The 143,413-nt window shown below is 38.2% G+C and overlaps 2 protein-coding genes across 4 annotated transcripts; one reads left to right on the forward strand and one right to left on the reverse strand.

Moving 5' to 3' along the window:
- Positions 1–57,399: 57,399 nt before the first annotated feature.
- Positions 57,400–113,205, reverse strand: LOC110158459 (replication protein A 70 kDa DNA-binding subunit-like). Of its 2 annotated transcripts, XM_020922956.2 has the most exons (18): positions 113,072–113,205; positions 112,692–112,739; positions 112,340–112,412; positions 112,162–112,270; positions 111,895–112,082; positions 111,698–111,784; positions 111,513–111,587; positions 105,747–105,873; positions 103,099–103,201; positions 102,937–103,005; positions 98,294–98,486; positions 92,038–92,174; positions 89,511–89,659; positions 82,048–82,177; positions 69,692–69,868; positions 68,588–68,695; positions 67,820–67,906; positions 57,400–58,070 (listed from the first exon to the last, which is right to left on the reverse strand). In XM_020922956.2, exons 1-18 carry the CDS (start codon positions 113,102–113,104, stop codon positions 57,963–57,965), a joined length of 2,001 nt encoding a protein of 666 aa, XP_020778615.2. In that variant the 5' UTR covers positions 113,105–113,205; the 3' UTR covers positions 57,400–57,962. The 2 variants fall into 2 exon arrangements, with proteins under 2 accessions (XP_020778615.2, XP_020778616.2); XM_020922957.2 differs by lacking the exon at positions 111,698–111,784 and having other exon boundaries at positions 113,072–113,180.
- Positions 113,206–113,472: 267 nt separating this feature from the next.
- Positions 113,473–121,170, forward strand: smyd4 (SET and MYND domain containing 4). Of its 2 annotated transcripts, XM_020922987.2 has the most exons (10): positions 113,473–113,692; positions 113,793–113,934; positions 114,586–114,675; positions 116,420–117,416; positions 117,781–118,026; positions 118,552–118,736; positions 119,080–119,221; positions 119,292–119,408; positions 120,739–120,862; positions 120,993–121,170. In XM_020922987.2, the coding sequence occupies exons 1-10, from the start codon at positions 113,559–113,561 to the stop codon at positions 121,114–121,116; spliced, it is 2,301 nt and encodes a 766-aa protein (XP_020778646.1). In that variant the 5' UTR covers positions 113,473–113,558; the 3' UTR covers positions 121,117–121,170. The 2 variants fall into 2 exon arrangements, with proteins under 2 accessions (XP_020778646.1, XP_055004910.1); XM_055148935.1 differs by lacking the exon at positions 113,473–113,692 and having other exon boundaries at positions 113,802–113,934; positions 114,535–114,675.
- The last annotated feature ends 22,243 nt before the right edge of the window (positions 121,171–143,413 follow it).

Genomic DNA, 143,413 nt, shown 5'->3' on the forward strand with positions numbered 1-143,413 from the left:
GCACTTCCTGTATACATACATGACATCACAGGGTGGAAGGGAGTATTTTTTGCTAAAGAGAAGAACCTAAATATGTAAGAATTGTGTGTTAAACGTGTGAATGAAACAAAACACAACTCCCTGTCTGTTTTTGACAAGGAAACAACATTATAACATAGATCAGAAAATAGCATAATATCAGCCCTTTCAGATTCTTACACAAGTTTCATGCATGGGGAGTGGTTCCTACAGATGCGGGTGTACCACGTTTAGCTTTCTTGTTCAGAGCACCTTACAGAGAAACATGGAGACGTTACTTAGACATAGAACGCTCCTTCATACTGCACAGCTACACGAGATAAAAGCAGTGAATGCCCATGCTGTAACCCTTAGTGAGGTTATCTCCCTTTGCTAATCTCTGAACATGGATGGAGCATGTTGGATTGGAACAGTGTCTTGGAGGATCCTGATTCCACTAAATGATTTATACAGCAGGGTCTGGGCACTGACAGCACATTAGGATAAGGGGACGATAAGTGAGATTGAATTCGGCACATGTATGATGGAAAAACAGCCTTCACTAAGCAATTACACAGTAGACATCTTCCTAGAACCGTCTCCCCCATATTGCTCTTGACATATGGATATAAATTAGCTATAGGTATACATTTTGAATCTAGGCCAAGTACTTTCAAATGCAATCATGAGACGCCATAAATATGAATCATTATTGTAATTGCACAGTCGGGAGCGTGCGCAGTTTGAAGTATCTTTGAATGAGAAATCATTTTGAAGACCTGACCTATACTGGGATGCTGAAATCATAAGAAAAGGAGGTATCCTAGCTTCAATCAAGTGTCTGTCAGCTGTCTCTTCTAACACATCTCCACATGCACGTTTAACACAGCAGCAAACTTCACTAACTTCTTATACAAAAGGCAAACAAGTCTGAAAATCCACAGAATAAAGCTATTTTCTGTGTGAAGCAACAAATTGTGCATTGGTATTCTATTCAGAGTTATATTTTGATCCGGTAGGGCTGGGTGAGTGTTCATTGGGTGACTGTAGCTCAGTCGATTTGTCCACTGATCCAAAGGTTGGCAGTTCGAATCCCATTCTCGACATAAACATCATTGGTCAGACAAACATCATTGATCAGTTCCAGGGGTCCACAGGTTGGTAGTGTGATTCCAGCTCCCACAAATGAATATTGTTGTTGTGTCCTTTGGAAAGACACTTAACCCACCTCATCTCCAGTGTCTGCGTACACTGGTGTATGATGGGTGTGTAAATGGGTGAGTAAAGTGCTTTGAGTGCCGTTAATGTGGAAAAGCAAAAAAAAATGTGACCATGTATCACTTAATTTATTTTGTCTTATCTGAAACAAATAAAAATTGCAATTTATTTTAATTTCATGAACATAAATATCACATTTACTACTAAATTTCTCCACCAAAGTGTGAACTCTGGTTCAAAACACATTAAAACTGACTGGGTTCTGCAGAACTGTCAACAAGAAATGGTTGAATCTCAGTCTTTATTGAACTTCTATTCATTGTGCAACCCTAATGTGATCATTCTCCGCCACTTGAAAGACATTTGGACAGTAAAAAAACCTTCAACTAAACTTTTCAATTGCTTAAATACATCCATGTCCCTTCGGTTTCACCCCTGGACAACCCCCTGCGAACTCAATTGTTGTCAACACACCAGCCTGCTTTGGCACTGAACCAGGATTTCTTGTGAAAAAAAAAAAAAAAATCCTTTTTGAAACCCTCCTTCTTTGTGGGCACCAGTTTGTGAAGAGCGTTTGAATGTGACTCATGTATGGCTGTCACAATACCTCCCTTTGTCTCCTGCACAACACAAGCCCGCACTGTCAAAAAGTAAACTCACCAAGAAGTGCACGACATTTCTGGATCTCAACTTTTGACCATAAGCAAAAATCTTTACAAACCTTTACCAACATCGCTACGGTTGCTCCCTTTCTAAGCTTCGCACTAGACATTGATCACCACAGAAAAAATTGATTGACTTGAAAACTAGCCCTCCTCCAATCTTTTCGCGACTGGACAGAAAAGCTGTGAGGAGATTATGTAGGAGGACAGCGGCTTGACGAGATTTGTCACTTCCCTTTCTCGATGGGTGCTGCAGAGAGGTCTATACCACTGCAGCGCACTTAAAGCTCCAAGAAAATAAATACGGCTAGCTCCCATGTTGATGTACTTATACAGATTCTTCCCACTTGTCATGCTGTTTGGCCTTCACACTCACAAACAGCCCCTACAGCTAACTGCAATACTTATGAGCTATGTTTAGATTACTGCTCCACAGTTTTTGGTTTCCTGTCAGAATTTCAGACTGCCCTGAAATCAACTATTAGTATAACATTTAAGGTCCCAAATTATGTCATTTTCTGATCTAAGTTATAAAGTTGTTTCCTCACCACAAACAGACCTGGAGTTTTGTTTTGTTTCATTTACATGTTTAACACACAAACCCACACAAAGTGAGTTCTTCTCTCAAACAGAAAACACTCCATTCCACCTTAAGATGTCATGTGGTAATACAGGAAGTACTCCACTGTGTTTTTAAACTCTATACACTTTCACGTTCATACACTTTCACCAGAAACATATGGATTTAAAAGTTGAAATAATAAATGTCAAATGCAGGACATTTTAAGGTTAAACTCTTTTCTGCAATATTACACTTTTTCTGCATTTTACAATGAGCCAAAACATATTTATTTTATTTATTTATTAGATTTTTTATTTATAAAAAAAATATTTATTAAAATTTTATATATTTATCTATTTATTTATTTATTTATATGTAATCTTTATGTTTTCCTCATCAGATAAATACAGTATTTTGCTGTATTCTGGACCTTTATGCAGTAAATCCCAGGTGTGAGGCCACTTGAAGCATGAATATTTTGGGATGTTTCATTCTAAGGCGCTGGTTTTCTCACACCACATTTATCTCCAGGTGCTCGTGTGTAAGGCAGGAGACGAGCACTGCACACAGTTTCATAAATACCACGCGTCCTCTGTCGTTCCCACAAATATACACCCAAATATACACACAAACATACACACAAATATTCACCCTTTTCACCGCAGTGTGTGTAAATGAGGGCCAATATCTCTGGCTGCTCGTCAAACTGTAGAAAGAAGTGACACATAAAAGTAGAAGTATAAAGCGTTCTGCTCTAGTCAAATGAAGCTCTCGAATCCAGGTGAATATTATGAATAGGAATGTATTTTGTACAAAATATCAAAATAGAAACACTAGGATCATGATGAGGCTCACTGCAGCAGTTACACAAAGAAGGGTGACCATTTTCCGAGGTAAAGTCAATTGGAAACAGTATCTATGGAGCTGGAAGCTTGGAACGCGGTGGGTAACGGGTTAGCTATGTACATTTATATAACGTGACAAAGACTGAAGGGAAAATGAGACTGTTGTGTGCGCTGTCTGGATTTAATTATAAAGTTGTTGTTACTCTGCCCACTGAAAGTTGTGAAATGATCTTCAACTCATTTTGGTGAATAATTATGATGCGAGGCACTCGAGGACTTTTTTTTTTGTACCAATATGGACAATGTTCTGCATCTGGATATAAACTACTAGTATTTGTGGTTGTCTGACATATTTATTAAGACCTTAGATCTGGGGCACAAATCGGATTTGGGATTCAGCGGTCAAAACATGGTCCAGTTGTGTCAGGACTCCTCACAGTAGCTCAGTCTGTGAAGCTTTCAGATTATTATGGTTAATATAGTGTTTTACCTCCTGCTGTTTCCTCTCCCTCCTCCAATCCAACTCACTTTGACAGCTGTCTATTCCTCCCTTCATCTCAATCCAACCAATAGAAATGTCAGAATACACCCCACCCTTTCTTGTCACCCTGTCACCCCTTCTTCATCCCGTACGTTCACTCTCTCCATCTGCTTTTGTCTATGTGATCCATCATACGAGCAGCTGTCAGGTTACCCTTCCTCACCTCTATCTTCTTACAGTGTTTTGACAAAGATGCCCTACACAAGGAAGGATCTGAAATCTTCAAATGACAGCATGTGGTGCGGTTGTAAACCAAAATAAACAACGTATAGTCAACAATTCTCCACAAACTACAGGCTGCACAGAGATAAGTGATGTTCAATATGAATTATGCACTAGAACATGGCTGTAGTAGCTGTCAATAAATTAGCAGGAAGAGATCTAAAATTCTGTTTGGAAATCATAGTTAATCAAGCGAGACAGCTTGTGGCTAATTAGTGTCCATCCTTAGACAGAGCTCCAAGTGGATTTTATTTTACCAGTTTCACTAGTTTGCTTTATCGCAGTAACAACAGCTGTTTCCTCAAACAGACTCTGCTCAAGATAACGGATATACTTCATAAATAACAGAACTGTAATGTAAAACAGAAAAGCCCTAGTAAGCCCACAGTAATTATATAGTACTAAGTTATTTTTGCTTAAGCACATTTAGTTGAGTAACACTGAAATATATTTTTTCAGAATAGTTTAGACAACATACTTACTTTACCCTTAATGTAAAAATAATTGTAATAATTTATGTATCTGTTGATTATTGTTGGAACATAACGCAATTTATCATCTATCAAATATTTGAATAAACGTATCATTAAATATTTTACAGTGTAACAGTACTTGGGGTTACTCTTCTGTGAGTAAATCTATGAGATTAAATCTTTATGTAGTTAGTATTAAACAACAATGAGGACATTATGCAAGTCTATTATTGTTAACAGTGTTTTATTATTTGTGTGTGTGTGTTTTTGGTAAATGGTCACATTTTTATATAGCGCTTTTCCACCTTCTAGGCACTCAAAACGTTTTACATCAAGGAACCACTCACCCATTCACACACATTCACACGCCAGTGTACACACACACACACACACACACACTGGCAAGATGTAAGTGCCTTACCCAAGAACATAACGGCAGCTTTCATTTGTAGGAGCTGGAATCACACCCCCAACCTGTGCGTTAGTGGAGCTGACCGTTCAGATAGTGATGTTTATGTCGAGAGCAGGATTCAAACCGCCAACCTTCGAATCAGTGGACAAACACTCTCCCACTCTAATTGTGGCCTAAATACAAATACTTGACCACATTTAAATTTGTTTTCTGTTGTTTTTTTCCTCCACACAATAGCACCTTCCACTTCCCCTGCAGTTAAACTGTAAATCAGAGCACATAATGATGGATTTACCAAATGCACAGGTTGACAGAGGTTGGCTGCTACATTAGAGACCACAGCAGACAAGCAGGCAGAGTGCAGCCCATTCAAACTCAGTGGTGCTGAATGATCCACATGATGAGGCTCTTTCATTAACACACATGTGACTCACTGGTGGCATTTCATTGCTTTTTGTCACCAACAGAACAGCATGTGCTCGAGCTGTTTGTTACCACGGTATAGAAGGAACTGTTGGAAATCTCAAATCCACTTTATCTTACAGTTGGATATCACAGTTTACTTTAAAATGCATCTTCTTTCAGTCTTTGTTATGTTAAAGGTCTTAAATTACACAAAATTGACTCTTCTCAGCTTTAAGCCATGTTAGAATGTTGTTACTTCCTCAAAAAACATACCTGGAGTTGTGTTTTGTTTTATTCATGCATGTTTGAGTAACCTTTTATTATTAGTCTGTCTGCATCTCCCCCATGAAATGCCGCCCCGGGCAGCTGCCCTGTCGGCTGGCCTGTTGGCTGCCCTGTCGGCCCGAGCCTAGGACCGCCCCTGGGAAAGAGCATTATAACATAGATCAGAAAATACTGTAATATGGGCCCTTCAATGAACAGTTGAGGTATAGCCAGCATATTTAAAGAGGCACTTTCTAACCTGCTTGACTCATAATGTTATTGTTTTGCTTGAAATGTTCCAAAGTATGGCATTAACCTTCACATTTATTCTTTAACATGTGTTTTAATTGCCAACAAATACTTTCAAAACATGCATTTTTAATGTGAGCACAGTCACCTCTCCATAGATCTGACATGTTACTTGGCTTGATGACTAGAGATAGAAAGGTTTAATGTAATATTGCGAAGATTCCAGGTAAAACAATAACATGTCCATGGAAACAAGCATGTGACAGCACCCCGCCAGAAAAGTTACATAGTGGACCTTTAATGAAAATATTTAAAATCCCATTTCTGAATTGAGTAAAATCACAAATTGTTTACTTTCCTTAACTTTTACTTTCTTTTTTGTTAGCTTTGCCAATATTCCCATTAATTTTTCACTGCTGTGTTTCCAGCTTTGGTACTTTTTTCTTTTTTTTTCAGAAATGACACTTCTCCCAAGTCTCAAAGCAGAAGATGTGTTTCTAATCAGATTATATGGGTCTGGAGTTGATGCTGCCACTCGGCATAACTGCATTGTGTCAAAACAACAGCTGGTGCCAAACAAAACCTTTTTAATGAGTTTTGTGAGTGTTCTGTGTGACTCAGGTTCAGACCTCTGCATAGGAGCAAGTGTGAGTGTGAATCTGGACTTACAAAACATATGGACACTACTCGCACCTCCATTTGTGATGGCACCAAGCCGAGTGTTTTAATTAGTGATGAGAGCTTCATGTGTGAATCTGTTAATACTTCATTGTCACTTGTGTCAGAGATCAGTGGCTCCTTCACAACTTGTACAGTATGAACTCTACAGAGATCATTTTGAATGTACTGTAAAGTACTGCTTCATTTCTGCCATACTAATATTATTGTGGTATTTTAATATATATTTGGTACAATTATGCCAGTTATATTGAAACTACATTGTCCAGGCCATTATTTACTAGTCAGACTCTATTAAAGGTACACTGTGTAACTTTTCCGGTGGAGGGTCTGCCACCTGCTTGTCTCCATGGAAACACACAATACAAACACTACAAAAACTCAAATCTAGTGAAGTTAAGATGACTTGCATTAAGAGAGATTTATCATGATTTGAGTAGATTTGAGAAGTAAAATGATCTACCAATGGAACAAGATGTTTTGTACTTATATAATTTGAAAATACATCTTGCTACACTTAAGATAAGAAAAACACTTATCACTTAAAATACGAAACAAAGCAATGTTGCTTGAATTAAGAAAAACTCACTTACCTTACCTTATCTAGATATTGCTTTTTGCAGTGGAGTATGTAAATAAACTTGGCTGTCACAATGGAGACAGGATAATGGTCAGATCTCTGGAGGAGCAAGCCTGCACATGGTAAGAATTTATGGTTTTAAGGTATTTTGATCTATAAAACACCTGTAATTAAACAACTGCAAGGGAGATATGTTTAATGACCTACTGTGGACAAGCACCTTACAAAAAAGTGATATTTTTAGTATATAGTAGTGATAGTATATAATAGTGATATTTAGTTTGTTAGTCAATATTGTGATCGATGCTTTTACAATATATTATGCAGCCCTGTATAAGTTATGTTTAGGCCTGTCATGATAACTCATTTTGAAGTGTAATATACTGATGAACTATTCTACAGTATTGTTAAAAAATCATGCATCATGAGCTGCAATAAATAAATAGCTGAATGAAGATCTTTAGTACTTTAGTACTTTAGTCTGCATCTGTAATGAGTCATAGAAGTCATTATTTCAACATTTTACTGCTTTAATCTTATCATACAGACAAAAAATAACCAAAAATGTCCTACTAGTGCAATTTTTTTTGCAGACAATAAATGCTGATATATTTCCAGCTTTCATATATTGAATGACAAGTCGATATAGTAGTTATTGTGACAGACGTAGTTCATTTGTCTTTTGTTTCTTCTTGCTGAATTGCTTGTTGGTTTTCTTTTATCCAGTTGTACATGTACTGTGGGCCTTAAAGGTGCACTGTTACCATTAGATGTATTGCCAGGGATATTGTTAGAGATATTCCACAGCAAGGCATTTAACTTATCTATTTTCATTGAGACAAGCAGGTGACACCACCTGCCCAAACACCACCTGCCCAAACTTCAGGTCAGCTCTGTGCAGGGGTGACTATGCATACAGTAAGAATACACATTTTTGCAGTAGCTTTGAGTAATTAAACCAAATGTAATGAATGCAAGATAGAAATGTTTTACTAGTCAGGCTGGTGCCACCTAGTGTCTTCGCTCAATTTAATTTCTCTCCAGTGACTAGGTCAGGAATCAAAATACAATAGACGGTTCGGAAAAACCCCGGTGCGAGTTCGAGCACCAGCCAGTCAGCGAAGAGCCATACATTCTGTGTTGGCAATGATTCCCGAGATTGAGGATTTAAAGCCGGAACAAAGAGAATGTTTGGTGAATTTTATCAAGGAGAAAGACATTATTGCCCTTCTTCCTATGGGATTTGGGAAAAGCTTAATATACCAGTTAGCCCCATTAGTGGCACATTACATACATCATGACCAAATAGCAGTGATTGGTTAAATTTTTTAAAAGTACCACCTACCGTCACGTGGACAAATCCAAATGCTGCGAGGTCAGTTTCAATGAAGTGAAACCGGCTGATGAATTAGGCTAGAACATTACAGGCAATGAAATGATATTTCCATGGAGACAAGCGGGGGGGTACCTCCCACCAGAAATGTTACCTTTAAATCAGAAAGAGGATGATAGGCAAACATATACCATTAATAGTTACCACAAAAGTCCAACGCACTCATCCCTCTAATAGTAAAACTACACCATCATCCAAGTCTCTCAGCGAGTTAGAGGAGCAGTGGCTCTACTCAAAGCTCCCTGTGGGACACCGTAGAGCAGAACCTGATATCTTGTATTTCTTTACACACAATAATGTAATCTGTTAATATTGGCAATATTATTATTATCTTTTAAAGCATGTATGGGTTGTTCATCTGCAAATGTGTGAAATCCCTCTAACTTTTTCAGCTCTCCTCTCAAATATATTGAGAGAATATTGAGAAAAAAAAAAAAAAAAAAAGCACACAGTATACATTAGTCTACTAGGAGCAACTCCAACAATATTTTTGACTGCAACATATTAACATGACTCCATTTTAATAGCTCCCCCAAGCATTTGAGCTAGTTATTTGCCTCCCGCTGGCTTCGAAAAGATTGCACCAAAATGGTTCTCATTTACGTGTTAAATTGATTTATGTTTTGAAAATTCATGATTAACTCTGTGAATCGTGTCAGTGGCAGCGTTCAGCGTTTAACTGCTCTTGCCTCCCTAATTTACCCTAGTTCCCCCTCTTTTTTCAGTTGAATATTGTAAGTTACTGACTGCGTTTTTCTAATTAAACACTCCGCCTTCAGTCGGTTGGATCCGTATTTCTTTTGTACTTTCTGATAATGAGCTAGGCCTAATCGAGCGTTCAATTTCACTTACCAACTAATGAAATGTTGAGATCATTCAGCGGCGAGAGGTTTCATATTTTAAAAACCATTTCTCACTGTCTCCATTTTGTATTTTCTGTCTTTTAAATAAAGTTGTTCCCATTTTGCAGTCTCTGAACAGTCACAGCAGATTACTCGAGTACAAAGGAGTGGACTTTTCGAGCGGAGACGTAATTGGAGTGAAGGTTATCTTACAGAGGGAGGCCATAGACGAGGAATAATGGCACAATTTATTATGTATAGTCTTGTTCTGGCTGCCGCTTTATTGTAGCTGGGGAAAAGATGAGAGGAAGAGGATGAGACAAAGGAACAGCGGATGGTTCTCACAGCGAGGAAGGCCAAGCAGATTAGAGGGAGTCATGGCGGTAATAGGCAGGTAATGTGAGAGGTATTTAGTGTGGTTTTCAAAATATAATGATAAAAAAGATGCCATGGTGTGTGGTATGATTTTACATTTATTTAAAGCCACACTGCGTAACTTGAGCCATATTAGGAATAGGACAAAATAGCAAAATAAAAACACCAGGATCATGAAGAGTGGTGTAATAAGAACATTTTAAGACCAAAATGAGTCTGACAGCAGAAGTTACAGAGTTTTTTTGGGTTTTTTTTACAAGACAAAGCGATTTTCCTATTTGGAACACAGTCACTAGTCGGTTAGCTATGTCTGGAATATCTGAAAAAGCACTATATAAGACTAATGCAATATTTTTACTGTGGCATCAGTGCCTCATCATTTGTTAGTGTTTTGGCTGGTTCATTTGTTGATGTGTGCCACACCTGTCTCTGCTCGCACGCCAATAATCTATATAGTATACTAACGTATGTCTTTAAATATAGGTTCTGAAATATGTTTATAATACCATATGGCTGAATAAAAACAGCATAAAATGGGTCTGTTACTGGAGACACAGCCACGTGAGAGATGTAAATTTCACATGGAGTGCTTGGTCAATGGCATAGGTGTGTAGCTTTTGGAGAGCTTGTGGAGTGATTGCAAAGGGTTCACTAAAGCAGGAGCAGCTCTGTGTCTAAGCCCAGGTTAAGTTGAGGGCACCAGGTAAAATTTGGGCTAAAAACCAAAGTGGAGTCAGGCTTTAGTGGCTGCATTATTCATGTTTGGATCCATCAAATGTCCACATGAATAATCCATTGGGAATAAATAAAGCCTTTAGCATTTAGCATTTAAGCAGCTATTGAAGTGAAGGTGTGTGGCCATGCAATTGACATTTAAATACAGCTGCATAAAATGTGTCTATTGACTGTGTCAAGTCTATAGTTCTATTTTTTTATACACAGGGATATCAAGTCTCTAGTCATCACTCTCTGTGTCTCGTCTTGAGCCAGAAGCAAAAAACTCGTGTGGCCACAGCAGCTTGTCAAAGCTTGATCTCGTCAGATCTCAGATCTCAGAAGCTAAGCAAGGCTGGGTCTGGTTAGTACTTGGATGGGAGACCACTGGGAATATCATGTGCCACAGAGGGGCACCAGTGGCAAAAACTGTTGTTTTGTCCTGAGGCAAGACTTTTCACCACATTGCCTAGTATGAAAGTGGTGTGTGAGTGTTGGTGGTGGTCAGACGGGCTGATGGCACAGATTGAAAGTATGTAGAACACATCCTGTATTGTCCCTGTCCCCAAAAAGCCACATACCAAGCGCTGAATGACAACAGGCCCGTCGCCCTCACATCACTCGTGATGAAGACAATGGAGCAACACCACAAGCTCAGACCCCACATCAGCCACACCCTCAGCCCTCTGCAGTTTTCTTATCAAGAGAAAGTGGGGGTGCTCTACCTGCTCTCCCAAAGGCAGTGCTGTGAGGATGACCTTTTCTGACTTCTGGCCATATCAGCTTGTCAAAGCCCGATCCCATCAGATCTCAGAAGCTAAGCAAGGCCAGGCCTGGTTAGTACTTGGATGGGAGACCAGGTGCCACAGTGGGGCACCGGTTGCAAACACTGCCGTTGTGTCCTTAGGCAAGGCACTTCACCCACATTGCCTACTATGAAAAGTGATGCATGCATGATGGTTGGATGGACTGATGGCATGATGGCACAGGCAGCTTCGCTTATGTCAGTCTGCCCCTGGGCAGCTGTGGCTATCAGGACCTGTGATGAAGGGGAGTACAGGACTTTGTGGGTTGGTGCAGTGCTAACCACCTTCAACTGAACACTGCAAAGACAAAAGAGCTACAGCTCAGTCACAGATTGGACTGTTCTGACAATACAGACCTGCTCTACAGAAAGGGACATGTACTTTCTCAGCAGGCTGAAGTCCTTTAACATCCGCCAGAAGCTCCTGCTGATGTTCTACCAGACAGTCATCTCCAGTGTCCTCTTCAGTGCTGTGATCTGATGGGGAGACAACCTCAAGGAGAAGGAAGCAGTGCAGCTAGAAAAGCTGATGAAGAAGGCAGAATCTGTAGTGGGGGCAGAGCTTGACTCACTCCCATCTGTGGCTGAGAAGAGGACCCTAAACAAGCTCCTGTCCATCCTCGACAACCCCCTTTACCCTCTGCACAGCACTATCACCGGACAGGAAAGTACCCTTGGGGACAGGCTGATGTCCCTGTCCTGCTCCATGGACAAACTTCGGTAGCTGTTTGTCCCACACGCCATACATTTGTACAACGTGTCGCTATAAAGAATGAATGCAAGAGGATAGACTGTTGTATTATTTTATTATTCTATTGTGTTTCTATGTTGTGACTGCCAAAATGTTAATTTCCTTTGGGATCTATAAAGTATCTATCTATCATAAAATTGAACACAAAAAAGCAGTAATACTTCTTTGGAGGAACAGTCTGCAAGTTAATATTCTCTCTTTGTGATTTTTCTAAACATAGACATGCTAAATATCCACATTATATCAATTTTGGATCTCCCATCACTAGCAGTATCACAAATGAGTATCTCAGAGGAAAGCTGATAGCAGATGTTTTGGTGATTGGAGGAACTGCAGAGTCCAGATAGAGACGCTTTGTGCTAATCTGAAATGTCAGCAAGAACAGCTTGATAACATGTTAGCAAGATCACTCAAAATTCAAGAATCAGATCTTATGAAATAACATCAAAGTCTGTGGTCAGTGATCAGACAAGTAAATAGCTGATGTTTGGGTTAATTCCACTGAACTTTAGTGAAAAGTCTTTCTTACATCAAAACCTGACACCGCCATGTTACATAACCAGAAAACCAATTCAGTCCTTGCTCCTGCAAAGAGGATTCTGCACTTCTTCGTTCAGAGGGCTGCACCAATGGGCAGAACTGGGACATGTAATCTAGGTTAGCATTTGTGAGACTACCCAACTAACTGTCTGGAACAAGCCACTGGAGACATTAAAGAGCTCGTATTATACTATTCTCTTATCTGTGTTATAATGCTGTTACCTCCTCAAAACATACCTGGTGTTGTGTTTTGTTTCATTCACATGCTTAACACACAAACCCTGCATAAAGTTCTTCTCTCAGATGAAAAACACTCCACCTTGTGATGTCATGAGGTAAAACTGAGGCCCCATCCACACTAGCACGTTTTTGAGTCGTTTTTGTTGTGGATGCAGTGTTCATCCACAATAATGCGATTGAAAACGGCTCCAGAGACAGAACAATCTGGTGCCGCCAGCTCCCACGAATTCATTTGAGTATGGATCTGATCCGGCACTGTGTGGACACCTGAAAACGCTGATACAGGTCTGTGTGCCGCAAAGTAATTTACTGCTAACGCTAAGAGGCTAGAATATATGTCCATTCATATATACGGTCTATGCGGTCTGTGTGTATGGCCTGCAGATGTTTAATCTCTGAAAAGTTTAACATGAACCATCTCCAATTAGAGGTAAGATCTTAAGACCGAGCCCAGCCCGACCCGACCCGAAATTCGGGTCGGGTCGGGCTCGGGCTTCAAATAAATATATGTTTATAAATGTATGCACGATGTGTGGAACAAACTAAGAATACTTGTTATAAAATAAAATAATATGGATAAAACAGAGAAGTAATGTAATGTAATTGCTATTTAACTACTAAACAGGATCCGCAGAGCCAGAGCTCTGCGCACGTGAACGCCCCCTCTTAATTTAATAATCTTCCCCTCCGCAAGTCTGCATCATTTTGACCTGGTGTCCCCAATATGGAGGAGCAAGAAGTTAAACAAAGGCAGGAGAACTGAAAAGACAAACACGCACCGGTAAGAGTGAGGTGTGGAAAAGCTTCAATGATTGTTGAAAATGCTACAGAAACTGCGTTGGCTTCTGAATGTCGTCAATGTCCTTTGCTTTCAGAGAGCAAAAAGACTGGCACCTGACGCTGAGCACTGCTCCTCCTCCCGAGTCCTCACAAATAAAATATGACATTTCGGGTTTGCTTCGGGCTCGGGCCTGCAAATCAAGTTAATTGCGGGCGGGTCGGGTTTTAATACCCGCGGGCCGGGTCGGGTCGGGCTGGATTTTTTAGGCCCGATAGCAATAAAAGCACAGAACAGACTCACCATCAGCAGAAACACCCTTTCACAGAAAGAACACATATAATCCAATGAGTCGTGTCCTTTAGTCCAGCTGAACCGCATCAGTGCACAATAGCGAGCTGTTTTTTGAGCGCTCAGTTTATACAAATAAGCCATGTGGTTTTAAGTGTCGTTTCTGTAAAACATAAACAAATATGCTCAAAGCTGTGTGGAAAGGGGAGCGTTGTGGACACAGAAATGACATGTCTGGACGCAGATCATTTCCGATACGGTAATACGCTGATTCGTTTCAGTGTAAACGTTGTCTGAAAGTGCTCCACTCCATACACTTTCATTAGAATCATTTGGATAATTTCAGCTCTGGAATTGCCAATCACTACTAAACTAGAAGTTAAAAGTTGTAAAATGCAGTTGTTAACTTAACTACATGACATCACAAGGTGGACCAGAGCATTTTGAGCTTTAGACATGTAGACAGACTAAAAATAAAAGATTACTCAGACATGTGTGAATGAAAAAAAAAAAAAACAAAAAAACAACTTCAGTTACGTTTTTGAGGAGGTAACAACATTCTAACATTCTAACATTCTAACAAAGGTGCACTATGTAACTTTTTGGTTGAGGTCCGTCACCTGCTTGTTTCTATGGATATGTAACAGCTCTCCCTGGAATGTTCCACAATATGACATTAAACAGTTCTACCTTAGAATATTCAAATACAGGTGATTTTACTGCTCAAAAATACCTGAAAAATACCACGGAGAAAAGCTTCTGACAGACCCTCCACCAGAAAAGTTGCACAATGCGCCTTTATAGCTCACGAGAATCCATTTTGTGTAATATACTAGCAGTCCAAGTACAAGCAGGAAATACGATCCTCCTATTGCCTTTCTATGTCCCTCTCTGCGCTCCAAACTTGTCCTGTCTTTTGGAGTAAGTTAGTTGTCATGAGTAAATAGCCCGTGTGCCGGTGCCAGGCCAGTGGACAGCTACGAAATAATGAGGGAGGCAGATGGACTTCACAGGCACGCTTGGACTCCGCTCGCTAATGGACAGCGTTTTGTTTTGTGAGAAGGAAAACTCCCGGTGCATGGGTCAGTTTCCTGTCAGAAATCCATTATTCCGCAAATAGCCCAGTGCGTGTATTTGTGTCAAAATTGCTGATAAAGCCGTAAACAGTGTCGATGGTGGAGCTTTGCCTCAGCAGTCTGCATATTCAGGAGGATTTGATCACCTCAGCATCACTTTGTAATCTCTATAGGATAAACAAAGCAGTGGTTTAAAGTGACTATATTACACATCTCTTGGACTCTTGTGAGCTTTAAGTCATGTTAAGATGCTGTTACCTCCTCAAAAACAGACCTGGAGTTGGGTTTTGTTTAATTCACACATATCTGAATAATCCTTTAATATAAGTCTGTCTACATCTCCAAAGCTCAAAATGCTCTGTTCTACCTTGTGATGTCACGTCGTGGTAGTTTTCAAGTTAACAGCTACCTTTTACCTTAAAAGTGCACCTCGTAACTTTTTGGATGGTTGGCTTGTTTCTATGAATATGTCATTGCTCTGCCAGGCATGTTCCACAGTATAACTTTAAACAACTCTACTTTAGATTTATTAAATTTCAAGTGGTATTATAGTTTAAAAAGAGCAAAACAGGCATTATGATCTGCAACTTGGACTGGTTTGGTCTCCATGAAGATAGAAAGGTTTAATGCCATACTGTGAAACACTCCAGACAAAGCAATAACAGCTTCAAGGATAAAAGCATTTGATGGACCCTCCACCAAAAAAATCACATAATGCACCTTTAAGTTCAGTAAAGATTGGGAATTCCAGAGTTGAAATCATCCAAATGATTCTAGTGAAGGTGTCTGGAGTTTAAAAACACTGAGGAACATTTTTTCTATGAACATATGAACTCAGAAGGTGGAACAACGTTTTCTGTTTTAGAAAAGAACACAGCTTAAACATGCAGGATTTGTGTGTTAAACATTATAACATAGATCAGAAAATAGTGCAATATAGGCCCTTTAAGCTCTACATGGGGGTTGTTCAAATACAGAAGAGCATTTCCACTGGCATTTACTCAGTGTGATCTTTGATGACCTCAAGTACACAGTGTCCTCCTCCCCCGTAAAACAGCTCGGTATAATTTTCACGTTTTTATGTACGTATTGATTTCTCCTTTCTCGATGTTCCCGCTGCTCTTTACTTGCGCTTGCATAAGTCATCGTGGACGGAGAGAAGCAGGGGATTGTGGGATGTTGCTGTTGAGAAGACTGTGAGTTTGAAAGGGAATAATAGAATGCATCCATATGATTCTATGTAATGGGGTTGTGTTTAGTTTAAGCTTAAAGGGTCCATATTATTATTATTATTATTATTACAATTTTTTTTTAGCTTTGTTATAATGTTGTTTCCTCATCACAAACATACCTAAAGTTGTGTTTTGTTTCATTCACACATGTTTAACACACAATTCCTGCATATTTAGGCTGATTTCTTTTCTCAACTGGAAAACACTGTTCCACCTTGTGATGTCATGTGGTAATACAGGATCCATACACCTTCACTAGAATAATTAGGATGATTTTTTTTTTTGGAGTTGTGTTTTGTTTCATTCATACATGTTAGAATAATCCTTACTATTAATCTGTCTACATCAGACACGTCAAACTCGGGCCCGGGGGCCAAATTTGGCCTGCGATATACTTATATTTGGCCCATGAGGTCAAATATGTATTAGAGCTGCCCACCAGCTACAGATAGACTATAGAGACATTATTTATTTAAAATGTTATTATTTTATATTATGCATGTTCTGGATTCAATGTTTAAGCAAAACTATTATTAAACATTAATTTTAATAAGAAAAGGTTTAACATTACATATCTCAAAAGAGAAAACACGCAGATGTTGTTCAAATTTTTCAATAAATATTAAGTTTGGCCCACAACTTAGTCCGAGTTTTTAATTTTGGCCCTTTAAAGCTCAAAATACTCTGTTCCACCTTGTGATGTCATGAAGCAGTATTTTTATGTTAACAGTTCAGTAAAAATGGGCAATTCCAGGGCTGAAGTCATCCAAACATGTGTGAATGAAACAAAACACAGCTCTAAGTATGTTTTTGACAAGGTAATATAACATAGAATCGAACATTGCATAATCTGGGTCCTTTAAAGTGAAAATGTGACCTTTGCAGAGGCCTGTACTGAGTGCATTGTGTGATAGTTCCCCATGTTGTTTGTTTATTACTAATAATATATTAGTTTACTCTTTTTACAGTGCTCCTTACCATTGCCCTATACGTTCATTTGTGACTTTTCTTGTAGACATGGCTGGCTGCTGTCACACTTTTGCATGCTCCCGTCTGTATTTGCTGTTGACCTTTGAATGCCGAGGAAAGACAGACTGTAATGAAAGAGTCTATGGGACTTACTTTTTTTTAACAGCATCAACTCCCACAGAGACTGGTTGGCTTGGAAACAAGTGTTGGTCAGTCAGCATAAATATAGATGTTAGCATACGTTCAATTGAAGCACTATACTTAAGTAAAACATTTAAGGTCTCTTTAATTATCAATCAGTCAATCAGCCAACAACTTTATTAATCGAAAAGGGCAATTCAGTTCACACATCTCTGCACAATCCATAAATAATAATAATTAAAAAAAAGAAAAACAAATACATACAACACACGCCATACATTTACTTAGATCCACTTTAAAATAAACTTGTTTTACTTTTTACTCCACTACTTTTTTGAACTGGACTGAAAAGTAAAAGTATATTTTCTTATAGCTTGAGACCTGCTGAAAAGTCTGAGGGTTTAGTTTTTAATACAGCCGTAGTTTGAGCAAACTAAAATATGCACACAAAATGAATAAAAAATCTGTACATTTGAAGCTTTAAAAAAAGATGATACATACAGTGTTTTAAAATCAACTAGAAATTATTCAAGGCTCAAAAAATGGTTAGAGTATATTAAAAAAAGTTTTGTATTGTATTAAATTGTATAAATTATGAAAAATGTATAAAACTGTTTAATTTTATGCACAAAATTATAATATGTTTGAAAATATTAATATATAATTCTCAAACTCAGCACAATATACTAAGTATATTTTTTCACATGATACTTATACATGAGTATGTTTTTGCTCTGGTATCTGTACTTTTACTTAAGTAACAAAATCATAACCTGATCCACTGCCACCCATCAACTAACTGGTCATTTTCTCGACTTTAGTAACGTCTTTATTGCTTGGTTTCAGCATAATGAATAGTAAGGACCGTTGTCATAGCAATTTACAATTCAAGACAAAATTTTATATCTTTTGAATGGTCAGCTGTCCACAAAATGGCTCCATATAACAGGAATCAGCCTGGTGATCATCAAAGTCCATGTGTTTGTACATGTGAGTTTCTCTTGTTCCGTGTGCGTGTGTTTGAACAAATGTTTGAGAGGAGAGATGGGGCATGGACAGCTGTATTTGCTCCTATAAAGCTCCAGTCTGCTATCAGCGCAGCACATGTCCAAGTCACGCTGTCGAGAGCTGCTGAATTTTGAGAAAAATCTTCTGAAATGGTACGTTTCTATTGTGAACCTCTTTAACATGTGGAGGCGCTCGTTCGGCAGCTCTGAGCATGGGGGGTGTGGATGCTGTAACATATTGCCTGCAGTGTCGCCAAATATTACATCAGGTCCAATGCTTTAGCTACAAAAGAGCCACTGCCAGGGCCACTCTTCTATTAGCGCATTGGGACAGTTTGACACACGCAGGAGCCAAGCGTCGTCTGTGTGAGAGAGAGAGGATCCAGACAGGAAACCGCTCCTCAACATGAGCCCTCTATTTAGTGTGAGTCCTGACAGGGCATAATAGGAGGAAGTGAGGGAGGAGACAGTTAAACCTAATGTCTGGTATCTTTTAGCCACTACTTCTTTCTATGGCAACGGGCAGGAAGAGGAGAAAATACAGCTATCAGAGATGTGCCTGTCAACAGTGACTATACGTATTATCGCTATCATTCTGTGCGCTTTCCTTTAAAGGTGCACTATGTACTTTTTCAGGTGAGGAATGTCTTGCCTTAGTCTTAGTTTCCATGGAGATGTCATTGTTTTGTCTGGATTGTCTGGATGGCATTAAATGTATCTGGGTGATATGGCAAAAAAATTAAATCTTGATTATTTTTTCCACAGATTGGGTGATAAAGTTCTGAACTGATTTTAATCAAAGTTAGAACAGGGACTGCTAGTCTTTCAAACAGAAGTCCTTTACATTTTCATTCTTATCACTTTAAGAAAATGAAAACTTCTTTCACTTACATTTGTATATCCAATTTAATTCAGATTTTTTTTTTTTACATTATAAATTATATAATTGTAAAGTTTTTTTAAATGTGTTACATAATAATACTAAATTTTATGATTTGGCGATTTTTTTTCTAAATTTAGATTTTGAGAAACACAAATTAATCTAAACAATTTGATTAACTGCCCAGCCCTAATCTGGCATGTATTCAATTACAGGCATCTTATTGTCCAAAATACATTCATCTTTACTGTGTGTGGGCACATCTCTCCACAGATCTTGACCAAAAGACATTGCATGCTTGTCACCATGGAAATAGTATTTAACATACAGACAAACAGGTGATGGACCCTGCACCAAAAAAGATATCTTTAATGTATATTTAATTTTATAAAAACAATTGACAAATATTCTAATGTTGCTTATTACAATGGATTATTGAAAATCTAAGGTATGGCAGGTTGGTGGATCATTCCCTTCAAACTATCAGTGTACTGTAGTTTGACACATGCTAGGTTAGGGTGACTGGAGGTGATCATAAAGGCCATGCAGAATGACAACATGAGGGAATTAAGAGTGCTATGCTCAAAGTGTTACCAAAGTTTTGTATTTATTGTCACAGCAAAATCTATATAAGCTTCCATAAAACATCATATTTTTTTCCTATTCTGATTCTGCACACATCATGTTCCACTGGGCAGCTCACTGCTGTGACTGACAACTGCACAAGGCATCGGAAAATAGTTCCAAAGTCGTTTTTATAAGTGGTGATGTGGCTGCCCGGAGACTGCCAGGCCATCATTAAATGTGTGCTCTGCCATATATTAGGGTAGGCCTCATATCCCAGGGCAGACCCGTGGAATAAAGATCCTGACAGGACTAAACAATACTGAATAAAAAGAAAACACGGACAATATAGATATAAATCAAGGGTGAATCCTGTACAGATGTTAAGTAAATTTTCTTTCTAATTTGTTATGTATTTTTACACTGAACCAACACAAAACTCAGCAGAGAAGCAGAGTAGGCACCATGTGTGAGAGCTTTGTGCACAAAAAACATATTTGGCAACAGTTAGTTTTTTCATTTCACTGTGATTATTGTAGTGCAATGTTTTATTTAGAGTATGCATAATTTCAAAGGGTAAACACACTCTCAGTTTGAACCATTTTAAACAGTTATTAGCCTTGGTCATTTCTCTCTGTAATTAGTTTGTGGATAAATGAGTTTTCACATTGGCTTCTGTCATACAGATAATAGTAAAAGAGACAGAATTTTGAACACCTCTTTGAAATGAACAGACCCAAGAGATTCAGATTCCACAAAGGAGCTGAAAGTCACATAAAGTGGCCATACCAGCTCTGACCTCTGGGAAAATCAGGTGCCACAGTGGGGCGCCAGTCGCAAACAAACTGTCATTGTGTCCTTAGGCAAGGCACTTCATCAACATTGCCTAGTAAGAAAGTGGAGTGTGTGTGAGGGTTGGTGGTGGCCAGAGATGGTGCAGATTGGCAGCCTTGCTTCCGTGGGTCTGCCCCAGGGCAGCTGTGGATACCAGCTTAACACCACCGAGTGTGGAATGAAGGAACAATGAACTGTAAAGCTCTTTGGGTGTCTTGAAAGGTGCTATATTAATGCAATGATTAATTAATTAATAATGAAAATTAAACATAAACACATGTAATTCAATACAAGATAAATAAAACGCAAGATAAATAAAATTCAATACATAAAATTCAATAAAAGATAAATAAAATGCAACACATTTGCAAAAACAATGTCAGCCCATCCACCAGAAAAGTTGCACAGTGCATCTTTAAAGGGCCTGTACTTGACTTTTATGGGCCCTATATTATGCAAACTTCATTCCTGCAGCTGTGTTTTGTTTCAGTCACACATTTGAGCTTTGGAGAATAAAGGATTACTCAAATGCTCTGTTCCACTTTGTGATGTCATGAAGCTTGTTGTTTTCTAGTTAACAGCTACCTTTTATACCTTTAGTTCAGTAGAGATTGGCAGTTCCAGGTCTGAAATCATCCAGATGATTCTAGTGATGGCGTATGGGGTTTAAAAACACAGTGGAGCACATACTGTAATACCACATGACATCACAAGGTGGAACAGAGTATTTCCTGTTTGAAAGAAGTACTCAGCCTAAATATGCAGGATTTGCTTGCTAAACGTATAAATAAAATAAAACTCCAGGTATTTGATGAACAACATTATAACATAGATCGAAAATAACATAATATGGGCACTTCATGAGGGATAAAAGAGTATAGCTTAAAAATAATGATTGACAGTAACAATTTCATTCAGTAGATAGACTGTTGGACAAGACCCATGTGGAACCAACTGGCTGACACATTCACAGACAGCTGTTACTCCGTCATGGATAAACATCAGTCAATGAAGGGGCGTGGCTTAGAGTTCATTATGAAACAGCATGCTCTTTACTCGGTGTTCAAAACGGCAGACGTCAGTATTACATTACATCACAGTTGCTTTCACCGGGTTTGGACAATGTTAGCGATGATGATTTTATAACCAGCGTTGATGATATAAGTGTTTTTAGCAGCCTTTGTGTACAGTACAGTCACTCTTCTGTTCTGCCAGTGCTAGAAGAGGAGGAGATGGATGAGATGGAGAGATGGAGGGATGTCCGTTAGCCAGTACCAGGGCTTAATCACGTCCCACCACATCCAAAGAGCTATTGTGTCATTTGGTTACGCTTGTTAGTCAGCAGAGATTGTGTGAATGTGCATTTGATTAGCGGCGAAGAGGAGGAGGTGGTATTCTAGTTGTGTGCGCAGATTTTATGGAGTTTAGGATTAAGCCGAATATGTGTTTTTCAACCCACATTTCTAAAATACATCTCTGGGAATGTGTAACTCTGTGCTACAAGAAGTAACAACCATCAAACTGATATGAGGGGAAGACAGTTTAGGTGTTTTTTTGCAACTGGAAACTTAGAATTTGTACTTTAGATCCACAACTCCAAACTGAAATTTTCAATAAATTATGAGAATGAATCAGGAAAAGCAGGGCGTATGAAAAGAAAAACAACTCAGTTGGGCTGTTCATGGTAATGGAAGCAAATCACTTTAGAATGGAATTATATCACTAGTAATTATAGCAGACATTTTGAGAGATGTGAAAGTACTTAACAGTGACAATGGCGTTTTGAATGTGTTTTTGGAGGCTGACATCTCCACATAGATTGTACATGGAATAGACCGATCAGATACAGTCTCCCATTACCACTATCTTAATTGCAGTCGTGTAATTAGTGCAGATAGGCGCAGTCACTGATAGTTTAGCATGTTGTGTGGATTAGAATGGTTTAATTAACATGTGAAATGCTTTGACTATTGCTAATTATACTCAGGGCCTTTTTAGAAGCACATATTTAACAACAGATCAGGTATTTATTTATGTTTGATTAGATGAAAATATGCAGGAATAATGCAAAATCACCTTGTGGAATATAAAAGCAGCTATTTGAGAAAGAAAATGAATGATGAGCGGCAAAAAGGAAGTATTTCTGAGCATCAAAGGTGAATTGTCAAATGCTTGTCTCCATGGAGATGTTATTGCATTGCCTGGGAGGTTTCACATTATGACATTAAACCTTTTTACCTTAATTGAGACCAAACAGATCAAGTTACAAATCTGATCTGTGGAGAGGTATTGCCTCTCCACAGATCAGATTTGTAACTTGTAACACCGCTCACAGTCAGAATGTCTGTTTTTTCTAGGTATTTTTGTGCTATAAAACCAAATGTAACTTAAATGTAAAGTAGAGCTATTTAATTTCAAACTGTGGAACATTCAAGGCAGAGTACTGACATATTCATAGAAACAAGCAGGTGATGAACCCTCAACCATAAAGTTACATAATGCAGCTTTAAAACCTGTTGTATGTATGTAATGTAACAAGTGGGGCTTTGGGGAGCTAATATCTAGGTTGTGGGCCAAAAACAAAAATGAAACATATTAAACATTTTCATTCATTGTTTTTGGCAAATATAGTGTTGAGGAAAACAACCTTTTCCTTTCCTGTTCTTTAGTTTCTGCTCAGATAAAAAATACACTTGAAACAGAAATAAAGTCCAGATAATTTACTTATTCCAATATTAGAAAGCCATATTTGTACAAGGAGTCTGTGTTGACATTCCCATGCAGAGACTCAATGAGTGCGTTTACATGCACACCAGTAGTCTGGTTATGACCGGGTTTTTTGAGTATCCCAGTTTCTTCATGGTGCATGTATATACAGTATCCCGGTTATGGCAGTATTCTGGTTATTAGAAACCGGGATACTGTAGCTCATATATTCCGATAGTAACCGGGATACTGTGGTATGTATATGCAGTATCCCGGTTACTGCTTCATAGATTTGAGTGCACATGCATCCAAAAGACAAACACTTTCCAGTCTTTTCACTACAACAGTAGCGACATAAATACAGTGATCAACATAAATAAAGTGACCGTACATTAGTGAAATGACTGTAGAATAAAGAGCTGCGCTAAATCTGTACACGTACAATGTGCACTCATATGACCTGCACGCGTATGATTGCTGAAAAGCTAAAAGCTACGATATACACACAGAACAGACTTACCATCATTAGCACTTCTTCTGTTACAAAAAGAACACACATATTCCACTGGGTCGTGTCCTTTAGTCCGAAAGAAGCTGAACTGCATCAGCGCCAGAAGGAGCAAGCAGGTTTTATCAGCGCTAACAGTTTATGCAAAAGAGCCATGTGGTTTTAGGTTTCATTTCTGTAAAATGTAAACAGATGTGATCAAAGCTGAATTATATGCTCAAACGGGCTGATGTGGCTCTACAGTGGTTATGGTTTGTATGTTGTAAAGTTGAGTTTATTTATGCAGAAGATTTTAATGAAGAATCTGTTCAGTTTGATCTGTGCAGTGGATTGTGGGATATCTCATAGCTCCATACCACTGGTTAAACCTCCCGAGCTTCCTCTGCTAAAAAAGCTCATGGTTTGTATTTTTCCTGGTTTATTCATTTAAATTAAGTAAATGTTTTCGCTTGCACATTTGTAAGATTATGTCAAGAAACTGGGATACTCCATTTGATCACGTATACGGGGATATGAGTGTCCCGGTTTCTCAGTGCGCATGTATACGCTTTAACCCGAAAACTGACATAACCGGGATATGGTTAATAACCGGGATACTGATGTGCATGTATACACACTCAATGTTTTACACCTATACGGTGACTTTTATAGGCAAACTATAGTGGGAGGCTACTGTGTTTTAGACTTAGTGCCTCTTCGTTGGTGCACAGGCCAGTCAGGCCTCTTGGCACATTGCACAGTCCAATCAGACTCCATCCAGGGTGTTATCTGGCTAACAAGTCATGAAATCATACCTATCAGTATTAGTCCTATTTAGTTTGCTATTAGATAGATTGGAACATTGTGCATTTGTCTTGAAATATATCTATGAGTCTTATAGTTGTGATCAGAGCCCTTATCTTCAAATGACTTTGGTACAATAAAGAACTATAGAAGTGATTATACAAAACAGCTAAGCCTTGTTATTTATCCTAACAATAGCATTTTCAAAACAATAAAAGGTAGTTAGCCTGTGATAGCAATTCATAGCCCATAGAAGTATAATACCCCCTATTTAATCACTAGAACTCTTTGCAGCCTACACCTTAATTATGGTGATCCTTCCAAACTTTTTAGTGACGGAAACATCAGTACTTTTGCACATGAACAGGTATGTAAACCTGTATATGTAAACGTACACATGCATTCAAATGTTGTCATCCCTGTCGATAACATCTCTTCAGTTAATTCCAATTCTGGCACAGGATAATGGTTTATGCATAGTTGCTTGAGGACCTAAAGATCCTCAAAACTTCCAACTCTGCTTTTCCAAAATGCTACTTTTATACCCCTACCATATCTCTGTGAAACTTTGCCAATCACACCTCCTGTATCTCACTATTTTCAGCTTTGAGAGGAAGTTTCGAATAACAACTCCATCTGTTTAAATTTTACCCAACCTGATATTATTGCTCTATAAAAAACTATTGAAAAGAGTCATCCTTCAGCGAATGTTTCTCTAGCTCTTGTGGCACTCCTATCTTCAGATGCAGATATTTTTGTACTCTGCCCTACCATCAAATGTAACAAGGCTCCTATGTCCTCAGAATATACCGCTGTATTGTTTACTGGTAAAATATCAGCAGGAACATGTCCCAACCTCATTTCAAGGACGAAAATTGACTTCTCAAAACTTCAAATTAATTTTCTATTCTAAAGCTGTGTATTCTTACTGCCAATTGGTCACGACATCAATTTCTGCGAGATCATGTTTTGCATGACGGAAAATGTGAATTGGTCTGACCTCAGTATTAAATAAAAAGCTAAAAAAAAAGTGGACTAATTTGCCAAAGATCAGATCAGCAAGAAAATGGATGGACTTAAAGCATTTGAGGTGCAGCTAATCAACATTTCTGTGATACGTGAGAAAGTATTGCCTTGGTAGACGGCTTTATCCACAGATTGTATAAAGAAGTGGACTAATGGATTGTGACGTCACCCATAACACTTGGCTCCAGTCAAATGAAGCTCATGAGGCTAGCAGTTATAGGAGAGAATTTGGAGTGAAGTTTCATATTAGGAATAGGAATTTATTTACAGACAAAATATCAAACTAGAAATACTAAGATCATGTAGAGCGGGTTAATACGAACATTTTAAGACCAATATGACGAGGCTCACTGCAGCAGTTACAAGTTACGTTTACACTGAAACAAATCACTGCACCGGAAACGATTTGTGTCCAGACACGTTTCTATGTCTGCAAGCCTTCCCTATCCACAGAGCTTTGAGCATATTTGTTTACATTTTACAGAAACAAAAATTAAATCTGCATGGCTCATTTGCATAAAGTGAGCCTCAAAATACAGCGCTATTGTGCACTGATGCAGTTCAGATTCTGTTGGACTAAAGGACACGATTCAGTGGAATATATGTGTTCTTTCTGTGACAGAGGGGTGTTCTGCTAATGGTGAGCCTGTTCTGTGCTTCTATCGCGTCGGAGATGGTTTGTGTTAAACTTTTCAGACATTATACATTTGCAGGTCATACGCATACGACGAACACCACATTCACAACGAAAACGACTCAAATACGCACTAATGTGGATGGGGTCACAGAGAAGGGGAACTATTTTTCAATGTAGTCATTTAAAGCCAGAGTCGAAAACTACATATTAAAGAATAACTCATATTGTGTGGTGAAAATTCTGTTCTATTTTTTTTATAGGACCCATATTACACTTTTTTTTTTTTATTTATGTTATAATGATGTTCCTAATCACAAACACACAACAATTTATTTTTCAACTCTATACACCTTCAGTAGAATCATCTGGATGCTTTCAGACCTGGAATTGCCTATCTCCACTGAACTAAAGGGAAAAGGTAGCTGTTAACTTAAACTACCTGAAAACTACAACTTCATAACATCTCAAGGTGGATCACGGCATTTTGAGCTTTGGAGATGTAAACAGACTAATAATAATAAAGGATTACTCAAATATGTGTGACTGAAACAAAACTCCAGGTATGTTTTTGAGGTGGTAACAACATTCTAACACGACTTAAAGCTCAGAACAGTCAATTTTGTGCAATATAAGACCTTTAACCTGACAGCGCAAACCTGCTGCAAACTATTAATGGACACCTCGCCTAGGCTAAATCATTTAACCAAACACATGAATGACTAGAATGATGCTGTTGTAGATGGTGTTGTGAGCTGCCTGGTGGTTTTTGGTTCAGGTTTGTGGTCTCTTACTGTGGTCCCGCTCTGATAATCTGCATCAGTGTGAACATGTGGTGAGCGTGTGATTAGCCAGCCTCAGTGGGACAGAGATTTATGAGGCGTACACTGCACTGTTCCCCTCCACGTCACAAACAGGAAAAGGAGCAAAGCAGCCTGTATGAGGGACGTGTCTGTGATGGAGCAGGCCTATTCACACATGATAAAGGTTTGATGTCAATTCTGCGTCATCAAAGAAAATGAAAAAACATCAAATGGAGGACAGCAATGTTCTGTAGAGAATAAGAAAGTAAAATCACCAAAGTGCTACAGTGCAGAATGGCAGGAAAATTACAGTTTTTATTTAGTGCATTGTACTTTTAGCGTAGTAGGAAATTTTAGATCTCATTTTTCTGAAAGACAGAACATATATTAAGATTTTGTAACTATGCAATACTTATTACTGTGTGGTAGGCCATGTATCCGCTTGTGTTGTCATGTCATAAAATTTCAAACTCGATACCAAGGAAAAGACTCTCGATATGCATTCAACATTAAATCAACAAAGCTAATACACAATAGGGCCATAACCACCTATAAGGATGTTTCACTCTTTTCCCATTGGGGCTTGACTTCGTGAGCTCAGATTAGGATCATTTCCTGGTGCCTCCAGCCATCTTCACTGCAAAAACAGTGACCTTAAATTAGTGTTGTTCTGATACCATTTCTTGGGAAGCTGTTTGATAAGCTTTAGACTGACCAGTCCAATACACATAGTGGGAAAAAGCATTCAGACCAGGGGAGTCAAGGCGTTCAGTTTACATGCAAAGTCTATGTGGATGCACGTTTATGGCATCCTGCCGTTTTGTGGTGCGTCTTCAGGTATCAGGGCTTGACGTGACACGTCTTGAACTTTCAGCTGTTGACACTCTGGAAGCACATCCAGTGTGTTGACATCAGAAGTTGAAAAAGCTGAACATTTCGCATCGAACGCGCTGTGTCAACCAATAAGGGACGACTATTCAGTGACGTAGCAACGTTACCCGGAAGAAGGAGATGAAAGAGAAAGACCTGGCAGTCACAAACACCATAACAAGAAACCTATACCGTGTCATTAGCATAGTATATGTGTGTATATATGTGTGTGTATTCATTGTGTTCTAAATGGTGCAAGTCTGAGTATACTGAAATTAGGGGCCTTCATGACTGTTCCTAAATGAGGCCTGACCCCCCTCCTCAGGCTCATATCAGTAACATCAGTAGTGTAGTGTAGTGTGCTGTCTCACTCTCTATAAGAGTGTAATTGTGTTTGTGGTGTAAACTGGGTAATTAGCCTCATCTCTACTTAGCTCTCAGCTGGAGGCACGTGCAGCAGCTCCACACCAGGCAGCAGACTGAAACATCACCACATCTGCTCGCTCTGTCATACATTTCCCAAACAAATCATTACAAAACACATGCTAGCATAATGACAATTATCCATAAGCTGCAATATACAATCACCATTATTCTTTTTTATGTCCCGTACCCCGCGTTCTCAGTGCATTATGGGGGAAAACTAAAGGGCTTTGGTCTCTTGTGTCTGGGAAGTGAAACTGAAGCTCAACTTGTAAACAACTTCTACTGAACTGTATTTTATGATGTAGTTTGTAGACACTATGTTAATTCTCTACCTTATTAAAAATGAAGAGAACAGAAAACAAAAACATGACATCCAAAAATATAAAATGTACAGTTGGATCTGAGTCGAACAACTAAGAAATGCATGTTTATATTAAATCTGAAAGACAATCTGATTGTGCTCTAGGTGAAAACGCATCATGGGCCGTATATGATGTGACAGACATCTTTAATAACTCATAAGATCATAATTAACACTGTATGGTGCATGCTGAAAAAAGCAAGGTATCCCGGTGAATAAATTAGAAAAAATAATAAGAAGCCACATTTTGGTGTTTTTGCTGATAATAGTGACAAAATAACCAACACAAAGACTCATTGTTTTCCTAACAGATGAGAGAGCTCTTCTCTGGGAGCTGATCCAATAGAATCAAATGTTTGAAAAGAGCAGGACTGCATCACTGCCTCTGCTGAGGAACACAAGTGCTTTACATCTACCAACCATTCACCCATTAACTTCTTCAGTGTACACCAAGGTGGTTCCATTCTTATTAGTCATTAGATGCCAAAATGAAGTCACAAAGTCTAATGGATAAAAAGTAAAGCTGTTTAACAATGTATTAAAAAAGTACAGCCCCTGATACTTGCGACAATAAAGCTCTTCAGTTCCTCAGCTCTGAACAGTTGGCCAATACACGGACAGAGGTTGGGAAGTCCTCTGCTATCATGTGACCTATTGCCAAGACAACAGACTAACAACTCTGACGAACATGTTGACATTTAGAAGATGGACCCACAGGTGAGCTTCAACAAGAAAGGTTAAAAACTCAAGCACTTCATTATCACTAATCTAATCTGTTCAAAGCAATGGTGTTACTGTTTCCACTAACCACATATATTCCTTTGAAAGCAGTAAATATCTAAACAAAAGACGGTGCACGGACCCTACCAAAACAGTTATCCTAATTTCATTAAAGGCGCACTGTGTAACTTTTCTAGCGAAAGGTCCGTCATGAGCTTCTCTCCATAAAGATATTGCCTGGAATGTTCCACAGTATAGTATTACATGTATTAACTCTACGGAGACAGCAGGTGACACCACAGAGCCAAGCTACACGTCAGATCCTGTGGAGAGGCAAGCCCACGCACAATAAAAATGCAAGTTTTTAGATCAATAAAAATCCATGTATTTGAGTAAATGCAAGATGGATACATTTAACAGTAAGTCTCGGACCTCATCCAAATTTATACCCCCGTGCGCTCTCTGAGGTCCAAGGGCCAGCTCCAGCTCTTGGTGCCTAAGACGAGACTTAAAATCAGGGGGACAGGGCTGTTTCTGTGGTTGGCCCTAAGCTCCATGTCTGAACGGAGTGTTTTAAGTCTCGTCTGACAGATCCACTTCTATTCTCTGGTTTTTAACACTGTGTGAGTTCTGTGGTCCTCTGTGTTAATTATTTGTTAATGTATTTTATTGGTTTTACATATTTATTGTTATTGTGATTTTGCTTTTATTTTATTTACTGGTTTTATTATTTTAAGACTAGTATGATTATTATAGTAGTTTATTTTATCACTTTATTATTGTTGTTATTATTATGTATTTGTGCAGCACTTTGGAAACTGCTTGTGAAATGTGCTATAGAAATAAAGTGGATTGGATTGGATTAATACCATACCAGGACATTCCAGACTAAACAATAACATCACAGGTGACGAATCCTTCACCAGAAAAGTTACACATAAACGCATCTCTCTAAAATTAAACTACCCCTGCTTATAGTTTGACAATTTGAAACGACTGAATCTTGATTTGATTAAAATGTATCCATTAATTACCCAGCCCCTTATCCACAAACTTGCAAAGACAAAAGTGTTATCGGGCTTGTGACCTCTAGTGGAAGCACTTGACTTCATTCAGATGAGTCGAGCCTGTTATGTTTTATGTTAGGGTCTATATATGAGGTCACCGCTCATAACTCAAGCCTATAAAACAACATCTCCATTATAATTTATACTCAGCCCACACCATAAACCACCATCAGAGCTTCATTTTACTTTCCATCAGGGATCACAATAACACCCTGAATTATTCCAGTAGGACTTTTTGATCATGCAGATAAGACAAACAAATGAATTGTCTCTGCATAACTCTTGGTGGATCTGAAATTTATAAAGACCAAAGCTTCAGCCCACTGCAGGGGCATCATTATGTCTCTTTACGGGGTCAATTATGTTCTTTTCTAATCTATGTTGTAAAGTTTCCTCATTACAAACATACCTGGAGTTGTGTTCCCTTTCATTCACAAGTTTAACACACAAACTCCACATATTTAGGCTGTGTTCTTCTCCAAAACAAAAATACTAATACAGGAAGTGCTCCACTGTGTTTTTAAATTACATTCACCCTCACTAGAATAATTTTGATTATTTCAGCCCTAGAATTGCCAATTTGTACTGAAGAAAAGATGAAAATGTAGCTTTAAACTTGAAAACCACTCCTTCATGAGATCACAAGGTGGAACTAAACTTTTGAGCTTTGGAGATACAGACAGATTAATAATAAAGGATTACTCAAACATGTATGGATGAAACAAAACACTCCAGTATATCTTTGGGATGAGGTAGCACGGCTTAAAGATGCACTGTGCAACTTTACTGCATTGTCTTCATGGAGATATTATTGTTTAGGCTAGAATGTCCCACAGTATGGCATTAAACTTATTTTCATGGAGACAGTTCTGCAATGTTTTATCTTGTATTTTTGAGCAGCACCTGTAATTGACTGAATGCAACATAGATGAGTTTAATGCCATACTGTGAAACCTTGCAGGCAAAACAATAATATCTCCATGGAAACAAATGCACCTTTAAAACTCACAATATAGGATGTTTAAATGATTTAATAAGATATTTAGTGAATAAGCATACATTAAACCCACTCGGATTTGACATTGCAACATCTCTACTTGCTAGGGATGTAACAATAACCAAAATGTCGTGGTATCGTATCGTCTAAGTTCTCACAATAATATCGTGGACCATCGCAATATATCGAAATAATATATCACAGTGTCTTAAATTAAGAGTTATGGTGCAGCAGTAGCTAAAAAAAAAAAAAAGACAGAGGGAACTACATAGACCATGATCCTTTGCTCCATTTCATTGTAGACTACAAGAAGAAATAATAGTTCTAAGCACTTCTAAGTCTTAGTTCTTTATGAAAATATAGAGAGATTTGGATATTGTTACATTCCTAATCGTGAGCTTTCCAACAATATCGCAATAAATATTGTACCGTGAAGTTCATACCGTGATGATATCGTATCGTGAGGCTTGGATATCATTACACTCCTACTACTTACAACATCAGACTCAAGGATATATTTGATCACAAGGATACCATTTTACTTGCTCATCTCAAATTTCACATTTTCAAAAAGTGTTACTCCCCAAAAGCTGTTTTGTGTGTGCTTCTGAACCCAAGTGACAAAAACACATATCCAAAATTGCGTTCTGAAAATCTCCTTTGCAGACATGTTTGGCACGGCTGTCATGTCCCCTTTCCTCGAGTCCGTAACAGCATTTAGAGAGACGTTGACTTTTTTCACTCGGATACCGACGCTGAAATCCAATCATGTGAGAGAAAGACTAGAGCAGGACCCCAGCCGAGAACGTGCATCTGACACACAACAGGTACAACAGGTGGGAGGATTTTGACAACGCGGACAGGTTGACAAAAGCCACGGGGGGACTTGTCAACTCTATTTATACAGAGAAAGTAACAAGGTGAACGAGGTGTCGCCGGAGAGCCAGCCAGGGGATTATTACAGGGACACGGACAGGTGAGCACAGGTGGAGACGAGCCCAGATCTACACGTGGAGGTGAGAGGTGTCTGGAGCCGAGTGCAAAATCACTGTCATCGAGTCTCTATTAATACAACCGTACACAAAACAGTATAATGTCAGACTGTGGAGTAAAATACATTTGCTTCTTATTCATCAAATGTTATTATCAGTGAGGAGGTGAAGTCTGTAAAACAAATGATGTCTTTATGGTGACAGCAGAGAAGCAAGTCTAAAGTTCAAGATTACTTATACTATACAATGCTATACTAGACTACTATACTACATATTCATTTAAAAAGCTTATCATGAGTTCAGTAAATTCTACCTGGCAAGTAAAATTATGTACCGTTATACCATTTCCTATCTGTTTTTATTTTTTATTGCTATTTCTATATATATAATATATAATTTTACTTTTGAGGCTCGGGAGGGTGTAGCCTGATTCATCAGAGAGTTTCACTTTGTAGAAGCCATCTGACCTCGCAGTGTTAGAATTTGTTCTTTTGTTTGTAGGCGGGTACTTTTTTAAAATTTAAACCAATCACTGCTATTTGGTCATGACGTATGTAATGTGCCGCTAATGGGGCTAACTGGTATATTAAACTTTTACCAAATCCCATAGGAATTTGGTAAAACTTGATATAATTCACCAAACATTCTTTTTATTCTGGCTTTAAATCCTCGATCTCGGGAATCGTTGACAACACAAAATGTATGGCACTTCCGGGGTTTTTGAAAACTGTCAAGTCTCTGGAGAGAAATGAAATTGAGCAGAGGCACTAGGTGGTGCCAGCCTGGCTAGGGTGAGTGGGAGTTGTTTTACAGTTTGTTTTTCTTGTATACGAATAAATGTCATTGTATCTTAATTTTGCAAAACTTAAAAAAAAAAGTGTTTGAAAAAAAAAAGAAAAGAAAAACATCATCTCTTTGCACTTGTGTTGCTTGAATTAAGTAAAATACTTATTCCATTGGTAGATCATTTTACTTGTCAAGATGAATCTACTCAAATAAAGTAAAAAGTTCTTGATTTAAGTCATTTGATCTTACCTAGATATTGCTTTTTACTGTATAAACAGATACAGGACACATTTACATAATATATTACAGCTACACCACAAAACGGGTCTCCAAAAGCCAGGTGTTTGCTCTGTGGGCTGTGAAGATGTTTAATTTTCAAACTTCTATTTCTGATCAAATTGTTTGTATCCTGTAAAGAAACCTTGTTATACTTCTATCCCATAATGTGTCCAACTATCTCTCCCCTCTGTTCTTTTTAAACGTCCGATCATCTATCTTTACCAGGCTCATTTGTGGCTGTGAAGAACTAAAGTGATGCAGCCTGAGTCACTTGGCTCACACGTGCCTCCTGTTTGTCCGTTAAATATAGTGGCTGTCTTGTTGTTTTTGAACACCGGATGTGATTAGTCATCACAAAGATGCTTCACATTTCCATATTATCTAACTCCAGAGTTTTAATATAAAAGCCACACACACCTCCCACACATCACCACCACTGTCCTCTTTGGACCAGTCTCTGAACCTGCTCCAACTGTCTCCTCCTATAAGCACACTATAAACCTGTGATTTTGCATCATCACATCCAGGCTGAAAATTGCAATGTTGGAAAAAGAACTGCTAGACTATTAAAAAATATTTCAAACTTAAAATAAAACTGTAATCGAACTAGAAAACTTGAACACCTATTATGCTAAAATATGCCACATTCAACAGCAACAGCATTCAAGCCACTGGGAACTGGTATTTTTCCCACCTTCAGACTTGAAAAATGCCCTGGAACGCTTCTCCAATTGGTAATTCCTATTCGTGAACTGGAAGAAGGTCGACCGACTCAAACTTACAAACTACTACTACAAAATTTAACGCATTATGCACAAAAAGTGGATCTGAGTGGTTAACCATTCATAAAGCACTTTTGTATCTCAAAGGCAAAGCATCCAGAAACCATTCACCCAAAGCACATGCAGACAGGTGGACGCAAACACCTAGGGGTAAGACAGTTGAAGTCTCTGGGAGTTGGGGAAAGGGGGTCAATGGATCTTACCACCCTGCCACTACTGCTTACCAGGATTTGCACTGTTGACCTTCGCATCAGAGGAAGAACTTTACCAACCACTGTTACCTAAGCACAAAAACTACGCTGCTATAGTTTGACGGGATTGATAGTTCTAGACCAGGCCCGGATCATTCTACAGACCCCGCGCTTTACATACAGACCGACAGGCGTGATGGATGCTGAGTGACGGCTGCTGTCCCTGCCACATCGGGACAGATCTCAGACACGTCTCTACACTTCAGACTGCCACACGCCCCCAGCAGAGAGGCATCCAAAAGTCAGTCTCACCACATATAAACAAAACTGCCCTAGAAACACAGACAAAGAGCCACTTGACTTTACAAGGCAGTTTACCAATCAGAATCACATTAAAAGGCATTCTGTGAACAACATTTTTCAAACTGGGAAGATAAATTGGAGGTTTAGGGCAATAATATGAAGAAATAATAATAAAACATGCAAAAAATATAAAACAAAGTGTCAAGAATAAAATTATAACATGGGCTAAATAACAAAAGCAGTAATGTAATAAATAATCCCATGTCATGTCACTTTTCATCTTTGCAACATTTCTCCTCACACATTTTTGTATATAGCTGAGATATTTGTACATTTATATAATTATGCCTTACTTGACACCACTCTTATTATTTTTGCTACTTATTTTGAATGTATCATCACCATGTATATTGTTGTTTTGTTATCATAATACAGTCCCTGACAAAAGTCTTGTCACTTATCCATTTTGTAGAAACAAAAGCTTATAACCTGACTTTAAATTAATCGATTGGTTTTAAAAATGTCTCATATGAAAGCTAAAACCCTCCCAAATTATGCTCAATTTACAAAAATAAATTTGCTTCACTGAAGAAAGATTGATCATTTAATGAACACAGAAAGGTCAGATTTTGGCAAGACAAAAGTTTTGTCACCTACAGAAAACTGAACAAATAATTTACTTCAAATACAAAAATATGTTGCATAACATCAGTGAATTAAGTAGTGGTGCTGTGAGATCCATATTTAATATCTTGTATGACTTCCATGAGCATGAGTTCGACAATGATTCATACAATTTGTTGATGAAGTCATCAGGAATAGCAAAGAAAGCGTCTTACATGCCTCCCAGAGTTCATCAAGATTCTTTGGTTTTGCCTTCCATGCTTCCTCTTTCATTCTACCCCAGACTTGCTCAATGATGTTCATGTCTGGTGACTGGGCTGGCCAGTCCTGGGGCACCTTGATCTTCTTCACCTTGAGAAACTTTGATGTAGAGATAGAAATTATGCGATGGAGCACCATCCTGCTGCAAAATTTGATCCCTTTTATGGTTGGGAATGTAAGAGGTAGCGAATACTTCTTGATATTTTAGGCTATTGATATTGCCTTCCACCCTGCAAATGTCTCACACACCCCCATACTGGATGGAACCCCAGACCAGGATTTTTCCGCCACCAAACTTAACTGTTTTCTGGGTGAATCTTGGATCCATGCGGGCTCCAGTAGGTCTCCTGCAATATTTGCGGCGGCTGTGATGTAATTCAACCGAGGATTCATCTGAGAAATCCACCTTCTGCCACTTTTCCAGTGTCCATCCTTTTAGCAGGCTGTGGGCCTTGGGAAATGCCACACGTTTTTTTAATTGCCTTTTGTTTAGTGCTGGTTTCTGTGCACTGATTCGACCAGGGAGGCCATTTCGAGACAGAATTCTACAAACTGTTCTGGTTGACAGAGGGACTTGAGGTGACCAGGCCTGGTGGAGTCTGCTGCAGTGGAAAAGGGGCTGGCCTTGGATTTTCGAATCAACAAACGGTCCTCCCGAGCAGTTGTCTTGTGGGGTCTGCCGGATCTGGGCTTGTCAAAAATATCTCCAGTCATTTCAGATCTTTTTCTTATTCTTTGTACTTGACGCTGAGACACATTGAAGGTGTCAGCCACCTCAGCAGTGGATCCAGTCTTCAGCCTCTTGATAATTAACGCTTTGGTCTCAGGGTGGATCTTAGGCATGTTGTCAGAGGTCAAGTTGCAGTTGATGTGAAGGTCTGGTGTGCTGGGGTTCTTTTTATACACACCCACTAATTGATTGATCAGTAACTGATCACAGGTGAGGCTGTAATCTAGGATTGGGTGCATCATATGACAAGACAACAAGACTTTTGTCTTGCCAAAATCTGACCTTTCTGTGTTCATTAAATGATCAATCTTTCTTCAGTGAAGCAAATTTATTTTAGTATATTGAGCATAATTTGGGAGGGTTTTAGCTTTCATATGAGACATTTCTAAAACCAATCAATAAATTTAAAGTCAGGTTATAAGCTTTTGTTTCTACAAAATGGATAAGCGACAAGACTTTTGTCAGGGACTGTATATTGTGATGTGTGAGCTACTGTGTCCAAATCATGTCCCTTGTGAATCAATAGTTTGTTTAAGTCCAAGAGTAAAAGCAGAAATGCAAATATAATGGAAATATAAATAATGCAGTTTCATTTTTCCCACATTATATTATTTACAGGAGTCACCATAGAAATTCATCTCCCTCTTAGTACACAGTGTTTAGTAAAATCCTCCACGCAGTCTTCTATTTATCTTCTAGAGACTGGTAAAGACAGATTGGAAATAGGCAGAGGCATAGATAGGCAAACTCATCCGTCAAATGCTTTTCTCCATGAAGATATTATTGCTTTGTCTGGAATGTCTCAGTACGGTATTAAATCTTTCTATCATCATGGAAATGAAACCAGATCAAGTTACAGGTTAGATCTGTGCAGAGGCGACCCCGCTCACAGTCAGAATGTTTGTTTTCTTTGGTATTTACAACTACAAAACCATCTGTAATTGTAATAAATGTAAGGTAGAGCTGTTTAAAGTCAGACTGTGGAGCATTCCAGGCAGAGGAATGACATCTCCACAGAATACATTCGTTAGATTCACAATTTATTCAACCAATCTCACCACTCCTACTTGGAAATAGAGCACTAATGGTAGCAAAGACAAAAACAGAAAAATCAGACTATATATCAGGCTATACCCCACTATGTGTATATATGCAGCATTGGGAAATAACTGAATACATGTTACAGGAATATGTATTGAAAATACCAATTTATAACTGAATAACTATTCAGGTACTGTTACTCTTTCATTTGGTGGTACAGTGATATTCCTAAAATCAAAGGGATGCATGATGGTACACAATTTAGGTGTCAAACTGCATATAACTATTGAGAAAATATAAAATAGCATTACTGAAATGTGAAACATGAAGCAGTTTTTAATGCTATGTTGCATCTTTACTCTATAATTTAAAAAGCAACTTGATGTAAAAGTGTTCTGTGTATTCAGAACACAGTAGTCTGATTGGCCCATGTATCAGAATACGTTAAGATACATTTTAATTCAGTTATTCAGTATTCTTTAACTAAATTCATTTTCAGAGTATTCTTTCCATCACTGTATATATGACACATTTCCACAGAGAACTGTCAAATGGACAAAACATTGGTGCAAATATATTGTATTGGCACAAAAGATTCCTTTTTTTTTCTTTTTTGTGAAGGTCTACAATTTTACAAATATAATATGATTTATGCAAGATCTCCACTAGCTCAGGACATACCACTGTGTACTCCACACTGTACAATAATAAAGAGTATTTAAATGTCCCTCTTTGAAGTGTTCTCCTCACACACAAGTGTGGCTGCAGTTGTCTGGCCTTGGTGTTGGCATGGCCTCTGGCTCAGAGAGGAGGAGAGGAGAAGAGGACAGGAATGCCCTGTGGCCAGAAGAGCTAGAAAAAAGAAAAAGAAGAGACAGAGAGCGGGAGGGAGAGAGATAGAGGGGGGAGAGAGAGAGAGAAAGAGGGAGAGAGCAAGAGAGAAAGCATGAAAAAGAAGAGGGGGGCAGAGAGAGACTGATTTATACTTCAGTGAAGTTCTTTTGTTACAAAAAAGATGTAGATAGATGGAAAACACACTATTTAAGCTGGAGGGCTAAAGAAATACAAAGTTAGAAACATGTTTATGTGTGCAGAAGGGATCCTGGGGCATGAGACGCCACATGAAGGCTGAAGTATCGTACTATGCCAAAGGAGCCATCAAAACCATCATGAAGGCATGAACGCAAACATGCACAAAGCACGTACTGCCTAAAAGAAACAGGCAAAGTCACCAACTAGAATGCAACTGTGTATTTTTTGCATGAATAATGCATTATAGTAGGTCCTACAACAGTAAATATATGCTAAAAAAAACAAAAACAAAAAAACAGTTGAATCTTCCAAGGCTTGGTAAAACATCAAAAATACTTTTAATATTAAAAACTTCCATGGATTTTTTTTTAAAAAATCAAAACCTAATCAACCAAACCTTTGTATAAACATGAGCAAAAATAACCAAAAAAAAAAAGAATACAAATATAGCCATAAGCTGCAATGATTGGCCTACGCCGCACACGGCACCCTGCAGCCCGCACCCCGTAAACGCAGCGCCCCACACTAACCCTAACACCTGCAAACCCCAACCATGACTCTAACCCCTAGCTCCAACTCCAGCGTTAGGCCTAAACTTTAACCTAACCCTAGTTGTAACCCTAACCATAGTCCTAACTTATCCCTGCTATTTAAAATTTTGACATGTGTTTATTAAAAAAAAAAAAAATCCAAGGGCTGATTTTGTATTCTCGCCATGGCAACACAATGTGAGATAAGGGAAATATTTGAAAAACAAAAGTTGTTTCTCCCATATAAAATGTAGTTTCAATGTGTAGGGAGCGCTAAAGTGCCAAATTCTATTTTTTTCATGTTAAGTAGCTTTAGGGCAGCGAGTTTAAGAACTGATTCAAATTTCACTGAAATCAGTTTGTTTGTGCAAATGGGAGCAATTTGTAAAAATTCAAAACTTTTTAAAAAGACAATTTTTGACATTTCACTGCTCAGAGACTGCAAGATGTGTGTGAAAAATTTGGAAAACTTTTGTTCCACCCCTTGAGATAATATGTACCCAATGGATGGCAATAGTGTAATTTTTGGGATGAAGTTGGTGAAGAAGAAGAAGCAGAAGATGATACAAGAATGATGTTTGGCTTTTTATGGCCAACAAGCAATACATTTTAAATGAATGTTTCTAATATGGGCCCATATTAGGCCATTTTCTGATCTATGCCATAATCCCATTTCCTCATCAAAAACATCATATCGTTAGCCTAATAGCATAGTCGCCAAAGTCATATTTGAAAATTTTCGGAAAACAAGAAAAAACTAATTTTTTAGCAAGCACATTGTAAAGTTTGGCAGATATCACAATTTGTCCAAAAAAAGTGACCTAGGCAATTATGCTATTAGGCTAGCAATATTTAGGCTAAGTTCCTCTCTCAAACACAAAACTCTTGTAATATCATGTGGTAATACGGATTACTCCACTGTGTTTTTAAGCCCTGTATACCTTCATAAGAATCATTTGGATATTTTCTACCCTGGAATTGCCAATCTCTACTAAACTATACATAAAAAAGTAGCAGTTAATTCTAAAACCACCACCACATGACGTCACAAGGTGGAACAGAGCATTGAGTTTTGAAAATGCAGACAGGATAATAATAAAGAGTTACTTAAACATGTACGATCACAATAAAAGGTGGCAGGTTTTACGTTAAAGCAACCCTCTCCGTTTGCCCAGGCTGGAGACTGGCACAGTGGGACACATCGCCCTCTGTGGCTGGATTAGACCCACTGCCTGTGCTTTTGTAAGGTTAGTACGTTAATAAGTGCATGCAAATACTCACCATAAGCAGGACCTGTGAAAACTAGTTTCAAAGTTTAGGTAAAACAGTTTAGAACGAGAAGAGTTTTCAGAAGAGTTAGGGTTAGAATCATCAAAACAACAGCATACAAAATGGCTGTAATGACTCACAACATTAGTAAGAAGCTTAACCTTGTGTAAAATTACAGTATTCAAAGAGAAATGTCAACATATTTCAAACTGGTTTAAGGTTAAAATGACCAGACCATTAACAATGAAAACCTGTGGAAGAGTTTAGAAGATCAGAATTACCAGTATTTCAGTTCAGAGCAAAGGCTTGGACCAGAGCCATCACACTCTAAACCAGAATAAATCTGGCCTACATTTAAACCAGTTCAAATCAAACCAAATACAAAAACACAAGACTGAGTTCAGACCTAGTTTTAAACTTAAACAACAAAAATCTGTTAAACCTGTGAAAGTGTTAGTTTAGAATAACCAGTCTAGTGTGAGGGTTAAGACCAGAGTTATTACACTAAACATACCAGTCCAAATCTTGCCCACATTTAGACCAGTTCAGCCAAAATCAAATACAAAAACACATCACATTCAGTAAGCCAAGGTCAGTCTCCTGGTCTGAATCAGGTATGTCTGGACCTGACTAAGCAAAGTAAAACAAACCACAACAACAACCACAACAACCACAACAACAGTTAAACCTGTGGAAGTGTTGGTTTGGAATCAGGGGTTTTAGTCTCAGAGCCACGTGACCATCACATGTTTTACCAGTGTTTAAATCTGGTCCACATTTAGATGAGACCAAGGAGACCACACAGTCTCCATAAAAATCTGGCACACACTAGTTTAGGCCCAAAACCAAAGCCTTAGAATAAGAATCCTCAGCATATTCAGACCTTGTTTTGAGATGATACAAGGTTCAGAGAACCTCACAAATACCTACCAGGTTTAATTCTGCATTGACAGACCAATAAAACCTGTGAAACCAGCAGCACGGAGAGATCATCAATGTAAGATTTTTCAGTCACAAACCAAATGCTCAAACTTTTGGGTTTGAACTATTACACTCAGTCCATGTGTGGCCCACTCTGGACCACAAAAGTCACAAGGGAAAAAGAAAACACAAAGGACCTCAACTCTTGGACCAAAACCAAGACTGTCAGAATATATTCAAAGTGTGTAATGTACGTATATGTTCCTCCATTAGTACAGTTGCTGAGTGGTTAGCACTCACATGTATGGCAGCAGCTCACTGTTCCTGAGGTTGTCTCAGCAACACTTAGTTGATGATAAATAGATTAAATACAAAGAGTGAATTTCCCTCACAAGGGATTAATAAAGTAAACTTCAACATTTTTTTAAATGTTCAGATCTGAACATTTATTCCATTTGGTTCCATCTTGTGCCATTCTCTCAGTGTCCAATCTTTGTCGTTCCTTCCTTTGGGGTCCCATGATCAACATTCCAGCTTTTGTGCCAGATTAGATTTCTTTACTCCAGATTAGTCCCAGGACACATTTGGTTGTGGGTTGTCTACAAAGCAAATCAATCTTTCAGCTTTTGCACTTTCATAGATAGCTCCACAGCACTCCATTTTTTTGCTTTGACTTTGATGTATTTAATGCTGCATGTTTGCACTTCAAGGTTTACTCTTTCTTTTGGTGAATTCAGTTTTGTATCCATTTTAAAATTATATTCTCTTTATTCATTCCATATTTTTGGGGCATATCATCTGATTTAAAAAAAAAAAAAAAAACATTCTTGATTAGTTTAGCAGTTACTTCATCTCCTGAGGATTTTTCTCCTGGGTCCTTTTTTGGCTTTTTGACTTCAAATAGAGGTAAAGGATTTTTCAGTAGTCCACACTCTGTACTAGGCCAAATATCCCAGAGCTACTTGTAAAAAGGTTAGATTAGCATGCTAATCAGTAACATTATATATGACAGACACGTTTTAGCTTTAGCTGTATTCAAATAATAAACTAGTAGCCTAAATGGTTAGCAGTTTGAAATAAACATGACAATAAATCTGCTTCCAGTAAAAAAAGGTTAGACGCCAACTTAAAACCTGAAAACTAAAGGGTTAGTAAAGGACATGTCACAGAAGTGTTTATCTTAGCAGTGCACAACTAAAAGTTAGCATAGTTTAGCTTAGCAATGTTAAAAATGTAAAGGTAAGTCAGTAACATTATATGGCAGACATGAGTTTTAGCCTTAGCTGTATTAAAATAAACATCTGCTACAGTTTCTGCAGATGATCTTCATGTTTCACAGTTGCAAGACATGAAGTAGATTTAGCTAACATTAAGTATGAACTAATTAACAATATTAATAATAAACCAATGCTACCTGTACAAGTGTTCGATGACACCAACCCAACCTGCAAACACAAGAGAAGTCAGTAACATCACAATAAGCAACACAACTGAAGCCACAACTGGTTCATCTGTGCAGTATTCAACAAAGCATTGTTTAACTTAGCAGCACTCAAAGACTGGTATATTTATCTTAGCAGACAGTACGCAACAGAAGTTAGTCTTCAGCAAAGTATTCAGCAAAAAGTGTATTTCAACTTGGCACTTTCTTAAAGGCTAGTGTATTTCAGCAAAGTAGTCGACCTGGTTCAACTGTGGTCTTCCTGATGATCTGGACCAACAGTGGAAAACCTGGAGATGGGTCCTGGAGCAGCGGTATTGGTTGAAGAGTGGGTCAAACGCAAAGAATGAATTTCCATGATGAGAAATTAGTAAACCACGCCTACATCACTGTTTAAAGCACAAACATCACATAAATCTTGTTTTTGTCATTTATTGGGTTCCATTTCATTTCTCGGTGTACAGTCACTGTATTTCATAACACAATTTTATCCTTTGTTTTAGGGGCAGGCCACACGCTTTGACCCCGTTTTTTTTTTCCTTTTATATTCCATTTCTTTAGTGAATCATTGCATTTAGACAAATCCAGAATATATAAAAAGCACAGCATTTCGTCTCAACAAAAGCACTGACGCAAATGTCATGAAACAGCAAAGCATTATTTAAACAGCACATTGCATAAAAATCAACCAGCGCGAGGAACAACTCCAGCACAGACAATGACATCAAACAGGCATTATTCATCAGAAGTTCAACAAAAACACAAACATATTATTGCGATAATGCGATAATGGTTCATATTCACAAACAGCAGACACAGGTAAAGTTACGTGACCAGCTATAATCTCCTACATCCCGCCAAAAGGGGATGTACCTCAAAAAGGGAAAGTTAAGAGTAAATGTATCGCAAACGGGAAATGTATAACAGGGGAAATATAATAACAAAGGAGAAATTCAATTCAGTTTGTCCAGTTTACATAATTGATTTTCTCCTTCGTTGTGGGTCCTACTTGAACGACTGAGGGATTTCACAAACATCCCGTTCGAATGTAAAAGGTCTTATAAAATATTAAAGTAATAAAAGCGTGGGCGATCTTGGCTGGTCAGGCAACAGATAAAACTTATCTGGACTCCTCCGCGTGGTTCGACGTGCTGACGTAGTGATCTGTTTGGCACGTTTTCTGCCCCGCGTGTTCTGATACCGCGTGTCCTGAAGTTACAGCGATGCATCTCGAACATTTCCCTTTCGCTTTTGATAAATGCGCGTTAAAAGAGCGTAAAACCGAAGCGATGCTGTCACAAATACGCATATCCATTGGCTCCCGCTAGCAGCTCTCCGGCCTCTGGACTATATCTATATATATTTTTAACAAAATTTTAGCCCCCTCAAAATGTTTCCTTTTGAAGCTTTTTAGGGGGTGTGATGGGTTAATCGGGGGTGTCGGACCCCCGCACCCCCTGTATTTCACACACTACTGTCATCATCATCATCATCATAGCAAAAGGCAGTGTTGGGGAGTAACAGATTACATGTACCGGGATTACGTAATCAGAGTACAATTCATGAGTAACTGTATTCAGTTACAGTTACTGTTTCAGTGAGTGGTAATTGGATTACTGTTACTTTGTTGAAATAAATGGATTACACGGCGGTATTTTCCTGTTTACACATTTTGGACTAAACCAGGTCTAAAACCAGGACTAAACCAGGTCTAAACAATATGACACCTAACAGTAGGGTGGACATCATTTAAGGCAGCATTGATTTCATACAGAACTCATACAATAATATTTTTTATATGCTTAAGTAAAGACTGGGCTTTTTATTTTCTTTTAGGAGACAAGATTTCCTAGTCTTCTCCTAGTGCTTCTCTACAGCAAACAGTTGTCTGTTAATGGAGACTTGGGCTCAACAGACAATTTGAAGAGAACAAACAAGAATTGTCAGGATGTGGTTGGTACATTCATGTTGTTTTAAAAAGCATGACAATGTCAAGTAATCCAAAGTATTCAGATTACATTACTCACTTTAAGTAATTTAATGGATTACGTTACAAACTACATTCTGGGGTATGTAATCTGTAATCTGTAGGGGAATACATTTTAAAAGTAACCTTCCCAACACTGGCAAAAGGTAAACGGCGCATCAGATCCTAAAACTCCCTTTTTAAAAATACCCCTGTATGTGTAAACGGGCCTTAGAGGTCCCCATACGCCACCTGTGCTCACGTGACTCACCTGACGTGATCCCAAAGATAAAGGCTAATATGGTGGTAATAGACTAATATAATGGATGGCAGTAATCAGTGGATCTATAATAAATGATCTTTTTACACTCCCATATGTCTAAACTGTTGATGGGTTTCAGATGACATCACAATATTCTAGAGGCCATAATATATAGCTAAAATTATTATTAAAATGTAGCTTTCTGTTGTAGTACAGTGAGTTCTTGGGTGTAGTCACTAATAAAAATGCACAGGCTTTTAGATATTTAAGGACAAAATGCAATAGAATCTTAATAACCATAACTAGTAACACTAGTAACTTACTCCCATTAATATTCCGCTACAACCATGTAAAAACTCTTGACAGGTTTATATTTAGTTTTACACTGAGAAGAAACAATAAATGAAGACTACATTTGCAAATATTGTGGATTTTATTAACAAAATATGACATTACGTTCATAGACAGTATAATCTGACAAAAACACACTTAAATAAAGATGTAACAAACATTTACAGTGTGACAGACTTCAGCGTTTTTGAGTCCAAGCCTCAAACGAAGAATACAAAACTCTGGCAGCCATTTTGAGTTTGAGCAGAGAAGCGGTTCATTGGGTTTGGCACTGGACTCCTGATCGTGGGAATCTTCGTCCTCCTCGTAGATCTCTCCCTGGGGCTTCCTCTGCTGGTCTGCTCCTCCATGTCGTCCGTCAGCATCACGTCTTCTCTGGGAGGTAACCGTCTCTCCAGCTGGTACATGAAGTGTTCAGGGAGCCAGGGGAGCTCTGGGAATTCAATCTGTAAACAAAAGCACAATTAAGAACACTCCTACTCACATAATAGGACATATGATTTATAGTGCTGTCTGTCATTGAGAAGCTGTAGACAAAATTGTTTTTTTACTGAAATTTGAACAGTCAAAAGCACTTCTAGAGACTGTTATTGCTTGCATCAGATTACTAACAGTTTTAACTATTTTAAGCAACGTTATAATGCTGTCACCTCCTCAAAAACATACCTGGAGTTGTGCTTTGTTTCAGTAATCCTCTAATATTAGTCTGTCTACATTGCTACAACTCAAAACTCAATCTAGTGCTACTGTAGCCCACCTAAACCCAGTGTAACAAGGTAAGATGCATTAGAGTTTATGACTAACTCTAAACTAAAATCAAATATAGAAATCAAATTACTCACTGCACTAGTCCTATATTTTACAAAGCATACACAATAGTAGAAATTTACTGAGGTAGCAAATTATAAAGGAACACTTTAAAAGGTAAACAGGTATTAAACAGTTAATAATTGTCTCTTATAAAACTGTGGGCCCACTGACCACTCACTTACACATTCATTAGTAAGTTATAATGCAGTTATAACCTCTATTGTTGCAGGCCTGTGCGGTGCTTAGGAGCAGCGAGGCCCAAAACTGAATGGCCACTTCCCTCTATGAGCCAAAATAAAAGGTTTAAGTTACCTGGTTTTGTAGTGTTGCTTTGTGATACTAATAGGCCCGAGCAGAGGAAGCTGGCAAATTACCAATAATGAATTCATTTTGCTGTGATTGGTCTAAGAATTGGTCTCATTTTTTTTTTTTTAATGTAACTTCCTCAGGGATGTCCGCCCACTTGCTTTGAATATAAGACACATGTAACATAGACCAGGCGTTTCCAACCTTTTTCTTCCCGTGAGGTACTTTTACAAAATGAAAATTCCCGAGAGCTACTAGTTTTAGCGGCCACAAGAAACTGAGTATATATAAGAGCCAGGACGAGCCTTAGAGGAAGTACAGTTACATGCCTATAAAACATAAACCATTATCCACTCAATAGTGTACAAAGTTAGTTGTCAAAATGCTATATGTACAATGGTAAATGGCATTTAATTAATCAAATTTGACTTATTCAGCACAATACGTGTAATTCAGAAACCTCTTGGCGAGCTACTTGGAAGGGGGTAGAGAGCTACTGATAACTCCCGAGCTACAGGTTGGAGACCCCTGACATAGACTGTATTGTATGTATGATCAGTGAAGGCTATGGCTGTTCTCTGAGTGCTGTATTCGTGCCTCAGCTGCACTCTCACATAAAGGTAAATCTACACACTTTATGGATGCATTAGATTTCACGCCTCCTCCTCGTGTTCACAAGAGCAGGATGCACAAAGGTCCGACTCTCGTGTCAAGCAGCATTAAGGTTTAAGGATCCCACAGGCATGATATTTATGCAGCACCATGTGATCTGCTGTAGGCTATGTGTTGTATACAGGCTCTCACATTTCAATTACTATGTGCATTGATTTCCACACACATACATCAGTCAGCAATGAAAGGCAATTGTCACTTCTGATCTGTCAAACCAACGCATTAATAAACACAGCCACATACACATGGGCTGTTTTCTCTCTTCCTGCTGTTTCACGTGCTCCTCCACTCTCCGCTCATTCTAAATCGCCCAGGGGTGCACATTTTGCTCTTTACCCACCTCCCAGACGTGCTAGCACCCTACCTGTCCACCCGTGCGCGTCTCACATTTGACCAAAACTGAACAAAAACTCCACATTATAAAACTTGTTTCTAATAAAGCCTTTATTTTTTTATATCTACAATGTACTAATGATCTATTCACTAACAAGAGGCATTCACAGCATTACATTTTTATCAATGTATGTATTTATTTACATCATTATTTACATCTGGAATGTTGTTATGTGAAAAGTAACTGGGAGCCATTTTGCTGTTAGCCTCATAGACGTGTAAATGGACGCTGAGTTCCAAATAGAAGGTGAGAATGGGGGCGCTTTCAGCTCCATCGACTGGCTCCAATTGATTTTACATTGAAAAATTGTCATCCATGTTTGTAATTGCTGTAGTGAGCCTTGTCATTTTGGTTAAAATGACTGTATTAACCGACTCTACGTGATCCTTTTTATTTCACTATTTTGCCCATAAATAAATTCCTTTTCCTAACTTTGCACATGGCACTCCCTTAGTCCACTTCTTTATACAGTCTATAGTTGGACTACTGTTGAAACACCCTATATAACACTTTGGAGTGTTCACTTTTCCTTTTTTTTCCTAATGTCACTGAGAAGATAATTTGACTAAAGCTCCTCCACACTTCTAGTTCATTCATCGGAAAAGTACATAACATTTGAAAAAAAAAGTAGTTGCTTCCTCGCTTACTGCCTTTTGTGGCTTACACATTATTGATACGGCGTAACAAATGCTACGCGGCGCACCACAGACAGACTGCAGCCCTCCCACCGCGTGACGACGGACCAGAACACCTGTGCTGCTCTCGGTGGACACGTGTGGAAGTGTGCTCATACACAACATACTAGTGTATCAGGGCGGCAGCAGCAGCAGCAGCAGCAGCAGCAGCAGACAGCGCGCAGGTCTAAACACCCCTCTGAGACTCCTCATGAGCTGTAAGTCTCCACAAACTGTCAGAGCTGTCTGCGGACACATGTGGAGAACAAGAGCCCTGACTTCAAAGAGAACATCTCCAGCAACAGCAGACAGGTGAGGGAGATGGAGAGAGGGAGAAAGTGATGGAGGGAGAGAAAGAGAAAGAGAGAGAGAGAGAGGTGGACCACAGAAGAGTTTAATGTTTGGTAGCTAAAAATCAGAACTTGTACTGAGTGACTACTGACAGACTCAAGGTCGCATCTGTCCTCGAGTTCAGGAATGGTGTAGTGATCCACTTTGATTTACACTATTTTCTGATCTGTTATAATGTTGTTTCCTCATCAAAAACAGACCTGGATTTGTTTTGGGGTTTTTTTTGTTTCATTCACACATGTTTAATACACAAACTCTGCATATTTAGTCTGAGTTCTCTCTTAACAGAAAACACCCTCTTCTCTGTTCTGTTTTTTTCAAGCTTTGCACAAAAACACCACCTCTATAAAAACACATGTCTTGTACAGCACTTCAGACAATCAAATGTACACATGCATTTTAGTAGCACTCTACACAGTACAGTTAAACCCGTCAGTGCTCAGTCTTGCCTAATTTCAGAAGCTAAGCAGGACTGGGGCTGGTTAGCACTTCAATGAGACACCACTGGGAATAGCAGGAGCCTCAGCAGTGTCTCTATACTGTGGCCCCAGGCAGGACACAGAGCCTTGGTGGTGTCTATTTGGAGTTCGCCCATTAACCAACCAGCACCAGAACCACAACACACAAAGAGTCGGTAATAGGGTGATATACAAAGCAACTAAAAGTATAATTATGGTAAGAATCACATCTGAATAACCCTGCCTAGGAAACATTTGGCAATAAAAATAATATGAAAGTAATGTCTCATTCCAACTATTATCTTTTGTCAGTCCATTATTTATTTAAACCAGTCGCCGCTACTGAATAATAGATTGTTTTGACAATAACCTTAGCAAAATAACTGAATAACTAAGCATGCTACAGTATTTTATATATTGTTATTGTTTGCCAGTCACAGGCTTTGAATTGTAGACGCAGAAAAGCAGAGTCTGAAAAGAGCCACTTTAACCGTACAGTCTGTCCCTGTACCTAAGAGACTAAAGATGGGCTTTAACATTATACGAGCAGAGATATATGTAACTTCTGTTCTATAGGAGCAATTTACATCCATGCACTTCAGGTCTGAGAGAGCAGTTTTTCTCTCCAGGTTAGATCTTCAGTAACCTGTGAAAGCACTGGGCTATGTTTTCATGATTGTGTTCTTTTATCAGGTAAAAATAGTCATAATTTGATCAACAGAACGCTTGACCCCCGTTTTACACTGTTCACTGTGCTGTCCAAAAACTACAATGAAAATAACTAGTTTTAAATTAAAACAACATGGATTCTTGTGAGTTTTTATCCATGTTATAATGTTGTTTTGTTATGTCATTGAAAGCATAACTGAAGTTGTGTTTTGTTTCATTCACATATTTGAGTAATCCTTTATTATTAGTCTATCTACAGCTCCAAAGCTCAAATGCTCAGCTGAAATATGCAGAATATGTGTGAATGAAAAACACAAATCCAAGAATGTTTGTGATGAGGAAAGAACATTATTGCATAGATCAGAAAACAGCATAACACAGGCCTTTTATTTCAGCATAAGGAATAGTCAGATACTATTTTTATCAGGGTCAGAGTCTCCACAAAACTTCTTTCTCCGAGATGGTTGTGCAAACCCACTCAAAAAACACACTGTAAGAACCATCTCCTCTAGTTAGTCCGAAATCTTTGGGGTCATAGGTCATCTGCTCTTAAAGATCACCTCGAGAGTTTCTAACCATTCTGTTGTGTACTGCACGAACGAATAAACACTGAATCTACTGCACTATAGGAAAAACGAAGAATGCTTATGCCAATGTTTTTCTTCTGGTGTTATGCAAGGTCCTCTACATTTTTAATACTTGCTTTGTTTAGAGTCAGTTTTAACAATGTTTTGCTCCCCCCTTTGGGTTTTGCGTGGGGAATTATGTTTCAGCACCATGGACAGCGACCAGCACTGCTTCACCCAATGTCAAGGTAGAGCATAAAGCATAGACATAGAAGGCAATTACTAGGATTATTTACCACTTACCACTTATAAAATGTTAAAATGTACACTAATAAACATAAGTAATGAGGACTATATAACAAATACAAGATTATGAAGCATGAACCAAAAAAAGGAAAAGGAACAAAATCACTTTTAGCATCTTTACTCTGGATTTGGAGGTTGTTTCTTCTTCTTCTTCTTCTTTTAATTTACTATTTGTTTTTAAAGTTTTGAATTAACTGGTCCAACAATATATTTTTGATCTCACCCAAATTTACCATTCTGTCTTCTTGCTTGTATTTATTTTATTGCATTGTTTTATTTTTCGGTTCTGTTGGTTTTATAATTATTATTTATTGTAATTCTTTTTGGATGTTAACTTTTTCTTAAAGGTGCATTATTCAGCTTTTTGCAGTAGTGTCGACCACTTGTTGTTTCCGTGGTGATGTTATTGCCTTGCCTGGAATGTTCTGCAGTATGGCATTAAACTTATCTGTCTACACAGTGAAAAATGGGGCGGCACGATAGCAAACCAGTTAGCGCTCTTGTCTAAAAAGGAAGGTCCTGGGTTTGATTCTGGGGCAGTGTGGGGCTAGCCAGGCTGGCACCACCTAGTGCCTCCACTCAATTTCATTTCTCTCCAGCAACTAGGTCAGGAATCGGAATACACAAAAATGCTGGAAGTGCAAATTCAGGCATCATCCAATCAGAGAAGAGCCATACATTCAGTGTTGGCAACAATTCCCAAGATTGAGGATTTAAAGCCGGAACAAAGAGAATCTTTGGTGAATTTTATCAAAGGGAAAGACGTTATTGCCCTTCTTCCTATGGGATTTGGGAAAAGCTTAATATACCAGTTAGCCCCGTTAGCGGCGCATTACCTACGTCACGACCAAATAGCAGTGATTGGTTAAAATGCAAAAATGTACCCGCCTACCGTCAAGCAAACGGATCCTAACGCTGCGAGGTCAGATGGTTTCTATGAAGTGAATCCAGCTGATGAATCAGACTAGTGTGGGGCCTTTCTGTGTGGTGTTTGCACATTCTTCCTGTGCGTGCAGAGGTTTCCTTGGGGTGCTCACGTACAATAGGGTCTCCTGTGGGCCAGGAGATTCTTAATCTCAGCAGGACTCTTCTGGTTAAATAAAGCTCAATAGAAAAACAAATGACACAAGAGAATTTTGAGCAATAAAACCACCTGTAGTATGTTTAAAGCTAGAATGTGGAACTTTCCAGAAAAAGCAATAACATGAAGCAGGTGATGGACTGTCTACTAGAAAAGCTACACAGTGCACCTTAAACTACACAGGAGATATGGTTATAAAGCAAATCATTAATCCTAGTGCCTCAATATACAAGTGCATAAAGGTTTTGCTCAGATTGATCTGATTTCTTCAAAGTAGAGGCATGTTTGATGTTCAGTTAAAAGAAAGTTAGCCTAGCTCTCATAATCAAGTAAAACATAACAACTGTGTACTGGGCTCATCATATTTCAGAGTTGAAAGGTTCAATATTACTCTATTTTCTGATCTATGATATAATGTTGTTTCCTTCGCACAAATATACCTGGAGTTGTGTTTTGTTTCATTCAGAAGTTTAACACAGAAATGCTGTAAACAGAAAACACTCTGTTCCACTTTGTGATGTCATGTGGTAATACAGGACTCTTTCCATTCTGTTTTTAAACTCCGTACACCTTCACTAGAATCATTTGTACAATTTCAGCTCAGGAATTGCCAATCTCTGTTGAACAAAAGGTAAAATGTAGCAGTAAACTACCACCTTATGACATCACAAGGTGGAAAAGAGCATTTTGAGCTCTGGAAATGCAGGCAGCCCCATAATGCAGGATTGTTCAAACATGTGTGAATGAAACAAAAACACATGTCTGGTATGATTTGGATGAGGCAACAATATTATAAAATGGCTTAAACTTCCCAAGAGTCTTTAAATAAAAATAATAAAAAGCATTAATGCAGTGAATAGAGAGATAATACGTTCAGAGATCGATTTAGTTCCAGGTTTATATGAGTTTAAAGCTTTTAAAACTATTAATATTCCCAGTGCAGTTTGTCATTGTTAAATTGAGTTTGATTTTTGGAGCGCTTTCTGTCTCCTGTGTGTATTGTTACAGCACACTGAGGAAAAGCAGCAGTGTGCCTGTGTCTCAGAAGTGACAGGAAACTCATTGCGGTTGTGTGTTTGGTGTAATGAGGAAAAGTGCACCCTGGACTCAAACTGCTGTGGATTATTGACGTGTGGTAATAGTTTTAGAGGAACAACAATGAACCCAGACAAGCATGAGGTGTTACAGACAACTATCTAAATCCACCTTATTTATACTGTCATGTTTCAGATGGAATCACAACATTCTATAGCCCTATCATAGTTAAAGGTCCTATATTGTGCTAAATTGACTCTTCTCAACTTTCAGGCACGTTAGAGTGTTGTTACCTTCTCACAAACAGACCTGGAGTTGTGTTTTGTTTCAGTCACACGTTTGAGTAAGCCTTTATTATTAGTCTGTCTACACCTCCTAAGCTCAAAATGCTCTGTTCCAACTTGTGATGTAATGTAGTGTTTTTTCTTAAATTAAAAGCCCAATTCATTAGAGATGTAGACAGGCTGACACCACCTAGTGCCTCTGCTCAATTTAATTTCTCTCCAGCGACTAGATCAGGATTGGGAATACACTAGACGGTTTGCAAGAACCTTAGAAGTGCAAGTTTGGGCACCAGCCAATCAGCGAAGAGCCATACATTCTGTGTTGGAAATGGTTGCCAAGATCGAGGATTTAAAGTCAGAACAAAGAGAATGTTTGGTGAATTTTATCAAGGGTAAAGATATTATTGCCCTTCTTCCTATGAGATTTGGGAAAAATTTAAAATACCAATTAGCCTTATTAGTGGAGCATTACATCACGACACGTCATGACCAAATAGCAGCGACTTGTTAAATAATAAAAAGTACCTGCCTTCCATTGAGCAAACAAATCCTAATGTCCGAGGTCAGACGGTTTCTACGAAGTGAATCAGGCTATTAGAGATGAGCAATTCCAAGTAAAAACACAGTGAAGCAGATCCTGTATCATCACATGACATCACAAGGTGGAACAGTATTTTTTTGTCTGAGAGAAGAGCTCAGCCTAAATATTCAGGGTTTGTGTGTTAAACATGTGTGAATGGAACAAAAGACAACTTCAGGTATGTTTGTGATGAGGAAACAGCATTAGAACATAGATAAAAATAAATAAATAAATAAATAAATAAATAAAACATTATATTGGCCCTTTAATACAGATGTGAGTCAGCTGACATGAATGATAGAGATATTTCTTTTGTAATATAGTGGGTTCCTAACTGTATTCGCTAATAGGAATCATCAGGTTCAACATTTGTAAATTTACTTTTTGGATATTTCATGAAGTACAATGTAATCAGAAAGAGGAAAAAAAGGCATCATTACAGTGTAGGCTTTGTAAACCACCAACAGCACATTTTCTAAGCAGTTTGTGGTTCACATGGAAATTTGGATAACAGAATGATCTGTGTGTGACAAATTTGACTTTTCTTTAGGTCAGTTAAATTTAGTTTAAACATTTTCGTCATGTCCTAACAGTAGCGTGTTCAGCCACAGTACACAAGGATGGAGAATAAAGAAGAGTGCAATCAGAGGCTGAGAGAAGAGTGAGTCCTTGTGCTGTACCTGTGGAACAGCTCTGACAGTTCAGGGCTACACCTCTGACACACTGTGGGCGTTCGATTCATTCAGACGCACCTTGTCCTGCCCCCACCCCCTACACACATGCATACATACACACACATACAAAGATTGTTTACGATTCCTGTGTGTATTACTGTTTAAGAAAATTGGAGAACAAAGTGAGTAGAGAGAAGTGGGCGTATGCTGTTGGCGGTAAAAACAGGGATTGAGCGGCAATATGGTGTCTTGAAAATAAGAGATTAAAGATTACTCAAACATGCATCAATCACTCCAAATACAACTTCGGGTGAGTAAATGATGAGGCGAAAAAACTATGGTTAAAAGCTCAAGTAATAGGTCTGCTTTAAGTCACAATCAAGATTACAAAAGAGACATGTTAGTAGTTTTATTGAGCAGAGCACAGGCCTTTGTGAGATAAGAGAGCCTCTGATTGGCTGTGATCAGGGCTGCAACCTCTGCCATTACACCTCTTCTCCATTTGTCGTCCTTGTAGCGCATACTTTTGAACAGATATGAACGCAAAAGGTCCCCTGTTCCCTCAAAGAAGATATGAAGCTTTAGCAGCGCTTCACTCCTGTCTCTGATAAAGTTCTCAGAGGATAATATTAAAATATGTTTCTTATAATCTTTCCCACTGTCCTCGAATGTCTCACAGTGGCCCGGGGCTGTGGACTGACGCCTCTCAATCAAGGGCGTTTTAAACTAATCTGACTTTGGGATGTCCCTGTTCTTTTTATATTTTATGAACAACTGCACCTGGTCATGTCTGAATTCAAATCATCTTCATGTAGAAATGGTTTAATCTTCTTATCATGGCGTTTGATTTTTAAATTGACATGGTTTAAAATAGACGACCTTGGAGGTAGAGAAGCAATTTTCTTTGGCAAATAGTTCATCTACAGAGAGATTTAAAGTAGTATGAGGCAGCTCACTTTTACATTCTTTTACTGAATGTCCTTGACTGGAAACTAGGGGTGACAGAATGACCAAAAACGTATGGTTAAAAGATAATGTTTTCTCAAATTAATGTTACCTGAGAGGAAAGAAAAAGTACTGAGTGTGACAGCTAATGTAGTATATAAACATTGTTTAATTAGTGGTATTTGCAAACAGAAAAAAATATATTTAATGGTGCACTATGTAACTTTTGTGGGGGAAGGCCAGTCACCTGGTTGTCTCCAAGAAGATTTTCTTGCCTTGTTTTGCCTGTTTGCGTTCAACAGAATGGAATTAAGGGATTCCATTGGACCAGCAGGCTAAAGGGCATGTTACAGGTCAGATCTGTGGAGATCATGTGACTATGCTCACAGTATCAATGTATAAGCAGCACCAAAAGCAACCCTATAATTAAATACAACATCATCTGCATGTTTCCATGGCGATAAGTTAAGTTTAATACCATATTGTAGGCATCATGTCCCCACCCACTCTCACCCGCAAAATGACACAGTGCACCTTTAATAAATGTAAGAATGAAGGGCCAAGGTATTAGTTCAAATGACTTGCAGGTATCAGGTAATCATTACCTAGCTCTGCTATTTGACTTCATAAAACCGGCATTAAAACGTGTCAAATATGTGCTCATTTTAAGTGAGAGATCAGACATGACCTTTTGACGAGATAAATAGCAAGATATTAAAAAGTTGAGAGAAAGGTGGCTGTGACTTGAGCAGAGCAATGTGTTTGTCCTAATCTCCCAAGGGTGCTGCTCTTGTGTCGGGACATCCTGTGGCTCTGGGATGGGAGTGAGTGCTGAGAGGAGCACCTGCCAACAGGAACAGTGTCATGCCCTTGAGCCAGACACCAGCACACAGGCCAAGTAAAAAGTATACCAGTTTATCAGTCACATAAAGAGACTGTGGCAGATATTTTAATGTCATAAAGTAACCTTTGTTTTGCCCCAATACGTGTAAAAACAGCTCCTAGGGTCAAAAAGAGACCGCTGCGTGCTGTCTGCAATTTATTTTGGATAGCCCACTGAGATGGTAATATTGCTTTATAATTAGCATTACTTTTTCAAAGTGCTAATTATGAAGCACTTTTACCAGCCATGAAACATGAAGTAACGTTAGTGTGCTATTAGCATGCTAATTGTTGTTAGCCGTGGCATGACAGCAATTCTCTGCTCTGATCTGTAAAATTTGTGAAAGCACTCATCACTGAATAATTAGGATGCTTGGAATGTAAAGATCATTGCAAACAGTAAGGCCAGATACTGGAGCTGAAAAGGAAAAAAGCTTCCATTTAAAGATATCAATTTGAAAGTAGTAGTTACTTGCATGAATGTAAGAAAAAAAAAATGCTAAAAGCTTTTCATTGTGTAATTCATGCAAAAAATAAGGGATTTTATAATGAATTCTACATCAGTTATTCATTTGTTTATTCGGCAGTAGTTCACTAACATCCTGAGTGTCCAGTCCTTTGCTAGACTTTTGTTAAGATATTGGCCACTGCAGACTAGAAACAGACCAATTATACATCTAATTCTTCACATTTCTAACAAATTGGTGTCAAACTTGGCCACATCTGTACAAGAAGTGTTTGCACAGAACTTTTAAGGACAATTTTTGCCTAGTACATCAAACACACACTGTCTAATATCAGGATCTCAGGTTTTCAGAACCACGGACAGCGATAATCACCACTTCAGACAGTAACTCACCAGCTTCTCGTCTGTCCACTCAACCAATACCTGGGAGGAGTTTAATACATTTACCACTTGATAGTAACTACGCACCAGTTAGCCTTAATGAACCATGAACAAAGACTTAAACTGCATTGTGTAACTTTTCTGGTGGAGAGTCTACTACCTGGTTACCTCCATGGAGATGTTACTGTTCCATGGTATGACATTGAACTTATATATCTGCATATTTGGTTATTTATTTTGGGTGATTCTATTGCTCAGATTTTATTTATTTAATTTTATCATTAATTTCTTCTGTGAATAGGGGGACTCTCCACAGATCTGAACTGTAATGTAGCGTAGTTTTGTAACCTGCTTGTCTCCCTTTGTAGAGGGAGACAAGAAGATAGCGGACCCTCCACTAAAAAGTTGCACAATGCACCTTTTTCTTAAGAATGATTCAGGCTTATATCTATTTAATAAAAGGTGTTAGGGTTAGCAGTTTAGGTATTAAAAAGGCCATTCTTAATCATTCGGTCATTATGAATTTAGTCTTTGTTTGTGCTTTATAAAGTGTTAAGTGCAGTATAAAGTGTTACCATACGTATGTTTTTGTTTTAGTAGTTTTGTTTTTTTGTTATGGCTGCGTTAAAAAGTAATAAATTGAAAACTCAAAACAAGACAAGATAAAAGAGCCTTCTTTAATCACACTTTTTAACAGTATTTAGGAGGCCCAAAACACTTCAAATATGATCACACTGTTAAATAATTATTGAACGATCTTTAACAATAATTATAAAACTCCACAAAAATAAGAAACTCTTAACAAGATTAAACAAAAGTGACACAACTCTGAATATCTCAGTTCGGAGTGTTCAGAATTTCTGTCAGCAGATTTCTGTGATCTGTTGCTCATTAACTTGAAAATAGAAATGCTTTAAAACAACAGTGACAAAAGAAAAAAATCAGTTAAATGTACAATAAAATACTAGTGCAACTTCCGTAATGTATGCCCATGCATCTGCAATGACCCACTTTAAACTGTTCAAACAAGTTCTTTCCTCCAAACAAATGTACCACAGATGGTCAACAAACACAAATGAACAGTAAATACCAGTCTCTTGTTTGGCTGTCATTTTCTTTGATGATTCACACCCCCGGCCTCTAGCTGCTGCTGCTTCTCTCCGATAGAAGAAACTGGACCAGAGTCACATGAGCAGCTCTGATTCAGCCCTGTTTCACTGAGGGGGTCAAGTTGAGGCGGACATTTTGTGGATGTTTCTGATGAGTCTGCGGCTGTACTCCTTGTGGTCCACCGGGAGGATTTCCAACACAGTTACCTTCACCCGGGTCTCATCCTACAAACAAAAAGTACACATGTAACCAAGCGGAAACAATAGCTGGCACTCACAGAACAAAGCTGCAGTGTTCTCTATTACAGTAGTACAAACATGACGCACAAAACTGGACTTGAATAAAGAGTGAATAAAGCAGGTTACCTCTATACCCCTTTTCGTGTGCATCATTTGTCACCTGTTTGTCTCCCTGGAGATGTTATCGCTTTGCCTTGAAATGAAATGCCTCGTCAACTACAGTCATGTCCTGCTGATTGATTGGTTGCCGAAAAAGAGGCATGGCAAAATCTCTAGAAACTATTATGTATCTCTATGATGTGAACTACACTCACAATCAAAACCAAAGGAAGTACAAGAAAAGTATTAGGAAACAATGTAGTTTTATAAAGACGCGGCTTAGAAGATGCTTTCCTGTGGTGTGGCTCCAACTGAGCACTGCTGTGATGTCCAGGGGTCCAGGGCACAGATGACACAGAGGAAGGGCGCTTTTGTCTGGAGGACTATTCCTCTCCTCAAACTACTCTGATACATGATCTGCTGACCCTGCCTGACCAGTTGACCAGTCATCCTCAGTGTCTCAGTCAAAGGTCTCTGGCACTGAGACCTTTGACTGAGACACAAAGGCGATTGAGAAGTGCACAGTAATTGTTTCTGCTGCAAAACTTGAATTTCCCAAGGATCAATAATGTATCTCTAAAACATAGATTTAATCTGCCGTGTTATGTACAAAAATGTATAACTACCATATTTTTTGGACTATAAATCACACTTTTTTTCATGGTTTGGGTGGTACTGCGACTTATACTCCGATGTAACTTATATTATTATATTAAAATGTACTATATTAAAATTTTCAGACTGACAGCCGAGAGAGGGCACTCTAGGCTCGTATGTCAGTATCTAGTACTACTATTACTCCTGTACCATTGTCGCACTGTACTGCGCATGTCTCCTGTAGAAATAGCCGCTGTCTTGCTAAAAATAGTGAAATATTCAGCTGAAAATGGTAATCGAGCAGCAGAAAGAAAGTTTGGAATGAGCGAGAAACTTGTGATTGACTGGCAAAAAGCGGGATTGGAGAACACAGCTTCACGGCAACCGGGCGAGTGCATCATGTAACTTTCCTGGAAGTCACTGGATGAATTGACAAAGCCTGAACTTCAATGACAATTGAAACCATCCTGTCGGGATTCAGAAAGGCTGCAATAATTCTAACTGGAACTGATGCTGAATCTGATGACAGCTACGCAGAAGAGGAAGCAGCGCTCTGTTTACATCATGGATCTATGGTTTATCTCTGGAGGTTGTGTAGAAGCGACACCAAGGAAGAATTCAATGGATTTAGTGATTTGGAGTGAGACTGTGAGTTTGGTAAACTTATGTTATGTTGTTTATGCTATAATTATCTGAATAACTGTTAATATATTATGTTAAAATTAAATTAAATTATATTAAATTAAATTATATTATATTATATTGCATTATATTAACACCTATTCAGCCTGTTGTTCTCAATTCTGTTGTTATTAGTATAACTTGACTTTCAAGATGAAATGTCGGTTCCTGGTCTCTGATTTTACAAAATACATTTCCCCAAAAAGTGCGACTTATATATGTTTTTTTCTTTTTCATTGCGCATTTTTGGCTGGTGCAACATATATTCTGGACCGACTTATTTTCATTCTAGAAAAAGCAACAACATTTCAAGAAGATGGAGGACCCTCCACTAAAAAAGTTGCACAATGTACTTTTTTCTTAAGAATGATTCAGTCTTATTTTCAGGTAACTTACTCACTTCTCCTTCCTGCTGTCCTAAATAAATCCTTAGAAATCTAAATAAAATGATTAGTCAACTAAAACAAAGTTTGGTTGAATAAGACACCATCAGCTGATAATCGACAACAATAAATGATTACAGCCCTAGATATTAGTGCATTAAACTTACACTCTTGCATTTATTAAACTACAGATTTAATAAAGAAACTTAACCTAATCTAATCCATGCATACTTGGATTCCCACTCTTGGCTCTTCTGTGTTAGACTGCATGACACTGCCTTTTCACTGATGAAGAAGTAAGAATTAATTTCTATCACATTCATAATGCAGACTTAATCAATTAGTATTTCAAACAGCTACCAACACCTCCCCTTTCCTCATCATCTCATATGTGACCAGGCATCATTAGTATTTTCAATTTGGGATGTACCTCAGGATAGCAGGCAAATGAAACTTTATATGTGGTTGTCAGGGCGTGGGCAGCACTTGACAAAAGGTGACAACTTATTCCCAAGAACAATGAGCTGTGAGAGGGAAGCCTGATTCATTTATGTGCTCAGATAGTTCCAATCATGTTTAGTTAAAAAGGTGTCCCAAAATTCACCTCTATTCATGGAAAGCAATTAAGGCTGACAGAGCTGGAGACTAGAATTTTCCACCAAACTTCCTGATACCATTGAGTGACAAAGACATGCACAGCGCACCTGGAAAGAGGCTCTGGCTCACAACAAGTAAATGAGTTGATTACGTATTCATCATGCGCAGTAGATAAAAGATGGGGAGTCCTGCTGAGGAGACCAAGAGAAGCAGAAGAAATGCTAAGGCACCTGCTGGTTTGGTGCAACTGAACGCTGGGTGATAGAGAGGGGAGGAAAGTTAGTTTAGATCAATAGAAAATAAAAGGGTCAGGCAGGTAAGGAAAAAAATAAGTTTTTATTTAAAGATGCATTGCACAACTTTTCTTTTGGAAGGGTCAGTCATCTGCTTGTCCTCACGGAGATGCTATTGCTTTGTCTAGAATGTTCCACGGTAGAGGTTACCTAATTTGCCGCACTATAGGGTGCTCTGGATTATGAGGCGCACTGTCATAGAATGGTCTATTTTCGAACTTTTTTCACAAATAAACCACACCGGACTTTAAACGAAAAACTGTTATATGGGTCAGTCAGACTTTGTTTGGCGCATTCATGGTGACTCTGGATGTGTAGGGAGGTGCTGTCTGGGACCGCTGGATTGTTGGCTTGTTCACAGTGACTCAGCTGTTCAGTTATGTCTAGAAGTGGCACATTGCACTCACTTTTTCGGTTCGTTCCTCCGTTCTATTCCTCATCTGTGTGGTGTGATGAGTGTGGCTGCAGGTGTTTTTCGCTGCGCAGTCGCTGTCTGCTCCGTGCGTGTTTGCGTGAGCTGCAGGTGGTGCGGCTTTGTAGTTTACTGAAATTGTGCTGGGACATCTGAGTGGATTCGTGTAGAGGGCGCTCTGGATTGTGAGGCACGCGGTCGTTTTTTGAAGGGGTTGGAGGCTTAAGAGCATGCCCTATAGTGCGGAAAATATGGTAAACCCATCTATTTCAAGGGCGACAACTGTTGGGTATATTAAAGGTCAGATCTGTGGAGAGGCAACCCTCTACAGAAGTGTATTTTAGAGGAATAGAAAAACCTGTAATGACAAGCAGGGGATGGACCCTCCGACAGAAAAGTTGCACAATGCTTGGGAGATGTTAGCTTGCAAGGCCCAGACCTCTTCCCAATGGCTGAATCTCGTATCGAAGAGTTTCAGAATGATAGCACCGTTGCTGTAGCAATTAACAAAAAATAGTATACAGTATGTCCTAAAAATAGCACCATATAACAGGAAAGAAAGTTAACCAATGCTTAATGCTTTGTCGATTGGCAAGAATGTAATTGTAATACTCCTTTAATGTACTCTTAAGAATATCTTCAAACTTTAGAGAGGCATATGTAATTGATTGGAAAAGAAAGTAATTTAGGATTAATCAAACAAAAAGTACAAAAGTTTGTACAAAGATTGGTTGAGAGTGCAAATGTTACAGCTAAAAACATTAAGTCTATTATCAGCTGGGCCACAGAACATTAAAGGCTTTGCAGTCCCAAGACCTGATAAATGAATTGGGCTGCATCAGGAAGGGCATCCAGAGTAAAACACTAAATCACTGCAGATAGAAGTCATCAATGTTAAATAGTTGTCTTTTTTCTTTGCTGACCCCTTGTGATGCTAATGGTGCATTTTCTGAAACATTTCACTGCAAAGGGGTAAAACAGTAGTAGGGGAATTTAGATTTTTCCACATTAAAAATATGGAAGCCTGGCGACTACTTTCAAAAGTTCAGGTGAGGTTGCCATATAAACTGCTCGATGAACCTTCAAAACCTTCTATCCCTGGCCTTAAACCACTGAAACTCAATCCTGTCTTTAATTTATTTGAAAATATCACGGATAAAAAACTATTTCTGTGAACAAACAAAAGGTTTTTCAGAAATTGTGCTTTTGTTGTTGAAGCTGTAACACGGCTCATCCACTCTTAAGTGCTCAACTCAAGAGAATCTTCTTTACAGAAAGAACAGGATAAAACTACTTGATGTAACAAGGTGTCTGAGAACTGTGGCTATTGTGTAATGGGAGCAGCGTCCGCACAAATGTATATGAAAGCTGTTCAGAAGGACTATTCCAGTGTGACAAGGAATAACCTATGAAGATGAAAACTATTCAAAAGGCAGCATTATGCTAAGCTTTATATCATGTTATATATGATATGATGTGTGTGCAAGAGTGAAAGAAACCCCAGTGTACTACTACTGCTGCACTAGCATGTCTTTAGTAGAAATCACTTCATAATAACTACACTTTAAATGGCCTTAATAAAGCATGAAGAAAAAACAACTAACAGAAAAATCATAATAAACAGAGTTTATTAAGAATGGTTCATGCTTAGTGAGTACCTAGTAACTATTAATATCTTAACTCCAAACCATAACCCCTTAATAAAGTAGTTAATATTGCTGATTAAGGTGTCGTTATTATAAAGTGGGACCAAATCACACCCCAACTTTTAATTAACACATGATTATGTTAGAAACAAACGCAAATGAGTGGATTATATAAGATTTCACTCATCTGTGTCTAGTTTAGGTCCATGTGAAAGACTCAGACAAGTGCACCAAGCACAATGGTGATGCAGCCCGTCCTGAAGTAACCCTGACTCAGTTCATCTCGAATACACCGAACAAAAGAGAGTAGTTCTACGTGTGTTTTAATCTCTTTAACACCAGCTACAGATAAATGTGTAAAACTGGCATGTAATAACACAGTTTTAAAGGTTGGTTTCATTGTGTTCACACTGAGTACTGGTCAATAACTTCTCATGAAATAATATATTTGGCAGTATAAAGATTTTATGTTTTTATAATTAAATGTTGCTTTAAATGATGTATGATATATTCTTCTACTCCCACAACAAACCAGTTAACGACACTATGTAACTTTCTCTGCTAGTGTGTCATTTTAAACTTGTGTAATGATGTGTCTTAGGCCACATTAAAACTGTTGCTGAACTTAATAAAATAGCCATACACATGTGACAATCACATTTCATCACCAAAGGAACCAGTGAACTGAATGTGCTACATGACTTAAATACCATAGTGTGGAACATTATCAGAAATGCATCTCCATGGAGACAAGCAGGTAGCAAACCCTCCACTAGAACAGCTACATATTGCAGCCTTAAAGTACCACAGATGCTTAAAAGTGAATTCAAGGCCACAATAACTACACATACCCACGGCCCACATTTGTACCAGAACATAAAAGACGACCAAGGAAAATATCATGTTTAGTACAGCCCTTCAGCTTTCAGAAATGACTAAGAGCAGTGGCCTGTAATGCACATGGCTTTTACATTTAAAAGCTGCTGCCGTTGTTTTTATTAATAAGGCATAAAGTGTATTGTTTATGCAGAAATGTTCTAACTGCGTGGCTGCTTCCCATCTTTATGAAAAATGACTAATGCCCAACTGTTGTTACTTCATTAATCTTGTTAAGCAAGCACTGACATTTCACTATATTGCCCTATTTCCACACAGACGCTGTGCTAAATGTGTGATGTTTTTCCTCACTTTTTGTTCAAAGCTGTAAAAACAAAAAAACACGGCAGCTCTGGAAACACAGAATCTCAGATGTTCACAACACCACCTTCTTCAATCACATACTTTGAAAGGAAAACTTTGACTAACAATCACTGCATATACATTTGCTAAACAGATGAAACTTTTGAGGGAACTTCAAGTCATAATAGGCCATATGCCACTCCATTAATAGTATCTGAGACATCTTATAGTTCTGTCTTGGTTCATAACAGAAATATTGGTATACAAGGACAATAGAAAGTACAAAATTATGCACTTATGGCAAAGCATTGAGATGTAAATGAGAGAAGACAAGCCAAACAAACAAGATAAAGTTCCCATTGCATAAACATTTTCATCTAAATTGGTACAAACTGTGAAAATGTCTCACACATCATTAAGCACTTGCCTTGGCCGCCTCTTTATCCCGCTCACAACCTGTTCCATTCATTTGCCAAAATAGTAGTTTATTTTAAATCTTCCTAAAATAAGTTGTTTTCACATCCGTACTGTTACTAATTTAGCATTTGGAAAACTGAGCAGTAACTAAACTCTCAATGATAAATATGTATGTATATATTAATAAGGACTCAAATTGATTAATACATTCAGCAGTTTAACTTAAAATGAAACCTTACTGAATCTATCTGAATAAAAAATAATCACACAAGTTAGTATAAAATAATGGTCAACCTAATGATTCTGATGATTGATTGTTCTCACCATAAACTTTATTTTCATTGATTGCAGTGTAGTGAATGTTCTGTACAAAGATGGTGCCTCCATATATATATATATATGTATATTTTAATACATGCATCACAAATTTCGGAGTTCTGGTCATTGCGCAATGCATACTGGGATGGATTTTCAAAAAAAGTGAACATCAAACCGCCATGTTTGTTTTCCCGGTGGGAAAACAACAAAGCCAGTCTTTTTAGTCTTTTGAACCATATCCTTTTCTTTCTGGTTCTGATATTGTCATATTTTAGTTATGGGATTCGGACATTGTGTGGTTCTTGGATGTCCTAACAGCGGAAAACGGCTCGAGAAACAGGCTTCAGGCTTTGCGAACTCCATATATTCAAAAGGGAATCAGGTCTGTGTGACTGCAAACCTCTGTTCAAACAGTTTCCCTTCCCAACAGAATTGAAAAATAGTGAAAGGCGAAGGCGATAGGCAGTATTGATAGACAGGAAAGATGAAAAAGGTAACCTTTCACTGCCTAAATCATCCCGAGTTTGCAGTGAACATTTTGGCTTTGTCAATAGACGCATCCCACTGGGAAAACAAACATGGCGGTTTGATGCTCACTTTTTCGGAAGTCCGAAATTCATGATGCATGTATTGATCAGGATATTATTATAAAATTCTAAATAATAATTTGAGTATAATTGTCATCTGTTGTATTGGTGTATACTATTTTCTAGGGATGTAACGATATCCAAATCTCACAGTATGATATTATCACGATATGCATCTCACGGTAAGATATATATTGCAATATTTTAGAGAGACTAATATAATTGTAGATTGGGCACTTTTTTGTTTTTAAAACACCATGAGAAGATTTTGGTGTGAATTATTACTGTCATAATCCCAAGAATTCTGGTAAAAAACATATCTCTTTATGTTGTGATGATTATGGGATATGTAGTTTCCAATGTTCATAAGCTGTTGTTACTATAAAACCATGCATTTAAGAAAAGGAACGAAATATTGTGAGACTTTTGAAGATATATCACAATATTTTGGTTACTGTTACATCCCTATTCTTTTCCTGTAGAAAGAGTAAGTGTTTGGGGTTAGGGGAGTTTGAGCAGCCAGTCCTCTCTGTATACATTGAGAGTGGCTCATTTGGACCAAAGCGATACCAATGTGCAGTGGAGTGAGAGAGGTTCTGCTGAGGCTTTTATCCAGGACACGATGTGAGCTCATCCTACAGCTCAATCACGGCACCCTCAGCCTTGGTATGTGTCCCGAGTAACAAATTAGCCGCTAAATAATTAAGCTAATTAGGCTTAGACAGACAATAGCTAAATGCTAATTATCGGCTAATTAAGAGAAATGAATCCACAGCTGTATTTGTTTTCTATCCAAAGTGCACTGGCTACATCAGAGCTCCCTCGTCACTATAAGGCTAATTGAAGCGATTCTAGATCCGTGTTGTGTGACTGCAGCGCATGGGGACCTTCTAGTGTTTTGTGAGCCTGCAGTACAGCAGAGCTAATAACGTTAGGCATGCTCCTTACAAATGCATGGCTCCCTTACAACAGTCTTCATAATTAAAAGACAATGCATAATCATTTACATCAGGGAACACATTCATTTATTTATCTCCAACCTGGAAAGGCTGAAGGCTTCACTGTGAATACAACTATAATCAGATCCACAATTAGTGACATGAAGGTTTAAAGATTTTTACTCTACCGGTGTTAACAAACGGTTTTAACACCAAGTAGAGTTACTATATTCACTTACCGTTCAATATATGAAAGATGGAACAACATATTTTAGGGCTCAATATTTATCGTGTGCATAATTTTTTTGTAAAATTGGGGAGATTTGGGATATTTTTTGTTGTAATTTGAGCTGTAGTGGGTTTAACTTGAACTATGCTTAATAATTAATTCTTTCAGCTATTTATTTGTTGCAGCTCAGGCCTTTTGAATGATGCCGTCTATTTAAAAAGGTTCACTGGGATTATCTTGCATTATTGTTATTGTGTTAGTGGTGTAAAGTATTTTCAGTATTAACGTTTATCACAGTGTATCTCTGTATCAATATATCATGCTTCAAAATTTTTTATAGTGTCAGGCCTAGGTAAAAGTAAAAGACTATAATCAGATCCACATAATTAATGAAATGGTTGCTTTACCTGCTGTTAAAAATTGCTTTAAAGTGGTTTATCTACCATATACAAATAGTTTCAACTCTTGCCAATTTCTGGTATTATCTCTTAATTAAATGTGTACTGCACTATGGCCAAGGGACGTGTAATATCGTGTTCTATGCTGGCCTCAAAATCATGAGTTTGAAACCCAGCTCTGGCAGGTTGTAAAATGTCCCCCATGCTCTTCAAACACCTCTCACACTATACTGTCCTATCAATAAAGCTCAGAGGCCAAAAAATAATTATTAAGGATAAAAATATGTTTTCTTTACAACATTTAGTCTCGAGTTAGAAAACAGTCTGATTATGATGTGCTATGGGCAACAGGTGGGTGGAGCATTTGGTAGAGTACAACAGAGCCGCTAGTTAGTCTCACAAATATTTAATCATACCTTTTTAACTTAAACTTCACAAAATCCCAACTTTGCACTGACCTACACACTGATTGGAATTTTAGACTATGCCGGATGCTGCAATATTTGTTTATTATCTACTGCAGCAAAGCCCCTGAACTTCTAATGAACCACTATTGACGACTCTTTTGTCACTAAAGCAGTCTCTCTTCCCCAAACAGCCCAATATGAAAAACACAACCCCTCTGTGCCTCTTTACCTTTTACTCCCTGCAACACCGCGAGGCATCCGCAGTAAATGAGAATATTTGGGCTTTTTACGACAATGGCTGCTTGTTTGTCTGGTTATTCTGAAAGCCATTCAAACCCAACTATTATTAGTGTATGGGGGAAATTATCATAGTGTTTTCATTCAGAGCTGTCACAATCGCTGTCTTTTTGCGACAGGCACAAACCAATCAGACTGTTATGGCTAGCACACATTTTGTATAGCCAGGGGACAATGTTCCCACAGTAAGCTATTATTTAGACACTCTTGCTTTCAGGAATCTAAACAGCTGCAGTGTATTTTTAAAAGTACTCACGTTGTACGTTTCCAGCTTTACTCTGTTTTTAAAGATGTGCGTTGTGAAGGTAGCTCTCTGGAACACTTGGTTAAATGCTTCCTCGTCCTGGGGGGAGACAAAGTAGAACAAGAGCGAGGTAAATGCAAAGTCATGGCCTGCGGTTTACAGGCAGCAGTCTGCTACACTCAGACCTGTTGTTGCCGACAGAGACGCTATTTCCCTGTTGCATTGGAACTTGAACACTCTCTATGTGAGATGTTATCCAAGGCTATAGATTGAAAGAGTATGTAAACTTCCTCTTAGAGCTCTAGTAGTGCCAATAGGGATTTGTCTGTATGATTTTCATTTAAATGATTTAATGATTTTCATTCAGGTCCGCCACCTGCTCTTCTCCATGGTGATGTTAAAGATTTCTATGAAATGTTCCACAGTGTCACAGTTATCTAATCAAAAGAGACAATAAATGATGTCTCCAAGTTACAAGATCTGTGGAAAGACAAAGTTTGTTCGAATAAATGAAAGCCAGTTTTAAAGCCCCCAGAAAACTGGAGAACATTGAACACTGTACAGAAATTAAGCAACTTTATGTTATATTTAAGCGGCAAAACTTTTCTCAAATCCGCTACAAGCCACCACAAAGAAAGAGCTGTTTAGGAGCATTTAGAGACCAAAGTGGAAGGGGCTGAACAAGGTTAATAGTACAAAAAGGCTACAAAAGTGGCTCTTATAAAGCCCTAGGTTTTCTGACATTGTGTCATATTTGTTGTGTTTTGTACTTAGACTCACTGTGTCTCTGAGCCGACCCAGACGCTGTGCACTGTGCCCCAGCAGCGCCTCAGCTGTCTCCTGGAAACACGTCACCCACTGGTTGTCCCCGTAGTCGGACAAGTTCGCCTAAGAGGGACACACCACAAGAAGAGGCTTAATGATGATGTTTAATGAAGGATGCCTGCTTACATGAGTTACATTAATCCAGGGCCAAATCACAGGCACCAGTAGAGACTAATCACAGCCATCATTTTAAACAGGGCATGTTTATACATTGGTTAAACACACATTTTTTTTTTTTTTCTAGAGGTCTTGCATAAGTTGGTAGTGCCTATTGATAATACTGCCAAACTGAGCATATTGGCAATCTTGCAATAGTAAATAATATTTAGTTTTGTACTCTAAACAGTTAAGGCATAAATGCTCTATCCACACAACAAAAAACCTTATCATGAACAAATGTAAGTTCTACTATTAAAACTACAAAGTGGACTTAGTAAGTTTAGCTCTGCCATAACATGAACATATGACAAACGTCAATACAAAAACAGAGATATATTTTATTGACCATAGGTTGGAAGAAAAAAAAACTGTTTTTGTCAGTTAGTCTTGAGACCTAGGCTACAGAATAGGGCTCTAGGAATTTACATAATGTTTTTCTGCACTCTTCATCCCTATTTCACACTGAAATCTGTTGTGTACAATTAAGCTTAAAGGTGAACTATGTAACTTTTCGGTTAAGGCTCCATTACTTTCTTGTTTCTATGGATATGTCATTGCTCTGCTTGGAATCCTCCACAAAATGACAATAAACAGATCTACTGTGCATTTATTCAATTACAGGTGGTTTTACTGCTCAAAAAATACCTACAAAAACAGGAATTATGACTGTGAGCCGGGGATGCCTCTCAACAGATCTGACTTGTAACTTAGTCTAGCTTGGTCTGCATGAAGACAGAAAGGTTAGCATACTGTGAAACATTCCAGATAAAGCAATAACATTTCCATGGAGAAAAGCATTTGGAGGCCCCTCCTCTGGCAAAGTTACACAATGCACCTTTAAGTGTTCAGAAAACAAAAACAAAGACGCAGAGCTCATTTGTTATAGTGGTGTTTCCTTACCGAAAGCAGCAATCTGTACTGAAAGTTGGGGTAGTCGCGGTCACATTTCTCACAGCGGTACAGGCCGTTGTGTTGATCCAGGACCTTTTTGTTGCAGTTTGAGGAGGGACAGGCCCGGTACAGGCAGTTCTCCTTTCGGATGTACACCACTGTAGCCACGCAGCTGAAGTAATCCGCCTGGAAGAGACATCAAAAAGAAACAGCAGTCAAAACATGAGCCTTCTCCATAGAAATCTCCCTCTTCACAGCCAGAACATGTGTCTCTGCTCTTAAACTGTTTAGATACACATCGTCCCATTAGATATACACGCGCTGTCACACTTCTGAAAAGTAATAGTAGTGAAATATTTAACATGTAGATTATTGCAACTGATAATATTTCTCATTGTGGCAGTTCAAAGTGAAGAAAGGTTTGACATTTTGACAGATAAACAGTTTTAAAAGTCATCTTACAATTTTGTGTATTATTCATTCTCTCCGTACTTGGTGGTGGTAAACAACTACTGAAGCCACACCAGCCCTGGGGTAGACTGATGAATGCAAGGCTGGGTGAGGTGTCTTGTCTATGCACATCCAAGTATGTACTAGTCCAAGCAGGAATCCAACTGCCACCCTATGAGTAGGTGGACACGCATTCTAGCCTCTAACTTAACCACATTCAATCTAATGTAAATTAGAAAAAAAAAAAAAACTTGCTGAAATCTAGGTAATGTTAAGATGAACATGAGTGGCTCCAAAATGTGTACTTGTAGTAAAATTACTGTTACTACAATATACTTCATAAAAAAATATTCATAAAGTAGCATTGTCCTTGTCCGTGGCCACTCGAGCTGGGTGTCCTTGTGGTTACCTCACTGTTGTTTTCGTTCATTAATTTTTTATGCCCGTATATTTTTGTCCCAGGCAACCTTTGTTACCTTCACCATATTTCAGCTGCATTGTAATAAGCATGGGGTTTGTTTCTGGGTTTTAGATTGCATTCTGAGACACACTGACATAGGCTCAAGGACAAGTCTCAAACATTTGGGAAAAATCTCATACCATGATTAATATGTATTTAGGAATATAATAATATATTGTGGATCTGTAAAAGACTGATTCAAATTGCCTGGGGGGAAAAAAAAACAAACAAAAAACTTACACATTTTTCCAAGTTTTATTTTCTGATAATCATTTGTATTAAAGAACAAATATTCTGCATCATTTGTATTGGTATATGGCTTCAAACATGCCCCTGTGTACCTTAACTTTGACCTTTCATGTTTTACAACTTAAAATAACACAGCTCCAGTGTACAGCTCATATTTTTGATGAGAGAACAATGTTATAATATAAGACGGTTAAAGGTTAACAAAAAGTCAATATTGCATATGTTGTTGTATTTATTTTTATGCAGGTATTCATTTTAATATCCCAATGACTCCATAATTGTCATTTCTATTTATATTTTTATAATAATTTGACTTTGTTAATTGGAAGCAAATTATGTAAGAACTGACTGATGAAAAAGTGTATGAACAGTGTTGAATAGCGACTTGAGTGCATCATTACGTTCTAATTAAGACATTTCATTTATTTTGTATTTGTATCACATGAATCATTCCCTGCAAAGATCAGCCCATTACTCAGCCTGTGCCTGGCTGACAGAGCATCAAGATAATGGGGCGCTCTGTATCTTATGTCCCCTGCTGTGGAGAGCCCCCTGCTGAGCTGGGGGTCACTCATCTCTCACTTGGGTGTTCAAATCTTGGCCCAAAATCGTGCAGTTTTTCAAACTCCACCTGGGTTTGATTTATTTTTTGTTGATTATCACAATGCTGTTTGGCTTTGCTATTTACTTTGTGGAGAGCTGAGTCACTGAAGTTTTACAAAAGAGCGTAAAAAAGTCCAATGCAAACACGGGACATTTCATCAAAGCAGTGTTCATGTGGGCGGCTGCCCTGTGAGTGCAACAAGACGACAGGTGGCAGGAACACAATGAGCAATGGCTTGTGTAACAGTTAACACTGAAATATTTGGGACCACGCACTGCTTTTGAACTTTTCTTTGTGCAATAAGATGACACAAAATTGTATAAGAGGCTATAAACTTTTAAAAAAGATTTGGAGACTGTAACACATTTAAGTACAAGACCACAAAACTGTTTAAATATCATCTGGATAGTAGATTTGTTTTGCTTTTTGAACACATGATAAACACGCTGTAAACATGCAGGATTGTAACCATGAGCAAATTTCCATCTGTTGCTGAACATTTGCTCTCACAAATGTACTCATTCATACGCATAGACTGTAGGCAAGGTGGGTGAAGTGTCTTGCTCAAGGATATGACAAAATGCACTGGTCTGAAACACAACCTCTACTGACCTATAGCATCACGTAGGATTCCAAGTGATCCCCCATCCAGTACTAACCATAGGGCACACTTAAGGTGGCATGGCCATGTATTTGTTGAGGGGATATGCTTGAATGCATAAAGGCCACATAGCGACGGCAACAAGGAGCCTATCCTGGACCTTCTTGAGATGAGGTGAGTGCCATTCATTCAGCCACCAGGCTGCCACTTATGCCCAAAATTATACAGTTTTATGAAAAAGAAGAAATAGCTGAAATTAAGATGGCCACGGACATTCATTTTTAAAATCTCCAAAACATCTAAACTTTCTGTGAAATGTTTTTTTGGGTTGTAATTATTCAACATGTCCACAGCATTTTATAGACAGCATAATTTTGCAGATGTAAAAGTTGAGAAACAGATTTGAATAGAAAAATACAACACACTATAAGGAACTAACTTGGGAAGAAGTTGGCATGGTATGTAGAACTGTTGCCAACAAGCCCATCCAGCTGGTGGATGCATGCTGTTAACATATCTCTATTTGACTTCCAAACAATCTTGGAACAATTTAAAAGGAGCAGAGGGAGAGGGAGAGCTCTGTGAATAATAGATGGATTTGGGAGGCGCTGCTCTTTCTTCCTCTGATACGTAAACTAATGTACACTCACAAACAGGCCAATCTGGACCCACTCCGCACAAGGTTATATGCAAAGAGCCAAACTTACACATTTGCAATAAGGATACAAAGCACTAAACTTCTCTGCGTTATGAATTTAAATGAACGTGTACACAGTCAAACAGAATCAAATTAAAATTCAGAGATGTAGCAGTAATTTAAACAGATATTAGCACCTTAGGCGGCAGAACTCACACTGCTAAAATCAACAGCTAAAAAGGAAAGAAATGCTAATTTTCAGGGGAAAGGCTATTCTCTCATCGTGTGGAGAGGCACAGTGCCACATTTCCATAAACATAAATATGAAGAATGCACATGAACCACAGAGCACTGGGAGGACTCACATGTGTGTGCACATGCACCATACAGGGCGGTAAACAAACACAGCACATGTAAGTAAGCAGAAAAATCCTTACCCACAATCCCCTGTGGCGTTTTTTTCCCACCAAGGGACCAGGCCTTAAACAAGATGTTACAATTAGAGCCAGAAGTCAAAATGAAATGCTTTAAAATGCAATCTAAACAACAAGCACAAGCCAGTGCTGGGCCAGACTCATCACTAATGTTGGCCTAAATGAGTCCATCAAAGCCACGGGCCGGGACCAGGGCCAAGCTCTTCTCTCTCTGCTGCCGCTGCTGCTGCTGCTGCTGAGCATACAAACAGGAGCTGTGTTCACACCATGTGACCACATCCAAACATACATCCCTGTGCTGTTCATGCCCTGGCCACAAGGGGTCACATGTACTCTATATGCCAGTCCCAAGTCTGGACAAAAGGAAAATGAAGCATCAGGAAGGACATCTGGTGTAATAGTTCCCTTTGTGAACGTTAGGGATTTAATGATGCAAAGCCAAAAGCCAAAGGTCTGGTTTAATGACAAGCATGTAATATGCAGAGATTTAAGGCTAATAGCGGATTCTTGTAAAAGTACTGAGCTTTATTATCAAACATGAAAAGAAAAAAAAAAAACATTCTTCATTTTAAGCTTACCTTTTAACTATAAGCCTTAAGCGGAAGAAATACAAAATAATATGTTTACTACAGGAGCATTTTCGAGTCGCCCTCCACCAGCATCTAAAATCTAAAAGCTTCTTGCCAAGGGGTAACCGCCCTGCTCTTGTGCCCCTTTAAATCTCTGCTTACCTCCATAGTGACTGTTCCAATAACATGCCTAAGTCCGTCTCTCCCAAAGCCCACTGCTGACTCACATCTCCATAATGTGTCCGCCCTTCCGTCTAGAACCAGTACCCACGTCGCACAGCCAGTCCCCCTCCCAGACCCTCACTAAGAAGTCTTTTATAATTAGCAGAGCATCACCCGTTAGCTACAGCTGCACCCACCCCCTCAACTCCTCTATTTATGCCTGTGCCTGCCACGTCACACTTATAAACTTGTGTAAGACTGGAGTTCGCTTGAAGGCCACAGAGACAAGGAGAAGGTTCACAGTGTAGTGATGAAGGAAAAATAGAGGGGCACAGGTCTACAAACTTTCAGGTGATATGGGATTGTCTGCCTTCTATTGGAAATGTCCTGATTTCAAGAACAAGTCCAGATGACCAGCTTTGCAACCTTTTCTACCAATTACAAAATTACAAACTATACTTATCTGGAATACAATACAAGTTGTATTGTTGGTTAGTATCACAATATTAGCAACAATATACTATACACTCAGGACTCAGGAGTACTTCTTTATTTGGATTTGGATCATAACTGAGTAAACTTCCAGCCATGCCAATTTAAATCTGTGATCATCCAGTATATTTTTTACCACTAAACCAATAAGGCCAAGATGAGGAGGTGGCCGTCTGAACAGACACACCCAAATATTCCATATCCACACAGTCTGTTTATCAGGAGACATCAAGACATTCTAGTCCTTCCAACAAGTCAGTGGGGACATGCCCTTTACCATGAACGCACAAGATCATGGGTATGGACACTGACCTGTAAATGTAAAACTTAACACAAGAAATATGATAAAGAGGTTTGCCTCATCTTAGTCATGCTAGTCATTAAGTATTTTGCCACTAAAGTGCACACTGCAGTACTCGTTCCACCTCTGTTGTTCGGGGAGGTGACTTGGCAGCTGCTATGGAGAATGTTACAAAGAGGTCATTCTGAATGTAGACCAGGGCGGTAGCATAACAGCTAGACTCTGTCCATAACTCCCTGTGCATTTGTCATCATCTCTGCCTTTGCCTTCTCTCCTCTTGTATTCTAGTGTGAGGCAGTGCAGCCTTGGGCCAAAGTCTTCACCTTAAGCACGGCGAGAAGGAGCTAAAAGAGAGGCATGACTAACCACGCACAAAAAGAAATATATACAGAACCCCTGATATAGACTCCAGAGCTCTCGATAAAAATACAGCACATTTTAAAATAGTTTTGCATTCTTATCACACCGAATCCCAGTGTCACCTCCTGGCACCTAAATGCAATTAAAATTTGCATGTGGAAGGGCAACCAAGTGAAAATCGACTCCCCATAATTGACGTGGTTTCACGTGCCAACTTTAATGTAGGTCCCTAAACGCCACACACACAAACAGTTCCCTTAATTAGAAGTGGCTTATTCGTTAACACCTATTCACTCTGTCACTAAAAGGAAGACAGGTAGAATATAAAATGAGAAAGCGTAATTCCACTGTAACCTATAGTGGATGGGCGCTGTAATGTTCTCTGGCTGTGATAGACAACAGCTTTAAACTTGTTCAATTAAACACACAGTGGGGGCACAACGCAGAGCTGACAGAAAGACAAAGCTGCTAAAAAATGACTTAATTATTTACATATACAAAGACAAATGTGCATTTTCAGTTCTTTTGTTTTCTGCAAAGACAGATGGGAGATGCTACTTTAAAGTTTGGAACTGCAGTAATAATGAATACAAGCATAAAAAAACAGTAGGCAACTATGCTTGTGGCAAGTACATCCAATATAAGAAGAACTATTCAGGTTGCCTAATGCATTTCTAAACACACAAGTACTGTAGCTGTACTTCTGGAAAAGAAATGTATGAAAGAAGAAAGTACTTGATTTATAGTGTTCATGCATCAGTGGTGGATACATACACTTAGTTGCAAATAAAAAATGCATACAAAAAAGTATTGATTTGAGTTACTTAAAATGCACTGGGCAGATGTCTGCTGATACACAGACCTCAAAATACTAAAAGGAGTTGCATGAGTTACAGATGGAGAATTATCCATCACACAAATTGCGTATGTTCTCCATCTGTTCAAAAAGTCCAAGTCACACTAAAGTAGAAATATGTGGGGTGCCTTCAGACACTGTATGCTTTTTATCGAAAGGTAAACTCTAGTGAAGTTTAAAATATCACTTTAAGAGGTTAATGGAGAGGAGCAATGATATGCATAATGATACGGGACTAAATGACTTAAGGGACTTTATGTTGCAAAATATTATCCACCAGCTTCAGAGCATAGACTATACAGGCTGTCTGGATTAATGATCAAATCCATCACAACTGCTCAAAGTAATCTTATCTCAGAGGAATTGTTGCTTCTGATAAATGACATTATATTATATGAAATCAGAAATGAAAGGTCCTGTTATGACAGTGAAGGTGGTAATCAGAATGGGTGACTGTTGTGATACAATACTAGCAACATCCAGACTTACTACAGTCGAATGAATATGTTTTCTGAGTAAAGGCCAACGCACACCATAGGGCGTGTCATTTAACGCGCATTGAAGCCACGCATCAGCACACAATGAACGTCAGGTGTCACAGCTCTTAAAAAGGCTTTAACACAACTCTTGATGTGTTATATATTAGTGTTTTATCTGCAGATAACTCATAACTAACTAATATAAAATGAGAGACACAGCATGAGGCTGAGAGAGGAGAAGCACTGGTTTGACGAGGTTATGAGTGTAGCTGGCGAGAGTTTCCCGCAGGGAGAGAAGTTGGAAAGGAGCCGGTGTTTTGCTGAGTTGAACACCGGTGCTTTCTCTGCCTCTCTTGCAGCTCTCGTGGCTCTACTCAAAGTTTACAGCCCCTTTTGTCACTCACAGAGCAGAGACATGTCTGTACTCACTGCACAAGTGCAGAATGCATGTGTTTTCAGATGTGGCGCGGTCCAGTGTGTGTTGGCTCATAGAAAATAATGGAGGCGGCAATTTTGCAGCGTGTCATATCGTGCTGGTGCGCGTTGGCCTTTAAGTAAATATATTGTTATTGTTGTTAATATTAATATTGATATTGATTTTGATATTGATATTAATAAAATACACATTTGTCTAATAAGGTGTTTTTCCAGACACTCAAAATAATTTTACAATTTTGTGCATTATTTATTCAGTGTATGCCTGGTGATGTTGAACTACTACTGCACTCATAGCTGCCTTGGGGCAGACGGAGGGAAGTGAAGAAACCGACCACCAACACGCATACACCACTTTCATGCTAGACACTACGGGTAAAGTTGCCTAAGGACATAATGACAGTTTTTGCCACAGGGGCTCCGCACTGTGACGCCTGGTATTCCCAGTGGTCTCAAATCCATGTGCTAACCAGGCCCAGCCCTGCTTAGCTTCTGAGATCTGACAAGATCAGACTTTGACAAGGAGATTTTGGCCAGGAGAGTCCAATATATTTCTAGGCTGTCCTTGGTTTGTAAAGTTTGTGAATCGGTGCTCTGATTTGGTGTTGTTTGTGTCCTCATTTATTCCCAGATCACTTTCTCAAATCCCTGTTGTCATTTTTCTTTCCCGCAGCAGCCCTGTATTGCACTTGGCCTTGCTTTGGTCCAACCTCAGTCTGCAGTCTGTAAGTGACATGAACTTTAAGTGACTGACTCTCAACCTCCCACTTCCTGTGTCCAAGTGAACTATACTTCTGGTGATGTTATGCCCTGTGGTTTCCTCCAACTCTGATGCCTGATTTGATTTTTTTTATTTAATAACAACACTGATCTTGCGGCAAGCAGTAAGTGGTTTATAATTAAGCGTGAGGGATGAGGGAGACTCTGCAAAGATAGAACTAATTAATTAGACGATGGTGACTGACACTCACAAACGGCGTTTATCCCACTTTGAGTTGAAAGTATGTTGTTTCTGACTTGTTGTGCAGTTTGTAATGTTGTTTTGCTAAAATGAGCTTCACTGTTTGCAGTGCACAACAAGAACACGAGAAGAACAACTCTAATCCATGAAGTCATAGCACAACACAGCCCCGGGCCTGCTCTATTTACAATGAATGAGACACTGCCTGGATTTGTTTGTCTGGATTCTTACATTCAAACGGCACTAAGAACCAGTCACTTTAAACATGACTAAATCCTTGCTTGTTCACAGAAATTTGGCTTTTATAGTCTTACAGAAAATCCTCTTCAGTCTAATCTCTATGTAGCTTCACGAAGAAAAGACTAGCGCACATTCAATTTACATAAACTGTGGTAATTTCTCCCCGACAACTGCTCCTGTGATTGGGAAGGAATTGACGTAAGCAGTTTTCATTTTAGAGAAAATTAAATTATAAGTGAAAATTATGTTGAAAATATATTTATAAAAGTGGTTGGAAAGGATGCTGGCCCAGATTGGCAGCCATGCTTTTCTTATCACTAGAGATTATAAGGAGGGAATGAACAATGCAATCTAAGGCGTCATTGTTAGAGTTTTAGAATGGTTAAATTATAGGTTTGCTAAGTAACATTTATGTTGACGGTCCGCTGACTGCTATTCTCCATGGAGAGGTTATAGATTTGCCTGAAATGTCTCATAGTATGGCATTAAACAATCTCAATGGAGAATAACAAGTTGGAGGTGCAGATAGCCGATATAAAAGCTGACATATTGTATACTATGTGTATGTATATATATATGTATATATTGTATACTATGTGTATATATATATATATATATATATATATATATATATATATATATATATATATATATATATATATATATATATTATGTACATATAGTGATTAAAAATTCACTGTAAATCTTCAATTGATTATAAAACTTAGGTCTGCCTCTACTGGTTTTTAAACTGGGTTTGTATAGGCTACTTGTTGTTCTGCCTCTTTACAGTCATGTTTAAAGACAAAAGGTCAGCCTAATGGCATTTTTGCATGACATTATAGCCAGGAAAGAAAGTAAGCAAACTACCATTATTAGCCTTTAGTGGTAAATTCGTGCAGGTTGCAGTAATTAATTATATGTGTAAATGCAGATCATTCACACAATGATTCATAGCTCATTTACATATCAGTGCAGTACTTTACACCAGGCCTATGTAAGACAAAGCAGGCTGTTTATGTGTGTTAGCTACTATAGCTAAGCGCTAAACAATGAGAAAGAATGAAAAGTAGCTTCAAAAATGACAAATCTGCAACACTCACCACTCACATGGGCTCCTCTTAGATCACAAGTCTTCACAAATAAGTTTGATAAAAACTAACAGTAGTTTTGCTGCTGGCCTAACCTGCGCTGAAGTTCACTTTTATTTATAGTGAGTGTCATGGACCAGACACAGACTCAGATCAGCCTCAGTGTTGTTGCACATGAAGAACCATGTGTAAACAAGTACACTTGAGTGACGTAATTTTGGGGGTGCGTTCAGGGGCAGTATGGCATCATGCACACAGACAAATTACTCCGCAGATAAATATTGATGCAGCGTCACATATTATGAAATTTGTCTGTCTGTAAATTGGATTACATTGACATCATATAGAGTCTACGCTTTATAATGAAGTATCACATGCTCATATGTATTATCAGCCCAGATTGGCAAGATCTAGGCAGGTAGCCGATATGTCTCCAAGTGCCCATAACAGCCGATAATATTAGCCAACCGATCGGGCCCTACTAACAAGTCAACCACCAGATGAAGTCACACTAATAGAAAACACCAGTAGCTGAATAAATGCAAAACAGATATTGATTGATGCCATACTATGGAACATTTCAGCAAAGCAAAAACATCTCCGTGGAGACAAGCAGTGGTTTAAATTTGTGCAACTGGCAATAAAAGTTGATGTTTACTGTGGTTGTCTCAAAACATTTTCTTGCATCTAACGGCGATAGGCTTCGGTTTTGCATTCTCTGGAGGCCCCACTTTCATTCTTCTCCACAAAGCACCCAACTGCCCCACAGAGACAAGCAGAGACGGACTCATGAGTCACGTATCAGTCTGACTGCACCCAAAGTTTTCACAAAGCCGCAGCTCCAGATCCACTGACAATTGTAACACAAATTAGAAGATTTTCTCTCCACTCAGTTTCTCCTTATCTGTAGCACATTCCTCTGTTGTCGGGAAACTGAGCCAATCCTTTTTAAAGAGCACTGAAAAGTCACAAAGTAACTTCACACAAAAAATGTTTATGTTTTTTTTTAAATATCTCTTTGGTAGAGATTACACCTTGTCCTTTGCAAAGATAACATTTATTTTGCATGTTAACTAATGTATGATTAATCCTGGGCAGATAAGACTATAAGAGTTACAAAACAATATTATAGATTATTTGATTTACCTTAGGTCAATTAGGGATTATCCTGTCCAGTTTTTTCAAAAAAGTGTTTTCTTGGACCAGTAACAGTAGTTATTCTAGAGCAGGCATGTCCAAAATGCAGCCTGGGAGCTAAATGCTGTCCAGCTGAATAGGCCCATATAACCTTAAACAGAACTTTTTAATGTAAATTTTTGAAACTCTACCTTATTAAAGCAACTGACAAATCTTCATTGTGTTCTGTTGAAGATCTAAGCATGAATAAAGGTCTAGTCGTCAGTCATTCTAACCTATTACGAGCTGTTGGGCAAGTTACTTTAAAGCTGAAATGCATTATTTATTATTTATTACTATCATTTCAAAGTAATTTGTGAAACAGTGAAGATGCTGAACTTTTGCGCTATAATATATGCACTGAACCAGGACTAAATCAGGACTAAACCAAAACTGAACCAGAACTGATCCAGGACTAAATCAGGTCTAAACTAGGTCTAAACAAGGACTAAACCAGGTCTAAACAAGGACTAAACCAGGACTAAACCAGGTCTAATCTTGGACTAGAACTTGGAATCTAGGACCACCCCTGAGAGAACGCAGAGCCTCTGGAACACGGTTTCTGAAAGGCGCAATCGGGCGTCAGCTGCAATTAGCCCCGTGGAGTGCAGAGTTCTGCGCCGGATCTTTCATCCACAGTAACCTGACAGTCCATGTGGCACGTCTCCGGCGTTTCACCGCTGCTGATATCGCAGTGATTTTTGTGAATTTGTATGAAGAAAAATCCACCACTTCAATCCAGGTTAAAAAAGCAATGTAAAGCGTGTTACTGACATTTGTACCAAGTAAAATATTACAATTTTTTCCCTGTAATGCCTTACATTACTGCGTTACAGCAAAAAGCAATGCATTACAGTAATTCGTTACTTTTATAATGCGTTACTCCCAACACTGATTATGAATGCAGATATTTGATTTTGGGAAAAAGTTTGCACCACAATGTTCTAGAGACAGTAGTGGAAGAAGTACAAATTTTTGCTACTTAAGTAAAAGTACAGATAATGGAGCAAAAACTACTGAAGTAAAAGTAAAAGTATCGCATGAAAAATCTACCTAAGTATTAAAGTACCCATTTAAAATTGTACTTAAAAAGTGAAAAGTAAAAGTATTTTTGTGCAGATATTGCAGATATTGAGGTCTTATAAGACAAACATTTGCATGGAGTGATTTTGATACAGATTTGTGCTGAAATAATTTCATTGATCTTTTTTTTTTTTTTTTTTTTTGTAGATTTTTCTTTCCTCAAATTATCGAAGTGTTAAAAGTGTCAGAAGGCGTAAACTATCATAAAAAATACTTTTCAGTCCTGTTCAAAATGTAGTGGAGGAGAAAGTGCAGATACCTGCTCTAAAATGTAGTAAAAGTAAAAAGTATTCACTTCAAAATCTACTTAAGTATAGATACCTAAAATGTATACCAGTACTTTACTACTTTTACTTTGTTACATTCTGGCAGTGCTTTGAGGTAACATATTAAGTGGTCTTTGACACTGAAGTAGTAACAGTAAGTACTTTGTATGGCAAATTTTACACTGAACAAAGTCTGCATACATTTACATTGTGTTTCATTCTACTTGCAATCTTTCTTTATACTCTTTCGCTTAGCTGGAATTTGCTTTTTTTTTTTATCTCTGACATTTTGATTAAATTGTATGACCTCACCCGCTATAAATGTCCAAACACACTCCTCTCGTGAAATGTCACTGCTGATTCGGCCCTTATTTCCCCTGTATTTTCCTGACATATGGCTGTATATAATTTGTGTTTAGTGTATCTTCTGGTGTGTGTGCATCTTTGTGAATGCCGTACCTTCTCTTCGTGCCCCATATGCTCAGTCTTAACATCGCTCAGTGTTTTCCAGTTCATTTTTGCTCCGCTGCCCACCAACCTCGCCTCTGTCAGGGATTGGCTGTCGGCCGCGTGGCCTTCTCGGTCAAACCTGGAGGGGGCAGCATTAGCAAACCCGTCACGTAAAGCTGCAAATAAATATATGCTCCAACACACACGTCTGACAAAAAGACATACATGAGAAAGATACATTATTTATAAGAGAGGAGGATGCAGAGAAAGGGAAGAAAAGGATGTTTTGATCAGTGGGATGAGAAAGACACAGGCCGTGCTTCAATGTGTAACTAATGATCCCTGGATACGGAGACGATTAAACTAAAAGAAACAATCAGCTTCAGTCATGTGTGAACACGTGCAGTGGAGTAGAAAGGTGCGAGGGAAAGCTTCTGTTGAAAATAAGTAGACTTGGTTATAAAAAAAGAAAATTATAGATTTTAAAAATAACCATTTTGTACTGGGTTGAGGTTAAACATATGGTCCACAAATCAGGAAATAAAAATGATTCAAGTAACTGAAGTCAATCAAGTTAAATGGCAGGGCCTTACAAAGCATGTGCGTTGAATTAACCATAAAAAGTAATATGTTAACAGTTTAAAGGTCCTATATTACACAAAATTTACTGAGCTTTAAGCCATGTTAGAATATTGTTACCTTATTAAAAACATATCTGCAGTTGTGTTTTGTTCCTGCATTATTGGACTGTCTGAATCTCCAAATCTTTACATGTTCTGTTCCATCTTGTGACGTCATGAACAGCTACCTTTTATGTTTTGTTTAGCAGAGATCGGGAATTCCAGGGATGAAATTATCCAAATGATTCTAGTGACGGTGTATGGAGTTTAAAACACACTGTGGAACACTTCCTGTACTACCACATGATATCACAAGGTGGAACATAGTGTTAACAAAGATCAGAAAATAGTGTAATATCGGCCCTTTAAAAATGACTTCAAAGAGAAAATTATCTTGATGGGAGCAGACTTGTAAAAATAAACAAATAAATAAAACAATATCTTTTTGTCTTGTCTCATTGGTTGATATTTTACTTGACTTTAAAATTCTATTCAAATCAAGACTCAAACGTAAAAACTGCTTATCACAGAAAGTCATTGTTTGAAAGTAACAAGAAAGATTTTGCTAACTTTTCCATACAATGTCCAAAATATCAGACACCCAGACTCCCTCGCTCTCTTTTCAAAATCTCTAAGACGACTTTCCATTAAAACAAGAAAATTATGCAATTTTTGAACAATCCCTTGATTAAATTTGTAACAACTATTGCACCATGTAATGAGATAAAATAACAGATATCACAAAACCCATGATCTCTATGATATGAGCCTTTTTTCCGAGATGGTAATTCTGAGCTGTATCTTTTATTATCAACAGAAACCATCTCCGGCCTCGACAAATTACTCCCTTAATCCCAGTTCTGATTAGCTGCTGAGCGTTTGTAGCTGCTAATCTTTTTGATCTGACACCGCGCTGTCCATCACGCAGAGATGTGACCACGCGTCAATCAACCTTTTACATTTTTGTCCGTACTCTGTGTCAAAAAAGATGATGAAACTCTCCTCCCTCCTCATTCTGTCTGACCTGCTCATATCTATTCATTTATCGGCCTGTTTAATATTCCCTTTAACAACTTAATGCATCAGTCTGCTCTGTATTCTGTGCGTGAATAGCAATCTAATCAAGGCATCATCTGAATTCATATTTAAATAATGCAAGAGAGTCTGGTCAAAACAATATGAGAAAGCTTCTGCCCATGCTAACAGGGTATGGATGTATTTTGTCCCACTAAAGGACAAATTGAATTGTTAAAGGTTAAATACATAATGCTATAAACCGCTATATAAACAAAAATATACATTAAAATACAGCCAGGTACACTTCACTCATGATTCTCGGCTGCCTCATCTGGGTGGCGGTCTGTGTGTCTGCATGATCTACTTGTGTCTGACTGGGTGGGTATTCCCTGGTATAATACATTTCCCAGTTTCCTAATCAATTCAAAGTAGTAAAAAGTAGTTAGTAAGATCAAAACCCAGCTCAAGCTCTAGAGATTCTGCACTGTGGTCACCCGATCCTCCTGTAAGATGGGCCAAATGTAGAGGTGCAGAAATTAGAATTAAATATAGCTTATGGGTAAAATCAACTTTTATGAGAGATTTAGCTCACTCAAAGTCGTTTTCAGTTTAATTCGTGCTTGCTTGAGTGCTCCAAAAAAGGTCAGTTTTCACCTAACCCCTATCTCTGTCCATTCCTCTGTGCTTACCTATTTAGTAAATTTGTTGTGTGTGCCGTAGTAGTCATAGCAGTAGTCGTAGCAGTAGTCGTAGTAGTAGTAGTAGTCGTTGCTGTCGTAATCGTAGTCATTGTAGTTGTCGTCGCCGTAGTAGTCGTTGTAGTAGTCATCGTAGTAGTCGCATTAGTCATCGTAGTAGTTGTAGTAGTCATCGTAGTCATAGTAGTAGTTGTAGTAGATGTCGTAATCGTAGTAGTAGTAAATGTGTCTTTGAATGAGTTTGTTGAAGTATCAGACTTTATAATTATTACCCCCAAAAGAGAAAAAATGTTTTACTTTTTACCTTTATTTCTACAGCATTTTGAGATTTTACTACACTTCAACAACACAATATTAAAATGTTGCATGTCTTCAAAACAACATCCATAATATCATAGAAAATTTAATACAATGGCCAAACCTCCCAGTATTAAAGCAGTAGCAGTAACAAGTAAATGATTTCTTCCTTAACATTTTGGGGGCCCCTTCCTTCTGCATGAGTAATAGGATTCTGAAGTTACAACACTTTTAGTACTTCTTCCACTTCTAAAAATAGACCCATAACAAAGTCTTTAATCTTGGAGAAGCACAAACGTAAATGTCCTTTGGTAAGATTCATTTGGAAGTGAAAGTGGATTGAGAAGAAGCACAGTGGGATGAGAGAAGGGCAGAGGGAAAAGAGTGTTTGGTAGTTATTTGCTCCTTTGAATGTCAGGGTGAGGTGGCGCTGTATTGACCACAGACTAAAAAGACCAAGATTAAAGCTGGAGTGATGAGGCCTGCTCCTCCCCCTTTCTCACCCTCACAATGGAACTCAAGGGGCAAAGGTGTAGTGGAAAAACGTAGCTCAGATTGGGTAACGTAACCTTAGAATAATGCAGTATTCATTATGTCCACTGAGCATGCTAGTGAAATTAAAAGCATGTTTGCAATAATAAGGTAGAGACTTACATTTTGCCTATTTCTTGTGTTGCCATCAAATAAAAGCATTTAAATGGCCCATATTACGCTATTTTCTGATCTATATTATAATGTAAAAACAAACATGGAGCTCTTTTCTCGAATGGAAAACACTCATGTCATGTGGTAATACAGGAAGTGTTCCAATGTGTTTTTAAACTCCATGTACCTTCACTAGAATCATTTGAATAATTTCAGACCTGGAATTGCCAGTCTCCACTGAACTAAAGGTAAAAGGTAGCTGTTAACTTGAAATCTACCACTACATGACATCACAAGGTAGAGAGTATTTTGAGGTTTGGAGATGCAGACAGATTAATAATAAAGGATTACTCAAACATGTATGAATGAAACAAAAAGCTCACAGAGTCAGTTTTGCAAAATATAGGCTATATTGAGGAATTACAATACAGTAAATTAACTACAATATAGTAAATTAACTATATTAGTTATCCATGTTGAAAAAAAAAAAGTTTAAATGAAGACAACTGACTATGTATTTGGAGTTAGATGGGGCATTGTATCAAATAATCAGAAGCTGTTGGGAAGACATGCAAAATTTGAATATTGTTAATATTGTTTAGAAATAAAATAAAATAAAAAATAACAACAAAAAGCTGCAAATATAGCTAATAAAAAATAACTTGGAAGTTGTAATCTTTCAAACCATAGCGTACAGAGTTATTATCTAACATCCAGCCCACCCCACTCGATTCACATGTTTTGTATGACTAAGAATAACAGAGTTTTTTACCACAGCATGAAGAAACCAATTGGAAATATGATTAACCACATGTGGCCTATTTTAGCTGCAGGAAAAAGAAAATACCCTGCAAATGTGGCCAACTCCTTTGACAAAGCTATTCAACTAACATGGTTTTCATTAGGACAAATAGTCCACTATAGAACTTTTCTGGTGGAGGTTCTGCCTCCTTCTGTGCTCCAAGGAGAGGTTAATGCCTGTATTGTTCTACAGTGTGGCATTAAACATACCTACCATTTAAACACAATGGACTCCAGGCACTCCAAAACAGTAGAAAAAGTTAACACATCGCACGAGGAAAAATATAGTTAAAAGGCCTTTATTTGAATGGCCAAAGCTGGTCCTCAACTGGTCTTCATCAGGGCTTGCTTTGCTGGCTTTGAAGTCCTGATGAAGACCAGTTAAGGTCGAAACATGTTGGCTTTGGCCATTTAAATAAAGGCCTTTTAACTATATTTTTCTTCGTGCGATGTGTTAACATTTCTACTGTTTTGGATAGGGGTGTCAAATTATCGCGTTAATTGCGATTAATTAATTACGGTCATATTTAGCGCGTTATGTTTTTTAATCGCGTTAATCTCATTTTTAATCTCTAACTTTACTGTTTCTGTATGCGAGTTGCTTTATTATAAAACCTGTTTTTATGTGTTGTTGGGACAACAACACACACACACACACACACAAAAAAAACACATTTATAATTTTTTTTATTTCGGTAATTCCACTCATTGCCGGAAACCCACACAAAACGCGCGCAGTAACAGCGATGTAAACGTCATGTTAACGTTGGCGGCATCAGTCGCACAATGGACAAGGTCGAAGAGCCAGTAGAACAGAGTCAGCAGCGCACAGGTAAAAACACATTCGTGTCTTGGAAATTATTCTCCCGACGTGAAATATAAAAGAAAATAACAAATATAATATCGCCTGAAAACAACCTGCATAGGCTCATGATGTCTGCACTACTGTCCTATAGTGACCTGCCACATGAGGGGACACGCACACAAACACACACAAACACAAACACAAATACACACAAACACAAACACACACACCTTCATCATCGTCATTAACCTGAGAACGCGCGGACCACGTTTCCTTCCGTAGACACTGCGCATCCTCCCATGAGCCGCGTGTGGATCGTGTTTTCTCGCGTACGCGACGTAAACCGCGCTTCCTCCTGTGCGCCTCTAAACCAGAACTAACACCAAGACTAAAACCAGGACTAAACCAGGACTAAACCAGAACTAAAACCAGAACGAACACCAAGACTAAAACCAGGACTAAACCAGGACTAAACCAGAACTAAAACCAGAACTAAAACCAGGTCTAAACCAGGTCTAAACCAGGACTAAACCAGAACTAAAACCAGAACTAAAACCAGAACTAAAACCAGAACTAAAACCAGGTCTAAACCAGGTCTAAAACCAGGTCTAAACCAGGTCTAAACCAGGACTAAACCAGGACTAAACCAGGACTAATACCAGGACTAAACCAGGTCTAAACCAGGACTAAACCAGAACTAACACCAGGACTAAAACCAGGATTAATCCATTCCAGGACTAAACTAGGACTAAAGTAGGTCTAAACCAGGTCTAAACCAGGACTAAAACCAATGATCTCATATATATTTCTCTATCAATAATATTTTTAATATGGTTAAGGAAAGACTGGACTTTTTATTGTCTTTAAGTAGACAAAAGTTATTATGTTCAGATTTCCTCGTCTTTGCTACTTTACAGTTTCTTATTCATGGAGACTTGGGCTCAACAGCCAAATTGGAGAGATTTGTTAAACAATAAATGACTTTATAAAGTCACTTTTTTAAATCTATATTAGTCTTCTGATCTGCCACAATAATGTAATAATGAATTTAAATGAAAATACCTCAAATTGAAGGCTTTTCTCAGCAATTTTTAGGTGAGATTAAAATGAGATTAATTAGATTAATTAATTACAGATCATAATTAATTAATCTCTCAATTTTTTTAATCGCATGACAGCACTAGTTTTGGAGTGCCTGGAGTCCGTTGTGTTTGAGTTCTGATCCTTTTTTCCAAGAGCACCCTCTACTTGCTTCTACTGATTGGAACACCTGCAGCAAACAGCCACATTTTTGTTCTTTCTGCACATACCTACCATTTACTTCATGCATGGGGTTTTATTTCCTGAAAGTACCTTAAAAATATGTGCTCTTGCTGTAAGCGGGGTTGTCTCTCCACAAATCAGACTTGTAACTTTAGGACCACGTTTTAGTCTCCATGGAGATAAACAAGTTTACTTTGGAACATTGTAGATAACTCAGTTTCTAATTGGATACAAGCAGGTCTACCTTCCACTAGGTGCACATTTACTTCAAATGAATAGAAATCAATTATGACATTTTTGGTGTTAGCATTAGCATCGTGTACTGACAATTCTCAAAATAAGAATAACTTGCTGTGAAAGGGTCTCACAAGGCATAATTATGTACACACAGAAGCCCTGGACTCCTTCTTCACATGTGTGTCCAGACTTAGAGCATGTTTAATGAGAGGACGAGTCATGAATTACAGTTGGTGAAGATTTTCTACTAAGAGTCAGAAGTGGTTTCACGTATCACCATGTCCTCACACTTTTCCTCTTACAGTAGCAGCGCTGAGAAGCTCAAATCCAGAAATATCCTGCTTTTCCCTTATTCCCTTCATCCCCTCCTGCGTACATCCTGTCTGCAGTCCCAGTGGGATCCAGGAGGCACATGCCACCCATCTCCAGACATGTGAGCAGTGCAGCTAGGTGCTTATGCATCACCATGTGTGAGCCTGCCCTATATTCACCAAGCTCTTTGTTTACCTATTAGTGAGGTAGAGCAGGAGCTGAAAGAGGTAGCTAGTACCACCAAGGCTAAGATTGGGACTCATGTCATTTTGTTACCTACTTCATCCACATAGTTACCATCAAGTTAAATTACAGGTCAGATGTGTGAAGAGCTGACACCACTCACAGTATGAATGCATATTTTCTAATTATGTTTGTTTAGTTAAATGTCAAATACAATGCCATACTGTGGAACATTCCACCCAAAGCAATATATCTTCACGCAGACACCATTTATCTTTTCTGGTAGGAGGAAGATAAAGAGCTTTAAGTGATTTGATAAATACAATTTATGTCGAAATCCAATAAACAGTAAACAGGACAAATCATACATCATAAAACTAGCTAGAACAGATCACAGTCTAGTTTTCAAATAAATGTAAATGTAATGTAATATATTTTTTTCACAATTTCTTGCATTAAAATAATTAATACATCTTCTTATAGGATTCATGCCATTGTCCTCGACACTATCTCTTTATAATCTGATTTGTTGTAATCTGACTTGTCGCTCATCCTGGTTTGTTTTCATGAAGCGTGTGTTGGTGCATGACTCACCAGGCCCTTAATCTGAACGCCTCAGGAAGGTCTGGATTGACCAAGATTGTGGAGCTGAACAAAGCGGAGAGCGATCTGCCCCCAAAATCAGACAAGCGAGCCCCTTTGATGGCAACAACCGGGTGCCCAGAGCCATCAAACTTCTCAGCCTGAAGAGGGCAGGGGAATATGAGCTTAGAGAGAGAATAAAAACACAGACAGCAGTATTTTGCCCAATGAAACGTAATGTGCTCTACAGTTCGTTTGTATAATTGGACAACCTAAAAAGTTCATTTGAAAGTGACTTTTTGGATTTTGGGAAAGAAGTGAGGATTAGCTCTTGCAGATCGGATGAGCTTAGAGAAGAATAGGGCCGTTTCATGCACACTTAAAAGATCCCACGAACAGTACAACAAAACTATTCCAAAGGTCAATTTAGATTTTAGTTTTTATTTTTATTGTAAAGTAAGAATGTATGTGTCCACATTTCATATTACTATTATATATCCAATACTTGGATACATTGTAATGACCTAACTATTAAAGGTTGTATAGAGGATTTTCCAAGGAACGAGAAATCCAGCGACTGTTTGTCCTTTTTCAAATGTTGCGCATGCGTGAAACCACCCCCCCTCCCCCACAGCTCCCTACGTAGAAACGCCTCCTCCCGCCTCCTCTTTACGCCAGAAACAGGTTTGTTTACAGCCGGTGTGCTGCACATGACTTGTAAACAACTAATTACAGTGTTGGTTAGGCAAGGCGGAGAAGTGAGGAGCGGGGGGAGCGGGTGCGCGGAGATTTCGTGCGCAGACGAGAAGTGAGGAGCAGGGAGAAGAGCGGAGCAGGGAGCAGGGAGAGGAGAGAGGAGAGGGGAGCGGTGCACGGAGATTCCGTGCCCGGAGAAGTGAGGAGCAGGGGAAGAGCGGATCGGGCAGCGGGGAGAGGAGCAGGAAAGGGGTGCAGGAAAGGGGTGCAGAGAAGAGTGCGCGGAGATTCAGTGCGAATTAACTAGCTACAACACGCAGCAGCAAGCGGACTCTTTCTTTGCCTTGAAAATTATGTTTTCAGACATAGGATATCGCTTTCGTGTCCTGAAAAATGTTTGACTAGCTCTTGGAAATAAAGTACGTTTTCATAATAAGCAGAAGTGACCTGTCCAGGAGTAATTTGTGGACCAGTGCGTCAGTCTTTAGACCCTGCGTCTGCTTCAGTTGCGCCATCGCTGGAATGAATCTACAAGAATCACCTTAGTTTGGCTTCGCTGCTTTTCCCCTTGTCTTCTTCTTTCAGCGACCTCAAAAACTGACTTTCTTTTGCGGCTAACTGCTCCTGGATTCTTGTCTGCCATTGCAACAAACTTTGTGCTAACTGCGAGGAAGATATAGGTCAAAAAAGCCGCTAAGAACTGTTGCGTTGGTGGAGTAAACAGCGTCTGTGCTGCTTGCGTCTGTGGACTGCGTGACAGGCGTACGTAAACCACGTAATGGCAGCGCGCAGGCAGGTCAGTTACGCTAGAAACGTAGGGAGATTGATTGACAGCCTGTCAGCTAACAGATAACGAGGCAGTGTCGTTATCTATTGGCAAATGTTTAGCTGGCACCACCACGTCCAGAGTTGATGAATTTTTATTCTCTTTTTTTTGGTCATCATAATTACAAGGCTACTGCATCTCTATAATGCTATCATTGACAATTTGAAACAAAAAAAATCCTCCATACAACCTTTAATAAGTAGCCCCAGCTAGGTCATCTGAACAGGACTGGCATCCATAATGTCATATAGGAGTGTATGTTTTGTCTATGGCAGTGATTTTTAAACATGGTAGGACTGTGTTTGGCTGCAACCTTAAGGGCCTCATAAAAATATAATACTAATTAATTTTTAGAATGGCCCCTAGTTACTTTGTAATGTGAAAGCTTCACATAGATATCAAAAAAGTTAAGAATCCCGGGCCTGAGGACTGGGATGACTGACTGATGACTGACAAGGCAGCCTGGGAAAATCCAAGATTTGAATTTAAAACACCTAAATAACTCTCAATTCTCTCTAAATATTTTCTCATTAGATCATTGACTATGGCTTTTTAGCTGCAGGTGCCCTGACAAAAACAGTGTAATTAAAGGTGCACTACGTAACTTTTCCTGGAGGCGGTCAAACATCTGCTTATCTCTATGGGGATGTTGCTGCTTTGCCTGAAACGTTCCACAATAAACACATCTATCTAACACTTATTTGATATAATTTTATTGCTCTCTCCACAGATCTGACCTTTAACTTGGTTTTATGGCATCACCTGCTTTTTTCCATGAAGATAAACACATTTTGGCCATACTGTGGAACATTCCAGGCAAAGCTACAACAAATCTATGAATAATATAATAGCAAGTCACCAGTTGATCAGTGGTCACAGTACGTGCTATACAATGATATATACATTACTTACACTAGACAAACTTTATTGATGCACAAAGGAAATTATTTAGACATCATAATATGATATATTATTATATTATTTGAACAAAAATTAAAACAGAAGATGGCAGATTACCTCCTCTCCCCAGAGCGTCGCAGTCACCACTTTCCCACTGGTGTCCACGAGGCTGAGGGCCCTTTTGGAGACCTCCCTGCTGCTCTTAGTGGTGATCCGTGACACGTCCTCTGCGCTCTTCACCACACCGATCACATCTACGTGCAGGAGACAGTAACAGAAGAGCCCATTAACACAAAAAACAACAGTATAAATAAATAGCTCATCACTTCCCTTACTAAAATGTCCTCACATGGTGTTAAGTGTGCACACAAAACACTATACGATGTGAACAGAATGACATTAGAGGTGCCAGGTTCGTGTGTATGAGATCTGACACCTCCGACACTGCCAATTCACAGCGGACTTATCCCGTAAAGAGCTCCTCACGTTTTCACCAGAGCACACATTTACAAAGGCAAGGCAAGGCAAGTTTATTTGTATAGCACAATTCGTACACAAAGTAATTCAAAGTGCTTTACAGAATAAGAAATACATTAAAATCATAATAAAAACAAATGAAAACATAAATAATCATGAAGATTAAAATTAAAAAAGAGAGAGAGAAACAAAGCAAACACATGGGCTCACTGCACAGGCTATTCATTGATTAACAGCCAAGAAATAATATTATATATGATATGTCTCCATTATACATATGAACAAGAGATGGCAGCTTGTTGTCAAATAGGATGTGTAATTTTGTATATCGTATCCAACCAGCATACGTAAACATTCACAAGTGTCCACTACTTTGAGAGATTAAAGAAAAAAATTATTTCATTTTTAAATCTAAAATACACTGTTTTCAAATGTTCCATTTGGGTCAGTATAAAAATAAGCAACGTGTGGTGTGGTGTGATGTTTAATATTATGTCAGAAATTGAGATGAAAAAAAGAGGTTTAAGAAGTGCTATAGAATAAAATGATAATGATTAAATTCCACTCCCACAAAAGTTGAAACCTGCTTTTAAATTCCATCAATCACTCATCATTTCAGTGAAACTAGTGATATGTGGACCAAATTGAAATGCATAAAATGAATTCACTGCATGAGCTTTTTAAATATACATTTTGCTCCTGCTGTCTGCTAACCTTTCTCTAAACTCTGTGCCCCCCTGTCGCTGTCAGAGCCCTCCTTAATTCCATTATGATTGAGACGATGTCATCCACCTCTGAACTCCATTATCACGGCTGGAGCAGGCTGACAGCTCTCATTACCATGTTATAATCCCCTGTTTAACAAAAGGGAGCACGGAGAGGTAGCACAGCAATGAACGAGTCAGTGGAGGCACCACAACAGGTGGGACATGTGGCTGACTTACATTTACTCAGGTAAACTCTTTAAAACTTGGATCTTGTGCTGGGGAGATGGGGCATTCAGTTGATGTCAGTCAAAGCCATAGACCGTATATACTGCATATAAATGGATATAGCGAACCCCCAAGCTGCAGAGTTCCAAATAGGAGGCCTTCATGGGGGCGCTTCCAGCTCCACCGACTCTGGCTCCATTTGACATTGAAAAATTGTCACCCTGCTCTGTAACTGTTGCTGTGAGGCATTTTTGGCTTACAATGTTCGTATTAACCTTCTCTACATGATCCTGGTGTTTTTATTTTGCTATTTTGTCAGTAAATAAATTCATTTTCCTAATATCGAACTCCTATAACTGCTATAACAACACTATGCGTGATGTCACACTCCCTTAGTTCACTTTTTTATACAGTCTGTGGTCAAAGCCATGGAATCAAACCCATGACATTGAGTCCAGTACTGTAAATGTGCATGTGTTCTCAATCGACTCACAGGGTTGAAAAACATATTTTCCATAAGTATATATACTATTATATACTGTACCATTCAAACTAAAAGGAAATTCAAACGTAGCGTAGCATTTTGAGTATCAATTATGCCACTCTCCCAGCCCCAACTCAAACAAATCTATTCAGTGAAACCACAGCTTTGAAGACGCCGCGCTGCAGTTGTGGTACTATATATTTCCACTCCTCTTTAATCGTCCAATGTGGCTGACCTGTAAAGCAGTGACGAGGCTAATCCACAGCGGCTTATGTATATTGTACATGTTAAACACTCCCAGAGCTCCATAATGTCTGTTAATCCACTCACACCTGACAACACTGACATGCTCTAATGGATGACTGTAAACCCAGCTTTTGATAACGCTCATATTCCACCCCAACCCGGTTATGCCAAACTACTCTGCACTGGACGCTATGCTAGTTTATTTAGTTTATTTTTGATGATAGGTTACTTCACCATCAGGTTAGGGGTAGGATAAGGGTAAGGAAGAAAAATATTGCATTGATAAGAGACACAAGTAAATGTATGTGTTATATATATATATATATATATATATATATATATATATATATATTCTCAAAACCTTCAAATAAATGATGCAAGGTCTGATAAAAGAAGCAAATATCATAATCTTGTATTATGTAAAGTTATGGCTACCTTCATATTACTGCACTGCAAAGCTGTAAAAGTTGCCATATTAAAAGGTCATTAGCTTGAACCCTTGAAATGAGATAACTAAGCCACATTACGTTTTATGCATGAAGCAATTAAGAAATCTGTAAAAGGTCAACTCCGTAAAAAGCAAACTGAATGTGCTGTTGTAAGAGCTGGGATTAAAGGATTACTTACGTAAAATTTTGGTTGTTTTCGATTCTTTTTAATTACAGCAAAGAGGGATAGCGTGAAGAAAATTCCAACCACCAGGAGCCAATAAAATGAAAAATTATGGTTCTTTAGAGAGAATGTAACAAGGACATCAAAATCACCATCTTGACAATGTATCCTGTATATTTCACTATAAGGAATCTAATTATAAGAATGTGTAAAACCATTATTGATCTAATTATTCAATGGGATGGTGAAATGGTGTGCTTTCCAATATAATGTTACTTAGGAAAGCCATTTGGGGATAAGACTGGCAATGTGAAACCAATTTGTCAAAAGAAAAAACACTTTTGTATTAGTAAACACCAAAGACTTGATCCCATGGTCCAGTCAAGTTTCTGTATCTGCAGTGTTATTGACTTGGGCTGTGACATGCAATCCAGAGTTATTTTTATGTCCACATACAAAAAAGGAAGGGAAACACAATCTGCTCCTGAATCTCCATGGGAAGCGGCCGATTTGTATGAGCAAGCTTTGAAGTTTCCTTTCCATTCAGTTACTCTGACCTTGGCTCTGACCTCTATCAAATCTATTAGAAATTGCTGCGGCACTTGGTAAAAAGCAGGCAACTTTTTACTAAAAACCTCTCAGCATGTCAAGGCGCTCCAAATCGAACTGAGAGGAGAAAAATGCATTGTTATTATTTATGGATTCATTCAATTATCTCCAAAACGCTGCACTGGGGTTTGGGTGTCTATTACAGCTATTAAAGATGCATCTAAACTGGAAGTACTTTCGGCACAGAAGCCACAAGAGACAAGTCGCTGCCTAAAATCACAGAGCATGGAAGTGGTGTGTCTCGGAGCTAGTGATAATTAAACCTTTTCTTGGCTGGGTTTGGTGGAAGTGTGTAGCGCTGTGGTCCAAAAGAGTCAGACAAGGCGAGAGGGTGGAGGGTCTGGCACGGCTGCTTAGCGGACTCATGACTGGGGCAAAAGAAATGAGCTAAAGGAACTATATTGGACAAAATTGAGGTTTAAGATATGTTATAAATGTGACCTCCTCAAAAACATACTTGCAGTTGTGTTTTGTTTCATTCACACATGTTTGAGTTGCCCTTTATTATTAGTCTGTCTACATCTCCAAAGCTCAAAATGCTCTATTCCACCTTGTGATGTCATGAAGCTGTAGATATCGCGTTAACAGCTACCTTTAAGATTTTCTTTAACAGAGATTGGCAATTCTAGGGCTGAAATTATCCAAATGATTCTAGTGAAGGTGCATGGATATGTTTAAAAACACAGTGGAGCACTTCCTGTATTACCACATGACATCACAAGGTGGAAGAGAGTGTTTCTCTGTTTGAGAGAAAACATCAGCCTAAATAGTCAGGATTTGTGTGAATGAAACAAAATTATTTTCCAGATATCTATTTGATGAGGAAACAACAGTACCGTATAACAGATCAGAAAGTAGCGTAATATGGGCCCTTTAAATGTAGAAAGGTGAGCAAGCCCATTATTTGATATGTGAGGCTGTATTATTTTGATTAGTAAACTAAAAAGGGGACATGTCAAAAGTTTTTACAAATCTATATGTATTTGACCCACTCTGCACAAGACTACACCTGCAAGGTTCATGCCAAAACAATTATTTATGCAGAAAATATATTGTTGTCAAATTAACTTTTTTTGTCGAATAAATTTAGTCAACTAAAACACATTTTGGTCGACTAAACAACTAAAGACCTAAATTCCTACAGCCCTGCAGCCAGACTTTTGACTTAAATTAGCCTGAAGTACATTCAGGTTCTGCAAGTACACTGAGATTAACACCATCATAAATACAGCTCTCAACAGCCTAAGCACTTTATTAGAATAGCACATTTCATAAACAGACAGTGTCCAAAGTGCTGCACAGAGACCGCTAAAAACAATATTACCAATAAAAGAAGAAACAATAATAAATCCCCCAATTTAATCTCACTAGTTCTACAAAACCACTATAAAATTGCAATAAATAAATCAATAAAATCAATTAATACTTTTAAATTAAATTAAAAAAACACATTCCACCATTTGCAAATTCGGTAGATGATTTTAAATGGAGCAATGTTTTTCTTATGATTCTTCTAAACCTGCTCCACATGAACAGACGTGGACAGAGAACCCTGTAACTGCACATGTTCACGTCCTGCCAAAAGCCTGCATGACATTTAAGGATTCTGGACCAGAATTGTATTTACATAACTGGTCCAAATAAGTTGGCTAAGCAAAAGGTTGCACAGAGACAACATCCCATATCAAATATACAATATCCCTAAATCTTCAACAGTGTTTTATTGAAATATGAGAACACTAATGGAGAAGGGTCTTTCTGCCAAATCTTTGATTCAGTAAAGTATTTAAATTAATCAGGAAAAAGCATAGAGCTGAACAGAGCAGCAGTTTCTATTCAGTCTTTGTGAAAGGCAACGAGACATGTAATTGTCTGGAGAACACTGAACGCAATTTGCTAATTGGTCTAACAGAATATGTGTCAGGCCTGAGAAGACTGTGGTTTTACACACTTCCAGCTCAAACTGAACTCAGGAGATAAAGCTGCTGTAATGAGAATATGTCAAATCCTTCGTTTATGTTTCTGAAGACAATACAAATAACTTTTAAATGGACAAATTACAAGTATAAGCCAAGAATTAACTAAACATGACAGTAAAATCAGCCAATTATATTTTAATTGGTGGGATTGGAATAATTGTAAATAATATAGAAAAAAGTAAAAAGAAAGCAGATGCTCATTTGCTCAAAAAGGTAAAACAAAAACATACCTTTTCCACATGTCATACTAAAGATGCACTATGTAACTTTTTTGGCCGAACGTCCATAACCTGCTCGTCTCCCTGGAAATGTTATTGCTTTGCATGAAATATATTATAGTATGGCTTTAAACAAATCTATCTCCATGGAGGCAAGAAGGTGACACAAGCAGGCCAAGTTACAGGTTTGATCTGTGAAGAAGTGACCCTGCTCAAAGTAAGAATTCATATTTATCAAGGTAGTGTTTATGTATGCAGTTAATAATAAAAAAATAATAAAAAAAAATAATACTGGATCAGTTTTATATAGTGTTTTTTTTTTTTTTGTACACTCATAGATGCTTTACAGTTCATTATTCATTCACTCCACACTCAGTGATGCTAAGCTTCTACTGTATCCACAGCTGTCCTGGGGCAGACTGACGGAAGCAAAGCTACAAATCTGCACCATCGGCTCCTTCGACCACCACCATCACTCACGCACACATTTCATTCATACTAGGCAATGTGGGTGATCTGCCTTGCCTAAGGACATATCAGAGGTATTTTGCCCTTGGCGCCCCACTGTGGCACCTGATTTTCTCAGCAGTCTCCCAAGTATATCCAAGTATTAACCAGGCCTGACCTTGCTTGACTTCTGAGATCTGACGAGATCAGGCTTTGACAAGTCGGCATGGCCACGATTGGATCTATCTTAAATAAATGCAAGATAGATCCAACACATTTCCATGTAGACAAGCAGGAGGCAGACCCTCACCAGAAAAGTTGCATAGAGCACAATTTTAAATACAATTCAATTGTCTACCAAACACTTACCGAGTATTGTATCTTTTTCTCTTTGTTCCAGTTCAGAAATGGGTACAAAATTGCAGTGCACATCGGGGACGCCATCGCCATCATTGCATGGTACAATGGAGGAGTTGGCATGCAGCGTCATCTCATACTCATGGCTCAGCGTGTTGAACTGTTTATTGGCTGCCTTCAGTGTTGCCTTGGAAATGTAGTACACCTAAAAGCAAAGAGTGTGGAGAATTAACTTTATTAAATTAGACCTCATCAGAACAGTCACTTCCTGCCAACATCTTCAAATTGGAGCACTGTCTATTGATTGTGAAGAAAAGGAAATTACCAGGACAATGCGACCGCTGCTCTACGCAAACCTCATAATAGGATGGTAGAATCCTCCAGGTCTGACTAAGATGCAGTGTCATATCAGCCCTATCACTTCTCTAATTCACCAGAAAATAAGGAGCTGCTGAGAGCGCTTGGGCTAAACAGCACAATTTAAACTCAATCTGCCAGACGCACTTCTTAATTTACTCGCCCAACTCTTCACTACAACTCTCTCTCTCTTTCACCATCATTTGTTTCTGCAGAAGGGTGTTTTCACATTTCCCCATACACAGAGAGCAAAAATGTTGTTCTGTTCTAAACCTACATCAGTGCAGAGAATAAAAATAAGAACTAAACCTACAGTATATGATTTAGCTAAATTTAATGATAATGTATCTATTCAGATTATTTATTATTTATTAGCATTTATGTTGAGTTCTCAGGGAGCCCTAAGCAAAATATGTCTTGGGGGACCTTCACCACTGGACTTCCACTCAGGCTTAAAGGTCCTATATTACGCAAAATTGACTCTTGTGAGCTTCAGAGCTGGAGGAGTAAATTAAAAGTTGTGTCAGGTAGGTTATTGGAAATTGTTATGTTATTATTATTAGTGGTGTATTCATATCATCCCAAGCACTTGTCCGAGATTAGTAGTTCTTTTAATTTGGAGATGTAATTCATATTTATGGTGATAACTGGAATCACTATTGGAATTGATTTTTATTTATTTCTTTTTTATCCCAAAAGTAACTCGTAGGAAAAATAGTAACAACTTTGAACAACTTTGAACTTGTTTCCTCATCACAGACATACCTGGAGTTGTGTTTTGTTTCATTCATTCATTAAGTAATAATTTATTATTAATGTTGTCTACATCTCCAGAGCTCAAAATGGTCAGTTCCACCTTGTGATGTCATTAAGTTGTAGTTTTCAAGTTAACAGCTATTTTAAGATGGGTAATTCCAAGTCTGAAGTCAAGAACATGTGTGAATGAAAGAAAACACAACTCCAGGTATGTCTGTGATGAGGAAACAAGTTCATATATCAGTGTACACAGACAATAGGAGGGATGCAGAAAAGTGTTTTGCCCAAGGACACAACCGTAGTATTCTAAGGCTGGTCTAATCAAATCTCTATGTAATGAGGCGACAGTGTTAACTGCTTTACTGCTGTTTACTGACAGACATTAGTAAGACAAAAATAAACAATTGCAGACCATCCCCAACAGGACACTGGCAATGACTTACAATGCGAAAGATACATGCACCGTATACATGATCAGAAAATCATATGGTACAAATTCAGACTTGAGAAATGGCTAAATTGTTACTATTTTAGCTATGAGTTACTTTTGAAAAAAAAAAAAAAAAATCTATTCCTATAGCGATTCCACTTATCGCCATAAATATGAATTACATCCCCAAATTGAAAGAACTACATCTTGGACAAGTGCCTGGGATGATATGAATACACCACTAATAATAACAACATAACAATTTCCAATAACCTACCTGACACAACTCTTAATTTACTCCTCCAGCTCTGATACAAGACTTTCTCTCCATCCATTTATCATTTGTATTCTAATGCAGCTTCCCCTGTGATGCTTGAACAGATCCATAAAACAAAGCGTGATAAGCATTGTGCCAGTCCCACCCACTCAGCGCTCTGTCGATACTCGGATCATGCAGGGAGGGACAGATTGGTGGTCTTATTTATCTTGGGAGGGTAGGGGGCACAAATTGGATGTGTGGAGCTGGTGGCTGATACCTGGGCTGCTGTGGCTAGCTGAGTGATGGCCCGGGTTAATGGAGTTATTAAGCTTGTGGTAGAGCAGCAGTGTTGAGCAGCAGCTTCAACATGTGTTTCAGTGGCCTGTAATTGCTGTGCATAAACGGCCACGATCAGGGCATCTTTTATGGGTTATAGTGGCACCTGTCTCCAAATAGAACATTCAGGATTTCCCATTAATTATGTGGACCATTTGGCTGCCCACTGCCATGGCATTTCTCCATGACTTTAGCTGATTCTAACAGTGCAGTTTATTTTCAAAAACAGATTTATAAATAGATAATGGTTTTAATTTGCTCTTAGCATAGCCGTGTTTTCAGCAGCAATAAGCTGGAACTGAATTAGCTGATTAATCAAATCTACATATAATTTGCTCAAATTTAGTTTCACTGTTATAGGCATTCATATAAAATATTTTCTCTTTAACATTAAATGAAATGTAACATTTAAACGGAAACATATTTAATATTAAACAGTTAATCTTAAGTCTCAGTCACTCAGAAGTGTCGCTCTGCTTGTAGCCTCTTTCACTATCACAAATTACCTGCAAATTCAACTCATGTATGGTTACATAAGGCAATGCTGATTAATAACTGGATAAAAAGAAGAACAATGACATGCTATGGCCAAAATAGACATATCAAAAAGAAATACAATAGCTGGATGGTTTCTGTCGAACACTGTTCCCCTTCACCATATCACGACAGATAGTGTTGTAGTTAAGTTTCCATGTGCAGAGATGGTCAAAGGTCAAAGATCAGCTTATAACTCTCTGAAGGACAGAGTACAGCAGACAGTGGTCATACTGGGTTTGAACTTGTGACTCCAGATAAAAGATGGTCATATTAAGAATAATTCTGCTTTCTGAATATTTTCTGCATTCTTTTCAAACTAACAGTTTCCTCAAAAAGACAAGAATTAAAACAAAGTAATGGTGTTGTTTTGTGATGTGCACAGAACTCAGTATGTTACAGCAGAGTTCCTAGAGTGGGGCGGATATTTTTAACACAAATTATGATTTAATTTCAGTAATTCATGTGAGCTGCATTATGAGCCATTTATATTATAATGTCTGACATCCTATACAGATGATAGACTTACTGCCTACATCTACGATTTCTAAATCATGACTGGAGGTATTAATCGAGCATAATGACACAGTGCAACTTTATTTAAGTACATATGTGCTATAAAGGTAGTGGTAAAATGAGATTATTTTCATGTATATTTAAAAAACTGCAGCACAGAGCAGTTGTCTTCCTCTGGTCTACACACATTTACATTGATCCAGATCTACACAACTGCTGTGCTTGTTGCTCAACATAACACTGTATGCCTTCTCAGTAGACACATCAGTGACAGCATTTAACACTTCAGGCACTAATTTTACCCCAAAGATAACTGCTCTTACGTCTCAAGAGATTGGTGTTAAACAGTTGGTTACAAAAAAGATATCCCGATGTCTACACTATACTTCACAGTTCTATCAACACTTCGCAACAGTAGCTATCACTTTAAATTACAATGGAAAACTACACTTTACAAATAGTGGCTTTTTTCTCTCATTTGTGCAAAAATGCCTATGCAACGCTGCTGAATGGTACTTATATCACTGTTTAAGAACATAAAACTCAGACTGAACAGAGCTGAAGGCATGTATGTGGGATAGGGAAAACAGGACATTTTGGAGCAATGGTGTCTTGAATGCAGAATACATTAGCACAAATAACACTAAATGTAATAGTAAGAAGGCAAAACAATTATAACATGGTTAAAAGCTCTTAAAAGTCAATTTTGCATAAAATGTTCTTTTAAAAAAAAACAATGCCACTATTATTTTTTAAATATTCGTCTACTGGGTCCTTCAGTAACATTTGAAGGGTATATATAATTATACTCTTAACTCTGCCTGTTCTGACACCTCTGCGTGAACATCACTCCAGCTTGTTGCCTTCTCCTTCCACAGCTCCATCACATCTCCATAAACACAGACAGAACTGAACACACTGTAATACAACCGCCTAATACTTGCCTCTGGCTCTTTCTCTGACCACAACTTCTGTGCCGAGGTGGAATTTGAAATAGGTTTATTAGTCTGAATTTGTCCAATAATACATGTTTGTGCTACTATACATTGTGCATAGAAGCTCTATTTGAATTGTAAATGCCTCTGTGAATGTTATTTCTTTGCCTGAAATGTTCCAGAGTATGGCATTAAACTTATCTTTAACTTTAACTTATCTTATATTTCATATGTATTCAATTGCATGATTTTATTTGCTTGTCTACATGGAGAAAATATATGTTTAATGTCATAGATTGAAACATTCTAAGCAAAAGAACATTTCCATTGCAACATGAACCTGTGCACGAACTGGTGGAAATTAGAATCAAATCTGGCATATGACATATTATTTAAGGTGAATGTTTTTTTGCATTTTCCCTGATGAAATAAACAAATTACATTAATGGATACAGTAGGTGAAAAGTAAATATTCAGTGATGTTGCAGTTTAACAAAGACTTTGGCAGAAATCCCTGTGTGGACATGCTCACCTTGCCTTGCTCCAGTAGAGAGTAAAACTTTTCCACTTCTTTGTTGAAAGCAGTGACCTTGATTTCTCCCTGTAGATCAACACATTTCCATCAAGCAACGTTTCATTTTCAGGATTAAACTACAATCCCCCTAAGGCATTTATATTGACATATTATACTCACACTCTGGTCCACAATTTCAAATGAGAACAGCTTCCCCTCTCCTTTTGAATTGCTCCAAGTCCGTTCTTTAGACTTATTAGTGACTCGGGCTTTGATAGTCCACCTGTTACAGCAAAATAGTGCATTATCTATACATTATATTACTAACCAATAATAATGGCTTGTATTTCCCTTGCACCTTTTACATTTTTTCATTCACAACAATTTGCATAGATATACCGACTTGATGGCACTGCTGGGTTTCAATTGACATCACAGCATGACAAAAGGATGGAAATGTTGTTCCTTGGGCTATAATGTTACTCAGTATAGCATGCAATAATTTGGTTATTATTTATCTCCCTGGACAAAGTTGGGTAGTATGGTTTTTAACTTTCTATTTCCATGGAATCCTGCAGGTGACGGTTCACCTCCAGAAAGTTATATACTGTACCTTTAATACACATGTGGGCAAGCAATATTCGTATTGCTAAAATGCAGATTTATGTAGTAATACACTGAGTTCTTGGGTTGGGTTTCCCTTTTGGATATTTTCATGGCTAAGTAAAATCAATGGGGAAAATTTTTGCCTTTCCCCATCTGGGACTCTGAAATTATTATGAAGCGTTATAATAAAATGCTATACTAATTTTTAGACTACAGTTGTATTGTAAAAGTATGTGTTTTCGGCTGACTAGGCAAATTAATCAGGACTTTGAAACGCTTTTTTTACAGAGCATTTCTCAAAACACATATCAGTCAAGAGTGAAATCACTGCACCACATTATACAAGTCCACAGAAGATTGAATGATTATGTATAAGAAAAACAACTTAAAGACTAAAGTACATGTGCCAAGTTCCTGGATTTAAGTCTTTTTGTGGTCTTGAACATCAGCCAGGCACCCTAGCACTTTTTGACTGCACTGATAATTGCACAGTAGCGGCGGATAGTCACACCATAACTTCACTGACAATTAATTCCTCTATCACAGGACCAGCTGCTAGCCCTGGGTGAACCCTTTCTCTGTGTGTTATGGATAAGACCGCTACTATCAAGTTTATGGATGCCAGAAGCCATTTACAGCATGGTCTAGATGTCATTAGTTGGGCAGAAAGAATGAGAGAGCCATGCAAAACTAAATAAATGACTTCATACTGTGTTATATTGTGGTTGAGATTCTTACTACAATTGTGTAAGGGCCGCAGCAGCTAAAGACATTTATTTTACACACTGTAGGTTACTCATGAAAAGTTACAGTAGTCATTAGTCTATAACAACACCTGGAGGCATAGTTATCTTTACAGCATGCAATTTCAACAGGCTTTTGTCATTATCACAGCCCCAAACATGGAGGTCTGATGGGAACCTCAAGTCATATAAGGTAAAAAGAATGAAAAAACTGTGCTAAAATGGACCCTGGGGTAAAAACTGTAAGAGGAAAAGGAATGGGAAAAATACAAGTCAGACCAAATCCCCACCGGGCCAAATAACAGAATCAAAACCTCAGCAGCGGACCATAAAAACCCAGCGGTACCTGCCATTACAGTGTCCGTTTCTGAGGCGAGATCGCTCAGTTCATTTCCATGCAAATAGCCTGACTAACTCTCTCTCCCTTCATCTTTTTCTCCCTTTCTCAATCTCTCTCTCTCTCCCACACACCCACATGTTTCGATATAGAGAGAAGTCAGTGCAGCAGCATTCCCATACTGGGCCCAGAGTGTTTCACACAAACAGCACAAATGAAGATCAGCATGAGAGGAAGTGAACAGGAGGAGGGTAATTATTCCACCGAAAATGTGATGATGATTGTGTGGGAGCTTTATTATATGTGAAGTCCACATGCGTAAGGTACGCAAGTGGTGATTTTGTTCATGAGTCTTTTGAAAGGTGATTTGATGCTTGTCTTAGGAGAAATTCATAAGAGAAATACACATTTTAAAGCCCGCTATAGGGTTATTAACAGAAAGTTATTAAACAGTCTTACAATATATATGCAGGGAATATTTCAGGCAAATGTGGACTGTTTAATACACAGATTCATATGTTGCCTTAATGGCTGTGAGAACCGTATTATCATGAGCCTGACTAATGTCAAACTCAGGGCCTCACTGTACCAACACTGGTACAGTTGTTTGCTGTAAATAATGTGATGGAGGATGGTGATGTTTTTTATTTGTTGTGTGTGTTGTGAGTCTGCCATAAAGAACTGATGATGATGATACCACATGCTTCACAGTGGCTCAGAATTTATGCTTCACAGCAAGAAGGTTCCAGGTCTGATTCTTGGGTAGCCTGGGCCTTTCTGTGTGAAGTTTGCATGTTCTCCCCATGTCTGAGTTTCATCTGGGCACTCCAGTTTCCTCCATCAAACCAAAAAAACATGTACCAATCCGTCCAATCCTCTAGCTAAGACAGTCCTGACCAAGCCTAGCAACAAGATCTGAAGATGGGTCCCTGGATGTAGCACTGAGGGGACCACTGCTCCTAATGAGGTGCCCCAGTGGCACTGAATGGTGGGTCAAATGCAGACAGAAGTAAACTCAAATGGTGTTAATCAGATATTCACATTTGTGCTATTGAATCCCATTAAAACTCCACTATTCTAGTAGAGGTCTATCTGAGAAAACCTCTGGTCAGTGTTAATGTGTGCAGTTTGTGCTGACTTACTTGGTCTGGTATGGGTTCAGCGCTGAAATGGGGATGACTTTAGCGGGAGAGTCAGGCAAGGTGTTTGCACTCTTCATGGGGGACTTCCCTGTATAGCCTCGGCCTCTTCCTTTAGAAGGAGAGGGAGCTGTACAAAAATAAAGACATTTAAAACAACCATTACCTCAGACTGGCTAATAACCAACCTGATGAGGATTCATTCCTGCAATAAATAATTTGATAATGGAGTGAGAGCTATCTAAGAGCCACAAAAGATTGCACCACTGCTAAAGCAACAGACTTAATCAAACACAATGGGAAAAGCGCATTAGGAGCTGTTCTATTATCTGATTCAGAAGAGCTGCCAACTTGATAAAACCCTGCTAAACTTCAATTCTTCTCACTGATGTCTCTGGAGTTTTTCAGTGCTCTGCTAACAACAGTTTGTGCCAATGAATAAAAGTAATTTGTTCTGTGGTAAAACTGCCAATCAGAATTAATATCATAATTACTGTGTTTAGGCTTTTTAGTCATGGGAGAACAAACAATTAGGATCAGTTATCACTAAATCAAATTTCAAACAAAAAGTTAAGGTCTTTCAAGTGACAATCAGACTCATCAGGGTTGGAAGTTATACCTCAAGGATTTTTTTTTCTAAATTTAATTTGTGATAACTTGGTCAACTTATTTGGCACATACAGTGCTACTAGTCTATTATGTGTACAATATCAAAATTGTATATTGTAATTGTACACTGTAGACAATAAATGTTGTCAGTATGTAATTATGCAATATTACAGGCCCAGATCATTTACCTTAGAGCAATATTTTGTATAAATTCCTACTTTCAAGAAGTGGTTTACCTGCAACTGCCACAATATACCAATGTCTGAAATAAACCCAGCTCTTTGAGCCATACACTCCATCAATCTTAAGTTGGATCACTGCTTCAGTGTTCTATTGTTCAAATGGTTCCCTTTAAATAAGACAGCCACAGATGGTTTCCTGAAGAGATGGTCATTTGTTTACATTTACTTTTCATTATGTTGAAAGAACAAAGCACCTTTCCCCTGCAGAGGACAACTGATTTAACATAATTGATACTACTAGATGTCCCACCTGACATTTCCCCCATTACTCCAGGAACAAACAGTGCAAACCCTGTGTAGCAGGATTTACAACAATGATGGCTTGACAACTTATTATTATAATTACAATTAACCTTAATAAAAACTGATCCTGGCAAGAAAGTATTAACCTAACGTACCAGTTACCCACCAGATTACAAGTTCCTTCTTATTCAATAGAAAAACTTGAAAAATATGATCAACACCAGCCTACATAAACAAAGTTAAAAGAAAGCTTCCCTTTGTCAGAATGTGCCAACTCACTCCTACAGTTTAATACCATGGAATGTCCTGCTTAAACCATCTTACCTTTTGATCATCTACAACATGAGGAATGGCAATATTTTGACATAAAAAGACTAGACTCCTTAGGGACCAATCATGTGCATGTTCAGCCCACCAAAAACTCATCACTTCCATACATGGTTTAAGAACTGTGCTCGTAATGTGTGTCTGTGTAGGAAAAGTGTAAAACCCTTTGGGAAATCATAGTCTGAACAACCATTTTCAGGCGAGTGGTAATTAACATCAATATTCATACCCACACAATCCGGATGGAGTGTTAAATTGAAGAAGAGGGGAGCTAAGAAGTGTTGATGATGGCATGTGGGGGGTGGGGAGCAGATCTGGGAGAGGGCTTCATCAAAGACCCTCATTTTATGTGATTAGGATCAGACCAAGATCTGCCAATAGTAAAGATGCAGGGAAGAGCTCAGGAGTATGTGCACATCAGCAAAAACAGCTATAGACTTAAAGGGGGCAATAGACAGTGGGTAAAGTGAGTCAAGTAAAGCCAAACAGTGCAAATGATGTTGGTTATTTGACCAGAAAGAGTTTAGACATCAGCCTACAAAACTTTTCTTTCACCATAAGAATTTCAACATGCACGTCTTTGAAGGTGAGTGGGTTTGATGAGGATTTAAAATATACTTTTGGAGAGATGTAATTTAACTATGAAAAGTAAAAAATACATGAATTAACACAAAATGATAATAAATAGGTAAGAGACTAGATTTGAAAGGCATCCTGGCCAGTGGTTCTTTCAGTGAGGATTAAAAGAACTGGAATTCTAAAGTATGTTAAAATGTAAACATAATAAAACACATTGAAGTAATTGTAGCTTAAAGGGCCAGTATTATCCTATTTTCTGATCTATGTTATAATGTTGTTTCCCCATCACAACCATTCCTGGAGTTGTGTTTTGTTTCATTCATATATGTTTAACACAAAAACCCTGCATATTTAGGTGGACTTCTTTTCTCACACTGAAAGCACTCTGTTCCACCTTGTGATGTCATGAGGTAATACAGGAAGTGCTCCACCATATTTTATACACCTTCACTAAAATTATTTGGATGATTTCAGCCCTGGAACTGCCAATCTCTATTATAGTAAAGGTAAAAGTTAGCTATTAAATTGAAAACCACAGCTTCATGACATCACAAGGTGGAAGAGAGCATTTTGAGCTTTGGAGATGTAGACAGACTAATAATACCGGGCTACTCAATCATGTGTGAATGAAAAAAACACAACTCAAAGTATGCTTCTGATGAGGAAACAACAATCTAAAATGGCTCAAAGCTTACAAGAGTCAGTTTTGCATAATATAGAAGCTTTAATGCCTGCCATTTTTGTGTGTTTATGATGGGCAAGAGAGACTGAAGAGAACAGAGTTGGGGAGACTTGTGAGCCCTAAGGAAACCTGCAGAGAATGGTTAGTGATGAATAATGAATTTTTTAACTGCTCTTCGGTGAGTGCACATCTGGTTTAGGAATTTGAATATCTTCTACAAAGCTGTTTGAAGAGAGTAGATTTCCAGGGCTGCAGCTTTCAATGAATATTTAAACGCCAATGCGGTTTTACTCCTGTGTCTTGACCTTTGGCCGAATATGTTCTATGACTAGAAAGAATAATAGGCTCAGAGATGATATAGACAACGGCATTTCAAAAGTTCTCAACCAGCTTTTACTCATGTTCTTTCTCAACTATGATACCTTCATGTAAAATCATACCAACCGTTGTGCTAATTTAATAAGAGATTAACAGACTCCTTGACCTTATCAGGATCACAGACATTTTTGACCTCTATTACCACTCAAAGCATACTTCTCAAGTTTAACATGGTAACAAATGAGATTTATTTTTGACTACTTAAAGATCTGCGTCTAGATTATTTTCAGTTTAATGTATTTTATCTAGCTTGAGTGTTTCTGTGTTTAAGTGTCATAAAGAAAGCATGTCAAAGCCTGTTACTATTAAACACTTTATGTAAATTAATGTTATAGAAAAATGCTGCAACTACAGGCACAATTAAGTCAACATAACCTGTTTTCTGTCCACATACCAAAAAAGGTTGGTGGTTTGATCTCTGTTACAAGAGCTGAATACTTGTTGTGTCCTTGAGCAAGAGACTTTGTTATCTTACCATCAGACAGTTTTGGATGCAACAGTAGATCACTGCTACAGTTTTCATTTATTTGTATTGTTTGGCGAAAAATATAAAGACAGTAAAGCAATATAAGGAAGGCAATGTATTTAATTTGTTTTGATATAGTAGAGAAAAAAAATCAGTTTGCCTCAGTACAGTGTATTGAAAGCATGGTCAAAAATAAATCAGATTATTACTATCTTTAAGGATTGTGGTGAGTTTAGACCACTGGACAGTTTAAAATGAAGTAGATCTAGCTTGAAAACTGTAAAAATTGGGTATGGAGCCTTGTTATCATTATTATTAATTTAATCCAGTCACAAACCTCTGAAGAAATAAATTCTCCCTTGACCTTTAAGGACACCAAAGTCTCCCTGATCAAGCGTATTACTGCGCTTTAACATGCAGTCGCAGTTGGGACTACTTTTCTGCTGACACTGGGCTGGAGTGTTTTATAGCCGTGTCTTTGCTCTGAAGAGACGTGTTCTCACAGACGTGGCCCGGAGCCGGAGCAGAATCACTGTCTTACTCATCAGCAGGACAGATGCCTGCTTTCACTGCACCTCCGATACACTGCCTCTGGTGAACGAGAGCTCCCTTTCTAGTCATTGCATCACCCTCCTCTCGTTGGAAACCCTCCATTTGTAGCGTTTAGCCATCTCACAAGCACACCGAGATTTATCGACTAACCTAAAAAAGCAATTAACTACAGGGAAGTAATCAGGCACTTCTTCACTGCACAGTGTAGCAGAAAGAAACCACTCCAGATTTGAATGCATAGGCTGCAGAGATGAATTCAGGTCTATTTTATCAACAGCACAATTAAGCGAAGCAGCGGGTTTGGTGTTTCATCGGACTCTCTGAGGTAACATGGATCAAGAATATAACGAGCACAGAGTCCCAACTACTTAACACACACAGTAGGATGTGCTGAGTCAAATTAGTCAGGTCTCCCAAGTTCCCTCTTCGCTACGAGGGGATGTGGTCCGCAATATTCATGAGGCCGTGAACTAGAGACCCCCCCCCAGCCCACGCACACTCTTTCAGTCATTTTAGACGCACACCCACACAAACACACAAACACACAATATACAGCCAGCGCTCATTATCCACCCACACGCAGACAACCTCCACTTAAAGCACTGTTGGGTATGTTTCTGCCACACAGCAAAATCAATGTCAGTGCTGGGGGCAGTATCTGGTATGAAACTACAGTGAAACAAACATACTGCTAATAAAAGAAGAGCTGAAAGGAGAGCTACTTTAGTCATGATACACGGCACGGCACCAAGCCAACACCTGCCAGAGCGCGTCTACTTTCTTAAAAATAAAAATGTGCTGAAACATTGAGGAGAGAGAGTTATAGACTCTAGTAGTGGCAGTAGCCAGTAGGCACAAGCCCAGCTCCTCCACAGTAAATATGATAAAAGTGCACAATGTGATATGAAACAAGGCAGGAGGACAAGTCTAGTCCATTCATTTAAAATTTCCTGTGGCTACCTTCATCTGCTCTGAAAACCAACCAGTGCCTCCATCCTCCAGTTTCATCTGTTTTTTTGCCAACTCTCTAGCCTTTGAATAAGTGCGACGAATATCAAAGCTCACCAGGATTTAACTGAGTTCGCGCTGCAGTCGAGGAAATTAGACTTAAAAGTGAACAACTATTACTTTATAATCTGCTACATTAGAAAAGAAATCCAGTATAAAAAAGACTAGGAATGTTTAAACAGGAATGATTTCCTACAAGGATCCATGGCACCCTCTATTGGCGGAAGAAAGTACCCAATTCAGATCACGAAGTAAATCTGATTCATGACCTGATTCATAATATAATTGCTCCTGTTCAAATCAAATAAAAAATTAATAAACAAATAAAGTTAAATTTTGTGAAGTGCGTAAAAAGGATTTTTAGTTAAAATGCCAAATAGACTGATACATTTTGATGTAGATGGTATGAAAACAAACTCTTGGTCTGAAAAAAGAACCTAATAACATAAATTATCGGAAGACAAAATGAACCACATTGAACTATTAAATGGAAGTTATTAAATGTTTGTCTTCAAGTTCAGGAAATTAATATTGAAAGCTATTGCAATTCTTCATATTCTTCTTTAATATGAAAGATTAAATAATATTTATCATTGTGATTGATAAATGTGACTTTTTGTCACATTTCCCAGCTGTATGTGGTTCTACTGTAAAACCTCAAAGAGAAATAAACTGACACTCACTGTAAGGTCCAGGTCTTGCTTTCGATGTTGAAGGAGGAGTACTTGGGATAAACTTCTGTGGTGACGGGGTTTTATCTGTAAAGTAAAATGTAAAGATATGGTTCTTCAAAGCTGGAAATATGTTTAGATGAAGATGGTTGTAGTTCCAATTTTAAAAATATTGAATAAATCTGATTGACATTTACTATTGCTCTTGAAGTTGAATTTTGTATGTTCTGAAGTAGATGTGGAGGGAGGGGTACTTGAGAGATGCTTCTGTGGTGATGTTTTATCTACAATTTTAAAATGAATACAGCTCCAATTACATGTAGGAAATGAATTCAATTCAGGATAAATCACACAAATCTTTAGTTAGAAAAAAAAATTATGGTGCTTCACTCACTGCTCTTTGGGCTGAAGGAGTTGCTTTCCTCAACCTCAGATGCCGAGGGAGGGGTACCAGAAGCTGCCCCCTCTTGTGAAGAGGTTAGATCTGTACTATTTGAATTGTACAGAACAGGATTTCCAATCTTCTCTCCAACTTCCTCAGCTGACTTGAGAACTTCAATGTCAACTATACTAATCACAAGTCTTCCAAAAGTAAAAGATATTGTTAGTGCGCAACTTCATATACTCCATAGGAAGATATGGACAAAGGAAATAAACATACCTTCCATCTTTTAAAGAATTGACAACAACTTTTTTCAACAGACATACACAGTATGGTTCCAGTTGATTCTCATCAAAAAGATGGTTTAGCTGTGTCGCAAGTAGGAAGGCTGCGAAAACAAACACAAATAATAATTTTGTCAAAGTTACCATCTAAAGGTCTAGAAAAAGTGACTTACATGCTGAACTGTGTACCCCATCACTCATAATAAGTCGAATCCTTGGCAAGTCATTTCCAATCTTTTTGGAGTTCTACAATGCAAATATACAAAAGGCAATGTTACTGTTTGTAAACACTGGAAAAGAACGTTTTTGGTATTCAGTATTGCAACCCACAAAAATGAAATTATGGATTAATATGAACAATCAGACAGGTACTTTGCTAGAATTATTTCTCGACTGTGACTTGTTGCAGTCTGATATCATTCAAAGACTGGGCGGTATGTATAAATGAAGTGAAAATCAAATATTTGCTGTATATATTATGATTTTAAATGTACTTGTATATCTGTAGAAAGTAAAATTACTTACCAACAGCTGGAGCACTGTATTAGAAATTGGTGTGCCTTTGAACAGGGCCTAAATAAAAAAAATATCTGTGAGTAGTCCATAGATCCATGGTTTAGACCTGTCAAATATCATCAATCACAAACTGCCCATGCAATTTTTAATGTGGAGTCTGCGCATACACCGCGGTAAATCGTAAGTCTTGTTTATTTGCGTAATTAGAAAATAAACTTAAATTTAAAAGTGGTAATTAACGAAAGGTAGTGAATTGTGCAGCTGTTATTATCAGTCTCGGGAGACTATGCTAGCAGTGAGAGCTAGGAAAGATAGCTTGTTTTCCTTTTTATCTCTTCGTTTTGTATTTTAAAAGGCAGATGAATTAAAATAAACAATGTCTTTCTCACTTCGATTGCCCCTTCTGTGAGTCTCACAGTCATACTGTCCTGAGAAAAGTTACTCTGAAGAAAATAAGACGTGTCGTTTTTAGCTTTTCTTGTCTTAAGTTAAAGGGACTGCGAGTATCGCGAGAAAAAGGGTGATTTCCGTAATGACAAAATGAAACTAGAAGATAGCGGATATAACACAAAATTGTAATCAAAGTAAAAGTCGACAATCACAATTATAGCGGTTTTGACACAATTTTTGTCGTAATTTTAATTTAATTTTAAATTATTATAGTAGTTACAAGTAAACTCTACAGTAATTAAAATAAATCACTTGCCAAATTCTTAAAACGTAAACCGTGTAATGCTTTTATTCTTAGTAGTAGTCGGAAGTGGCGATGCAGTGATTGTTAACTTATGAGAGAAGTTGACGCGTGGTGCAACTAAACCCAAAACAAACTGCAAACTGCTTTATTTGATCGGTTTTCGGGATTAAGTGAGTTTTAGAATGGACCTGCCGTGTCCTCAGTGGCAGGAGCACGTTGCGGAGAAATGGGCTGCACTCGATTCTGACCAAAGGGAGAGCTTTACATCACATGTGCAAATAGATGATGTTTTTAAATTTGCCCAAAGTCTGATAACGTGAGTATCCCACGTGCATCGCCCTAACAAGTCTTATCAGTACCCTAAGCATCTTTTTTATCTTCTTTTGTGACTAAGAACTGCATATTTTCTTTTCCAGACAAGATGATCTGGACTTTCTTCAAAGCCTTTCTGCAGAAAAAAATATTAAGAGTGAAGATCAAGCTTCCAAAAGTAGAGAGAGGGGAAACTCAAGCTTTAAAACCAGAGACTACACCTCAGCTGCATTGCACTATTCACAGGTATGAAATAGTAATTGGAAGCTATAATTTACTATAACGTCATTATTTATTTAATACTTACATTATAACAAAAAGCAAAACAAGTGTATTTGTGCTGTGGTCAGGACTATTACTTTGTACTAAGTAAGCACTTATTATAGAATATAGTCATAGTAAATATGATAAATATGATGAGTAAATATGATAATATAAGTTAATATGACCTCTGACCTCTGTGTCCACTACTATTAGGTTAATACTTTACTTGACTGAAAGTTCTTTGGAATCACTCTTGACTCTTCTACACACTCTTTGGAATATTAAATAAATACATTATATAATTGACTAAAGTCAGTATTACAATAACAAAAACTTGTTTGCTTCTTTTTGCTCATGATATTAAAAATAAAAATGGTTACATTTGGCTCCATTGTGTAGGACCACACGAGAGATTACCTTTTTTGTTCCTCTAGTTGCCCAAAAGCTCTGTACTGAACCACAGTAAAATCTACTGTGTCCTTAAAGTTGCATGAGCTCCTCTGCAAAGGTTAAACTCACACTGATTCCAAATGCATTTGGGGATTTATTTACAGTTTGTGCTAAATGTCGGTCTCTTCCCAGACCTAATTAATGTGCATACACATGGAGCTCCTGTGTCTCCTGTCATGACAGGGTTTATGCCTCGCTCCCCGAAGTTCACAGCAGCTGTCTCTGTGCTATGCCAACCGCTCCGCCGCCCTGTGCCATCTGCAGCTCTATCAGGTTAGTTCATGCCATTTCAGCTGTTAAATATTGATACAAAATATATAATTGTCACTTATGCTATGATAATTAAATGCTTGCAATTTCAAGTTGTAATACAGTGATTCCCAAACTGAAATATAAGTACGACAGGTGGCTCGTGGGACCTATTTTCAGCACTGAGGTAAAATAACTTTTGCTTTTTTGTGGTCAGATGACTAAAGGTGCATACACTTGAACATACACTACATCAAAATTAGGACTAATCTCAAAACTAAACATGGATTAGACCTTGACTAGAAAAGGATCAAACCAAGGACTAAACTGGCCTCAAACATGGATCAAATCTGGAAGTGTGAACGCACTCTGCCCACACAGTCCTTTGCAGTTTATTCCTGCTGTTGCTATGCTTTTGCTAGTTTGGCTAAATTGAGTTTAATATTGTTAAGCATGAGGATAATTTTGGAATAATGTCTTATGCTGCTTATTATGTCAAAATAAATATAGTATAACTTGATGGGTTTTTTGTTGTTGTTTTGTTTAGTTTAGTTTAGTTGTGTTCACTTTTTTAGAGATTATGTTGCTTATTTGCAAAGCCTCAAGCAACAAGAAATAGTAAACAGAGTAATTCAAATATTTAAATTTTTTCGACTTTGAGCTTGTGCCCATTCAGGGCACATTAACTTATAAATAATATATTATTTACATATATGTGTGTGTAAAATATACATGAATACATTAGGAGCTATGTGGTCAGAGCCACTTCAAGTCCTTATTCAGTTAAACTTTAAATCAACTGTACTAGTCCTAGTTTAGTTAATTGAAATATAGTGTACAGACATTTGGAAAATACGATGATGACAAATTAGTTTCATCTGTTTCCACAGCTCAACAATATGCTTGTCAAGCTATTATCCCTGACAATGAAGGATCTCAATGGTCCTTCGAGACTGCAGAACTGTTTATCACCACTTGGTTGGCTGGGCTCATCTTGCTCTTGTTTTGAGCCTTATTACCAGCCTCGCCTGTGCAATTACTTTCTTTGACTCTACAAGAAAGCAACATTATGTCTCACTTGTATGCGTTCATTGCTACTTGTTCAGCCCACGGTGATTTCAGCAAAAGAAATTCAAGCTGTAGGGGATAAATAGGAAGTCTATGTCTTGTTTCAAGGTCTAATTACCTCAATGATTCACATCCAGCTTTGAGACACTAGTTAGGAGACTTATGTATAGCCTATTATGTCTGCTGTTCAGTGTATTGTCTGACTCTAACTAACGAGCATTGCGGTCAATATAAAACAAAATACCGTACCAATTCATTATCATACAGACAATGTAGCAGACAGGAGGATTAGGCTAATGAGGTCAATAGAAAAACTTTAACCCCTGAGTTAAATAATATCTAGTGTAGGTCTAACTAATGTAAATCTAATATTTCAAGATGGAAGTAGCATCTTCACAGAGGAGATACTGTAATTTTTGCAGTTCCTTCAACATATTTATTACATTGACATATGCCTTTATTCTGTCTTAAATCATTTCAAAGACTTTGTACGATATTACGATTATTATCTACTTTTTAAGCTGCCAGACAAACAAGCAATCTGTTATTTTTTATGCTAATGTTGTGTTTTAATTCTATACTTATTCAAACTGTAATTGCAGGCTTTGCATCAGCGCATATCTTTGACTATAGCCTATGACTCGCTTACTGTCACAGCTCAGTACACGTTTTCCATCATCTGATTCTGTCTTTGTTTTAGGAAAGTCTGTTTGACATTGACATGGCCTTGAAGAGCGGCTACCCCTCTCATCTCTCACACAAACTACAGGACCGCCGTGCTCTGTGTCTGCGCCACCTCTCCACGGATCAGGAGGCAAAAGCCCTTCATCCCTCAGAGAATCATAATGCAGCAGACGGGGCTGGGAGACAAGCGGGGGAACATTTCAGTTTAGGGATTTGTCCTCGGGCAGCTGTGGATTTCAGCCTGGAGAAAGGGCGACACATGGTGGCCAAAGACAGAATTGCACCCGGGGATGTCGTGCTTACCGACAGGCCATACAGCTTGGTTCTTATCCCAGGGTTGAATGAGAAGGAGAAGAAGGGAGAGTTATTTGGGACAGAGCATAGATTTTGTCATAGGTGCCTGGCTAAGACATTATGCTTGATACCATGTGAATATTGTAGTTATAGTCGATATTGCTCACAGGCTTGTCAGAAAGAGGCCTGGTTGGAGCATCACCAGTGGGAGTGTCATCTTGGATCAGATCTTGTCTTGATGGGTGTGATGGCGCAGCTCGCTGTGAGGGTGACACTAAAAGCCGGCATTAAAAACATCCAAATGGCAAGACATCTGAACAAACTCAAGGAGCCCGACAGCGATTGTGTCGGGGCCAACAATTACTGTCATGCAAATGTGGCAGATCGTTCACATGGCGATGACTCATACCTCAGTGTTTTCCACTTAATGCACCACTTGAGTCACCACAGCGCAGGGCTCCGCTTTCTGGCTGCTGTTACCGTGGCAACGCTTTACCTAAAGCTCAGTGCTAGGACAGGACCTCCGCTATCAGGTTCACAGGACCTTAGGAGACCCTTCTGGGAGACGGGCCAATCAGAGGAAAGATCAGGAGAAAAGCGGGAAGAAGCAGAGGACTCAGAGTGCGGCCCAGAGCTATGGCTGATGGGAAGTGCGGCCCTCAGGCACTTGTTGCAGTTGAGGTGTAACGCCCAGGCTATAACAGTGCTCCAGGACACAGGTTTGAGTTATTTTAGGCTTGCTGTTCTTTGCAACTTAGTGGGGTGTGATGAACATAATTTCATGAAAAGATTGTTATTACAGAAATTAAGTTTAATTTAAGTTTACCTACTATAGAGCTAATAGGTAAAGCATTAGACACTTTCTCAGGGTAATAATTACAAGACTGCATGCAATTGAAGTAATGCCATAAATAGCATATTACTCATAACACATTATGCTACTCAGTAGGCAGGACAAACCAATTATTCAAAACAAGTACTGATATCCACCTGTAGTCTTTATTGGTCTTAACTTGGTTCTGCTACAAGTAGGTTCTGATTATATGCCGTTGAAATACTGTATGTGTTCTCTTTGTCACTCAGGACCAGCCACCTCATCAGTGCAGTCCAGTCGTGAGCTGCGCATTGCTACTGCTCTGTTTCCGACTCTGAGCTTCCTGAACCACTCCTGTTGTCCAAACACCAGCCTGGCGTTCACCACTGGAACCTCAGCCAGTCCTGGCCCAGATCTGGCCAACGATTCCACAGAGAATGCAAATCATGGTGTAACAGCGACTATCAGAGCGGCTAAAGTGATCTCCTCTGGACAAGAGATCTTCCACTGCTATGGTAGAATATTACAAAACCAGTGTGTGATTAATTTACACCTTACTTACATTCCATTGTTTTAATAATTATCTGTCAGCACAAATTCATAATTCACAATATGTAAGGCATCAATCCTACAAAACAAACAAAACAACATTCACCAAAAAACAGATTGATTGCTAGAGGTATTCATCTTGCACTGGTGAATATATGACCGAAGACTTGTGTTCAAAGCAGTATTCTAATAGTTTCATCTTTTTATATATGTTCTAATAATAATCCCATATGGGAAAATCTGTAATGGTACAGATTTTAGATTTGCATACCTTCTTTGAAAAATGAAAAGGAAAGTAATAATGTTTACAAACCAATGCAAATTTTCATTTATCAAAAGTTGTCACAATTCTGTATCCAGTATCAATATTTTATGTAACCCAAGTTTTGTCCAAGTTCCTGGCCTGTCTTTACAAGCTTTACTGCTGTGGTAGTTGTTTTTGTGATTTGTCATAAGTTATATTTTGATATGGTGGTTTCTTTGATCCTCAGGTCCTCACAGCAGTCGGATGAAAACCCAGGAGCGCAGACGGCTCTTGTTCGAACAATACAATTTTCAGTGTCAGTGTGAGGCCTGTACTCTGCAGCAAGGCGAAAAGGAGCAGGCCGATGCTGAAGAAAATACCATTCTACATGAGGCTAAACTACAGTGTACCAAGTGCAAAACTGCTCTCGAAGTAGGTGGACAGAATTTTTTGCTCATTTGTCAAATCAAAAACAGAGGGTTCCTCATCATGTTGTTTGTTTCTGCTAAACTGTTTTCATGCAACCCATAATATCAATCAACTGTGAAAGAAGGAAATATTTATTTATATCTGTCAACAACTTCTAAGCTTTGATAAACTCCTTGGCACAATTAGATAGACCACTTGCTTTTTGAGACTGAAAAGTTTGATTGCTCGGCTATGGCTTTATATTATGTTTATTCTATGTGTAATATGAATGTTGTTTTTGTTTCATAAAGATCTAGGGGGATCTGAACAAAACTATTTTCTCTATTTTTCTTTGTTACATGTACAGAAAAGTAGTAAGGACAGAGAATCAGGTTTTGTCTGTTCAAAGTGCAGCCATTTTCTGTCAAGCTCTGAAGTGGACCAAAAACTGCAAGAAATCAGAGTGAACCTGGAGAGGGCAGTGCAACTCATGGAGAGAGATAAACCAGGTGTGAAGCAGAACTAAATATAAAACAGATGCTTTAAATGTATTGAATTGTTTTATTTTCACATTTCCAGATGAAGCCCTCAGACTGTTAAAACAAACCCAGGTGCATTGTGGGTGGATCCTTTCAGATATTCATCCACTGCAGGGAGAGCTGGAAGACGCTACAGCCAGAGCATTTGCTACAATGGGTAACAAACATTCAAATAATATAAGATACATACACATAGCCACTCTAATGTTGTGGAACTGATACATATTTTAATAATTGTCAATTACAAATCATTGACATGTGATTAGCTTAAAGTACAGAGCAGGACTTACTGTTTTTGGAAGGCGTAAATGGTAAAAATTAACTTGCTCTAGAAAGTGGGTATAATGTGTTGGTACTTACTTACATACAATGTCACTGTATGTGATCTTTATATAGACCACTGCACCACTGAAGTGAAAAGTGGAGTGAGTGGGTGAATTCTGTGAAGACATAAAAGCCGTATTAGTGAATGTGAATGTGTTATTGCTGTGTCATGGTGGACATTGTTATTTAGGCCAGTGAACGCATCCACTCAGCAGATAATTTTAGTCTTTTGGGGAAACTGCTGCTCAGTAATGCTTGTTTATCGTTTATCAGCAATTTCAACATTCAGGGTTTTATGAAAGCCTGGTTGTTTATGTGCTTTTCCATGTCAGTGGGGATGCATTGTTGTTCTCAAGTTATTTTGTGCAAAATGATTGAACTTTTGTCAGTTTGTGGAAGAAAACAGACAACATTTTTCCAAGAAATAAACAAAGACTCAGCACATAGAAATGTTTCATTGAATAGTCAAACATTCTGTACAGGTAAATTGAACCTCAAAGGTCTCTCGGTGTGAGTCAGCTGCCAAGTAATTTACAAAAAATAATAATGGTAAATGGTACATTTTTATTTGCCGCTTTTCCACCTTCAAGGAGCTCAAAGCACTTTACATCTAGGAACCACTCACCCATTCACACACACACTCATACACCAGTGTACGCAGACTCTGGGGGCAATATTGGTTACGTATTTTGCCCAAGGACACAAGGACAGCATTCATCTGTGGGAGCTGGAATTGCATCATCAACCTGTGGGTGAATGGATTTGACCGCTCAACCAATAATGTTTGTGTTGAGAGCAGGATTCAAACCACCAACCATCGAATCAGTGGGACAAACACTCCAGAGCTGAGCTACTGTCACCCCCAATAATAATAACAAAGCCCTTTGAGTTATACCCTTATATTAGGTTTTATCTACAGTCCATTTATCCACAATTTATTCAAGTGCCTTTTTCAAGAACCATTTTCTAACTGAGGTGGATTATGTCATGTAGCTTGCATTAGGCCTTATCTCACTTTGTAGAGATACTGTAATTTCTCATTATTTCTGACAGAGGGTCACATGCCAGTGTGCTCTATGGCAGTCACAAGCCTTTGTAAAAGAATTTGCAGTAGGAAGGGCATCTGAATTAGACTGCAGTACTTTTTTGTCTGTTATCTACAGGTGACTGGGGAAACGCGGCTGTCCATTTGGAGCGCAGCACAACAGTTATCGGTTCCCAGTTTGGAGAAGACAGCATTGAACTGGGACGACAGCTCTTCAAATTAACCCAGCTACACTTCAACGGGTAAGCAAGCATTGGACTGAGAGCCCCAGTAGTACACCAAAGTACCTCCTGCCTCTTCAGCCTCGTGTCAGTGTAGAAAACAACACACTCTTTGTCTTGTCATTTTCACTTTTCATTATTTTTCTTCCAGTGGTGCCAGAAGTGCAGCTCTCTCAGTCATTCCCAAGGTCAGGCGGCTGCTAAGGCTTCACTGTGGACCTGAGTGCGATGAATTACAGGAGCTGGGGGCCATGGAGCGCTGTCTGAGCCGCTAGTCTGTCACAAGTTTGTTTGGAAGTTTGGTACTGAATAAAATATCATGCTGCCACCACTGTCCCCGGTTTGATTCATCTATTTGGAGATAACAGCACTATTTTTGCCATTTATCAACTTGCAGCCTTGTGTAAACATTGAGATGTGGAGAAGATAAAAACGTAATGTGCTCAAATAAGACTACTGGCTACTTCAAAAGTAGAAGTTATTCAAATATGGCATACGAGTGATTGAAATAATTGCAAAAGAGTGAAACTTTTAATCAATTTGCAAACTCTATTTTTTTTGCCAACATTTGTTCTATTTATTGGGACTTCAAAATAAAATTAAGTGCAAATGATAGGTTTACATTAAAACTTATTAATATTGTGACTTTTTTCAGATTATTACTAAAAGTGTTAACAGTTTTCCTAGTTTTGGATAAGTCTTTATGTTTGGTTATACTTCATGTTGGACATGGATAGCAAGTGTAATATTTAGAAGTAATTCTATAACAGCTAACAACCATACTGTAAACAAGCATATAATTTAAACATTATTTGACAAATAACAAATGATTTTATAAAATTCACTTACATTTGGGATGGAATTTTGTGTATTGAAAACATAGATGGAGGAATTCCTGCTGAGAACGAATACTTATACTTTATTTATTTATGCATTTATTTATTTGACTGACACACTGATGCAAAACTGAATATTATTTACCAGTTACTATAGCTACTATGAAAACCTGTCATATGCCTTTTAATCGTTTATCTAATGCCTTCCATTTAATTCCTTTTAATTTCTTATTTTAATACGCATCACTTGAACATATTTGAGTGTTTATTTATTTATATTATTATTGCTTCTATGTGGTTGCATGTTAACAGTGGGCTATGGAAACTCCCTGACCTTTATGCGTCACAGTGTATCTATCAATAATTTCAATTTCATGCTCCAGCGATGCCCTCCCTCTTCCTCACCAGGTACTTCCAGGTTGCATGTACTCTGAAATAAACTTAATGCAGCGTGAGTTTGTTTGTCACCACGCTCTAATCTATTCTGTTGCTTGTACTGTAGTCCCATAAGAATTGACATATTAACAAGGCACCAATTAAGGAGCGTGTTTTATCGCGCTGTGTACAGTACATGCGTAAGAGCGCTCTTGCCTTTAGGTGGCAGCAGTCATTCACTACAAATTCAATTTCATGCCTCAGTAAATGGAAAGTGAATGCACAGGCGATTCTTGAGGCAATGCTGGACACAAGCAGCTGTAACTTTAACTTGGCTGCTGCTGGTCACTTAGTCATTAGGATGTTTTACAGTCATAAAAGTTAATTGGCCATAGTTTCAGAGTTACTGAAGTAGAAGTAAACAAACTAGTCTAAAATTGTTAAAGTAAAATTGGCAATTGGTTACTAAGTCTGAATATTTTTAATAGATTTTTTTTTTTTTCATTATGTGTTGACCAAATCCTTTCAAATTACATTTAATATAATCTGAAATCTAAAATGATATAAAATAGTGTTACCATGCGCAATATAAATTACAAAGGGACTGTGATTCTATGTGAGTTTGACTGTGAATGTCTGCTCATATTTTCAAAGACACGGAGACGTCCCTGTTAAGGTAAAGTCACTAAAACTGTGCTCCCAGTGGGACGTCCAACAGTGCTGGGGTTATCAACATGTGCGTGCGTGTGTGTGGGGGTGTGTGTGTATGTGTGTGTGTGTGTGTGTGTGTGTGTGTGGAGCGGAGCCAGACAGACAGACGGAGAGAGGTCATCTGCAGAGGCACCACAGGAACGCTAAAGGACAGGGTAAAGACTTCATGTTTAGAGGGACGTGTGGGAGGGGAATACCCAAACCACATACAGCTGAACAAGGCCAGAAAATAGCACTGCAGAAATTGAATATGAAGGTCAATTACCTCATAACCAGTCAAAAATGGCTTGAAATCAGTGAAATAGTGTATGCCACAAAAGCAGTTTTATTTAACTTAGTCAAAACTGCTCAAATCAGATTAATACTCAAGTCAATTTAAGCAAGGTTTTTCATTCATTTCTGCAGAACAAAATATCAACAACTTTTTATATAATTTGTCAAAGAAAATACTAACCTCTAATTAGCATATGTTATTATAATGGGCTTTGTTTTTCTACACTGTGTATCAAATTAGTCTGTTTACAAGAGAGTGGAAATAGACAGTCACCTGGGAACTGTCCAAGTCCTGAAAAACAGATGCCAGATTTTCTGGGCTTCCTGTGCTGTATCACGTTTTCCTCAGGTCAATGGGCTTTTGAGAGAGAGATAGAAATGTGCCTATGATACTCAAGGACACCTAATGCAACCTATAAAATGTATTGGACTTTACTATATTTCAAAATGATAAGACCAAAACCAACTGCAGGATGTGTTTTCACTTTACATAGATAAGGTAAAGAGCTAAATCTATAATAGCATATTTATTTAATGGTTATTTCTAGTGCTGGGTCTGCCATCTACTTTTCCCCTTGAAACTGAAATTGCTTGGCCTAGAATGTTCTTTAGTATGGCAATAAACATATCTATCTCCATGAAGACAAGCAGGCAACAGCAGCAGGTGAAATCTAGTATATCAAGGATTTCCAAATAAAAAATGTCAATAACTGCATAAACGCAAGATATATATATTTAACACCATGTATTATATTTAACCTTTCAGGCAAATGCAGTCATCCTGTAGGTCACAAACAGATGAAGGACCCTCCACTAGGAAAGTTACCTAGTGCACCTTTAAACATACAGCAGTTACAACTGTACAAATATGTTGCAATAAAATTACAGTGAGGAGTAAAAACTTTAAAAGTGTACTCAAATAAATCTAATGCGTGATAGACAGCTTTGTATTTAAAAGCTGCACACATTGCCAGGTAGCGGGACTCCCCTACAGGCTACAGGGAGTGTGACAAAGCATTGCATGGGTAACTCTATAGCTGTGTCCCGTGTGTTTGGGCTGCCTCCTGCCATTCACAGCTCTTTGCAGTGCCTCTGATCTCTGGTTTGTTGTCCGTATAGCTCTCAAAATGGCCCAGACCACAAATAAAGTGCAGCGTGTGTCAAGTGTCAGATTTCCTCCTCAGACAGACAGAGTTACTGGCAGCTGTGTGGAGTCGCCTCAAGCTCACAATTATTAACACTACAGGCTCCACTGCATGAATTATACACAGCTGTAACCATAACAATGACCTCTGAACTTTAGCCTGAGGGTGTGGCTCCCTAGGTAAAAATAGACATATAGAAAGCTCTAACTTACGATGAAATATGTTATGTGCAATTAAGTCAACATAAACAAAAGCTGAAGTTTGTATACACAATCTGAAACTCAATGAAACACTACAGGAGATCAACTTTTTTTTGCACCCAACCCAAAGCAAACAAACCTATTGTGATTTATTTACTAATACTAAATACATATAGAAAAAAATGTCTCAAGACCCAGTGCTACTACTATTAGATAAATATAAGAATATAACAATAAGTAGTTTAGCCCCTCAAAAATGTGTAGTATTCCTGGTTGTCTATAAATACTACTACTAGATGAATATAAGAATATAACAACAACACGTTTAGCCCCTCAAAAATGTGTAGTATTCCTGGTTGTCTATAAATACTACTACTAGATGAATATAAGAATATAACAACAACACGTTTAGCCCCTCAAAAATGTGTAGTATTCCTGGTTGTCTATAAATACTACTACTAGATGAATATAAGAATATAACAATAACAAGTTTAACCCCTCAAAAATGCATAGTATTCCTGGTTGTCTATAAATACTACTACTAGATGAACATAAGAATATAACAACAACAAGTTTAGCCCCTCAAAAATGTGTAGTATTTCTGGTTGTCTATAAATACTATGATATGGCTATTCCTCGTTTAAACACAGGTAAAACAGATTCAGTCAGTACTTATTGAAAAGTCAATTTACCAGTCCACTAAAATACAAAATGTACTTGAAGCTCTTGTGCACAACTATAAGATGTTCATTTATGAGCTAAAATCATTTCCCCAACTATTACAGACAATTGCTGCAATTTTCCCATTTTATTTTTATATGCCGCTGATAATACAAGCAGCCATTAACATTTACGGCAATGCCTCCCCTCGGCATGCTGGGAGCTCAAAGTCATTACCCAGTCAATGAGTCTAATCCCTAAGCCTGGGTCTTTCATCAGTGGCTCTCTCTCTCTCTTTCTGCAGAGGTCTCGTGTTTGCCCTTATGGATAATAGCTGCTTCCGGACGTCCTGGACACTGGAGCCCGTCTCTCCTCTCACTCCCTTCACACCCGCACCCATCTCGAACGCTTAGGTGTCTTCCTGGTCTTTAAGTGGCTCTGGTCCAAAGTGATTTCCTCTAACGCCTCCTTTCCTGCAAAGAGGACATCTGATACAGGATGGAGAGGGGGGCAAAGAGGGGGCAAATGGAGCTCTCAGCTGGGAAAGACTTGTGAATGCTGAGCTACATTAGCAGAAAAGATAAGAATAATATTTAAGCCAGTGTATTGTTACTGCTAAATATTACAGAGATGTCAGCAAAATATTAAATTCCAGATTATAATGATAAAAAAAATAAAGTTAATTGAAGCCATAGCAATTAAGAAATTAAATCTTTTGCACATCTTTTGAAAGTGAAAAAGTCCTTAAAATGCTGCGTATGAGCGGAAAGTGAAGATAATACATATTGGTGTTTTATAACATTTTAGTGAGACATCTCAAAGAAACATCAAAAACAGATCATACATAGCTGCAACAGAATTTGTGTATGGGTGTTTACTTGAAATGTCTCATATAACGAGAAATAGACTTTCTGGAGTTGTGTTTTGTTTCATTCACGCATGTTTGAGTAACCCTTTATTATTAGGCCGTCTACATCTCCAAAGCTCAAAATGCTCCATTCCAGCTTGTGATGTCATGAAGCGATAGTTTTCAAATTAACAAACTATGTTTACCTTTATTTCAGCAGAGATGAGCAATTCCAGGGCTGAAATCATCCATTTATTCAGTAAATATTGACAATTCCAGACCATAAATCATCCAAATGAGTCCAGTGAAGGTGTATGAAGTTTAAAAACACAGTGGAGCACATGACATCACAAGGTAGATCGGAATGTTTTCAGATTGAGAGAAGAATTCAGTTTGTGTGGTAAATATTTGTGAATGAAACAAAACACAACTCCAGGTCTGTTTGTTATGAGGAAACAACATTTTAACATAGATTACAAATAGCGTTATATGGGTCCTTCAAGTAACAAACAATAGAAAGTAGGACATTATATTACATACATTATCTTTTTTTTAATTTTCATTTTATATTTGGTCACTCTGACTTACTTTTTAATGTGAAATGTTTGGTGGTCATATGGCTTATAATGCTGTTTCTTCATAACAAACATACCTGGAGTTGTGTTTTGTTTCATTCACAAATATTTAACACACAAACTGCATATTTAGACTTTAGATTTTCTCTCAAACAAAAAACACTGTGTTCCACCTTGTGATGCGATGTGGTAATACAGGAAAAGCTCCACTGTGTTTTTAAACTCCATACACCTTCACTAGAATCATTTGGATGATTTATGGTATGGAATTGTCAATCTTTACTGAATAAATGTAAAAGAAAACTACCACTTCGTGACATCACAAAGTGGAACAGAGCATTTGGAGCTTTGGAGATATAGACTAGAGTTGGGCATCATTAAGAAGTTGCTGATACGACACATACCTTGATACACAGGCCACGATACGATACATATCTCGATACAGTGCACTTTTGGTTCGATACGATATATTTCAAATCGATTTGATACTGTTCAATAAAAAACTAAAGGCTAAATCATGGCTGTGATACTAAAAGTCTTTGTTAAACCACTTTTTGTGCAAAGTTGATAAGAAACACACACATTTTAATTATCAAAACAGTGAAAATGTCAAACGTGTTGCATAAATGAATTTCTTTCCACTAAACAAGCAACAAAACTGTAACACTGTAACACAATAATGTAGCAAAATATACCAAAAAATACTCTTGGCGATATATCGATACAGCAGTTCCCAATATCGATACTGTATTTCAACATTAAACGATACGATATATATATATTTGTAAACAGACTAATGATAAGGGGTTGCTCAGACATAATGGAATGAAACAAAACACAACTCCAGGTCTGTTTTTGAGGAGGTAACAACATTCTAATATGGCTAAAAGCTCACAAGAGTCAATATGGTGTAATATAGGACATTTAATACGCTCCTTTCACCTACAAACTCTTAACAGGAAAGAGCCAGCCGATGAATGAAAGCTCATGTAAAATAGAAAACTCTTCAGTGGCTTATCACAGGGCACAGCTATTACTGAACATAATGGTAATGGACAGTCATGAATCTTGCTCCAAAATGAACGTAACAAATGACCAGTTCTGCTTTAAATCTTTTATCTAGACCAGAAATAGAATATAGCTCATTCGTCACACTGGACTATGTGGATAAATGAACATGGTGTGTTTGATGTAATGTCACAAGAGAAACGAGAGTATGGCTAAATTTGGTGTGGACCTCTGGACAAGTTTGACGGTCAGCGGGACAAGCACTAGGTCTGGCAATCACTCACATACAAAACAACAGTCACCTTGTCTATAAAACTGTATGACTGCGCAGAACTTTGACTGGCATCTTTCTATGCTTTGAGTTTGTATGACATTGAATTACTTTACCTCTGCGCTATATTTATTTTAATCAGGATCAGTGAAAATAGTTAAATAAATAAATAAATAACATTAGTTTCTATAGTAGTAGTAAAAATATTCCCGGGTAAACTTTATTTCTTTGCTACCAAACACTGTCTTAATGGATTTTCTGATAGAAAAGCTGTACAGCAATTATGAGAGGACATTATGGCATCTTATTTATGAGATTCCACTTCCTGTTATTGCTGGTTTGGAGATTGCTGAATGCGGTTATGTCATAATTTCCGATGGGGATGGTAGGCACGAATCAGATATCAGATATTCCTACTGATTCTGTACTTGTACTTTACTATGAAAATATAGAAAAGCAAATGCATCAACGTTGAACCTGGGTTACTTAGAAAAAGCTGCTGAATGTTGTGATGTTATCTGAAACCCATTATAATTTTGAGAACTTTTTCACATTCAAAAAGTATAATATTTTAAATTGTAAATCACAACAACAACAGACCTACTTTTTTAATAATTCTGAAATGTGTAAAAGTCTGAAACAAGTGACATTTATGACAAGGTATGTATATAACAGCATAAACTTTCACATAAGTAGTCACATTAAGTAAGATAGTTCTGGGTTGCACTCACTTTAATATGTCAGTTGTGAATAAATTATGACATATTGAAAAGAATGGAGCATAAATAAGGACCATTAGCCCTAATAAAAGCACAAACAAAGACTTAATGAACAAATAGTCCTTTCAAAATCATCCAGGTTGAATAACTACTTCATTATAGTTGGGGTTAGGAGTTTGGGTATTAATAAAGTAGTTGCTAAACCTGAATCAATAATTAACCATCATTAATATCTATCAATAACTATTTGTTCATTATTCATTAGTCTTTGTTCATGCTTTAAAGTGTAGTTATTGTTATATAAATACATCTTCTGTGAGACAAATCAACCACATAAACTTGAGTGTTAGAGAAGGACAGATTCTGTAACAAACAATTAAATGCCCCATATTACATTATTTTCTGATCGATGTTGATATCTCAAACAGAAAACACTCTGTTCCACCTTGTGATGTCATGTGGTAATACAAGAAGTGCTCTACTGAGTTTTTAAAATCCATGCATCATCACTAAAGTCATTTGGATCATTTCAGCTCTGGAACTAGTCTATCCTAAACCAAAGTTAAAACTGTTAACCTGAAAACTATTACTCCATGACATCACAAGGTGGAACAGAGCATTGTGAGCTTTGGAGATCTAGACAGACTAATAATAAAGGGATACTCAAACATGTGTGAATGAAACAAAACACAACACCGGGTATGTTTTTGATGAGGTAACAACATTATAACATGGATTAAATCTCACAAGAGTCAATTTTGCATAATATACGACTTTTAACCACAATTAAATGTCCACGACAATTGAACTGGAGCTATCCTTGAGTTGTAATTATTGTAATAATGTGATAATAATTAGTCCTTCATCATCAGACAGTAGTAGTAGTAGTAGCAGTAGTAGTAGTACCCTGCGCTTTTTTGGAGGAAGGAGACCTTACCTTGCAGTTGAGTTTATTTTGGCCACTTTTTTCCTCCTCTATTGAATCCCATAGACTTCACAATGAGATAAATAGTTGCTGACTTACCCAGAATGCTATTGCCTTCTGACGATTGCAGTTATTTTCTCAGATATGAAAGCATTATTCTCTCCACTCGGGGGAACAATAACCCCGGTGACATACAGTGCCTGCAAACTCCAGCAGCAAATAAAAAATATTGGGAAGAAAAGCGTCCCCTGGGGGAAACTTATTTATTTGGTTGGTTTACATTCTGAGTTGTCAGCTTTCTCCTCTGTCGCCTGAGGAGCAAAATATGTTAACTGACAAAATAAAACTATTTTTTTTTCTTTTTGTTTTTTATAACTGCCAAAAACTGAACTGAAGTAAATAAGAAAATGTGTGAAAAATATCTTGGTTATGTTGGGGTATTTTTGAACACGGATCAGTTTGAAGTGTTCAGGTTTTTAGCAAGTTATTTAGGAATGACAGTTACGAATAAAAATGTTAAATAGATAATAGATAGATAATGAAAAACTTGTATCAAAAACTGGTTTTGGAAAAAATCAATACCAAGAACACAAAGTGCGCCCTGAGGAAGTTTCTTGGCAGTCTGTCCCACCATAAACAACTGACTGTTCAAGTAGTGCTTTGTTCTACATATATTATTCTGTTTTATGGTTCTAGGTCATGATTTATGCAGCATGGGAACTGAAGTTTATTGGTCACATTGCAGTGTAAATATTTTCAAGATGCACATTGTATTACTCCATTGTTTTGGCTGGAATGTTCCACAGCATGACATTAAGGAGCCTAGATAGCACTATTTTTTGATCTATGTTATAATGTTGTTTCCTCTTCAAAAAGATATCTGGAGTTGTGTTTTGTTTCATTCACACATATTTGACACACAAACTCCTCAGAAAACACCAATTTTTAAACTCCATACAGCTTCACTAGAATCATGTGGATGATTTCAGCCTGGGAATTTCCAGTCTCTACTGAACTGAAAGTAAAAAAAAAATATGTTAACATGAAAACTACCACCACATGACATCACAAGGTGGAACAGAGCATCTGAGCTTTGGAGATACAGACAGATTATTAATAAAGAGTTACTTAAACACATGTGAATGAAACCAAACACAACTCTAGGTCTGTTTTTGATGAGGTAACAGCATTGTAACATGGCTATAAGCTCATAAGAATACATTATGTGTAATAGGACCTTTAAGTTACCTCCATGAAGTCAAGCAGGTGACACCACCAGGGCAAGTAAAGTCAGATCTGTGGAAAAGTAGCGTCCATTCACAGTGAGATGACATGCTTTTCAGTGTGTTTTTGAACAAGAAAAACACCTGTAATTGAATGAATATAGATTCATAGTTTAATGGCATTTTGTCCCATATTCCAGGCAACGACTTATATGTTTTTATGATTATTTTATTTATTTTTTCTATTAGTCTCCTTATGGTTGAAACATAATTTTGCAGATTTTTTTTTTAATAGTAAAATGTTTTATATTGCTATGTGAAGCACTTTGAAAACTGTTTTGTTTATAAAATGTGCTATACAAATAAAGTTGGATTGGACTGGATGGACACAAGCAATACCATGGGAATACTGTTTTTATTTTTAGTCAGTACACAATGTAAATTTGACCCAATGCGTTGCCAATTCACCTTTCTGTCATTCACATTCAATTAAAATACATTAAACATAAGCAAATGCAAGTTGGTCTATTCAGTTAATAAACAAATGTCCAAACGCGTGTGTGGAAACTTGAGGCTACAAAATGCTCCCGGTCAAATTCAAAAATCTGCACCAAATATATTACGCAAGATCCCATAGCATTAGGTAAATTGTCAATATTCCATTATAGCTTATTACAAATCTATAGCTTTTTTGCACAATACAAAATAGAAATAAAAATATATTTGTAGGAGCTAAAATACAGAAAGTACAGATTTCATTAAACTAGTTTGAACCTGAATAACAAATAGACGCAGGCAAATATATATTCAAACGCGTGTGTAAAATGTGTGCACTTTTGCCTAAAAATTTAAATCATGTTTTTTTATGAATCATTTTCCGAAAGATTTTTATTTAGCAATTTTCACACCTCGCTTAACTTCTGCCCAGTTCTATAAGTACGAGCTAAGAATAGACCCCCATCTCCGTCACCAGATAAAAATAATGACTTCCTGGTTAATTTGTTCCATCATAATAAATGTAAGATAATCTCTCTCTTCATCATTCCCATCTATCTGTGCCATTTCCCTATGTAAAGTAATGGCCAGGGTATTTTCAGCACCACGGACAGCTCAGAGAGAATGCATTTACTTCCCTGGCTGCTTTTGCTGCTCATTCATCAAAGTTAACCCACCTCAGAATGGAAACTGATCCTTTATTGTTGTCCATAGGGAAATTTCACTTCCTCTTTTACCTCCCCAGAAGAGCTGTGGGATCAGGATTTGGTGTCTGGTTCAAGGACGGCCCGTATATAACTTACAATCCTGTGGTGTATAATCCTGCTGTATCCTGCCCTGTCATCATAAAATACTCCTCAGAGCATTTGACTTGTCCAGTATACAGACAGCGCAGGAGGAGAAAGAGAAACCACTGCAGTTTACTTTTCAATCTCTCTAATGCTGACAACTGTTCCAGGACAGTGTTAAAGGTGCAATGTGGAACTTTTCTGGTGTGGGATCTCATGAAAATGCTATGGCTATTTTAAAAGGAAAAAAAAACAGATCCGCACTACAGTTCTTTGGAGCTTCCAGATTTTTATTTTATCAGCACCATAATGTGACATTTCGAGGTCAAGCTTTTCTTCAGACATGAATTTTTATTGGATGTGCATGTCTCTAAACTAAAACACTTTTTTGAGGGTCTCTGTGGAAATTGCCAATGTTTATGTCATTTATGCCATGAAACATTACAGCCAAAACACAAAATCTCCATCACATACTAAAATGGGATATACACTACAAATCTAAAGTTTAGATAGGTTCTCTGATTCAGTGTTTGTTTTTTTTTTTTCCCCACTACTTTCTACATTTTAGATCCATACAGAAGACATCAAATATGAAGCAAGATATATGGAGGAAAAAAATCATCCACATTCTGCCAAAAATGTCTGTCAAAATGTACAATCTTGTTAAGTGCATAGGTTTAGGTTGGGCCAATGTGCCAAATGAATGTTTGTGGTCTGGGTTGAAACAAGGTAAAGTGAATCTAATCTAATTGTAATACTTGTTAGCACAGTTGAGTTGAGAATTTACAGGGGAGGTTGCTGAATTGTAGTTTTTGGTTTTGGTATGCCTCATAACATTTTTGGACGGTGATTCTGAAGACCTAAGGTTCCTTCTCCAATGTCTCCTCTAGTGTCCTCACTTGTTTTTGTTCTTTCTCTTTGAGGCGTTTTTCCTGGTTTACCTGGGATGTTAATCACTTGAGATTCCAAAGCTGCCTTCTCCTCCTGGTTCTCTCATATTTGCGTTCTCTTTGTTCCTCTTACTCATCTCCACTTGCAGGTGTTGGTTCTTCTCCTGCACCTTTTTCACCTGACCATAGAGCTGGTTAGTTTCACAATGATGTTTCTCTTTGGAAGTTCAGAGGTGAATCTTGAGGTTCTGTTTTTTTCATGGTGTACTGGTTCAGCCAAGCCCTGAGTCGATTTCATTGCAAGTTCCATCCAGGTAGTTCTTTTAACTCAACTTATCCTTATGTTCTTTCTCCAGCTGTCTTTCGAGCCCCTCTTTGGCCTTTGTTACCTCTTTCAGATCCTCAATGGCTTTCTCGCATTGGCAGGGCTGGTCTACTATCCTTACCTTTTTGATGACTCCTTCTTGAGGGTTTGAAATCTTCTCCTTGGGGTCTTGGATATTGCAGGTAAGAATGCAAATTTTCCTTTCTAATGTCTTGCATTCTTCATTCTTCTTACTGAACTCTTGAAGGAGTTGATCATATTTTTGCCTTGTTGTCCTTTTTGAGCTGCCCTTGCCAAGAACCTTTGTAGTTTGATCTTGGGTCTTCATGCTTTCTTTCAACTGCTTGTTCTCATGTTGCAGTTTTCTGATGCATGATCTGGAGTTATTGTGACCCTGAATTTCCTTATTGAGAACCTGTTAGAGCTTCTCTTGGTCTGACTTTGTTCCGGGTTGCTCCAGTTGGGTGTCAGCTGTTGACTCAGTCTCTTGTTCTCTGCCTCCAGATTCTTAATGTAGCTTTTGAGGTCATTAGTAGACAGGATTTAGTCATTCAGACACTTCTGAAGCCTATTAATTTCCACAATATAGATTTCCTTGTGTTTTTTATCTAGTTCCCGCTCCTGCTTCAGCTGTGCCACAAGATCGGTGACTGCCTTTTCGACTGTTGTCGATTCTTCTTCAGAATCTTGCTCTATCTTCTCAATTTGAACCTTTCTGAAAGCTTCTTCCAGCTTTTTGATCTTTCTTGTTGATTTCTTTCTTCATTCTTGCATCTCTTTCCACATGAAAGAAGTTGACATCTTTCATTTCTCCCTCAAAATCTTGTCTGATCCTCTCAGGCTTGACTTGGGACTTTTCCTGTGCTTTTTCCAGCTCCTTGATGTATGACATGAGCTGGTTCACAATATTCTTACGGTTTAATATGAGCTCCTGGTTTTGAATTGCCAGAGCTTCAATCTGTTTTTGCATCTCTGCAGCCTGTTGCTCTGGGAGGAGCTTGTCAGATCCAGTTTGTGAGTGGGCCTTTGCATCATAAGACTCTTGTCCTTGCTGTTTCTGTAGCAGCTGGAGGTTGGCGAGAGATTTGTGGATGCTCATTAAATCCTCCTCCCACTTTCTACACAGCTCCACAGATGTAGAAGTGCACTCCTCTAGCCTCTTCGGTTCCATTTCATCTTGTCTCAAAACTGCTAAATGTGATTTTATTACCCTTTTATCTGTGTTCTCCAACCCTGTATGTTTTCATTCACAAATCTTCACTTATGCTATAGCAACTTCTCCAACTCTAATTTGCACAAATCTCTCATCACCGCCAAATGCATATGTATAATTGAGGAGCAGGAGTAGAGAGGGGGAGGAGAAGAGGAGACGTAGACAGGGGTAAGAGAGAAGGAGAGCAGGAGGAGGGAGGTGGAGCGCAGGTGCTGTCAGTCTCAAACAGAGCAGTAGCAGCGGTAGCAGAAGTAGCAGCAGTGGTGAGCCCGGAAAGTTCACCCTGAGCTCGGGCATATGAGCTGCTGATGATGGATGGCTTTTACTGTTGTGATTGGTTTGTCCAGCCGAGCATGAAAATGGACTTTGAGGACTTGATGACCTGACAAAAGTTTACAAAGTTTTAAGTGACTTTAAGCTATATGTTATTAATCGCTGTGTTGTTTTTACACAAGGTGAGATGTATTGGCAGCAGGTGATAAGTGAACTGGCAACCCATGTCTGCAACAAACCCAATAGAGAAAGTTTGTATTCTGTAAACCAATTTAACTTTGGACTAGGCCTGTTTATAAAGAGTTCTTATAAGAAAGTTGAACACCTCTTTCAGTGATTATTTTGTCTGCAATGTTCAAAGCAAAATGAAGATATGGATTCAATAAGAACCTGCAATTTTCTTTTTCTTCACTCAAAAAATGGTGGACTAAAGGTGCACTGTGTAACTTTTCTTTAAGTTGTGGTCTCAAGAGTTTATAAACTTTGACATCACACCAAACGAGATGCCAATAATGTAACAAGAAGTCTATGGGTAAGTGATATGAGAATGCCTATAACTGCTCCACAATGGGAAACAGCATTGCAAAAGTGCACTAAAATTTCTAAATGTGTGAGATATAAAATTTTGCAGCTTAAATTATTACATCGAACCTATATAACACCACATATACTAAACAAAATGGATACTGAATTATCCAAATTTTGTTGGCATGGTTGTGGGGCAGAGGGCACACTCATACACTGCTGTGACATTGCCCTCAAGTGAAACAAGCGCAGGTGGAGATAGCAACCTGGTCCCCCATGAGGCATCGGTGAGGGCAGTTCATCACCACAGAAGCAGCTTATGTGGAGCCCAGCCCATATTACATGATCGTTATATCCACAATGCAATGGGTCAAGCTGTACAGTGCCCATGAACATTTGTGTGATACTGGTCACAAATGAAAATGTCTGTGTTTACTTTTTCTGAGATTTTGAGATCACTCCCGTTGCTCTAGCTCAATCCTTCGCAGAGTTATGACCAAAAAGTCATATTTAACCTTGGTTACCTTGACCTTCAAGTGACCTTGACCGGTTTCAACCTGTAACATCCAGTGTACCCTGGTTATGTGTGATGAATGGGGGAATATTTTAGGCCGCAGATGGTTCAGAAAAAGCCAAAATTGCCTATCCTTTATAATGGTGTGACCTTTCAATTGACCCGTGTGACCTCAAATGACCTCATCATCACCTAACTTTTTTTTTGCACCATCGGGCATGGGGACTCGACCCACGTACCAAATTTGGTGACAATCGGTCCGTAAATGGCGGAATTATCACGGGTGGACAGACACACAGGGTGAATACAAAACCTGGTCAACTCTTTGGGGACCAGGTAACTATATTGGAACACTGTAATTGATTGACTGTCTTGTAGGTTTGATGTGCAGATCTCTCCATGCCCATTGCTGTGCCTGCTTGGAATAAGAACACAAGACTTTTCATCCCCAAAATTGGACCACATATTATCACTGGGTTTACACAATTGGTGCAAAGACTTTTTGGATTTAATTTCTATGGAGCAGGTTGCTCAGCTGTTGAACATAAAAAACTGTTGGCCCATGGACAGTGGCAAAACCCCATTTGGACAAAGCACAGTAAAATAGAATAACACACTGTTGGATAATGTCAAAATGTATGTGTATGTATATGCTTGTATAATGTAATGTACGTGTAAGTGTGTTTTGGGGTTGCCAAAAATAAACAAACAAACAAAAGATATAAGTGAACAGAAAATATGTAAATGCATTTTGATTTGACAGCCCTAAAATGTAACAGTGCATCTTTATTTTTTTATCTGAGGTCAAAATAAACGTTTTATGTACATACATTTTTGACACAGATATAACTATAACACATGAAAATAGACTAATGGTCCTTAAAACATGCAAAGCAGCTACCCCAGCATACCCCCAGCTCTTACTAGTATATACTCCACGTCCTCCACACTCCAATAACCTCACATCCTCTTTCACAAAATCCATAAATCCCCTTTGGTGTTCCTCCAGGCCCCTGTCAGGCAGCTCTAACCTCAACATCCTTTAAATACTTACATACTTCTTCTGTGTACATCCATAGTCTCTCTGTTGTACTAATAGTAAAATATAAAGTACTACATCTTCATTGCTCCTTTAATAACTAAAGTTTTCCTAGTTTATCTGATAACCTTTAAACTCTATAAATGTTAATCGTTTTATCGATGACCTGGCTCACCCTGGGTCCCTGTTCATCCTGACCCAGTCCTGATCTCTGCCACTTAATACCAGCCTGAGTCTCACTCCAATCCAGACACTGTTGACAAGTTTGGGTCATGCCCTGAGACACTGACAAAAAAGTGACAAAACAAGCTCAGAAGCAGAAATATAATCTATTCAAAATGGCGTTGCACAAAAATACATAAATTATTTACCTTTATATTTACATTGTGTTGCTGGCACTGAGTTTGCAGTCCAATGCAGCAGTGGTACAGGTTTGGGTGTTATTTTATTTTATTTATTTTTTATTTTTTGTGAACTCCAGAAGCTGAAATCATCCACTTTCATCAGCCAGTTCTTCTCTCCCCTATTCCCAATTGCCTCTCAAGCACATTTTCCATCTGCTGCATAAAAAATAAGGGAGCACAGTTAAAAATGTGTTTCAGTAATTAATGTTTTCTGGTAAGAGCTGTGAGGAGAGAAGAGTGGAGCCTCTCCCAGGAAATTTGGAGGATCAGTTGGTTGCAGGTCAAAATAAGGTGGAAAAGTATTTTATAGCTAAATATATTATTAAACTCTCACTTGAGTACACATTTATTAAGAATTTGTCTGAGCTTTATTTGCATCCATTATCCATTAAACCAACAAAGAGAGCACACTATGAAAACTGTAACTTAAAGGAAGCCTTAATAAAACTATCATTAAAGTGTTTGGGGTTAAGGTTAAGGTATTCATTAAGTAGTCACTAAGTCTGAATTATTCCTAATAAAATATCTTTTCATTATGAATTAAGTCTTCCTCATGCTTAATTAAGATTTATTATTAAGTGTTACCAATTGATTATTGCAGATTTTCAATCTATTTCACTGAAAAGGTGCACAAATATGTACAGCTTTTAGGATCACAATAGATGTTTGGCAAATTTTGTTTATATTCAGTTTTCCTCCCTCCATCAGAGACTTTAGATAACTGGATATAAGGTAATAAATAAAGTAAGCAATGGCGTGCTTTCAGCTCCAATTCGCTTTGTATTGCAAAAACGTCGCCTCTCTCTCTTAAAATGTCTGTGGTGACCCACTTTACATGATCCTGGTGCTTTTATTTTGCTATTTTGTCTGTAAATTAATTCCTGTTCCTAATATATAACTCTGCTCCAAAGTCACATCTACAACTGCAAGCCTCTGTGAGCTTCATTTGACTGGAGCTGAACACTATTTGCAACATCACACTCCCTTTGTCCACTTGTTTATACAGTCCATGCTCCCCAGGTATCTTTATAAATGTTGTATCATGTCATTAGGCTATGGACAAATTGAAGACAGATCAAGGCTCATTTTGACAGTGAGCCGAGTAGATCAGCTGCACTTGTGAGACTTAACCTCTCCTGAACGGACAGGCAGCGCGCCCACGGCCTTACCCCGCTGAAGGGTCACTTTTCAGGGGTGTCACTGATACACTTCACCCTTCAGAGAATGTGCACCTCCACCAGCGGGACAGCACCCAAAGGCACACCAAGGACACTTGGCTGCAGCCACCTGAACATCAGATATCAACTGTTTGGTAACTCAATCTAAAAAGGTGGAGTGCATAAGTATCACTATCATGTCATGGTGAGGTGATAGTGAGAAATGTAATGTCTAATATGGAAATAGAGGAGGGCATGTGATGGGATGTTATGTAATACTGCTTGTATTTATGTATGAAGAGGAGTTTAGAGCCAGGTAACAATATCAGCAAGGTCAGGTATGGCTTTGTGATCCGCCTGTTAAAATAGTATGTCAGTGCAGATTAGTTTTCATAATGGAGAAGGTTTGGACGGCGATGACAGAGTAGAGCTGCTATCAGGATTGATATTTGCCTGACTCTGAGTAGAGTCTACACATTATCAATCTAGGAAAAGGATGGTCACACAAATCCTTCCAGCTGATTGGTTGAAGTGTCACAACAGTGGAGTGAGAAGAGAAATCAAACTGTGGCCAAATCTTGTGGAGAGACACAAACATCTTTCTCATTCACAAATGGACTGCACACATCTTCTCATTTGTATTTCTGCCTCAAATTTTTGAATAACTTATCACCAAAACCATTTTGAAAGAATTAATTTGATTTGACTATTTGATTTATTAAAGAAATAAAAAACAGACCATATTAAACTATATATTTACTCTCATATCACTCATAAGAGCTGTTATAATGGGGCATATTTAGTAAAAGTCCCTATTAATGTAAGTGCTTAATGCTCATCTCTTAATGTGGATGATTGAAAGGTGAGCTCGCTCTTGTCCAGTGAAGAAGCCTGAAGGGCACACTGCTCTCTCCTATAGTCACTCTACAGTATACACCTGTAATCCTATCTATCTAAATATCCACTCCTCAGGTCAAGTATCTACATCAATCGTTACACAAGCGCCTCAAATCACAGCTCCCACAGCTCGCATAGCTTCACGAACATTAATATTGAGATGTTTGATTTGTCCAGAAAGTTTTTGGTGGCTAAATAACAGGCAAAAGTTTTGTAAAGCGATTAAGAGTCTATTTCCAGAACAAACTATGTGAATATGAGCCTCAGTACTGAACTATTGATTTCCTGATCAAGTTGCTTTCAAGACTCTAAATCTGATGACTCAGATTTACGTTACAAGAGCTGATTAATCACTGAATGTGTCCTCTAAGCTCCTGAAAAGAATCAAATACTTTATTTATGGTTATATATATCAAAATAAACTACATAATGTAACAAGTCATTTATAATCCATCTCAAATAAATATTGAATATTCTCCCATGAAACACAAGTATGGTTAGCCTTAAATAATTACTGAAGAAAATAAAAAGTTACTTGCTACTATTTACTAAATATACATGACTGGCACTCTCAGTAGAGGTGGGAAATATATATTTTTTTAAAAGTAAAAGGCCGGTCAGTTACTTGTCCATTGAAAACATTATTGCTTTACCTCCCATGTTCCAAAATATGACATTTAACTTTTCAATCTCCATAAAAAGGAGCAGGAGTTGCCACCAGGCCAATTTACAGGTGAGATCTGTGAAGAGGAGACCCCACTCACAGTAAGAATGCCTGTTTCTAATGTTTTTTGGGTTTTTTTGTCTCATAAACTCAAATAAATACATCTTATATAAGTTTAAGGCCATATTGTGGAACATTAGAGGCAAAGCAACAGTATTTGGTAGCCTACCCGAAAAAATACACAATGTACCTTTAATTAATGAGAATAAAGAAAATACAGTGAAATATTTCTGCACTTTTGTGGTTAGTTTTATGGTTCACTTGCATCACAATGTATAATTTGGACCCAAAAGCAGAAAATGGAATAAAAAATATTAGCTTTATTGAAAATATGTTGATGATATGGACATAGTTGTTCTGTTTGAAGAATGTTAACTGTAACTGTGTTTCAGGTGCAACTGGTTCAACACTGGTGTAGACAGCATTCCATCATCGAAAATACTGACAAGACCAGTCCCCGCCATGAGCAGTCCCTCTCCATCTCTGATCAGGTCATTGAAACTGTGAGTAGCTTCAACTATTTGGGAACGTATGAACTGATGACAAGCTAAACTTCACACAGAATGGGGATGAGATCTCTACGAAATGAAACCAGAGACTTTCTATGATTAGAAGGCTCAGGGGCTTTGGAGTGAGCGCACAGATTGTGCAGAGAGTCTGTGTCAGCCTGATCGAAAGTGTTCTTGTCTTTAACATCTTTCTCATCGCCTGTGTGCTGCTCAGTGTGGTGGGATGGAAAGCCTTCAGCAACAAAATAAGTGCACAGGGATCATTGGTGCAAAATGACCTTTTAACCTATATTGACTTTTTTTGTGTGTGTGTGTATTGGTTCATTTTGCAGTGCTAACAAAAACAAAACAGACCACAACTACATGGATCATGACTGAAAGGGTCCAAGCTGAAGCAAAAGTATCAAACCCTATTAAACAATAACAGAATTCCAAGAAAGAAAACAGCACATGAACAAGTTTGCATTTACAACTGCACTTACGACTCACGACTTTTTCATTTATGGTCGTACAAACTAATAATAATGTTAACGAAGGCACAAAAGTTTATCATTTATGATTGTACAAAATACACCACAATGAGAATGAAAAAATGTAAGGATTTTTTTGTTTACGTTCATAGTCGTACAACTTATATTGACTCTTAAGCGGTGATGAATGATTGTGTTCATGTCATGGTAAACCAAAGACAAATGTCAACTCCGGTGGACAATAAAGTTAAGTTAAGAAGGTGGGGGAGAAGGTGGGTAGTGACCAGTGGACATGAGGCGTTGGACAAGTAAGTAGGTGAGCAGGGAAGCAGGGAAGTAGTGGCAGGTCATGGACTAAGAATAAAGCAGTACAAATCTCAAAATACAGAAAGACTAGAGTGTCTTTCTAATGCTACTAGCTGCAACAAACAAACTGGCAAAGAGTGGCTTGAGTGCTGAGTTTCTTGTTGCTGATTGCATAATATCCGACTGTACAGCTCTGTGTACAGGAGGAGCTGCTACGCCGTGTCAGGACACACAGAGAAGGGGAGGGGCAGAGAAATAAAACAGCACCCAAAAGCCAAAGCCACAGACTCAAGTTCAACCATGACATTTACAGGCACATTACACGCACCTAGTGCCTCCGCTCAATTTCATGTCTCTCCAGTGACTAGGTCAGGAATCAGAATACACTAGACAGTTCACAACAATGCCTGAGGTGTGAGTTCAGGCACCAGCCAATCAGGAAAAAGCCATATATTCAGTGTTGTCAACGATTCCAGAGATAGAGGATTTAAAGCTGGAACAAAGAGAATGTTTGAATTTTATTTAGGGGAAGACGTTATTGCCCTTCTTCCTATGGGATTTGATAAAAGCTTAATATACCAGTTAGCCCCGTTAGTGGTGCATTACATACGTCATGACCAAATAGCAGCGATTGGTTAAATTTTAAAAATTACCCGCCTACCGTCAAGCGAACAAATTCTAATGCTGTGAGGTCAGACTTTTTCTACAAAGTGAAAGCAGCTGATGAATCCTATTGTATGAATAATATTGTTGCCTTCATTTCATCAACAAAATAATACACACAAATTTATTTATTTGTCATTTTGGTTCATATCATCCACCCTCAAGCCATTCATGACAGTTCACCATGTTTCTCAGTCTCTCATCTTACTTCGTACTCCCTCTCTCCTCCCCATCCTCCACTGCAGCATCAGCTTCGGCCACCTCAGCCTTTCCATCTTCTCCTCTTATAACCACCAGTTCTGCTGTCAATGTATCCTTACCTAAACAGCTGTTAAAGGTGCATTGTGCAACTTTTTGGATGGGGTCCGTCACCTGTTTGATATGGAGATGTCATTGCTCTGCCTGGAATGTTCCACAGTATGACATTAAGCAGCTCTACCTTACATTTATACAATTACAGGTGGTTTTATAGCTCAAAAATACCTTTCTGAGTGTGCATGGGGTTACCTCTCCACAGATCTGACTTGTAACTTGGTCTCGATTCGTGCCCATGCTGATAGAAAGGTTTAATTCCAGACTGTGAAACATTCCATACAAAGCAGAAACGTTACACAATGCACCTTTAAAGAAATTCTGTAAATAGCTTTCTAAATGTTTCCTTTACGCACAAAAATTCAAACATGGGACACTGTTGTGAAGTGAGAACACCGCAAGTCGTCCGGTTACTTCTCTTTTTTTCTGTTAATAGTTTTTTGGGCGGTAATCTGTTAATAGATGGCAATGATAAACCCAGGGCACAGGCAGTTGCAGTAGAACTTGTCAGTCTCATTGCTTTAGTTTGTTTGGCTGCCTGTGTCCGTCTGGCTACGGTTCACTCCATTACAACTCTAAATGACTAATTAATGGTCCTGGGACAGCTGACACCAGAGGCTGCAGATCTTATTACACCCATTGGAGCACTTCTTCTTCTCTTCTGCTCTCTCTCCCCTCTCTCTTCTCCTCACACCTCCTCATGTGTTATTGATGGGCCAGAGGAGTAGGTTTAAGGGGCAGGGCCGCAGACAGGGGCGGAGGGGGAGATGGAGACAGGTGCACCGCAGACTGACTCAGATGTGACAGGTGAAACTAAAGAGGAGCTGGAGAAGTGCCATGCTGTTTCAAGGCTTTAGTGAGTAAGGGAAACTACTTGAACACATAACTTGCAAATTAATATTACTAAAGAAACTCAAAATCCATTAAAATGTACTGATAGAACTTAAAACCAAGAACTGAGACACAGGCATACTACTAAATATACATTTCTCAATCTTGTTTTCCATTTGATCCTGATTAGTTTCTGGTAGTGTTGTAGTCAAGAGTGCACTAATGAAAACCAAGACCTGTCCGAGACCACAGGGTCCCAAGACCAGGACAAGACCAAGACCTCTGAGGGTGGAGATCAAGACAAGACCAAGATTTTAAAGGTCAAGACCAAGACAAGGTCAAAACCAAGGCCCATCGAGACCAAATATTTATCATTTCCTACATTTATTTGTATTTTACAGTTATTTTGGCACATATATAGCAATGTTTTTATAGATCTATCTGGTTAATGTTCATTTAAGCTTAAAAT

The sequence above is a fragment of the Boleophthalmus pectinirostris genome, unplaced genomic scaffold (genome assembly GCF_026225935.1).
Source record: "Boleophthalmus pectinirostris isolate CB_2022bp ecotype Guang Dong unplaced genomic scaffold, ASM2622593v1 HiC_scaffold_12, whole genome shotgun sequence".
In the NCBI taxonomy this organism is placed as follows: domain Eukaryota; kingdom Metazoa; phylum Chordata; class Actinopteri; order Gobiiformes; family Gobiidae; genus Boleophthalmus; species Boleophthalmus pectinirostris.

Coding starts and splice junctions, on each gene's coding strand:
- LOC110158459 (XM_020922956.2), bottom strand. CDS start 113,104: ATGACTGTGAGACTCACAGAAGGGGCAATCGAA. Junction 103,202..105,746: donor CTGAACCCATACCAGACCAA/GTAAGTCAGCAC, acceptor TTGCTGTAACAG/GTGGACTATCAAAGCCCGAG. Junction 98,487..102,936: donor CTCTACTGGAGCAAGGCAAG/GTGAGCATGTCC, acceptor CTTTGCTTTTAG/GTGTACTACATTTCCAAGGC.
- smyd4 (XM_020922987.2), top strand. CDS start 113,559: ATGGACCTGCCGTGTCCTCAGTGGCAGGAGCACGTTGCGGAGAAATGG. Junction 118,737..119,079: donor AGTGCAAAACTGCTCTCGAA/GTAGGTGGACAG, acceptor TTACATGTACAG/AAAAGTAGTAAGGACAGAGA. Junction 120,863..120,992: donor ACCCAGCTACACTTCAACGG/GTAAGCAAGCAT, acceptor TTTTTCTTCCAG/TGGTGCCAGAAGTGCAGCTC.